We start from the raw sequence: 144,179 nt of genomic DNA, 5'->3' as shown, positions 1-144,179 counted from the left end.
ATTTAGACAATCACATGGTAGCGACTCAATGCATTCAGACATGCTGATGACTCGCTGAAGTTCAAATTGAGCACCAGAACGAAGAATGTTTAAAGTGGGTTTAATGTGCTATGTTTGTTGGCACCAGACACGTGGTCTGAGAACTGCAAAACTGCTCATCTGCAGAGATTTTCTCGCTCAACCACTTGTAGAGGTTTACAGAAAATGGTCTGAAAGGTCAAATATACAGAGAGCGACAGTTTGTAGGCAAAAATGCACTGTTGGAGTCAGAAATCACACAAGAATGGCCAGACTGCTTCAAGCTGAAGGCAACAGGAACTCAAATAACTAGTAGCTACAACCAAGTATGCAGAAGAGCATCTCTAAATGGATAACATGTTAAACCTTGATGCAGATGGGCTACAGCAGCAGATGACCGACTGGGTGCAGCTGCTGTCAGCTGAGAACAATAACTGAGAGGAGATTCACATCAACCGACAAATCTACAGTAACTGTATGATGCTATCACATGACTATGGACTAAAATCTCTAAAGAATATTTTCAGCACCATGTTGAATCAAAACCACAAAGAACTGAGTATTAGTGTTTGCTAGTTGGTTAGCAGCTGGTCTTTAATCCATCTATTAACAGTATTTGGATGATAAATCTGTAACTGATACTGATGAAACTATGTAAATGTTTAGAAAACAGGCACCCTGTTGGATTAAAATGAACTGACTTGCTATTATAAAGTTGTATCTGAAGAGCACATAAACTGTATTAGATGTATTACACTCCTTGATCTTTCAATTGAGGTGTTTTCAGTAAAATCAAGCACCTATTCATGCTATCTGTTTTTACAAAAGTGTGAAAGAACAAGTCATTCTAATGAGCTCATTGGAATGGGATACCACTATTGCAACGAGCAAGTTTATGAGGTTTCTTGTATTATTACAAAGTGGAAACCATAGCAAGTAAGCCATGAATGAGCCAACCACGTGAAGTTACAGAGCAGGGTTGCAGACTGCTGAGTTACATTATGCATAAAAGCCATGAATGCTCTGCTGACTCAATAACTGCAGACTTCCAAACATCCTCTGGCATTAACATCAGCACAAAACCTGCGCACCAGGAGCTTCACAGCTTAGCACCTCCTGTAGGTGCGTGTGGCCCAGCACTTTTGTTCATAGAGCTTAAATTCAGGAAAAGATTGTGGTTTGTTTTAAAATGTCATGACTTAAGAGTAAGGCCACCCTACCACCACATGTGTGTCACCAGACCACATGTACATGAGACACCAGCAGCTCTGACTGAACAACAGTGTTCACTGATCCGTGATTAAACTTTTACAAGACAACAACTAAGAAAGGCAGATTTCCTTTTACCCACATTCTTATGTAAAACATTCGAATCTTTCCTCATAAAAAGCTCCTTGCTGTTGTTGTGCTTGATTAATTGTGTGCGGGAAGACCGAGGTTCAATTTCTATTAAGCCATACGGGTTTTGATAAAGAAAGCAAAATCTGTACCTCTGCTGTTGTGTCTGATTCCTGCTGATTTCAACACACTCGGCACAACAGAGGACAGAGTGGGCAGATGAGGATGAGGAAAAGAACAATACAGGAGGAAAAAAAGTGCTGATCTCTTTCTCTCTGCCTCCCCGTCATCCTCCCTCCCTCTCATTCAGTATGCTGACTGTTTCTGTACAGAAAACTGACTCCCACGCTATTCTGCCTGGCCTATTTATCACATTGATCAGCTTATAAAGAAATCAGATATACACAGGAGGCTCGCTAGGAGAACTGCTTATATGAGAAGGATCATGAATTTTTCTTCTTTTTTTTAGCACCCTCTGAGATACACTGCATCGAGCTCACTTTACTCATTGCTCCAATCTTGCTAACGTGGTCATCTCATCATAAATGTGCTGACAGTTTTTCCTTACACAACAGTCCTGCAGTTTGTTGGAGTCACAAACAAACGAAACAATACAGAATACAAAATTTCTAAGTGTATATTGTTAGCCAAAACACAACAAATGGGAACAAAATTAAAAATGTGACCCAAAACACAATGAAGGGTCTGTGTTATGTCCACAAATAGTAACAAATTCACGTTAGATAAGAGGCTGTGGTTTCCTTTATTCGTTTATTTTATTTTGATTTATTTTTTATTCCAGCTTCTCAAATAAGTAAGTATTTCATTTGGATTGCCACTGGTCTCTTGTAAACTCCTTTTATCGTGCATCTTTTGTTGTTTGCTCATTTAAAAATCCTTCCATAGGCTAATGGCTAATGCCATTAAATGTCAGGAAACATGCAGTAACGCCTGGAGAAGAACCTCTGGTAATCGCAGACATCCTGATCTTCCTTCCAGTGACGGGTGATATTTAAGCGATTCCAAAAAAAGAAAAAAAAATCCCTTATTTCTACTACAGCACCATCTCAGTAAGCATCTACAGTTGTGGCAGCCACACAGATCTAAACTGAACCGTTGAAGCTACGTCTGTTCTTCCACATCCCAAGAAAACAGCAGGAACTCAGTGTGTCCATGTGTTTGGAAAAGCCACCATTTGTCCCAATCATTTCTACAAAGTGTAATCTAACAATCTAACCACAAAGAAGGGACAAAGCATCTCTCCCCTGAACACAGTAATCCAATCGACCTGGTATCATCCCTGAAAATAGCAACAGGGCCTGTTATAAGCCCTCAGTCACAGCAATTCACATCTCCGTCGCATCTCACATATCACACCCGCCCGCATCGTAACCTCTACAAACGGGAGGAGTGAGTGAATGAATGGCATTTGCATTACATCGGCATAAAGCAGTGATCCTGCCGCTTTCCTTACAGATGCAGTGGTGTATCCTCAGAATATCAATGCTTACGTTGTGGGGAGCTCCAGCTGCCTGCCTTATTGCTTCCAGTGCGCTTCGCTAAAATGTATTCCTACTGTCTCCCGGCTGTCATTGCAGGAGTTTAAAAATAAACAAATAAATATATTGGAATAAAATCTGTATTTCACCTCTAATAAGATGCAAAATGAGACATAGCCTATACACCCCTAAAGACTACACCTTTCACTTTTCTCATTCGAGAAGTCAGGAGATTTTCCCGAGTCTACGGAGGCTTGAGCCGCTGACTCTCAGCACTCTGACCTCACACGTCTCCCTTGTTTTGTAATCGTTTTGAACATTTTCCTATAAGGTTGCATTGTTACGATACCTTCTGTTATCTAAGAGAGCCCAGCGGATTTTAAGTGGCTATCCATTTTTACGTGAACATTATCATTATTATTTTAAAGATCAGAGCCTTGGTGAATCCATCCTTGCACACAGCAACACCAACACCAGTGGTTGCTGCAAATAAAGCAGAACTGCCAGATTGGTTTGGGGGTGTTTTTCACCTGATTACGTTTCTTTGGTTCTCCGCGACTCCAAACACACTTTCCATTCTAAGCGACACATGGCACAAACATTGGGGGGATGCCTACCGCACAGCAGCTGCATCCAGGCGCAGGTCTTGTAAACGGTGGAGGTGTTGCAGAAGAAGAAGAGCGCCATGCAGGCGATGCAGCTGAGGATCAGCACCATGGACAGCAGCACGAACACTGAGGCCGCCTTGAAGGCTCCGGACGGGATGGAGCTGAAGTCGGAGAAGCTGCCCACGCAGGTGAGCTCCCGGCTGGGCGACGGCCCGGTGCCCACGCAGTAGTGGAAGAGGCCGAAGTAGCCGGCCTGCGGCGTGTTGACGCTGTCGCCGATCCAGTAGGGCTGGATGAACACCACCACGTTGACGATGGCGAAGCAGATGGTGAAGATGGCCCACAGCACCCCGATGGCTCGGGAGTTGCGCATATAATTGTCATGGTAGATCTTGGAGGCTTCTTGGGAAGGCAACATGTTTGGTCGTTTTTTTCTCCCCTCTCCTTCTTCTTAGATCTTTTTTTTACACCCCCGTCCTGCTTCTTCTTTACACTCTCATATATATATATATATATATATATATATATTTAAAAAAGATGTAAAAGATGTAAAAACCCCCGCACAGCTTGACACACCTCACTATTCAGATATTCTCTTCTCTTCTACACGAAAGCTAATGTTTCCCTTGCTTTGGCTGTTTCTTGGCTGTTAAAAGGGCCTACATAAGCACAGGATAAAACCAGACCTGCACATATGTGTGTGATCTTACAAGACTACACATAGTGGGGGGGAAAGAATAATGGGAATGCTACATTGAAGCAATACAAAAATCATAGCCTACCTATACTCCTAATGAATAATTTACCAACACCAGTGATTCAACATTGCTGTCTAAGGCTCGTTTCCTCAGGGCTACACTATAAATGATTAACAATTAAAAAAAATCACAATAGGATTTCCCCCCCTTTATTTCACAGTCGCTGGGTGGAGGGGGTTAAAGCTGCTTTTCCATCCTCATCCATCAGTCCAGAGCTGTCTTCATCAGGATGTCCTTTTATTACCATCCGTGAGATGAGTTGCCTGTAGCGCCAGCGGTGGACCCCCGTTTTTAGCTTCCCAGGGATCCGCGGGGTGCTCCCCTTCCTCTGCTCGCCTCTACTGTCCACGCAGCATGTGGGGGGAGGGGGGAGGGGGGCAAAAAATCAAACACGGTGAAACGAAAAAGGGAAAACCAAAAAAAAAAAAAAAAAAAAAAGATGGAGACCAGCCTTTAACACGAGCCCTCTGTCAAATTTCAACAGTCCTTTCTCGTAAATCCGACATCCTCCACCGCCTCGACTCCATTATCATTGTGCTTTTTGTCGCCTTTATCCAGTGTGTCTCAGCCCTCTCTCTCTCTCGCTTTCTCCGTCCTCCTCCTCCTCCTCCAGTCTCTCTCTCTCGCTCTCCCTCTCTCTCTGCGCGCCCCCCGAAAGATGCTGATGTTGTACTGATGACAGCGCTGGAGCGCGTTCACGTAAGCGGGCGCAGCAGCAGCATAAGGGGTGGAGAGGCGTGGGGGGCGGATTTGCATCAGAGCGCGTCTCAGCCTTTCTTCACCTTAATTAAATTTGAAATCACACCTTGGGGTGTTTCAGGAGGCAGAGCAGGTCATCTACTAACGGGGAGGTTGTTGGTTCGACCCCTTAGCCTACTGCCAGGGTCTCCGTGTCCACGTATCCTTGGGCAAGATACTGAACCCTTAGTTACTGCCGATGCGTTCACGTGACTGTGTGTGAATGTTAGATAGAAATCAGTTAAACGTAGAACAACAAGTGTTTGGGTGAAAGAGACATGCTGTTTAAAAAGAAAAGCGCTATATAAGATAAATCTCTCAAATGCATGCATGGCAATAGTAGCTATGCATATTTGAAAAGCTTGTAGTAGATTGATGTTTGTTTGTTGGTTTTATTATTTATTGTTTTGTTAGTTTTTGTCTGTTAATCTGCTGTTTTTTGGTCTGTTCTATCTGATTAACCAGCTAGAAATGTGAACTCTAGCATTTTAACCCGTTTGAGTGTTATCAGGCAATTGGTAAGGCCAAGTAGTGACACATACATGGGAGCGAGAACAACTATAAACTGTACCTAAAAGATGGACACAACAACCTTGCTGTCACCCACTGGTTTCTAGACTGTTTCCTTTTTTAAAACTTCAGCATTAGCCTTTAAGCAGCCATCAAAAACTGTAATGTTGATTTATTTATTTATTCATTGAGACAGAAGTGTTGGAAAGGTTGGAATACTAAGCACAGTCGGTTAGCATCTGTAAATGGTAAGGATATAACAGACAGATTGAAATATGTGCTAATTATTGCTAAATAACCGATCAATAAAATATCGATTTTACAGAACTGTATTATAAACATCTTGGAGGGTTTGAACCACATATCAAGCCATCAGTGACTACTTCACTAGCCTCAGCAGTATGCAAATGGGGTAATGGAAAAAACAGGATTTAAAAAAACAGGATTTTAATACTGTTAACTTGGGCATTTTAGCAGGGAGTCTATGGGGACTGACTCGCTTTGGGAGCCAGCCTCAAGTGGCGACTCCAGGGAACTGCTGCGTGTTTCAGAGCCAGGAGTTGCTGCTTCATAACAACTGATAAAAGCCACATAATGAACTATTTCAGTAAGAACTCAATCAAAGTTTGATTAGTGTCTCTGAAAGAAATCTATTTTATCTTTAGGGAACTATAAATTAAAAACAAAAAAAGGCATTTCATCAAGATGGCGATGAAATGTCTGGGAATGCACCAGACTACCATAAAACATCTGGCAAACTAAATAACTCTCTTCCTCTAATCGCACATGTAGTGATCATTCTAAGAGACGTAACAAATTATCACTGCCATATATCTCCACATAAGAAAGCACAATATTGCTCCTGCACAACAGAATCACCCATATTAACAGTCATTTGTTGCATTTTCTTTATTCAGGCTTCCGGTTTCTCCAGAGCCAGATGTTGCCTTAACTATTGAAGCCTTCATTCTCTGTCCATAAAAAGCTCCGTTACTCACCGGGGGGGAGATGCATCTTCCCTCAAGCTTTCACATTCATGTAAAACTAGGCCAAGACAGAGGTCTGTGAGATCATGCTTTAGAGGAGGGAGCAGACAAAGACTGTTGCATACAGTGACTGGTGTTAAGGCCAGAATAAAGCCTTCAAGGAAGTTGCATTTGAATTAGCATAGCGTTATAAAATAAACCCACAAAGAGGAACCTGGAGAAACAAAAGGGCACTGCTTCATGTTTAGGCATGGCTTATAATTTTCATAGCAACTGGATTACCAGTGCACCCGATTCATCCTTCCTGTCAACATCTTCTGGCTGCACTATATGCTCAGAACACACATAGCACATCTGGATGCTGTCTAAACAAACATGTATTTTTGCCCTGTGCTTCCACAGCACAGCACTGACTGTCTTTCTTCATCCTGAGGCCTCCTGTCATCTGTTAGCAGCAGCGGGGAGTTGACAAGCTGTGTGTGTTTGTGCGTGTGTTGGCCACTAGCACGTGTGCTTGTGTGCTAACACTGGCAGAGTGAGTGCAAAAGGTGCAGTGTAACTACTGAAGTGAGGACATGTGAGTGGAAGGAAATAGACTTGTACACAGATAGGGGATGCCTCTTGAGGAATGAGAGGAGTTTTCATGGATGGCAGCAGAGGGTTTGTGAATTTTGCGTCTAAATCTTTGTAAGGCTGCTTATGTGTCGGCCTCACACAGCCTCACACAGCAGTAAAACACCACTGTAGAAGAAGAAGACCAGCTTCTATCTTTATCTGTGTTTTTGCTATATCTTGTAACAATATCATTATAACTATGCATAACACATCACCAAAGATATCTGTAACACAGAGCTCTTTCATCCGTGCCTCCATGTCATTGTGCAGTACTCCATCACAGCACATGATCTTGTATTAGGGTGCCATCTGTTGCAATTATAGTGAAGTGCAAGTGGGCAATGTAAAAGTAAGTCCAAATGCATGTCAGTGCATGGCTTAATTTTTTAATTAATTAATTAATTAATTAATTTATTTATTGAGTAAATGACAAAGTTGAGGGAAGTAAGAAAATGTCTGTAGCTAAATGTTTTACTTACTTGTTAACGTCTCACTCAGCTGCAAGAGTGTCATTTCTTTGTGTTTTCTTAAATTAGCCTGCAGATCTATAACCAGTCGAGCTCCTCTCTTCTTTCTAGATATGTCCAACAATAACAAAGTAACAGAGTCACTAGCATGACGACTCCATAAAATGCTGCCAAGTAAATTTAAATACATGAAGTCTTTCACATTAAAAGTTAAGTTAGTTATTTTAACTAATCTATTCTGTTATGTGTATCTCATTCTGGTCCCCCACACTTCATCTATTTCTTTTTATGGCCTCTGATTGTGGACTTGTCATGGTCTCCTTTTTCTTTCCTTTGTCTATGTGTGTGTGTGTGTGTTTATAATTCTGCTTGTGCGTTTTGGAAGTGGAGCCTTGTCCCGGCTCGTGCACTTCTCCTGCCTGCGTACCTGGAAGCAGTTCAATAATCACTCACCTGTGTGCAATCTGATGATTACTCACCCACTACCTAAGGCTAAAGGGTTCCCTCAGCTGCTGCCAGATTGTTTCACCGACTGTGGTGTTATTTGGCTCCTCGTGTAGTATGTTTTTTTTTGTTGTTGTTTTTTTTAGATTAACCTGAATATGTTCTGCACAGATGCTTCCAGACATCATGGGTCTGCAGAGAGACACCTGTCTGCAAGAAAAGGAAACCTGCTGAGAAAGAGTTGAGGAGAGGAAGAGATGTGAGAAGGAAAGCTGTCCATCTGCTTGCCCAGAAAGAAGACATTCAAACAGTTCTCTTGTTGCAGTTCAGTGTTTATTGCCTGTGAAACATCTGTGTGTAAAACATCTGTTGAACATTTATTCTTGGTTTCCGCTTTAAAGCCCAGATCTTGTTCATTTCATGGCAGTACTCTACTTGTTACTGCTAACCGTCAGTACAGCGTTCATATAAGGAGAGGGACTTCTTCACATATAAATTATTGTATGAGTTCCACAGGTTTCTGTACCTGGACAATCACTTAATAGACATGCTTCGTGTAAGAAATGTTATTAGAAGACATAATATACATTTTCATTTTTATCCATATGACACAAATCAATGAAACTACAGGTGTGTCGTGAACACATAAAAACCTGGATGTCCTGTAATTTTCTTCTCCTAAATTCAGACAAAACTGCAGTTATTGTACTCTACCCTAAAGGGCTTAGAAACATGATGTTCTGAATGGCCTTTACCCTTGACGGAAAGGACAGGTTCTTCAGCGTGCACATTAAATAAATATGCAGGACGTCTTTCTTTGAGCTGCACCACATCACTAAAATTAGAAACATCCTGTCTGAGAGCAATGTTGAAAAGCTAATCCATACATTTATTAATTCTAGCCTGGACTATTGTAATTCATTATTGTCAGGTTGTTCTAAAAGCTCCTTGAAAAGCCTTCCTCTGATCCAGTGCTGCCATGAGTATACTGACAGGTGAAACAGAGAGAGAGAGATCCTATTTCTCCCATATTAGCTTCTCTTTACTGCGACCCCATCAAGTCCCTAATTGAATATAAAATTCTTTTCACATATAAAATCTTTAATAATCAGGTCCCATAGTACCAGATCATCCTAACACAGAACTTACTTTCTCTCAGTCATCAGGCTTACTTTTGGTTCTTAGGGTTTGACAAGTTAGCAACAGCTATAAACTCTCTGTCCATCACATCACTTTCCTGCTTTGGACCTACTTTAAACTGCGTTGTCCCATTTAATTGCCGCTCTTTTATTTCATTTTTCTTACTGAGTGTCTACAGTACTTTTCATTTTGTTCTGCCTGTTGTTCATGATCTCTATACTGCCTATACATCCTGAGCCTGGTTCTGCTGGCACTCTCCGCCATAGGTTGGTGAAATAACACATAGAAGAACAAAATATATTATATATGAAATATAATACTATGCATAATTACAACTATACAATTTTCTCCTGATGCCAAGCTATAAAAACAAAAGTAATGTATACAATTCTCCAATCATTTCAGTTTATTTATACAATTTATTTGATAATTATTTTTGTTCAGTGTAGCATAAGCAATTACCCTTTTTCTCCAATAGGAAGTTCAAGTATAAGGCAGCACTATGATTACATTTGTATTTGAAATGGATGTACCTGCTGAAGTCCAAAGTGTCAAGACTTTAAACTATATATATAATTTAAAGTCTTGACACTTTGATTCAACTGTTGCAGGTTTGCTCTAAGATGTGGGAGCCACCAGATGTTGCTGTACCTGCTGTTTGACACCACAAAGCTTCCATTTGTTTTCTGATATACTGAAAAGAGAGCTTCCTCCATTAAGATGGGAAAATGTGTAGATAGAAACAAAATTTCACAAATTAGCATTTCAGCCACATGCTAATAAATGTATTTTCACGAACTTAATGATATTATATTTATGTAGGGTGAAAATATAATAAGATAATATGATGAAAACAAAACCAAAAAGAAAATCACAGGATCATCATGAGAAAGATCTAGAATCAGCCCTAAACTGCACAGGAGGAGCATGTTGAAGAACTGAAGGCAGTTGGGATCATAGTAGGGTTGGCAACCTTTCAGCTATCAAATAAGGGAGACTCTGGGAGACTCAACCAGCTGGGCATAGTGTAAATATGGAGTGTATGTGACATTTCAGGTAACGGTCAATATACATGACATTTAAGTTAGAATAAGGGACAGACCAATTTTGCTCATTATACAGAATGTCCTGGCTGAAACAGGACAGCAAAGGGAGTGTTTAAATGGTGAATATGACCTAAAGAACACCAGTCAAGCATGTCGGTGGAAACATGCTGAGGGTATTAGATGACTTCACTACATGGAGGGGTCATGTACATTAAAATCTTGGACTGATCCATACCACTATGATCCACAGTAATGATATTAGAATGTCATTTGTACTGGAGAAGTGTAGTTGGATGGCAACTAAGACAGGGAAAGTCAGAACTGAGGGGATTGCACTACCAGAAGGAAGATAGCTACGAGTACCTCAGTATCCCACAGGCAAATGCGAACCATGAAGAGGCCACTAGAAGAGTTGCAACCACAAGAGACTGGCTGAGAATGGAGACTGAGAACTAGTGAGGGTCAGAACCACTATCCAGGATGAAACAACAAGCATCCATGAGTAAGGAAGATGGCCACTTCTAATCATGTGCCAAGTGAATACCTCAGGCAAGGAAACCCTAGAAGGAAGAGGAGCAAGGAAAGGAACCATCATGGAAGGACAGACGCCTGCATGGGATGTAGCACCGGCTGTGCACAGTCTGCACATTTGCAGGCTGTGCAAAGATTGCTCTCAGACAATCCAGCACATACGGGTAGGGTGCAAGATGCTGGCAGGCAGGGCATACATGGAACACTATAGTGTACAGGAACATCTGTGCTGAGTATGAGAGAGGACAGCAGTCTTAGGAAAATCAAAGATACTGCGCAGAACCCTCAAGCTCCCAGGCCTCTGGTAGAGGACCGGAGCTTAAAGAACAAAGTGCGCCCACAGGACAAGAGGGATATTTTTATTTTATTTTTTTAACATATATAAAATACAGAATAATTCATCAAAATCCTTATCAAATTAAATTATGAAGTCATTCAGAAGACAGCAAAGTTATGACAAATGAAACTAATTCTGGACTTGGTTAATTTGTTTACTAAAGCTTTAAATTGTGTACATACAGCCTGTAGTGATGTGGAAAAGTACTCATAATTATGATTACATTCACATGAATATCAGTACTAGTACCCAATCTAAGGACTGAACTCATCTTCAGTCATGACCAAGCATGATGGAAGTCTCCTCAACACACTCACTTACAAGCTCTTAATGAGTCCCAACTCCTCCAGCGCATCTCATTAATATTAGTTTACATCACACCCTTACAAGGCTCACTGGCTATGACTAGTACACAAGAGCAACTTTCCACACACTTTGAACAACATACCACTACAAATTTGATAAACCCAAATTTTCCATCCATATATCCGTGCTCAGGCTGTGAACCTTTGAAAGACACATCTGTTCTCTTATCATTATATACAGTGCTGTGCAAAAGTTTTAGGCAGGTAAGAAAAATGCTGTAAACAAAGAATGCTTTTACAAATGGTTAAACATTTATTTTCATCAATCAACAAAATCCAGTGAATGAACGAAAGAGAAATCGAAATCAAATCAATATTTGGTATGACCACCCTTTGCCTTCTTCTAGGTACACTTACACAGTTTTTGAAGGAACCCGGCTGGTAGGTTGTTTCAAACATCTTGGAGAACTAACCACAGATCTTTTGTGGATGTAGGCTTCCTCACATGCTTCTGTCTCTTCATGTAATCCCAGACACACTTGATGATGTTGATATCAGGGCTCTGTGGGGGCCATACGATCACTTCCAGTACTTCTTGTTCTTCTTTATGCTGAAGAGAGTTCTTAATGACTTTGGCTGTATGTTTGGGGTCGTTGTCCTGCTGCAGAACACATTTGGGGCCAATAAACAATCATTTATATTTCTGAAAGCATTCTTTGTCTGCAGCATTTTTTCACACCTGCCTAAAACTTTACAGTACTGTATGTGCAATACAAGAGGAAGTTCCTCCCAGTTATTCCCCTAAACTGTAGACAACACACAATAGATGCAATACATTTATTCTCTTATGTTCTCCTGATTCATAACTAACTCCACGGATTTATTGGTTTTATATGAAACACTTTAATTTACTTCCAATATGTTAACTCAAGTTAGTTTTAGTTTTTTCCACACTATTTTAAAAATCCATGATAATAGAATTAATGTCTTTGAACTGCAATGTGACATACTGAACACAAGATGGGAGCATTCTATTATACATTACATAAAAGTAATGCTACTGTTACAGAATGCTTTTCATTGTGTATCACTTTTCTTTCTTCTTTCATATATGAACAGCCAACAACTTTAGATTCTGTTTATCCCAAAATGCTGAAGATTTCACACCAGTTAATGTAACATCAGTTATGATGAAATTGAGCATGTGCCTGACTGCATGGGTGGAAGTGGAGATGCCAGCAGCGACTTTAAGTCATTAAACAGGAGGGAAATACGTAATACCCGACTGATGTTTTTATCCCCCTGCTTTTAACACAAGTCATATTTTAATCATTGTTTTTTTCGGCCTTGTGGGGGAAATTTGTAACCAATAAAATTAAACTCTGGAAAGCAGGACCATTTTAAAGATGACTGTTATTGTTAGTCAGCTCCACGACAATTAAACCATCCATCCATCCATCCATCTTCATCCGCTTTATCCGGGGCCGGGTCGCGGGGGCAGCAGCCTAAGCAAAGAGGCCCAGACCTCCCTCTCCCCAGCCACCTCCTCCAGCTCATCCGGGGGAACACCAAGGCGTTCCCAGGCCAGCCGAGAGATATAATCTCTCCAGCGTGTCCTGGGTCTGCCCCGGGGCCTCCTCCCGGTGGGACATGCCTGGAACACCTCACCCAGGAGGCGCCCAGGGGGCATCCTTGTCAGATGCCCAAACCACCTCAACTGGCTCCTTTCGATGTGGAGCAGCAGCGGCTCTACTCTGAGCCCCTCCCGGATAGCCGAACTTCTCACCCTATCTCTAAGGGAGATGCCAGCCACCCTTCGGAGGAAGCTCATTTCCGCCGCTTGTATCCGCGATCTCGTCCTTTCGGTCACTACCCACAGCTCGTGGCCATAGGTGAGGGTAGGGACGTAGATCGACCGGTAAATTGAGAGCTTCGCTTTTACACTCAGCTCCCTCTTCACCACGACGGACCGGTGCAGCGTCTGCATTACTGCAGCCGCAGCCCCAATCCGTCTGTCGATCTCCGGCTCCCTTCTCCCATCACTCGCGAACAAGACCCCGAGATACTTGAACTCCTCCACTTGGGGCAGGACCTCATCCCCGACCCGGAGTGGGCACTCCACCCTTTTCCGGCTGAGAACCATGGCCTCAGATTTGGAGGTGCTGATCCTCATTCCCGCTGCTTCACACTCGGCTGCGAACCGCTCCAGTGCGAGCTGGAGGCCCTCACCCGATGAAGCCAACAGAACCACATCATCCGCAAAGATCAGAGATGAGATCCTGAGGCCACCAAAGCGAAAGCCCTCCGCCACTTGGCTGCGCCTAGAAATCCTGTCCATAAAAATTATGAACAGAACCGGTGACAAAGGGCAGCCCTGGCGGAGCCCATCACCCACCGGGAACGAGTCCGACTTATTGCCGGCAATGCGAACCAAGCTCTTGCAACGGTTGTATAGGGATCGAATGGCCCGTAGCAATGGGCCAGACACCCCATACTCCCGCAACACCTCCCACAGGACACCCCGAGGGACACGGTCGAATGCCTTCTCCAAGTCCACAAAACACATGTAGACTGGTTGGGCAAACTCCCATGCACCCTCAAGTATCCTCGAGAGGATGAAGAGCTGGTCCAGTGTTCCGCGACCAGGACGAAAACCGCATTGTTCCTCCTGCATCAGAGGTTCGACTAGCGGACGAACTCTCCTTTCCAGCACCCTGGCATAGACTTTCCCGGGGAGGCTGAGGAGTGTGATCCCCCTGTAGTTGGAACACACCCTCCGGTCCCCCTTCTTAAAGATGGGGACCACCACCCCGGTCTGCCAATCCACGGGTACTGCCCCTGATCTCCACGCAACATTGCAGAGGCGTGTCAGCCAGGACAGCCCTACAACGTCCAGAGCCTTCAGGAACTCGGGGCGGACCTCATCAACACCAGGGGCTCTGCCACCAAGGAGTTGTTTAACTACCTCAGTGACCTCGCCCCCAGAAATTGGCGGGTCATTCCCCTCATCCCCAGACTCTGCTTCCTCCTCGGAAGACGCGTCAGTGGGATTAAGGAGGTCCTCGAAGTATTCCTTCCACCGCCTGACAATTTTCTCAGTCGACGTCAGCAGCGCTCCGCCAGCACTATACACAGTGCAGGTAGAGCACCGCTTTCCCCTCCTGAGACGCCTGACGGTTTGCCAGAACCTCTTCGAGGCAGTCCGAAAGTCTTTTTCCATGGCCTCTCCGAACTCCTCCCACACCCGAGTTTTTGCTTCAGCCACTGCCCGAGCCGCATTCCGCTTGGCCTGTCGATACCTGTCGGCTGCCTCCGGAGTCCCACAGGCTAACCAAGCCCGATAGGACTCCTTCTTCAGCCTGGTGGCTCCCTTCACCTCTGGTGTCCACCATTTGGTTCGGGGATTACCACCACGGCAGGCACCAACCACCTTGCGGCCGCAGCTCAATGCAGCAGCTTCGGCAATGGAGGCGCTGAACATGGTCCATTTGGACTCGATGTCCCCCGCCTCCCTCGGAATGCTGTTGAAGCTCTGCCGGAGGTGTGAGTTGAAGATCTCGCGGACTGGGGCCTCTGCTAGTCAATTAAACCATCTTGATTAAATGAAGAATCCCATCTTCATTTAATCAAGACGAAAGAAATGATTATTGATTTTAGAAGACACCCTCATCCACACAAGATGATTAAGAGTCAGACTGTGTGCAATCCTATAAATATCACAGAACAATTATTGACTGAGAAACCATGATGACCTCTTATTATTGTGTGTTTAATGGGTCTGTTTTGGCCCTTGGTGTCATGGTTTGGATACATATTTGTGAAAATTTGAAACTCACTCGAATTGTTAAATAGTCTGGCAGGCTGATTGGTGAGCCACGGCTGAAACCAGCATCCCTGTACGTCAGACAGTTGGAACTTTCAGTTTCACCCAGAAGGAAGAAACTGTATAGTATTGTTTAAAAATAGCTTTGCTCCAGCAGCATCACTTAGATAAAAGAAATCTTTTATTACTTGGATGAAATGCAGGCAATTTTTTCGACACTGTGTTATATTATGCTTATCTGTTGTTAGGGTCATTTTAAAAAATGTGTAGGTGGGAATGGATGACTACCCTACTGTAACCTGAGCCTACCTACAGATACAAATAAAGTAACATGAGCCCATAGGTTGTATAGATTTCAAATACTTAGAAAATCCTCTATACTTAGTAAATGCTTCTGAGATGGAAGCGTCTTCTTGTCACTCAACAAGTGTTTCTAAAATATGAATATTATGAATTCATACCTCCACTGAATTGTTTGTGATAACCTTAAATTGAAATGAACACCGCACAAAAGCAGAGACAGTATTGTGATCTGTTTTTTGTTTCTTTGTGTTTTTTGGTCAGACTCAGTAGCAAAACATTATTTCTTAAAATCAGACATGAATATGAGATTTTGACAGTTATTTAAATTCAGACGCTTTTAAATAAAAACAAATTGATTCTTGACATGAACAGGTGGCACATGCATATTTAAACAGGTAAGCTCTCCAAAGAAAGGACACTCAAATCAGCCTGGTGTGAGAAAGCATTGTCAACTGTCTTTCTGGACCGACGCAGACACAAAAGAGTGTAGACAAATAAAGTGTGATTTTATGTGTGTTGATTTAGCAGTAATTATATTAAATGAGAAAATAATTCTTTTTATATAAGCACTTGAGGATGCCTTACAGAGACAGCCTCCCTGCATTACATTCCAGTTTTTGCTGCCACCTGGTGCAAATCAATGCATATAAACTCTCTCAAATGCAGGAAATTGAGTAAATGAACTCTTCACCACTCCTACACCACGCACTTTACTATTCCAGGTATTTACACCTGAAAATGGAAAGACACACTGAAAGTTGAACTCTGATTTTCCAACAATTACCCCGTGAGGTCTAAGTGATCATCAGTGGCGAGTATCTAACCCCAGTGTTTTCTCAGTGTGTAACTTCTGCAAACTGTTCTTCAAATAATGGTAACTGGGTGTAATAATAAACATTTTTACCAATTACTTTTTTTATTCCCAGGAAAGTCATTTTGGTTAGTAGTGGAGTTTTGGGGTTTAACCATTTTATTTAATGAGGTTTAACTATTTGTGGAGGCCTAAACAAAGGTTATAGGGGAGCATTTAGGAGTATGATGACCTTAGGTAATTCTTATACTTTTATACTTTTATTTTTTTTTTAATTCTTAGAAATTCAGAATTGGATGACCATGCCTGTTATAACTTGTGTGTTAACCCCTTCTTTTTGATATCAAGAGATATTCCACAAATAAAGCATCTGCGCTTCACAGTATTCATCTGTGTCTTGAAAACTTTGAAACAAGATCATTAAGGTTCACAGTTCACTGAGCCTTGACACCGAAACACATCTAAGAACGGGTCATGAATATCCCATCTCCTAAGCTAGATGATTCTGTTTGTGTGTTCGTTTCAGATGGTTTATTGAACATCCAGCACAGGCTGTTGTTTCTCTTGTCTCCTCTACACAAGGCTGGTCCAGATGATCACAGTGTGCTTGCTGGCAGTGCCTGTGCTGAGTTTGGGACACTGGGGGAAAAAGGCTTTGCAAATCAAATATGCTGTCACATCATCAAAAGGCGTTTCAAACTGTGATTTGAACCAGAAATGGGAAATGATTGTATTTTATAATGCAAGATACAAGCAAAACTGAATAAATAAAAGTTTTTTTAAAAGCCAAATCAGAGGTTCTTTCACTTGTCTACTCTTTTTTCCCCCTGTCACGATGGCTATGCACTTCTTTTAATGTTACAGCTTTTTATATATTTTAGCGATAACTGAGTCACACAGTCATGCAGTACGTGTAACTGCTCGCCTCGCTATAATCAGCAGGCCTTGTGTGTATTCATGAGTAGATATACGGTGGAAGCAAGTAGCATCTTATTTAGCATCCTTCGACAGGCTTATCATGTCCTAATCAGAGAGAATTGTGACTGTAGATGGAATGAGGCCAGCTGTGATTCACAAGATTTCTTGATGCTGGTTGATGAAGTACTGCAATATATTGGACTAGCTTGATTTCAATTGCTACAAGTTAGAGAAATGTCCCTAAACATAGACTAAAATATCTAAAATCACCTCTGTTACTGTACAAAGCCGATGACTTTTTAAGACCAAATGGGTTGTAGTGTAATGTGCAGTTATTGCACTGTACAGATTCCTTAGAGACGTAGGAAAAATGCATATGCTCCCATAATCCAGAAGAGAACTAATAATGATCATTTCTACTCAAGATTATGAGACTGGGTGTCCCAATGTGTTTAATAGTTAGGACGTGAAATATGAAGTAAAAAGGGACAAATATATAAAAATGTCAAACGTGAAACAAACAAACTGGTCAGCTGGAGCATTTTGTAGTGCTGTAGTCAGCTAGGGAAAAACAATGGTTGAAGATCATGACCAAAATTCCCATGGCCTTGTGCAATGAACTTGCAATTTTACTGCCTATGAAATGGTCATTTCCAAGATGGGAACCGGCTCTGCAACCAATCAGTAACCAGCTTCAAAGCAACTTTGTTCCACACATAAGCGATCAGACTACATTTAAAATGGATCAGTCTGCTATCACTCTGAAGGGTTCTTTCTGAATCTAAGATTGACAACAAAATATTAGCAATAATTTGGAAATCTGCGCCAGTCTGTCTGAAAGTGATTGCAGTCAGTTAAACAGTATTTGACGGTTGCCTTTCTTCAGGCAACTGCAGCTGCCTTGTAGTTGCCCTAATGTTAAAGTTGCAACAGTATTTCAAACAAAAAGACACTTGACAGATGATGTCACAACTCAGTACTAACAGATGACAAATACAGAACATGCAAAACTGCCCAAAGTTACCACAAAGCTGCACTGTACAAAGACAGAACAATAGGAAATGTTATTTATTGTGTCAAATAATTCATTCAATAACTGACTGATGTTACAAACAAAACTTAATCTAATGTAAATTTTCGATTCATATTCAAACAGCAGAGCAAGCAAAAAAAATTCTTTATTTCAGTAGATCACAGAAAATCCAAATATTGAGAATCATATAGAAATCACAATGTTCAAGCTCATAATTTATCAAGCAGTTCTTGAAATTAGATTTAAGGATATCATGGCCCATCTAATAGCTGTGGAGACATTTTAATCCAAAATGTCAACCTGCTGGTTACTCTACAGCGGGAATCTGAAAAGTCAATAGACTTGGGACGCATCTGATTGGGTCCCCAATTTCTTCTGGAGCATGACAACAACAAATCCAAGCATAAAACCATAGTCAATCTCCAAGTAACCACATATTGCAAACTCTAGCTGTTAGAGCTATTTATCACCTGCTTTCTCAGAAAAGAACTACCCTGAAAGCTAAAGAGCACTGCGACCCCTAAGGCTGTCCAGCAGATTTACTCCGAAATGAAAGCACACTGACACATTCAAGCAGCGACAAATGAAGAAAATGGCACTCTTTCTCTGTTTATATTATTGCATCATGCTTTCACTGTTTGTCAGACACCTGCTTTGCTCTGCACAATGAAATGGAAACTAAGCAGGATTTCTCCTCCTCGGATAATTAGCTTCAATTCCACACACACAAACACACACCCCTCGGGCCAATAACCCCTTTGACGTCTGAATACACCTCCTGGTAGAGATCATCCAGAGACATGAGAGTGGAAATTGGGTAAATAACTAGATTTTTTCTCTTCTACTCATCATCCTACTGCCATTCTACCCCCTCCCATCCTTTTTTCATTTCTCTCCATTTTTTCCTCAACGCCGTTTTCTTCAGCCCATGAAAAATTTCAATTTCTGCCTGATCAGCTGCAAAATTGAGTGGATCTGCAGACGCACATGCACACGCATGGAGACATAGCTGAAAATAACCTCTATTTGTCATTACCTGTCTGTGACAATGCCAGTGGAGAATGATACACTGATACTGTCACACTCACTGTCCATTAACTGTGAACCAATCCATAGATGAGTAGATGTCGGACAGATAATGACTCAGACTGTATGTTCTACAGGCTGCGCTTCCACTGACTCGCCTCAGTGAATTTGATGACACCCTTTATAATGCGAGCCCTTCCACCACCTTTAATCTTATATAAATGTTTACATTTCCTTTTATTTGTAGTCTGTTTCTTTTTGTATATACTACAAATTAAAATACACCTTTGTTCCTTTTGTCCTCAGAGTGATTCTCTAAGACCTTTGTTGCTTTGTTTTCCAAAAATACTGTCTTTCAGAAATATGGCTCTTTGTTTTGCAAAAGAGGGGATGATGAGGTCACAGTGGGAAGCTTCAAAGAGTGTGTCATATTGCTTTCAGGAGAACTGAAATGGATAAATGACTAAGAAGCCCCTCTAGATTTAGAAGTGCAGAGATCTCATTAGAAGACGGTAGCTTCTTTCTTCTGTTAGCCTAATTGGGCACGGGTGTACGTGCTCGACTTTTTGATTACCGGCTCCAGTGAATGCATGCTTTATATGATGCAACTGTACCTGTGAGTGCAGTTGTGAGAGATGGACCCATACATTACATTAGATTAGTGCCCTTTATGCATCTCAGTCTTACTGAAGTGTAGTTTTTTATTTTATTCATTCAATGGTGGCCTTGCTGGTGTGTCTTGGGTCATTGTTTTGCTGCATAACCCAGGTACACTGGAGCATCAGGACATGAACTGATGGCCGGTCCAGTCTTTGTATCGACCATTTTCAGAGGAATGTTTGTTCAGCCACTTAAGTCACAGTAATGTTTTGTCTTAGCTACAATTAATTATTCAAGCGAAGAAAGATGCCTAACTTGAGGGACCAGTGTTGTGTCTACACATAATAGACAACTTGGCAAAGAATTTCAAGTTGCTTCCGTAGGCATTCTGTTACTAGCAGTATGTTTCAAGAAGACATTTGTTCCCATTTCTTTAGTTGAAGATTCTTTAGTGAGATTCTGAAAGCTCTATTAGCTTAAAACTTGGTATATTTTACCACAGTGTGCAGTGTGTCCTTAGAAATTTGGGTTAACTGAACAAGTAGAGGACAAATGAAGACGTGTCAGACCTAAAAGACTATAATAGATAAACAATATCTGAAAGTGATGTCCTTAAGAAATATGATCATATCAGCCAATGTCTGACACAAGACCTGAGAGATGCTTTTAGCCCTTCAGTTGATCCGTCTGCTCTTTGCCTGCTTCATCAGAAATGGTCTCAGTGGAAGAGTGGATGCTTTTACATTATATCTGTTGGGACAGAAGTTTCCTTTAACAGAGCCTGCTTATAAAGATTATTTACTTAAACTAATTATAAAAAAAATGTAATTCCATCAACTTTACCTACTATTCCATAAATGCAGTTTTAAGAGTTACAGATTAGGTACAAGTCCTGAAAATCCAGCAAATATTTCATCTTTCTCAGGGTCTAGTGTTTGAAAAATAATTAAAGTTTGGGAATTAATTTTTTAATAAAGTGTTTCTTTTTTGTTTTTGTTTTTTTTTTTTTTAAATTTTACAGGGTATATAGTCATAGAAATCTGTTTATGTAGAGTGAATGTTGGCACCATCACAACCAATTCAGGACTAAGAAAGCTGCTAACAAGTATCACATGAGCGTTTGTTCTCTTTTTTTTGCAAAAATATGTTGTGCTTCATAACAGAGGTTCCAGCTGGGTCACCGATGGAAATCATCATTAAGATTGGCCCATCTACAGTAGACTTTTTGGCGTCACACTTGGAAAATAACATCAATCTTTCAACCAACTTTCCTGGTAACTTTCTTTGAGAGCAGCAGGGTCTAATTTAAACCTTTACCATCTAAACTCTCATGTTCTTTTTGCTATTAAAGTGTGTGGAGTAATTAAGCCAAGATGTTAAGAACTATTTACAGGCTTTAGAAATGTCTTATGTATATGATTCCAAAGAGTCTGGCAAGGAATTTAAAAAAGAGATCTCTAAATTATTTGAAATACATCATACATAACAGTCAGCCCAGGAGCAGACTGTTTGATGTGAAAGAAGTCTTCAATAAACCCCAAATTTCATTACATCATCTGCAGGCAACTCTTGCAACAGCTGGTGTCAAAGGAGAGTGATTTCACAAATCTGAATAGCATGGGATCCGTATCCAAAAGTAGAAGAAAAAAAATCTCACATTCACTGCAGCTCATGTTGGTGGAAATATTTCAGTTTGGGGTTACTTTGCTCCTTCGGGAACTAAGAAGCCTAAAGTCACTGATTTAACTATGGATTCCACATCATGTGCTTAGAAGGTAATGTAAGGCCATCTTTCTAAAATTTCATTTTGAACTAGGATAGGACTTTTCAGTAGGGTAACAAAATAAGTTAGCTTGCAAATGCACTAAGGAATGGCCTAGAAAGAAGAAATGGAGGATTATGGCGTGCTCTGGTGGAAAAAAGCCTAGATTTTAAACCTTCTGAAATGATATCTTTCAGCAGAGGAAATTTTATATGGAACAAATTTAGGTCAAACATTTAGGCAAACCCAATGGCAGACTGTGGCACAGTTATACAAAATGCTTCCAAGAAAGATTTTCTGCTAAAGGGTATCAGTTCCTGATGGTAAGACTATATTAGCTATAAGAGTTTGTATGTTCTCCCTCCGTCATGAATTCTGGATGAGGACCCCAAATGCAGACTATAATATAGGCAGGTGAAATGACACTTACAGCATACCTTAAATGAATGGCAGCTGTAACAGTCCAACTGAAAACAAGTCGAAAAGGGGAACAAAATTCAAGGAAGACATAACAGAACTGTCACAAAAGACTCTGTAAGGAAAAACTAAAACCAAAAATGACAAGAAACACTACAAACAGACAGTAAACAGTAAAAGCAGACTGGAAGCAGTTCAGGAGGACAAACAAATGCACTGACAAAGGAATGAGTGGGCTAATATGCACACTCACTGACGGAAAATGGGAATCAGACACAGGTGGAAGGAATGACACACAGCTTCACACAATGGGCAGAACAAGAGTGGAGGAACACAGGAAATACCTAACTACCAAAATAAAACAGGAAATGAAGAACAGTGACTGACTAAACTGATAAGTAAATAAAACTAATTGAACCTCAGAATATAAACAAGGCAAAGACAAACAGGGAAAAAAATAAACTGGAAAACACAGCTCAAACACCATAAACTATGAACAAACTACGATTCATATAGAATTAGATAAATTGTGATAAGATAATTGGTGTTTAACCAGCTAATTACTCTGGATGGCATTTCCTTGGCCTCAGGTAACACTGTGAGGAATCTTGGGGTCATTTCTAAACAGGATTTGTGCATATTAAACTAATATGTCAGGCTACGTTCTTGGATTTGTGCTATATTTCTAAAATTAGATACATTGTGTCTAAATTATTAACAGCCTGTAGTTGATCCAAAATGCTGCAGTAAGAGTACTGACAGGGGCTAGAAAGAGCGACCATATTTCTCTTGCACGGCTTCTCTTCATTGCCTCCCTGTTAAATCCAGAATTGATTCTACATTTCACGCACAAACTCTTGAATAATCAGGCCCCATCTTATCTTAAAGACCTCATGTATACCTCGTATAACTCCATTAGAGCACTTCACTCACAGACTGCAGGCTTGTTGTGGTTCCTAGGATATTTAAAAGTAGAACGGGAGGCAGAGCCTTCAGCCTCCAGGCCCCTCCTCTGTTGAACCAGCTCCCAGTTTGGATTCAGGAGACAGACACTCTCTCTTAAAATTAGGTTAAAACTTTTCTTTTTGATAAAGCTTATAGTTAGGGTTGGATCAGGTGACCCTGAATTCTCCCTTAGTTCTGCTTCAGTAGGCCCAGGCTGCTGGGGACTTCCCATTAATGCTTCTTCCCTTGCTTTTTTTTCACTCACTGTGTGTTTGTACACCACTTTGTATTTAACCGTTAGTGATTATTAATCTCTAGCTCTTGTCCACAGTGTCCTGTTTTGTCCTGTCTCCCACGCTTTATTCCCAACTGATCATGACAAATGGCTGCCCGTCCCTGAACCTGGTTGTGCTGGAGCTTTCTTCCGGTTAAAGTGGAGTTTTTTCTTCCCTCTGTCCCAAGTGCTTGCTCATAGGGTGTTGTCTGATTAATGGGGTTTTCTCTGTATTATAATAGGGTCCTTACCATTCCATTATAAAGCACCTTATTGTGGATTTGGCACTATATAGATGAAACTGAATAGACTACATTGCATAATATGGCGAACTTGAACTTGAACTCTGAGTCAAAAACCCAGGACCATGATGCCCTTTACATTCCTTCGGGTGCTGTCACTTCCTTCCACCATTCAAAGACAAAGAAATACCTGTAAATGGAAACTACTACTGGATGCTTTGAGTCATCGGGAAGACTAGTAAAATGCTATAAAAACACAAGCTACACCTTTTCCAAAGAAATATTAACCCACTACTGCACAGTGATGTCCTCAGCAAATGGAAAACTGTATGTGTCTGTGTGTGTCACTGCAGCCAAAAGAAAATGGTCAAAAAAGTACCAAAGAACAGCCCGATAAGGTGTGGGAGTCACTTTTTTGTGACTTTGAATGTTATCACATATCGTATTTATGTGAACAACATAGACTTTAAATAATATCTGATAATGATGGTAAAAAAAAAGATAGACACTTACTGTACCTGCACTCAGTAGATACACTGCTTCTGCCAACCAAAACATGCCTGTCCATTCTCTCACTACACTACAACAAGCTAATATTGTCCTGTTACATCCCCCAGATTGGAAAGGCGAGGAGAGGAACACTGGGTCACGCAGCAATATTCAAGATGACTAATACATGACCTTTTAACTAATCTCATAAACCATGAGTTGATCATTTATATAACAGGAATTCATGATACATTAATTCACATATTTAATCACCATGCAGTTGTTATTCTTACCTACATAAATAGCCCTAAAAAAGCATTTATGCATTCTATTTTTAGTGTACAGCTGACCCAAGAAAGACAAAAACGGAGCTTGCATCACCCTCTTGTTGCATATCATTTAATTCAAACCATACACTTGTGTGGAAGAGGATTAGGGCCACTGGTTAAAAGCAAAAACAAACATACACACAGAAAAAGAAAAATAGAGGCATCTTGGATTTTTATAAATGAGTTTTGAGGTAGAAATTCAGCCTTCAATCTCTTGAATCTTTTTTTTTTTTTTTTTTTTTTTTTACAAAAGACGCTGCCCCCTCACCACCGCACACACACACACACACACACACACACACACACACACACACACACACACATTTTTTCCTCAGTGGTCCTAGTCCTCGTCCATTGTTACATGTCGTCTTACACAACTTAAACGGATAATTTGGGTGCGTCTCTGGCGCCACAGAACAGAAAAGGCGTTACATTTTGTCACACGTGGAAATATTCTGCCTGCTGGTGACAGACAGGCAAAGGACGAGAGGAAAAGATCTGAGGAATTTTACTCACTTTCATTTATTTTAAAGGCACGTAAGCTCCAGAAAATATTTCACAAAGGAAGAGGACGCTGAAAAGAGAGAGAGGGAGATAGAGAGGTGGAGAAAGCACCTTGCTGTTGCCGGTGCCTCCGGTTGGCTGCGCTCTCCTCCCTCCTCTCTTCCTCAGCACCGGACAGATACGGGGAGCGCACGGTGAACGCACGAAGGATGAATGAACTTTAAATTTGCCTCACAACTTTCCCTCTCTCTCTCTCTCTCTACCTGACAGTTTCTCCCCCGCTCGCTGTTCCAGGAACGAAACCCCTAGAGAGGAAGATCTCTACAATGGATTTACCGCAATCACGATCCAGTAGTGATTAAATAGATTTTTCCCCTCTCACCCTCTTTTCCTTATTTCTTTGCGGATGCTCATTAGCTTCGTGAGTCGAGATGATGGCATCAATAGGGGAATTCGATCCTCTCAACACCAGAGTCCCCGCAACTAAAATAGAAGTTACCGTGTCCTGCAGGTAAGGGCAAACTCCCGTACACGTACTGTAGATGCTTTTCAGTTTAAACCCTTATCTAGAGTCTGTTATTTCACCCACTGTGGGTAAAATATGTTGAAAAATTAGTTCATCAGATGTGCGTGAGGAATGTTTTGTTCTTTCATGTAACACTGATGTTTTCTATCTATCTATCTATCTATCTACCTACCTATGACCTTATGCTTTTAGATGCCCTTTGCTCTCATGGTTGCCTCCATATGTATTAAAGCGGTTTAAAAATCGTGGAAAATATTTTCATATGGCATCAAGTCTGGCCAGTGCCCTAGCATACCACTGATATTCATAGACATGCCTTGATGGTGAGCTGTGTGTTAGGCACAGTGCAATAGCACGTGCAGTTACAGAGTGTTAAAATGCTGCAAATAAACACACTGATAACAGCCATTTAATTTGTCCTGTTTAATTTGTAACCCTGGAACAAAAGAGAACTTCTACAGCTGGATTTACAGTTTGGATGGATGCCTTAGCTGAACAGTTGACTGAGTGACTAACAGACCAAGCGGAGAAGCTCACCCAGGGCTTTTCCAGACTGTCAGTCACCCTGCCTACCTGGGTCTGCTGACTGTCTTTCCAATTCACTCCTGAATAATGAATAGCTGTTGCTCCTGTCCTGTCCCTTCTAAGATCAGACAGACTTGAAGTGGCTAGACACCTGACAGCAGTGTGAGCTAAAGGTGAGCTCAGATGAAGAGAAAAATGATAAAGTTCTTTGTGTTTTTTTGTTTTTTGTTTGCTTTTTACCTTGGGTTTGCACACTGAATGAATGACCTTATCTATGCCTTGAATTACTGAATTTCTGTTTGACACAATGACAAATGGAACAGCTGACCACTTAATATATCCAATATAAAGACTGGAAGCAGGAGGAAACAGTATGTCTGGCTCTGTTTAAAAGTTAAAAAAAAAAAATCAGCATAATGTGAGTTTCTGGGCACTTTGTGCAGGAAAAAACATGAAGTAATACATCAGGGTATTAACCAGACTGAACAGACCTCTATATAACTCTCTTTAATGAGTGTTGGAGCTTCTGGTAAGCATGTAGAGACGGGCAAGTGATTTTTTTTAGATGGGCAAAATTGCACTATTGCATTTCATTTTTATGAAAAAAAAAAAACCCTCTATCTTCTCCCAAAGATAGAGTTATCCTGCACAGTGTTTCTGGATTTTTTTTTAGCAACAGCTTGATATACTGATACATTTCAGTGAGAAATACTTTTTCTTTTTTTCAGACGGACACGAGACAACCCTTGGGGCTTTAAAGCATGGCAATCTGAAGCCAAATCATGGCCCTAACCAAGTAGTTTTGTTGACTAAACCTAACAAAAGTAGGGTTGAAATGATACAGTAGAAAGATCCATGTACACAAATCAAGGGAAATCTTTGGGATTACATCACACATAAGGGTTCTCTGAATATTAGTTTACTTGTGGATTAACCAGTGGAGTAATTAAATCAGTACTTTACAAACGTATGAAAGTCATGACATGAACTTCTGTTAGAAATGATTAAAAAGACTTTTACAGCTATGTTATGGAGTGTTTTACCCTCATAGAAGAAATACAAATGCACTATTTCACTCACTGTTTCTGCATTTTGGCTTAATTTCTGTTATTAAATAATAACATGGTGTAAAATGTTGTGTTTTGTGGTTATATTTGTCTAGTTTCAAAACTTGCTAAGGACCACGTGATTTGCATTATTTGCTTATATGTAAGCAAAAGTGTGTGCTTTCCTTTTTTTTTGGCTTTATACTTCATGGCTCAGAGTGGTTTTACATGATATACAGTCACGCTGTTTGTGGATGTTGAAATGCAACCAAATCATAAATTCTGTGGACATACAATGTAAAGGCAGAATCATGTTACATAATGTTTTGGACTATAAAAAGTGTAAAGCCCATAGAGTGATAATATATGATTTGTCTGTTACTTTGGTTCTGTCAGGCGTTGTGTGGAGGCGAGGAAGAAGGAACCCAAACGCAGGACTCACAGGTAGGTGAAGACTGGTGGATGTTTATTATAAGGAGTGGAGGAACAGAGGGTGAACGGACACTGACTGGCTGGAACACTGAATGGCTGACTGACTGCGAGAACACGGGGAGGACAACATCACACGAACATCATCAATGACACGACAAAGAACGAATGGAAACAGAAGACTTAAATACACAGACTGATGAGGATGATAATGAGAGACCGGTGGGTACACAGCTGAACATAATCTGGCTAATGGCACGAGACGAGGTGACAGGAACAAACAGGAAATGAAACAGGAAGTGGCAAAATAAACTGAACATGAACAAAACGGAAAGCACTGGGTCACCGACCCAGGAACCCTGACAGTACCCCCCCCTCCAAAGGCCGGCACCCGACGGCCAAAAGAAAGAAAAACCAGAACAGGGTGGGCGGAGGGGGCCCAGGACGGAGGGACGGAGTCCACAGAGAGAAAAACCAGAACAGGGTGGGCGGAGGGGGCCCAGGACGGAGGGACGGAGTCCACAGAGAGACAAACAGTTCAGGCGGGCGGCCGCGTGGCCGGCGGCCGAGGCGAGACAGTTCAGGCGGGCGGCCGCGTGGCCGGCGGCCGAGGCGAGACAGTTCAGGCGGGCGGCCGCGAGGAAGGCGGCGACGGCCGCTGAGCTGGTCCGGTGGGCGGCCGCGAGGAAGGCGGCGGCGGCCGCTGAGCTGGTCCGGTGGGCGGCCGCGAGGAAGGCGGCGGCGGCCGCTGAGCTGGTCCGGTGGGCGGCCGCGAGGAAGGCGGCGGCGGCCGCTGAGCTGGTCCGGTGGGCGGCCGCGAGGAAGGCGGCGGCGGCCGCTGAGCAGGTCCGGTGGGCGGCTGCGCCGGCGATGACGTCCAGAACGTGGCTGGGGCGACGGTGCGGCAGCCGCAGGACCAGGCGAAGCGGAGGCTGGCGACGCGGCAGCCGCCGGACCAGGCGAAGCAGAGGCTGGCGACGAGGCTGAGGCCGGACCCGGCGAAGCTGAAGCTGAAGCAGAGGCTGAGTCCGGACCAGGCGAAGCAGAAGCAGAGGCTGAGTCCGGACCAGGCGAAGCAGATGCTGAAGCTGAGTCTGAGTCCGGCCCAGGCGACGCAGACGCTGACGCTGAAGCTGAGTCCGGCCCAGGCGACGCAGACGCTGACGCTGAAGCTGAGTCCGGCCCAGGCGACGCAGACGCTGACGCTGAAGCTGAGTCCGGCCCAGGCGACGCAGACGCTGAAGCTGAGTCTGAGGCTGGCCCAGGCGATGCAGACGCTGACGCTGAGGCTGGACCAGGTGACGGCACGGGAGCCGGGGGTGACGGAGCCACAGCTTTAGGGCCAGCGGGCGCGGAAGCCCCTGGCTGGAGACAGGCAGGGCCAGCGGGCGCGGAGGCCCCTGGCTGGAGACAGGCAGGGCCAGCGGGCGCGGAGGCCCCTGGCTGGAGAGCGGCCGGGCCAGCGGGCGCGGAGGCCCCTGGCGGGAGAGCGGCCGGGCCAGCGGGCGCGGAGGCCCCTGGCTGACAAGCAGGAGGGCTCACAGCTGGCTCTGGGGGCTGTGGCTGCAGGTCCAGGAACTGAACTGACTGGACGGGAGGCGACTGGACTGACTGGACTACAGACTGGACTACAGGGGACTGGACTACAGGGGACTGGAGGACGGGAGGAGACTGGACTACAGGGGACTGGAGGACGGGAGGAGACTGGACTACAGGGGACTGGAGGACGGGAGGAGACTGGACTACAGGGGACTGGAGGACGGGAGGAGACTGGAGGAGACTGGAGGACAGGAGGAGACTGGAGGACAGGAGGAGACTGGAGGACAGGAGGAGACTGGAGGACAGGAGGAGACTGGAGGACAGGAGGAGACTGGAGTGAAGGCTGAAGAGCAGGTGAGTGAACTGACTGGAGTGGAAGCTGAACAGCAGGTGAGGGAACTGACTGGAGTGGAAGCTGAACAGCAGGTGAGGGAACTGACTGGAGTGGAAGCTGAACAGCAGGTGAGGGAACTGACTGGAGTGGGGAAGCTAAGGGATGAACAGAGGTTGGCGATGCTAATGGCTGAGCTAATGACAGAGTTACCGAGGGGGATAAGATTGCGGCCTGGGCTAATAAGGCTGGTGCCTGAGCAGGGGACACCTCAGCTAGCCTAACCAGGGACAGTGCGAGGGCGTGAAAGGTTGGATCAGGAGGGGGATGAAGAGGTGAAGTAGTAGGTGGGCCGGTGAGCTCTTCCAAGCCTCCAGGGAGGTCAGGCTGGGTTGAGGCTGCCCTCAGCCTGGGCGCTGGGACAGGCACGGGAGGTGGCTGGACACCAGTCACCCCCACCCGGGACACAAGAGTGGATGTAGACTGCGTCGCAGCTGCCTTCCTCCTGGGAGCTGGCACCGGTGTGGGTGTAGGCCGGGCCCTAGACATCTGAGGAGGTGAAATGGCTGAAGAAGAAGGCCAAATCTGGGCTGCCGTGCTGGTGGGGAATGGCTGAGTGACGGGTGTGGAAATGGTGACCGGGTGTGTGCTACTGGCAGGTTTATCAGAGTTCGGTCTGTTTTTTCTGCCACCACGATTTACAGTCTTTGTGGGAGCAGCGCAGAAAAAATCTTCCCAGTCGACATCCTCCAGGAGGGAAACTCCCCATGGATCGGTGGTGGATCTGTTATGTGTTTTATGGGGATAATCAGATGATGGATGTGGAAAACAGTTAGTGGAACTCACCACCGGGAGTTGTTGAAAATAGTCCATATTATGGCGGCGTGTGCGCCGCTTTCTTCGGGAAGAGGAAGCGGCCGGGGTGAACAGCTGAGCCTCTGGCGCGGTAGCCTCCATTGAGTCGAGGTGGGAGGCGTAGCCGCGGTGCCGTGGCGAAGGTGGAGGTCCGGCGAATGAGGCGGCGGGTGTGCGAACGAGGAGCGGAGCGGCGAGAGAGGGAGCGGCCGAAACGCGGCACGAAACGTCCGCTCTCCGCGGCAAATGCTCCGAGGCAGGTGTGGCAGCAGGTGGGGGAACGCGGCGTCTCCGAGGCCCGCCCAGAGCCAGGCGAGTCCCCTCGAAGACGTGCTCTCGCTCCGCGAAGAGCCGCTGTTTTCCCCTGACCACCTCTGCCCAACGGTAAAGCGCTGCCACCTGCCGCTCGTTGAGGTCCGAGTCCGCTGGGTCCCAATCGTGTCTTCGTGGCACGGGTCGTGTCATTCTGTCAGGCGTTGTGTGGAGGCGAGGAAGAAGGAACCCAAACGCAGGACTCACAGGTAGGTGAAGACTGGTGGATGTTTATTATAAGGAGTGGAGGAACAGAGGGTGAACGGACACTGACTGGCTGGAACACTGAATGGCTGACTGACTGCGAGAACACGGGGAGGACAACATCACACGAACATCATCAATGACACGACAAAGAACGAATGGAAACAGAAGACTTAAATACACAGACTGATGAGGATGATAATGAGAGACCGGTGGGTACACAGCTGAACATAATCTGGCTAATGGCACGAGACGAGGTGACAGGAACAAACAGGAAATGAAACAGGAAGTGGCAAAATAAACTGAACATGAACAAAACGGAAAGCACTGGGTCACCGACCCAGGAACCCTGACAGGTTCATTTCTCAGGTGACAGTTGTCCAAATAAATATGTGAAGTCTTTCACTTGATTTTGGAAAATGTGGACAACAGGAAGCACCTTCTTCATTCCGTTTGGTAACTTGTCATTACTGCCTACAAGTTGCACAACTGTTATTTTTATATACATCTTTTAGGTGTGACGCTAATGACAACCTGTCACTAAAGAAAGCAAAAGGATTACCACGACAGACTCCCAGTATTAGTTTGTTCTTTTAGAGTACAACTGCACACAGTAGAAATATTCAGTTTCTGTATGTATTAGCACTTGTGTGAAGATTGAAGAAAAAATACAGTTATTTTTCCTCACATTAGATACAAATGTAAGCGCTCTTACTCCACAAAGTAACTGCAAAACCTTGTGCTCTTGAAATCATCATCTCAAGCGTATTCACTGTGATGCATAATAGCAGGTACCTTCTAACAGTCTGACACATCAAGTCATCACTGGCAGAGAAATATGTATGTATGACAAGACAGGAAAATTTAGAAGTCATTGTGGAAATGACTGTGGAAATCACCAGCCTGTTTCACACAGTATCAAAGGGTTTGATTTTTTCATTTTTGTAGGACTCATTAATTGACATTAAAACTTCATTTTGACACATTAATGTAAAAACCTTTGGCAAGCTACAGTCATGTAGTGTTTCTCTGCTCATGTTTTGGGAAATTAATCTTTGGTTCTGAAAAATATTTCACAAAATGTGCCAGAGCAACTAAGTCACCAGCTACCTATTTATCTTGCTGATCAGTCCTTCACTAATCATTCAGTGTTTTGTTTTTTTAATTTTTTCTTTCATTTTGGCTTAGCGTTACTCAGAAAGGCATCTTGTGATGTTTGTTTTCACAGAATAACTTGGGGAGCAGTTTAAATTTGCCCATGACCTAACTTCCAGGCCTTAGATGAAAACCTTTGTAAACACGCAGGAGAGTTAAGAACAAAAGAGATAAAAATAGGATGGAGCGAATGTTAATGAATGAATACATCTTTTTTATTGTTTTCACAGGAGTCTACTGGATGTGGACACATTCTCCAAGTCAGATCCTGGTATGTATGAACCATTTAGAGTCTAAAGTGCTGGTACTGATGATTAAGTTTAAATAAAACTGTTTGCTGGGGGTGGATTTAGGTTATTTTTTTGTTAGTTTGAGTTACCTAAAATGAAGTTAAATACATTAAAAATAATTAAAAAATAAGGCACACCAAAGCTAAATTACTCATATTTAACTTATTTATTAGTACACAATACTGCAAGATGTAGTATTGATCTGAAACAAAGTAAATACAAGATCAGTATTGATAATACCAAGTACTGAAAGTACAGCTACCGGTATATTGTGTGCAGTGTAATGATGTATGAAGTGAATACATCTTCCGAATGCTAAATGTGAATACATTTTAATGAGCACCAAATAATTTTTTTACATTCCACTGTTAATTAGTTTACACAACAAAACATAACTTTCACAGTTTTTCAACTATTTTGTTTTTTTGAGACCTAAAACACGTTTGCATGGAAAACAGCTATTGTATGAGTTACATAATATCCATCTGTGCAGGGATCTTTATTAAAACAGTTTTTTCCATGAGTTCGTTTAAAAAAAAGATCTCATTTTATATAAAATACCTCATATTCAGAAAAAACAGTGCTGCCATGAGGAAAAAATGTTTATCAAGTTTACCGAATGACCCGTGTACATGTGGACACAACCATGTTCTCAGTCACATTCAGGGTGACAGTCTGATTAAGGTGTTAGGCTTGTTAGTTTTGCTAGCAGTGTGCATGTGTCAGGTTCTTATTAGACCGGTATGTGGATGCACATGTCTCTGTGTATGTAAACACGATCAGTCAGATCCAGCAGCTTTGACAGATCATACATTTTATATGGTACAAAATAGCCTCAGAGTTGTTAGACAGCTGGGGAAAATTGTGACAGAAAGTTTTGATAAAGGAGTTCATGCACTTACTTTCTCCTACTGTTCCCCCCATAATGCCATTGGCACGATAGCTGTTGGTCACAGTGGATTTGAATGCACCAGCCGGAGCTAAAAAGTTCAGAGAATTCAAGTGTTGCATACAGATGTACCTTCAAACACTATTTTTGAGTGGTTTCCATCAAACTGCTACATTTCTAAACACCAAAATTGTCCATAATTACGCCTCCGTGGCAGGATGTTTTCCACCCCCACTGCTGCACTCACACATCTTGATTTTACAAACCCATGTATAAATTAAGGTGATATCTCAATTTTTTCCCTTTTTTGGGGGGTGGGGTGGGGTGGAGGGTTGATTCTGAGCTGTCAATAGCCAAGTCATACTGAGAACATTTCACAGCCACTCACCTCCACAGCAGCAAGTCTGGCTGTCTCTCCACCACCTCGTGTTCATTTTATTTTCAAAGCGCAAGTGATTAAAAAAAAGGACTAAGACATGCTGGCCAAAAAATGGCAGTTAAAAGAAAACATGATTTTCAGAACAGGAGAAATTAGCAATCTTCAGAGTGAAAGGAAGTCAACAGAAAAAGAGCATAACAGCTTGAGTTCAACAGGAGAGGTTCATGTGATGTAGTGAGTGAAATTAAATGCAATTGGTGCATTTAGATATCAGTTATTTCCACTAGAATAGACTAGAGAATACAATCATAGCAAAAAAAGTGTCAGGCAAGGTCACAGAAACATGCTGAGAAAATATTTCAGAGACAGGGATGATGACTACAGTGAAATAGTAAAAAGATACAAGGATTGCATCTGATAATCTGACTGCTCTGTAACAGTTTTTTGGTGTTTCCCCTCATTTGCCCTCCTGGCACCAAAGCTTTTTACAGTCTAAGTAGAGCAGTGTGGTAAGCTTGAGAGGCCACAGGGCTTAACTATCTCAGACAAGAAATGATACCTTAAGAAAGCCTGACAGTTGGGCTTTAAATGAGTTACTCAAATCACAGCTTGAGAGCACAGCTGTCCAACCACCGGTCTTGAGGCTTGGGCGATGATGACTGATCACAGATGTGAGGGCTGCCTGAGGAGCGACTGGGCTCCAACCAGTACAGACAGGGTGAAGTAGTGCGTGAGGTTCGTCTTCAGTCCAGCACACACAAGCAGATGTTGGAGAAGAGCTCTGAGCCGCCTGTTGCTACATGCACTGCAGCTGGAAGATGTAATTAGCGGAGATGCTATTATTAATCAAGAAACAGAGGCAACAGGGAAGATTCAAGATTTAAAACTATTTAAAAAATAATATTTCAAGCAAAGAGTAGAGGTTGGATTTTATCATTAAGTTGTTTATTTTTTGTGCTCTCTCTCGGATCCACAGAAAATTGAACTTGCACAATAAACGTTTAACGTGCAGCAGTAACAAAAAGTGCAAAGCTTATGTTAAAGTCTTCCATAACTCTGATGTGCATCGGTAGTACAGTATTTAGGAGGAGCTATTAGATGTGCAGAGTGTGCAAGATTAAAAGTCATGTTAAAGAGGATTAAAACTTTTGTTAACAAGGCAAATGTTCTTGATTCACTTCAGAAGAAATGCAAATCTTATGATGTACATCAATAGTAATTCTAAGAAGATTCAGTGCACTCATGTGGCACACTAATTAGGGGTATATGTAAACAGTATTGCATTTACTGCACTCATTGCTGATGTGAAAAGCAGCAGCCTGCTGTACATCAGCCCTTTAACCAAAATACGTGATATCAAAAACTGAGATACAGCTTGACATGAAAAAATTTAAAGGCCATTTAATATACTGTCAGTTATCATTATGAAATCAGATCATTCAATGTTGTTATGAAATGTTATTAATCATCTTTTAGATTACTTTAATATTATAAAATAACTATTGCTGTCAGAGTTAATCTTGTTAAAATGACGTTAACGCCATAACCGCATTAACGCGGCAAATCTCTGTTAGCGAGTTAGCGCGGATCCCCCCCTTGCATGACCTGCATGGCATCAACACGTTAGTTCGTTTAGCTCGTTCATGTGTTAGCCCCAGGCACGGGGCGATCCACGCTAACTTGCTAACGGAGATTTGCTGTGTTAATGCGGTTATGGCGTTAACGTCATTTTAACAAGATTAACTCTGACAGCACTAAAAATAACCTTTTTTTTTGCAGTGACACATTTTCTTTTAGCTATTTTGATAAGGACATTTTATTTCACAATGTCAACTTTTATACTTCTTTTAAGCTAGTAAGCCCAATATGTGCTACCAAACCTTTCATGTTTACGGCTACTTAGCTAGTCAGCTAACTGTCTAAGCCAGTGTGTGGGTTAGTGTTATAAGCATTAGAGTTAGTGGTCTTTGCTTGATTTGTTTTTCTCCAATTATAAAGTTTAGGTGTAATATATGTAGATACCACAGTGGTTCCATACAGCTTCCAACCATGACATTCTTCTAAAATTATGCATACTTGTATGATAGAAAACCCACATGAATTTTCAGTTCACTTTCTAGCTCGAAGGTTTGTGACAAACCAATTTATTATTATTTTGTTGCAAGAGATGGTAAATGCACTACCTGAAGAGCTTTACACAACATGACTCATTCACCCATTTACTTTTTTTCTGTGCTCAAGTGGATTTTACCTAATATTCACACACAGAGAAAAATACATCACATCTGTAAAATTAATCAGTTTTCTTCAACTGAATAAAAACACATCAGCTAAATGTTTGATTAAAATGTAAAGCTTTTTTTTTTTTTTTTTTTACTTTCTCTTCACCTGAAAGTTGGCCTAACTTAATATATCAGCTTTATCAACACTCTCAGTCATCCATTAGTTTTGGCTTTGGCTGCTAAAATTGCCTAATTACATTCGGAGTCGAGCCAGAACCTCATAGATTCCGCGAGTAGTGATGTAGTTTTTGCTGGATTTGACTGCACAATGAATGAGGTGCTTTTATATAGGAAGATAACCAGAACACAAACAGTTGGCAACCAGTTAAGTCGAGTCTTGTAGTGCAAAGAGATGCGTTTCAGAAAAGTTGTACTTGTTCACATTGACTTAGATTAATTGTAATGTATTAAAAACCATATATAAATTAGACAGCAGTTATTTGCAAACCTTAATCAAGTCTGTCTGAGTGTGACTGCAAGCAGTGTAAGTCACACTGCAATTGTTTGGAGACAGGTTGCCTCCAATCACGTGACCTTAATATAGGTTTCCTTAATATGGTCGCCCAGTAGTTGCTGCTTGCATTTACATAATGCAAAAAATATAATCAATGCAATCACCAGGCATTTTTAGTAGTCCCTTTTTTTCTTTATGTAACCATAAAATATTCTTGGCTCTTGACATTTTAGTTTTCATTTGAACATTTCCACATTTAGCTCTGAAACTAGATGAAATGTGTGGGTGCCCATTCAATTCAATTCAATTCAATTTTATTTATATAGCGCCAAATCACAACAAATGTCGCCTCAAGGCGCTTCATAGATACAGAGAAAAGCCCAACAATCATATGACCCCCTATGAGCAAGCACTTTGGCGACAGTGGGAAGGAAAAACTCCCTTTTAACAGGAAGAAACCTCCGGCAGAACCAGGCTCAGGGAGGGGCGGCCATCTGCTGCGACCGGTTGGGGTGAGAGAAGGAAGACAGGATAAAAGACATGCTGTGGAAGAGAGACAGAGATTAATAACAGATACGATTCAATACAGAGAGGTCTGTTAACACATAGTGAGTGAGAAAGGTGACTGGAAAGGAAAAACTCAATGCATCATGGGAATCCCCCGGCAGCCTACATCTATTGCAGCATAACTAAGGGAGGATTCAGGGTCACCTGGTCCAGCCCTAACTATATGCTTTAGCAAAAAGGAAAGTTTTAAGCCTAATCTTAAAAGTAGAGATAGTGTCTGTCTCCCGAATCCAAACTGGAAGCTGGTTCCACAGAAGAGGGGCCTGAAAACTGAAGGCTCTCCCTCCCATTCTACTTTTAAATACTCTAGGAACAACAAGTAGGCCTGCAGAGCGGGAGCGAAGTGCTCTAATAGGGTGATATGGTACTACAAGGTCATTAAGATAAGATGGGGCCTGATTATTTAAGACCTTGTATGTGAGGAGAAGGATTTTGAATTCAATTCTGGATTTAACAGGAAGCCAATGAAGGGAAGCCAAAACAGGAGAAATATGCTCTCTCTTTCTAGTCCCTGTCAGTACTCTTGCTGCAGCATTTTGGATTAACTGAAGGCTTTTCAGTGAGTTTTTTGGACATCCTGATAATAATGAATTGCAGTAGTCCAGCCTGGAAGTAATAAATGCATGAACTAGTTTTTCAGCGTCACTCTGAGACAGGATATTTCTAATTTTAGAGATGTTGCGCAAATGGAAGAACGCAGTCTTACATATTTGTTTAATATGTGCGTTGAAGGACATATCCTGGTCAAAAATGACTCCAAGGTTCCTCACAGTATTACTGGAGGCCAAGGTAATGCCATCCAGAGTAAGAATCTGGTTAGATACCATATTTCTAAGCTTTTCAGCGCCGAGTACAATGACCTCAGTTTTATCTGAGTTAAGAAGCAGAAAGTTAGTGGCCATCCAAGTCTTTATGTCTTTAAGACATTCCTGCAGTTTAACTAATTGGTGTGTGTTATCTGGCTTCATGGACAGATAGAGCTGGGTGTCATCTGCATAGCAGTGAAAATGTATGCTATGTCTTCTAATGATGCTGCCTAGGGGAAGCATGTATAATGTAAACAGAATTGGTCCTAGCACTGAACCCTGTGGAACTCCATAATTAACCTCAGTGTGTGAAGAGGACTCTCCATTTACATGCACAAATTGGAGTCTATTAGATAGATATGATACAAACCACTGCAGTGCAGTACCTGTAATACCTACAGCATGTTCTAATCGCTCTAATAGGATATTATGGTCAACAGTATCGAATGCTGCACTAAGGTCAAGAAGGACAAGCACAGAGATGAGTCCACTGTCAGAGGCCATAAGAAGATCATTTGTAACCTTCACTAAAGCTGTTTCTGTGCTGTGATGAACTCTGAAACCTGACTGAAACTCTTCAAATAAACCATTCCTCTGCAGATGATCTGTTAGCTGTTTGACAACTACTCTTTCAAGGATTTTTGATATGAAAGGAAGGTTGGAGATTGGCCTATAATTAGCTAAGACTGCTGGGTCAAGAGATGGCTTTTTGAGTATAGGTTTAAATGCAGCCATCTTGAAGGCCTGTGGTACATAGCCGATTATTAGAGATAGGTTGATCATATATAAGATCGAAGAATTAATCAATGGCAGGACTTCTTTGAGCAGTTTTGTAGGAATGGGGTCTAAAAGACACGTTGATGGTTTGGAGGAAGTAATTATTGAAGTTAACTCAAAAAGATCGATTGGAAAGAAAGAGTCTAACTTAACATCAATGGAACTAAGAGTAGCTGTAGATAATATTACATCTGTGGGATGATTATTGGTAATTTTTTCTCTAATGATAAAAATTTTATTTGTGAAGAAGTTCATGAAGTCATCACTAGTTAACGTTAAAGGGATGGTTGGCTCAAAAGAGCTCTGACTTTTTGTCAGCCTGGCTACAGTGCTGAAGAGAAACCTGGGGTTGTTCTTATTTTCTTCAATCAGTGACGAGTAGTAAGCTGTTCTGGCTTTGCGGAGGGCTTTCTTATAAAGCAACAAACTATTTCTCCAGGCTAAATGATGATCCTCTAAATTTGTGACACGCCATTTCCTCTCCAGATTATGAGTCATCTGCTTTAGGGTACGTGTTTGAGAATTATACCACGGGGTCAGGTACTTCTGATTAGAGACCTTAGTTTTCACTGGAGCTACAGTATCCAGAGTCGTACGTAGTGAGGAGGTGAAATTATTAACAAGATAATCGACCTCTGTTGGGGTAGCGTTCAGATAGCTGCTCTGCTCTGTGTTGGTACAGGGCATTGACGATGATAACAGTGGCTGGATTATATTCTTAAACTTAGTTACAGCGCTTTCAGAAAGACATCTACTTTGATAAAGTCCACTCTCCACTGCTGCGTAATCAATTATTGTAAATGTAAATGTTATCAAGAAATGATCAGACAGGAGAGGGTTTTCAGGAAACACTGTTAAATGTTCAGTTTCTATGCCATATGTTAAAACAAGATCTAGAGTGTGATTAAAGTGGTGGGTGGGTTCTTTTACATTTTGAGAGAAACCAATTGAGTCTAATAACAGATTAAATGCCATGTTGAGGCTGTCATTTTTAGCATCAACATGGATGTTAAAATCACCCACAATAATTATTTTATCTGAGCTCAGAACTAAATTAGATATAAAGTCTGAGAAATCAGACAGAAACTCTGTGTAAGGCCCAGGTGGACGATAGATGATAACAAGTAAGACTGGTTTCTGAGTTTCACAGCTGGGGTGGACAATGCTAAGCATCAGGCTTTCAAATGAATTAACAGTCTGTCTTGGTCTTTCATTAATTAATAGACTGGTGTGAAAAATTGCTGCCACACCGCCCCCTCGACCTGTGCTTCGAGATTTCTGGTAGTTAGAATGACTCGGGGGTGTTGATTCATTTAAACTAACATAATCATCCTGCTGCAACCAGGTTTCTGTAAGGCAGAGTAAATCAATTTGTTGATCAATTATTAAGTCATGTACTAACAGAGACTTGGAGGAGAGAGACCTAATATTTAATAATCCACATTTCACTGTTTTACTCTTTGGTTCAGATGTGGATACTGTATTGTTCTTTCTTTGTAAATGTTTAAGTTGTTTGTTGCTGGTTTTTAGTTTGTTTTTTGTCTTTTTGGAAGCAGACACAGTCTCTATGGAGATGGGTTTTTGGGGGGGTAGCAGGAGGAGAGAAGCTGCAGAGAGGCGTGTAAGACTGCAACTCTGCTTCCTGGTCCCAACTCTGGATAGTCATGTTTTGAGGGGTTTAATAAATTTGTCGATATTTCTAGAAATGAGAGCTGCTCCATCCAAAGTGGGATGGATGCCATCTCTCCTAACAAGACCAGGTTTCCTCCAGAAGGTTTGCCAATTATCTATGAAGCCCACATCGTTTCTGGGACACCACTCAGACAGCCAGCAATTTAAGGAGAACGTGCGGCTAAAAATGTCACTCCTGGTCTGATTGGGGAGGGGACCAGAGAAAACTACAGAGTCCGACATTGTTTTGGCAAAGTTGCACACCGATTCAATATTGATTTTAGTGACCTCCGATTGGCGTAACCGGGTGTCATTACTGCCGACGTGAATTATGATTTTATTGAATTTACGTTTACCCTTAGCCAGCAGTTTTAAATTTCCTTCAATGTCGCCTGCTCTGGCCCCTGGAAGACAATTGACTATGGTTGCCGGTGTCTCTAGCTTCACATGTCTGAGAACAGAATCACCAATTACCAGAGTTTGACCCCCAGCGGGTGTGTCACCGAGTGGGGAAAAACGGTTAGACACATGAACGGGTTGGTGGTGTACCTGGGGCTTCTGTTTAGGACTACGCTTCCTCCTCACCGTTACCCAGCCGTCTTTCCCCAGCTGCTTGGGATTTGCCGGGGAACAGCTAGCGGGGCTTACGCTATCTTCGGCTGCACCAGCTACAGGGGCCTGGCTAGCTAAGGGTGAGAGCAGGGTGCAAAGCCGAGTCTCCAGTTCAGTAATCCTGGCCTCCAGAGCTGCAAATATGCTACATTTGTTACAGATATCATTACTGCTAAAGGAGGCCGAGGAATAGCTAAACATCTGACACAATGAGCAAGAAAGTGCAGAAGGGACAGGTGAAGTAGCCATGGTGCTAACGGGTCGGCTACAAGCTAAGCTAGCGAAACAGTACAGAGACAGTGAGTGAATACTTTGGCTATAAATTAGGTAGTGAGTACACAGAAAGTGTGCTTCGGATGAAGCACGTAAAGATTATACTGTGAAAAAAGAATGTATTTAAAAGTTGTTAATTAAACTGCTAAGCAAATAAGCTACTCAGAAACACCACTGTGTTTGAGCAGGAACAGGAAGCGATACTATACCACAGAGCGAGCGAACACCAAGTGACAGCGCCACCGACAGGACAGGACAGGAAACAGGAAATCCATATCCATAGTCTCTAAGAAGTGCATTATATATTTAAAACACACATGCATGTTCAAATGATTAATAAGAATACCATTTTTAAAATATTTTTAAGGAAGCCATCCACAGCTGCCAATTAGCACCTCCACATCTGGCTAAAGTAAAATGTATTTTTACTGCAGCAAGATTTTATCAGTCCTCAGCAGCTGAAATACCTTTCTTATTCTGTAATTATCAAGAGTGCCCGTGTTCCTTATGGATTTCTGTGATATAGTATATGTACTGTCTTAGTGGTCTTTCTGTATCTATAGTGGCAGGAAGGTTTAGCATGGCTCACAGGAACTACATACTTTGATCTGTAATAGGAACCAATCATCTGGGTACGTCTGCCATCCAGGAAATTCTGCTGGCTAATCTTGCACGCCCAAGAATTTTGTGTGAATGGTGCACTTTAACAGTTCAATTAACAATTGTCAGAAGAAACGATAAAACGATTCCTGCTGTGTTAGCTAAGTTGTGAAATTGCTTGACTAAAAAGCTGCCTGTGAGTTCTGGCATCAGATAAGCCTGCAAATGCACAGTTTTCCTAGGTAATATCTCACTGGTACCTGGAAAAACACAGAACACCAGCGCCAACCTTTGCAACGCTAGAGTGCTGTGGTCTGAATGCTCTGTAACTCCCCCTCATCTAACAAGGTAGAAAAACAACTCCTCACTGCTTGCCAATCAATTCTACTTGGAGGAGATCATTGTCAAAGGAAGCAAAAATGACTGACAGGCTTAATAACCTCTTATTCAAAAACATGTTCTGTAATCTCCAGGAAATTGCAGCTACTGAACTGATCACAATCTAACAATACCTCCACCCTGTCATTCTCAATCCATTTTAATATGCAGAGAGCTGTTATACAGGCATGCATCTGTATACACTTGTCTACAGGTATTTTCGTAAGTCAGACCAGTTAACTGATTTAGTTTCTGTTGACAGATGCTCCCAGATGCATGCATCCGGGCTTTATGACTGTAGAGAGTTAGCTGTTGGATGTTGGGCAGTTACAGGAATAAATGCTATGGCAGTAATAAGGCTGCAGCGAATGACAGGAAGGAAGCTTAAAAAAAGGACTAAAGAGCGTGGCTGTGTAACAAGAGGATACCGGCCCGTTCAATCAATCAGACGTTCTTTTTCCACTTCACATGTGAATGTTTTAATCAAAGTATAGTCGCCCAATCAGGGCTGCGTGCACTGCATCATTGAAGCTTCTGTGATTGCTAAATATAGGAACTTTAGATGAGATAGCAAAAATAACATAATATGCAATCGGGTCAAAAAGAGCATCTTGGCCTCACAAAACTGCAGGTGATTTAATTAGTTTAATATCGTTCAGAGATAATTTAGTAGGTGGTACTCATTAAATGGGTCACTTCCACTTTCACGAAGGTGTGTGAGGAGTCAGGAAGATGTTTTTTTAATACTGTTGTCCACATAGCTTAACTTATTACAGTCATTTCACAGCAGATGAGACTGACTAAAGCAGGGCATACATTTACACAGACATCATAAACTGCTGTCTTCATCAAAAATGCATTAAAGTGCCTAAATTACTCAATTCAAGTAAGGCAATGATCAGTGAAAATTTAAATTGTTTGATCACTATAGCCCTCTTGGGTTTCATTAACATAATGGACGGATGAGGGAGAGATACTTTCTGTGTTCCCCGGTGATTCAGCTCCGTGTTTCAGATTAGATTTTAAACCTTGCACAATTACAGGACTTATTTGAAGGTTGTGAAAGTGACATAAATCCACTTGGACTTACCCCAGACTCACGAAAACCTGTTTTTAGTATCAAAGTAATCCAGTGTTAGTTTACTATGCTTCCAGACAGAGATGGATCATGTATCCATGTATCTGTATATACACCACGTATCATATTTTTACAAACAAGTCACCTGTATTTAAAAGATGGGCAGTCATGAACTTTGTGTTTTACTCAATGTGACCTCAAGTTAGTAAATACTTTCATAGTGAGACCATAACATCACTAGGAAAGTGTTTTCTCAGGTCATAGAACAAAACAGCTGAGGGCTGTTTCCCCACAGACACAATATAACTGTAAGCTTTGCAATCAGACGAGTCGCCCTCTACTGGCCATTAAAAAGGATGTAGATTTAGGGACACTTCCACAGTATAGACAAGTTAAATGCTGTTAGCTAGATAAACAAAAATAATGCCAAAGGATTGTGCGACTGTTAGAAGTCTTACGTACCATCTGTGTTCAAAATCAAATCCTAGCTATGTGTTAGGCTATGACTGCCTCTGTCTTTTGGAGCACTCTGTTTTTTATACAATTGTAAACTGAGTATTTTGCTAATTAATATTTATATAGAGATCTATATATTATATATACTGTAAATACCATATATTCCATACCACTGTTTTTTTTGCACCATGACAGAAAGACAAGCTCCTCATTTATGTACAAACTTGTAAACAAATGTAATAAAAAAAATGTTTCTAATAATATCAGTCACAACTATGTCATTTATTTACGTTCCACAATACCACAATAGTTTTGTTTAACTTACAGAGTGGCTTAAAAAGAACTAACGGAGTTCTACAGTCTGGATTTTCAGGTTCATGGTTATTCACAGAAATCTTCGGGAACTGATGATATCCCTCGTGATTTCAGTATTGAATTATTGTTGCAGCATAGGAAGGGTCTTTAGGATAAAATAAAATATGATACAAAAACTTGTCTGTTGAGGGAGATGTAATGATTCAATTTGATTACATTCAAATACACTTAATTCATATGTGCCTGTTTAGGCTCATTTATCTGCTTTTTTAGTGTTTTTGTTTTCTCTTCATGCTCTCCTAAATGCATTCTCTGTCCTTTACATTAGATATTGTGATTGAGTTGCTTTTGAAAATGCAGCACTATTAGATATGCCTCAGTTTCACTGAAAAGTAGAAAGAGATTAAAATGGCAGGTATTACATTGTGACAGACCAGTTCACTTTTTACAGCCTTGTCTGTCAAAATGATGGACAATGAAATGCAACCTCTGGTGGTACCTTGTGTTAAAAGCTCTGTATTTGCTCACTTCTCTTCTCTCAGTGATTGACATTGCATCCTGGTCTGTGCTGGTCTTGGCTGAATGTAGTGACAAGGGGTTTCTGTTCAATGCCAGGGATACTGGCATTGTACAGACCACCAGCCGCTGTTGTCTTCTGTGTAAATACAGGCCTTTTGATGTTACTGAGCTCACCCCAATAAACCAAGCTAGTGATGTGGTCTCTGCCAATATTCCCCCTACATTACTATGCAAAGGTCATGAGCCATGACTGGATCCCATTTCTTTAGTTAACTCATTAGAAAAAGACAAAGATAACACAATTTGACTGGCATATGATGGTATTTTTGCATTAACAAGGTGATTCCCAAAGAGCTATTAGCTGAAAACTCAGGAAATCTTAGCATGGTGTGTAGTGTATGCTCGAAGAAATTGAAGGAAACTGGACAAGTGAAGGACAACAGGAAGAAGTGGCATGCCTAAAAAATCTACACCGGATGAGCAACTTCTGAAAGTCATGTCCTTAAGAAAAAGAAATGATGTCACACTATTAAGCAATTAATAAGGTATTAGAAGGTGCTTAATTCATCATTTATGTATCATTACATCATTACTGCTCCTTGGTATGCCATTTATAAATGCAAATATATTATTATTATTTAAAGCAAATGTCCTCATATGTGGATCTCATTCTTCTCAGTAACAAAAATCAGGTAAAAAAAAAAAAAAAAGATGTAATTCTTTGTTTTTACATTCATCAGGTCCCAATCAGCCCAAATAGCAAAGAGAAATTAAAAATGCATGCCATGGAAGAGTTTGGGTCTTAGGAGGTTAAAGATAATAGCCAGACTGGTCTGTGAAACCGTTTTTGAATGAATTGACTACAGTTACAGTCTGCAAAACAGTTTTTCAAAAAACATATTTTTCAAAGTCAGGGATCAGTGGTGGATCTACTGCACGGCACAAAACAAATACGAAAGCACATGGCTGCATCTTTGGTTTAAAAATAGGCAGACCAAATTACAGATAGACCCCAGTGCTTCTGAACTTTGATGGCACTTCATATCAAATGGTACTCGATGAAACCCAGTGATCCGGTTGTTAAAATATTCGCTATCATTTCAGTGCTGTAGTGAGTCTCTTTTTTCCTACCTAGGTAGCTACAGCTTTGGACTTTGGTAATGATTGGATTTTTTTCTCAAGAACACAACAATAAATATGTGATCTCTTTTCTCCTGCATTCACATTCTGAGAATTTCAGCTGTTCTTGTCAACAGCTTTGAGCTAAGAGGTTGTGCTTGTTTGCGTCTGTCTGTCTGCGTATCTGTCTCCTGCTCATAAACTTGTCTGTCACAGCTTTCTACAAGAATGTGTTAGATGCCAAACACTCATCTCTTCAGGCACTTCTTCTTATCTAATTTATTGATGACTCAGCGTTTGTCCTTGGAGATGTTGTGTCACGTTGCCTGGTCGTTGTGTAAATTTAATTTGAGTTTCTCTTACTCCACCATCAAATTAGCTGATGCCTCTCTCTCACCGCCCACACAGGGATGGAGGATGTACTGTATACCTGCACTGTTCATGTGCTCATCTGTGTAAAGTAAAGGACTGTTAAGTTGGCTTGCAAATAGCTTTTTTTCCCATTTAGATGAACATGAATAAACATGACGCTTTGAAAGCAGTAGGCTAACCAGTAGGTTTTTACAAAGAATATATTGAAGATTTTGTTGTTCTTTTACTTTTGTGCTTAAATAAAAAGCGATTTAGGAAGACCAGGTGTTTGAATGTTTGCTTTCGGCCAAATGTGACACTGTGCACTATGATTATGCATCTTCAACCCTTCCAAAAAGGCCATACTTGTACAGTCTTTCTCTAATTGTACTGGTGTGAACTTGTGTGTAGCTCTTTGGTTTTGTTGCAATTTCTCTGATAGCATGGTCTGACCTTGAGGTGACTTTGCTGGGCATAGAGTGCTGTGAAGACTGTGGCACTGTGTTAACACACCTGAATGCTCCAGACTACAAATTGGCAAAGATTCAGATTTTATGGAGGTGCTCACACATGCTGGTGATCAATTAATGAAGTGCATTTGGCTAGCGGCACCTGGCTTCTACACTTTGCTCATCCTGACATGCTTTACACCACTGATGCCTGACCTTCGTTTGTGCATTTCATTAATGTGTTTACTTTCATATTTGTTGCAGGTCTTGAGCTGAGTCTGTAGCAACCATTAAACAATTAAAAACTAATTTAGGTCAGAAAAAAAATTGCAGGTATAAATTTTGTTTGATTTGAAGGATATCTTTAAGGTATCTTTAAGGTTTCTCTATTTTTCACCTATTCTAGTTCTATTGATCAATTATCTTTGAAAGGTTTTCATTTCCTAGAGGTAAACACTCCATTTCTTATTAAATCTATATCTATATACACGATTTTGCTGAAAGTATTTTCACATCTGTCTATACACTCATATAATATGATGTTATTTTTGTGCCACTATTCTGAGCGCACGTAAAAAAAATTGCAGGTGCAAGTGTTGCATTTTGAGGATACATTTATTTTGAGCAAAGAAAAACTGAATTTGAGTGAACAGCATTCATTGCTGCGTGCAGAAAATGTATTTCAGTGTTTGCTATTATTCACACACACGCACAATAGCAGTCCCTCTCGCTCAGTTTTTGCATTTGCGCTCGCTCGCAATGTGTTGCTTGCGCTCTCAACATTTCTGCCCGTGCGCGCTCAACTCTTTCTCTACACCGTTATATTTGTGCCACAAAACCAGCCAATCACAGACTTGGATGTAAAAAAATCTGATTGGCTGTTTTGGTCTCCAATCAGCTCGAAATGACGAAATACAATATCCCAGAATCCATTTTGTCCAAAACTCAAACGAGGCAGTTGCGGAGAAACACGGTGTGGCGGAGTTTGAAATATTACTCTTTCTGGGTCACAAAATAAACTTTTAAGATATTTTTATGTCAGAATGTTGCTGTGTAAACTTCAAATATCTGCTCGATTTATCAAGACATCACATATTTGCATTAGTGCTCTAATGTTTTCGGAGATGCCTGTTACCCACCAGCTGACCGGGTGGGCACTCGGGTTAAACATAATATATAAGGCTGAACTGACAAAAAAATCACCGACTACACCACCAGGTATTATAGGAAAACCATAAAGCCTTTGAACTAAAACAAACACTGTTGTGACAGTGACGTACACTGTCTTGTTGGTATATATGTATGATTTGTATCACCTTAATGTTTTCCTCTCACCACATATCAAAACCGATATCATGAGCAGCATTTACAGCTGTGGCTCTAGCAAACATCAGCTGATACTAGAAAGTAATATTAAAAAACAGCTGATCAAGCTGCTGTTGTTTAGCGCATCCGCTGGTTTCCTCTTTCTGGTGTAAAGTGGGCGATAAACAAACGAGAGACGATCAGCTGATCATTGATCAGTTTCATGATTGAAGTAGCAACAGGAGAGGGAGGGAGGGAGGGAGAATGAGGGGAGAAGAGGCAGCTGTGCAGCAAAGACAGAATAACTTCAGCTTTGTGTCTTTTTTTTTCATCGTTGCTGAAGTTTGGGACGAATTTTCCGTATTTTCCCCTCAATACGGATGTGTTGTAATTGGTCCAGCCCAGAGTTGATCATGACCAATTGGCTAATCCACCACCTTTCATTGTTTATACCGTTACAAAAACAAACAAACATAAACATGAAAAATCACCATCGGCCCACGGGGCAAATGTCCGGTATGCCCAATGGCCAGTCCAGCTATGCGGTCAGCTGGTGGGTAACAGGCATCTCCGAAAACATTAGAGCACTTATGCAAATATGTGATGTCTTGATGAATCGAGCAGATATTTGAAGTTTACACAGAAACATTCTGACATAAAAATATCTTAAAAGTTTATTTTGTGACCCAGAAAGAGTAATATTTCAAACTCCGCCACACCGTGTTTCTCCGCAACTGCCTCGTTTGAGTTTTGGACAAAATGGATTCTGGGATATTGCATTTCGTCATTTCGAGCTGATTGGAGACCAAAACAGCCAATCAGATTTTTTTGCATCCAAGTCTGTGATTGGCTGGTTTTGTGGCACAAATATAATGGTGTAGAGAAAGAGTTGAGCGCGCACGGGCAGAAATATTGAGAGCGCAAGCAACACATCGCAAGCAAGCGCAAATGCAAAAACTGAGCGAGAGGGACTGCTATTGTGCGTGTGTGTGAATAATAGCAAACACTGAAATACATTTTCTGCACGCAGCAATGAATTCTGTTCACTCAAATTCAGCTTTTTTTTGCTCAAAATAAATGTATCCTCAAAATGCAACACTTGTGCCTGCAAATTTTTTTTACATGCTCTCAGAATAGTGGCACAAAAATAACGCCATAATATAAGTGACATCCCATTTTTAGGGTTTAATATGGTGTCTGCTCACCTTTTGCAGCTATAGCAGCCTCTTCTGGGAAGACCTTTCATAAGATTTAGGAGTGTATTTCACTTTCTTTTTTTCTTTTTTTTTTTACCATTCTGTCAGATGTCATGTATGAGGTCAGACACTGATTTTGGAGCTTGCAGTCTCCACTCTAATTCATTCCAAATATGTTTGGAATGAATTGGTGATGTGGTGTAGAAGAACTTGACTGGCCTGCTCAGAGTCCTGACCTCAACCCCACACCATGATTGCCCCTCCACCAATCTTTACACTTGGCACAATGCAGTAACACAACTACCGTTTTTCTGGCAACTGCCAAACCCAGACTCGTCCATCGGATTGCCGGATCGAGAAGCATGAGAACAAGTTCTCTAGCGTCCACCACTGTTCTAGAGTCCAGTGGTGGTATGCTTTACATCACTGCATCAGATGCTTTGCATTGTGCTTGGTGATGTGAGGCTTGGACACAGCTGTTCAGCCATCCAAACCCATTCCATGAAGATCTCTGTGCACTGTTAATGAACTAATCTGAAGGCCACATGATGTTTGGAGAGCTGTAGTGATTGACACTGCAGAAAGTTGACCCATTAACCCTGCTGTGATTTTATTTGGCTTATGACTTTCTTGGCTGAGATGCTGTTGTTCCCAATTGCTTCCACAATGTTATAATACTTCTAACAGTTCACTGTGGAATATTTAGTAGTCAGGAAAATTCACAACTGGATGGGTTGCACGGGTGGCATCCTATCACTGGAATTCACTGAGCTCCCATTCTTTCTAAAATGTTTGTAAAGCAGTCTGCATCCCTAGGTACTTGTTTGTATACACCTTCATCCATGGAAATTAGTGGAACACTGGAATTCAATCATTTGGATGGGTGAGAAAATGCTTGTAGGGTAATTTCCAATAAATTAAGTTCAAAAAAGGAGCATATGGCTGACGCGTGTTCCTGGTTTCCAAAAGAAATGCTTCCAGTTGCATTAGGACTTGAAGATTATTCATTTATTACAAACTGAAGATGTAACAATGAACTCCTTCCTAAATAAGCATGAAAGTTCCAAAAAATGAGCAGTTATCCAGAACTACCTGTGCATACGTTCCGAAAACCGTGAGAGTCCTAACCTCTCTGTCCATGATCCTCCCCCTTCCCCATCACACAGGGTTTCATGCTGCTGTTGCAATTACATACTTAGAGTGGTAGACACCTCTTTTAGATTCTAATCCCAAACAGTGACATATCATTACTTTATGTAAAAACAACATACATTTTCAAATGTATTAATCCTGAAAAGAAGAATTATGCAACGAATCTATGAATTATAAAACAAACATGAACTTAATTGTAAATTAAAATTTAAAGCAGATCTCTGGCGCCTACAATACTTTTGACAATAAAGCGTATCAATGGCCATTGGATGGGTCAGGAAGTGTCGAGCTGGCTATACCAGAAGACTCTTTGTGGGTCTTCTGGTATAGCCAGCTCCACACTGGCTCTAGCCTCCTTTAATCTCCAACTGGCTACTCCTAGTAATTCTTATTATAGAAAGCATCCACACATGTGGGTTTATGTACAAGTCTGTCTGTTAATAGACGTTAGTTTGCTTGCTAGATTGTACCATATTATGCTAAGTCACAGTAACAAAATCACAGATGTTTTTTTTTACATGAAAACAGACAGACCAGTATAAAAAATGTAACCCTTTTTTTGTTTAAATCCCTCACTCATGTTACTTGGTGTGAAAGCAGGTTGCACAGTCATGGAAACTGTTTGAGTTTGGGCTGTATACAAAAATCTAATCCGTCACTCAGCAGTATACTACACTACTATTTTCTCCACCAAGGAATGAAGTTATGTAAGTCCCTTTGAAAAGAACTCTGGCGTGCTGTGTAGCAACCTGTCAGCCAGCGTTTTAAAGGAGGTGTCACTTTTTTAAAATGATGATAGATGTTTAATTTTGAAACATAACTCCTTTCATTATTAATATTACATGCTCTGCAATGCTGTTAGGCAGCTGGATATGCATTTTTTCAGCCTTGTCTCAACCAGATTTTAATGAATTCCAGGCATGCGTGACCCCGACCACACAGACTTTGCCCTTGGACAGATGCAAACAGGTCTTGTGCGTTTCAGAGTAAAATTTCTCTCCAAGTACAGCTCCCTGAAGAGATTAGGGGCTGGGAGAAATAGAAGAAATTTTGGTCTTTTAGTGAAATAGACAAATATATCTGTCTGATAGATTGCTGTGGTCCCGGATACAAAATAATGAAATTCATGAGATATTTTTCTTCTCATTCCCAATAACTTTGACTGTACCTCTTTGCGCTTTTGGGCACAGCACTGAAGTGACCTTTTTAAACTTCAAAGAGCATAATTTACAACTTTAATTCCTATCCAGATGTGATATTTCACTGGTGGTGGAGCTCTATTACACACAAAATTACTGATGACATCGGATTGCTACAACTTTGAAAGTTTAAGAGAAGACACTTTAAAAGTAGAAGCAATCTTATACAGCTGCTTCATGCTGTCATCCAGCAGCTCCCGAAGCTACTAGCTCAGGAATTATCTGACTCTTTTATTTCTATCCACCACCATCTAAACTGCTCTCAGGCTCCCATATGAAAACATCCCACTTCTCTTATGTAACATCATTTGCTGGTGGAGTACTGACAGTTTCCATCCACATGCATGGGTGTTTCGCTCCATTAAAATCTGTAGGAGAGGCAACCCCCAGCTGACCGTCGGTCCAGGAGTATATAAAAGTAAAATCAATTATTGTATCAATTATGATTACTCTTTGTAGTCTCTCATTGCAAGTTGGTGAGTCATGTTTATCAAATTCATCACATTATATGGTATTTCTTTTGCATTCATTTAGCTGTAGCTGCTCGAGGATTGTGACTCATCAGCAGGTAGGAGTTAATGTTTTGTTGTAACACAGAAGGTGTGGTTATAGTTTGGAGAGCTTGTCCACGTCTCCTAAAGATCTCACCGTTATATTCATTGTATATGGATGAGTTATATATATATTAATTTATATATATATATATATATATATATATATATATGTATATGTATGTATATGTATATATATATATATGTATATATATATATATATATATATATATATATATATATATATATATATATATATATATATATATATATATGTATATATATATATATATATATGTATATGTATATATATATATATGTATATATATATATATATATTAGGGGTGCAACAATACTCGCATCGATATTGAACCGTTCGATACAGTGCTTTCGGTTCGGTACGCATGTGTATCGAACAATACAAAATTTTTAATTTATCTTATCAACTTTCCTTCTGACGATGCTGTCTGTGTTGAGCGCTCAGTGGATCTGCGCTCGACAATGCAGCCTAGGCGGAGTAGTCGAACGCAGATTCACTGAGCGCAGGGCAAGCTAGCAAGACAGAAGTTAAGCTCTCCTTGCAACATGGCAAATTGAACCTCCCCCACCCTAATTCAGATCTAGCGTTTGGAACTATTTTGGTTTTCATGTCAAGTATGACCCTGGTGGTAAGCGCGTCATGGACAAAAGTAAAACAGTATGTTGGATGTGCCACGCAATGCCCAATTACATTGGTGGGTACTGCTGCGTTAGCGCAGTTAGCTCGTTAACGTGTTGGCCGTCCAGCCCCACGCACAGGGCGATCCGCGGTAGCTCGTTAACGGAGATTTGCCGTGTTGTGGTGTTAACGTCATTTTAACGAGATTATCGCTGACAGCACTAGTGGGAACACAACGAATATGACTGCACGTTTAATCTCACATCATCCTAGTGCAAAGACAAGTGGAAGCAGACAAAAACAACAAGCACGCATGCTACAAACTTTACCCGAGTCATTTAGACAGCTGTTAGCACATGATTCTCCTTATGGGGACCTGATATGTTTAATATGCTGCTGAGAATATAGCCCAGAAGAAGAGTATAGTATAGCTTTTATTTTGGAAAGAGCCATTTCTCTGTAATAAACTCTTTTTCCAAAGATGAGTGATTCCTCAATCAGATAGATACATTTTTTTATTACTTTGCTGTTTCAGCAATAAATTTAAAAACTGTACTTTTGAGTTAAAATATATATTTATAATTTTAATAAATGATAAATTAAAAAGGCATGAACATTTTTTTGTATCGAAAAAATATCGAAGCGTGACACCAAAGTATCGAACCGAACCGAACCGTGAATTTTGTGTATCGTTGCACCCCTAATATATATATACATACATACATATTTATATACATATATTTATATACATATGTTGCTGTTTTCACACAAATATATATATATATATATATATATTTGTGTGAAAACAGCAGGGACACGTGCAAAATAAAGGATGGCAGATTTTTACTATTTTTTGTCATCCATTGTTTACACATTAACATGGGAAGTTTTCTTTCCTTCACTTGGTCAATTATATTTCAATAAAGGTTCAGTGGGGTGAGTAAATGCAAGGCCTGAGTCATACCTTGAAACTAAAGGTCACTGGTCTCTAATTAGCCCCAAGGTCTCCTAATGAGTTCTGAGGAAAGAGTGAGCAGCCCCTGTTGATTCAGACATCGAGGGTCGTCCATTCCACACCCACAACATCCATTAACCACGACCTACCTGAAAAGAGCACTTAAAAAAAAATCAGGAAGTATAAACAGAGCATTAGGCATGCTATTATTACATGGTTTAGCTTTAGCTTTCCTAGTGAGTCTGGACATTTAGTTAAATTTTTCTTCTTCCAGGTCACTATAGCACATGGATCCATATATTTGATTTGATACTATTTCACGTGCAACCCTCTCAGGGTTTTGCGTTTTGAACCAGAGACCTTTTACATGTTATTTGAATGTGTTCAGCACTACACTATGAATATGTCCTTCATATTTATTATACACTGAGTGATAACTGAATGCTAAATAAATGACCTTGATGCCTGATGCCAATAATCAGATGCTGTATGTAGCCATTCACTGAGCATCTAAACCTCACGTGTACACAACACGTTCTCACTCCCAAAGCGTAACATTTTACGCTACGTGACAAATCGTCAACATATTACGTTTTCGGCTACCCACCACGTTCCTGAATGACGACCTCGGAAAAATTAGGAAATATGAGAACCGTATGGACTCAATCTACACATGTTCGCTCTTTTTCTTCAAATCGCTTACAAACACGCTATTTAACATAATTAAAGTCTTGGTTAAGGTCAGGAAAAAGGTTATGGTTAGGGCTAGGGATAAGGTTAGGTTTAGGGCTGGAATACAGGGCTGCAACGTCTATTACCGCGGGAGCGTCATTGCACTGGATTTCAGCCATAACCCGCCGCGTACCATAAGAACGCCGAAGGTCTCCTTTCGCGTTCCTCAGGAACGCCGCGGGACGTGACAAAACGTCGGCATGTTACGCCTCGGGAGTGAGAACGGGCTCCAACACCAAGGGGACCTGTTATGCTTCTCCCTGTTACATGGCCAAAGTTAGAAATAATTAGGTCAGTGTATATATAAGTAATTTCTTGTGTAAATGAAAACCTCAGGGATTAGACTCTAAATAATAATTTTAACTGTATTTTTTTCTGTTGTAAAATACATCAGTCAAAGCAGCTAAGGCTCACTGATGCATATGGAGAGCGAAGGCTGGCATCTGTGGTCCGATCAAATGGGCGACTACTGTAGGGGGATTTAGTGCAGGGGTGTCGAACTCCAGGCCTCGAGGGCTGGTGTCCTGCAGGTTTTTGATATCACCCTGGGTCAACACATTAAAAAAATGATTAGTTCATTACCAGGCCTCTGGAGAACTGCAAGACATGTTGAGGAGGTAATTTAGCCATTTAAATCAGCTGTGTTGGATCAAGGACACATCTAAAACCTGCAGGATACCGGCCCTCGAGGCCTGGAGTTCGACACCTGTGATTTAGTGGATCGTAGTTTATTGGCCAGTTCTGATAAATCACATTTTCTTTTACAACACTAGATGACCGGGTTCTTGTGTGTGGCTTACCTGGAGAACACCTGGCACTGGGATGCAGTATGGGAAGAATGCAAGGCAGGGAAGGCAGTGTGATATTTTGGTCAGTGTTCTTCTGGGAAATGTAAGAAACGTTTACAAGCTACAGCCAATCAGAAGAAAGCTGGTATAAAGCTACATGGGAGGGAAGTAAAATGACTGATTTTAAGGCCCAGTAAAAGTTGTTCATAGGGATTATTAATTTGTGAATCATACAAAGCTACTCTATTAGAGTCCAAGAACAATGTGCAAGGAGCTTAACATCAGCACAATAAGTCCGGAAATGTAGCTAGAATGTGGTTACCTTAGCTTAACATTAAGTTTGTAAGGCTGCCTCAAATTAAAATACAACACAGACACCCTTTGAAGGTACCAGCCTGTAATATAAAATTTAAAAAACAACAACACTTCCAACTGGACTGGAATCATGATGATAGACTTGATAAACTGGCAGCGTGTGCCACCGGCATCTGCCCATCTTTCTAATAATGACTTTGCAAATTGTCCTCAGTGGTTGATATTGATGAATGAAAGCATCAATGAGGTTCGGCAATTTAGTCTCCAAACATTAGCAGATCAGCAGATTTGTGAGGAAGTGCTGCTAACCTAGCTAACTCATGTGACAGTCTTATAAGACAGTTTGTGTATCTGTGAAGGATTTTTGACAGCCGAGGTCTTAAACCTACTCCTTCTTTTCCTAGCTGAAATCTTCCACTGCCTCACTGTGCTGGAATCAGATTTGCACTCCACTTCTCTTTGCCAAACAATCATCTATCCATCTCATCTCTCTGTCTTTATCTCCTCTGTTTTCCTACTCCCACCCAGCCTGTCTAATATTATTACTCCACGTTCCCTCCCTGTCCTCACCTTTTAGCTAGATTTCTGTCACCCCTTTCTACCGCCATCCCCCCACAGCCCTACATTCCATCTACCTGACCACTTTTCTCTTTCACCTCACAGTGAGCAGCTTGTATCCTCAGCCTGTAACTAAGTCTGTGGAATCTTATTTGTGTCTGCCTTCACTCTTATGAAATTCTCCTTCAGTGCAAATCCTGGAGGCAGGCAGCAAGAAATCCCCAGCAGACAAACCTTCACACAGGTGACTGTTGATGTAACTGTTGCTCAACCGAGAGTATGCTCTGGCATTTTCAGCTACTCTCAACATACTTGTGGGACAGATATGTTGATATTGAAGGGCAGATTTGTCATATTTTCTACAAGCGTGTCCTGGAAGTTATCTGATGGGTATCTCTTTAAGAAATCTGTAGACAAAATAAAATGCACAGCAGTTTAGATGTGATGAAAATCAGTGCTGGAGGATGCAGGACACATAGTGTAAATAGTTCAAGCCACTTCCCCTCATTCCCTTTGCTAAACATAATATTTGTAGCAGTTGTTAATAATCCTGCTTCTGCTGATTTCTGCTGTTTTATTTAGAATTGTTCATTACATCAAAACAAAGGCCGAAACATGATTTCCCTCAAAGAAAGTAGCAAAGCTACTCATCATTAACGATGTGTAGTGCTGTAGGACTGTTGCACAACTATCCTGTGTTTCCATATTTAGGGACAGTTTAGATAAGAAGACACTGAAATTGAAATACAGACTGGGAATTGTTATCAGAGGGGAACAAGGAGCCACCTCACAAATTTGCCCTCATCTAGCTTGAAACCTGAGCTCTCCAAATGCACCTTTGATGTGCTGCAGAAAATATTCATGGAGGAAGAACCCAAGAAAATGACATGTAGGGTGTGCAGTGTGAGTGCCAAGCTCTAAATATTAAATCAGTCATATTAGTGTGCACTGCATCCTTTGCAGGTGCACAAAGTTTTTGGGATATTAAACATGTTAAGGCTCACAATAGCAATTGAATCAATCAAAATTCTGGCAATATACTGTTAATATGACTTTAATGGCTAAAATTCAGTCACCTTGTTTTGTGTGAAATAGATGCCTATTTGTTTTGGTAAATATGAGGCGTTTCTTTCAAAGTTCTCTGTGACATTCTCTCTTTTAGTGGTCTAAGTTTTCTCTGATCGTCCAACTCACATGGCAAATATATCCATAAATACACATGCTGGTGCACCTGCATTGGCCATCAGTGTTTAAGATGTTGTTGTATTATCTTGTATAGCTTGAACCATATGATTTCTATGGTACATACAGCAGTAAAAAACTCTCAAACCCGGGTCTAGAATATTGAGTGAAATTTTCAGGATGAACATCCCTACACGCTAATAGGCTAAAAAAATCCCCAATCACATAATAAATAGCATTCTTCTTTATCCTCCTTTTTGACATAAACTGAAACGTTATTTTAAAAAATTTACGTCATTTTATATTCAGTATGATTCATAACTGACTGATTCCGTGAGGAAAGGCAGTCAGCAGCTTTTTCCCTATATATTTCTATGTAACTGGATACTGTAACTGTATCTGGAAATTTTTACATCCCTGCTGGCCGAGAAGACCTGCAGTGCAGCAATATCTGAAAATGTTTTTGTCAGTGCTAGCTAGTAAACTGTGTTTATGTGGACGTGGATCTGTATGATCTGGCTCGTGTGGCTGAGCTATTTGATATTTACCTGAAAAAAAAAGCTACTTGCTGGTAGTGAAGTAAAATGCTCTTTTATCTGATTGGCTCTTTGTCTCTCTGTGACAGACACAGGGAGCCAAGATAAAAGCAAAGCAACATTGTTCGGGGTGGCTGTAGCTCAGGAGGTAGAGCAGGTCACCTACTGATCGGAAGGTTGGTGGTTCGATCCCAGGCTCCTCCAGTCTGCATGTCAAGTATCCTTGGGCAAGATACTAACCCCAAGTTGCTCTCCGATGCGTCCATCGGAGTATGAATGTGTGTGAATGTAATTAGATAGCACTTAGTATAGATAAAGTGCTTGTGAGAATGTGTGTGATTGGGTGAATGTGGCATGTTGTATAGAGCGCTTTGAGTGCTCCGAGAGAGTAGAAAAGCGCTATATAAGAATCAGTCCATTTACCATTCTTTGGAAACCAGATTTCAAAACATCAGGTGGCCAAGATTCATTTGCTTTAGAAGAATAGTAATGGTATAATAATCATTTGTGTGTTTGGACAAAAGATTCTGGTATGAATATGTTAACATCCTAATATGCAGATTCCTGTTTGCTGGAGATATTCTATTTCTGTAGGATTACCTGTACACTGCTAAAATGTCCATTCAGATTAGAACTTGATATGATTTGCGCTCAATTCTGAATCATTCATGTTTAGTGTCCCCTGTGTGGCCAGCCTGCAGCCAGACTGTTGTTTGGAGTCATGGGAGGAGGGATATGGAATTGCCTTGTGATTTGGCCGCTGTGCGGTTGACCAGATGGGCTCCTTCCTTTGTCAGTCACTTTCCATAAAGCAGGCAATCAGTCAGGTTCTTCCGAGACAGACGACACTCAAATGGCTTTACCGGGGATTAGTTAGAGTCTGTGCTGCTCTAACTCTGCAACCTTCGGGGAACATTAAGGTCCCAAGACTCTGATCTCAGTCAAAGCACCGTGCTCTCTCTCAAACATCATTATTGCAGTTAAGAGGTATGACTTTGAGACAAACAGATTGAACCCCTGGTGTTCATTTGCCTTCAATGTTTTATTTTCTGTTATTCAATTGAGGGCTAATTCACTGACTGATTAACTTGGATTAATCAGATTTATAAACCTCATTTAAGCAGCAATATTCCTGCTAATAGTCAGACAAAGAAAAGATTGTTTTATTTCAAACCCTCTGCCCAAACCGCTTGCTGTCTGCTCTTCTTTCTGTCTTATCTCTCCTCTCTTAATTGCTCATTAGGAGGGAAAATGTGGTTTTAATCGTCTGTCAGTCCAGACAGTCTGAAGTTCATTAGAGCTAATGTCCAAACTTCACAGAGGCACAAAGTGGCTGATGGTGCCTGTCTAGACACAAACAGCAATTCAATTCAATTCAATTTTATTTATATAGCGCCAAATCACAACAAATGTCGCCTCAAGGCGACACTTGGCCAATTATTAATACACCTCATAAGGGCCTTTCGTGAGTGTTACTTGTTAGCTTAGGCATGAACATGTTTGTGTTGGAGCTTAACATGATAAACATAATAAATCTGTGGGTTATAATTGGTCTGGCTCTGTGTTTTTGCATATTTATGTTGTTGTAAAGTAACTTTTGCCCTCAAAAGACAGACATAATGTTAAACAAAGCACCGTAGGACACGGTAAACATTACAGTAAAAATTGTAACCAGTTGGAGAACTTACTTAGGCCCATTTTATTTTAACAATTCAAGAATTTATACCATAGTCACAAAAAAGCTAATTTATAAAGGCTGTAATGCTCGTCTGTGAAGGAAAACAATTTGACTAATCTAGAAATTCTTTTGAGACTTAATGAGTTGTAAAGGTAAATTATTTGCTTACAACAAAAAGTGTCATATTCAAGTCTTTTAAAATAAACCCTTTCTGCCTTAGCCTTTCTAGGATAAAACTCTTTAGCCATGCTAAGTTTGAAAAGGCGGTCTCTAAGGCTTTTGGTAAATGAACTATCCCAGCAATTACTGAATGCTGTGAAATTCTGGGTCCCCATAGAATTGATCAAAAAAACGTCATTTCCTGAGTTGTCCTCTAGCATCACTGGGAAGCTGATATTTTTGTACTTTGTCCAATGAAAATAGCAGATACACAATCCACTTATAAATTGGAATATGCTTGGTGACCTGGTTGCCTTAACACTTCCTCTATGAGATCAGCAAACTGTTTTGAGTGAAATATAACTCAACAACCTGTTGGTGAATTATAATCAAAATGTAATAAATGCATGCATGCACTGATGCATTTTTGTTCAAATCTTTATCAAAAATATTGTGGAAGAACTAAGTCAAGTATTAAACGGAAGTTAAACCTTTGTTGGTTTGGTCATTTGCATTTGTAGGCATGTCAAGACAAATACGCTGCTAATCAGTTTGGTCCTCTGCTCAGAATGACTGTTTTTCTGTAATGTGTTTTATGAACAAACACAATGACAAAACTAATGACATCATGGTTATTATTATTATTATCCAAAGAAATACTAGGAAGCTAGACTGAGTAGACTGTGGTAACAGTTAGACCTTCATACCTGCTAAATGTCAGCATGTTAGTACTGTAATTGCGAGGCTTTCATAATTTAGCTCAGAGCACTGCATGGCAGGAGCAATGCATTAACAGAGCCAGGGCAGCTGTGGTGCTTCAGGTGCACTGTCACAGACTGCATATATAAAACATTTTAAACATTTTAAAGCCCAAATCTGTGTTCGCTGGTGCTTTACATTTTTCATAAAGCAAAGATTTGGCTTGAAGGAAAACAGGGGACGGGCTACTATGAACACTATGTGAAATATAAGACTCACAATAAGTGATTAGGATTATAAATGAGGGGTCATTTCCCCATACACTTCTGTTTACTTCTTCTTTTTTTCAACTAAAAGAACTTCAGGATTGCAGTTGTTCATCTGATATTTATAGTTTCTGTTCATTATTAGATGTGAGCTTTGGAAGCGCTCACTGCTCACTACATAACCACTACAGTTACATGCATATAAGTATCTTGGATCGCACTTGCAGGGTTATAGCAAGAGGTACCATTTTCAGTTATGTCAGTAAAGACATATGATCAGAAAGATTTTAAAAATGTGGATGAAAGGTTTCCGTGGAAACCTTTTTTGTTTACATGGAAGAATAGTATTTTTCATGTAATACATTACAGTATTTTAGCCAAGCCTGTTTGAACAAGGATATGCTAACATGCAACACTGAACACTAAGTACAGATGAGGCTGATGAGATATCATTAAATTTGTATGTTTGCTCACAACTGATTCTGTTATTTTCTGTGAGAGGGGAGTTTGCAGTGGCACTCTACCTATTTGGTCTTTAGACCCATGCCTTGTAGCACTTCTGCATTTTTTTGTAATATTCATGCATATTAATAGCCCGAGAGAGGCCTGGCTGAAGGTGGTGACAGCATATCTGTGAGGCAGAAAATGTAGAGAATGATTACTCCCTCACAGTAACGCAGCGAGATAAGGATGAAAAGTGTGAAAATGAGAGAAATGTACAATGAGTTGTTATTGTTCTAATGGACAGCTGTTTTATTAATAGAGTGTAAATATCACCACTGGATATTGAAAATTCCACATTTTTTAAATGGTCTTTCATTGCGTTTAAGAAGAAATTGTTTACTCTGCTTGCGGCTACATCAGATCTAACTGAAATATATGTGGATGTGAGTGTGTTGATATGTAGGTGGCAACATGCAGAAACCATTACACTAGTGACTGAGATTAAAAAGTGTGTTTTTTCTTTTCTTCATGCTTCCTTTTTGGCCTCTACTCCTCCACTTTCCCTTCCAGTTGTTGTGTTGTATCTGCAGGCTGTGGGAACCAAAGAATGGAGGGAGGTAAGTTAAGCAACCTTTCTATTCCCAATAACAATATCCAATATTTTTGTCTACATATCTGCCTTTATTTTTTATTTTTTTTATAGGGAATGAAATAAATGAGTTTTCTTCAGTGTTAGTGATTTTCAATCAGAACTTAAAATGGGGGTTATTAAGCTGAAGTCCAGAGGCAACTCACAAAAACCCCTGAGAACATTTTGTAGAAAATTGGAAGTGTGAGCCTCTTCACTTGCCCAGAAAGTGAAACCATATCTTGAACACCGGGGGGAAAAAGCCCCACATATCAGACCCAAACTGGTGAATTCATGTTGGAGGTGATGGAATAAATAAATTAAAAGACTCATAATTTTATGATGTTGAATGAAATGGATTCTTGTCATGACTCAGGGCAGTGAGAAAAAGAAGGTCAGTTCTTTTTCCACCTCATCAAAAATGCACCATCTGCTCCCCTTGACATCTTGCTGTCTCATCCACTGTCACTGTTTTAAAAGCAAGGTCACGTGACATTCCATTGCTCATTAACATTTTGAATACATTTTGATCTATTAGGTCCCTCACACAGTTCATGTCTCACATCTTGGCCCTACATTCCCTCATCTAGTTTGCCTACACTTTGCCTCTAGTCACTTTGTGTACTTTTGTCACACTATTTGGCTACCGTTGATCCCCTCATTTTAACGCACCTCACACCTTTGCTTTCCATGTGGTGGGGCTTAATCAAAAAGCACTGCATGAATTGCAGCACAATCAGCAGAGTAAATATCTCTCTGCCAGCCTTACATATTGACACCTCGAGGAGATAATTGCACATGGATGGAAACCTGGAAATCCTTTGTGTGCTGTTGACATCATTATGCATTATGTAAATAATCTATATGTCATTTGTAAGTGCAATTCATGCAGAAATTATTCATTAACATTCAGTTACACTTACATGCAAACGTCCTGTGAGCATGATGGGTTGCAGTATAGAAACCTTGTCCATCAAAATAAGGTGCAATAAATTTATATAATATTTCAAATGCACGTAGTAACCATGTGATGGGAAGGACTCAGCTAATGAAGAATCATCTTGACACTGTATCATCTTACTTATAGGCCATATTTGTTATGCAAAACAAAGCTATCAGAATCAGAAAGGGTTTTATTGCCAAATGTTGAGCAGGTTTACAACATTAGGAAATTGCTGCGGTACTTAGAGCAAAACATACTGTCAGATAACGCTTAAATAAACATAAAATAAAAGTGCTAAGTAGATAGCATGAGTGCAGGTGGTGATCAGTGCCAAACATGGAATGTTGCAGTGAACACAGTGTAGGGTCATGTGTTAGTGGTGGGAACAGTCATATGGTTATTGTTCATGAGTCCAACAGCAGAGGGGAAGAAACTGTTCTTATGGCGAAAGGTTCTGGTGCGAATGGACCTGAGGGGAGCAGGTCAAACAGATTGTGTCCAGGGTGAGAAGGGTCAGCTGTGATCCGAGCTGCACACCCCAGTGTCCTGGAGGTGTACAAGTCCTGCAGAGATGGGAGTCTGCAGCCAATCACCTTCTCAGCAGAGCGCACAACACGCTGCAGTCTGTTTGTCCCTGATAGTGGCTCCAGCGTACCACACGGTGATGGAGGAGGTGAGGATGGACTCGATGATTGCAGTGTAGAATTGCATCATCGTCCGTGTTGGCAGGTTGAATTTCTTCAGCTGCCTCAGGAAGTACATCCTCTGCTGGGCTTTCTTTATGACAGAGGTGATGGTGAGCTCCCACTTCAGGTCCTGGGTGATGGTGGTACCCAGGAAGTGGAATGAGTCCACAGAGGTGATGAGGGTGTCAGTCAGGATGATGGGGGTGAGTGGGGCTGTGTGCTTTCTGAAGTCCACAATAATCTCCACTGTCTTCTGGGCATTCAGCACCAGGTTGTTGTGGCTGCACCAGGACACCAGACATTCCACCTCCCTCCTGTAGGCAGACTCATCCCCGTCCGAGATGAGTCCAATAACGGTGGTGTCATCAGCAAGCTTGATTAGCTTGACAGACTGGTGGGTGGAGGTGCAGCAGTTAGTGTACAGGGAGAAGAGCAGAGGAGAAAGAACACAGCCCTGAGGGGAGCTGGTGCTGATGGTCCGGGAGTCCAAGACATTCTTTCCCAGCCTCACATGCTGCTTCCTGTCCGTCAGGAAGTCAGTGATCCACTGGCAGATGGGATCAGGCACATTCATCTGGGAAAGCTTGCCTTGGAGATGGTCTGGAAGGATGGTGTTGAAGGCAGAGCTGAAGTCCACAAACAGGATCCTGGCGTAGGTTCCTGGGGAGTCCAGATGCTGCAGGATGAAGTGTAGAGCCATGTTGATAGCATCGTCTACAGACCTGTTGGCTCTGTATGCAAACTGCAGGGGGTCTTGGAGGACTGTGAGGGTCTTGAGGTAGAAGAGAACCAGGCGCTCAAATGACTTCATGACCATGATGTCAGAGCCACAGGTCTGTAGTCATTTAGTCCAGTGATCCTTGGTTTCTTGGGGACGGGGATTATGGTAGAGGACTTGAAGCAGGCAGGCACATGACATGCCTGTAGTGAGGAGTTGAAAATACCAGAAAACACTGGGGCCAGCTCGTTTGCACAGTGTCTGAGGGTGGCAGGAGACACACCGTCTGGGCCAGGAGCTTTTTGAGCATTCAAACTCTTAAACTGCTTCCTCACATCTGCTTCATGAATATGAAGGGTTGTAGTGGGAGAAGGTGGTGTGAAATCCTCCTTGGTGTGGGGTGTGGAGGGGGGTGTTGTAGGTGAAGTGTTTGATGGTGGTGATGGCTCTATGGAGGGGGGAGAGGTGGGGGAATGAGTGTCCAAAGTGTCTCTATTGTTGGGGCCATTGGAGGTGTGAAGGCTGCCTGATGGCTCATCAAAACGGCAGTAAAAGTCGTTAAGGGTGTTGGCCAAGAGCAAGTCATCAGTGGAGTGGGGGGTTTTAGGCTTGTAGTTGGTGATATTCCTAAAACGTTTCCACACAGAGGCCGAGTCATTCTCGCTGCTGCATCTTCTCACAGTGCTTATGTTTAGCAATGTCCACTTTCTCTCTGTAGCAGTCCCTGTCTCCGCTTCTGAACGCCTTTCTCTTTTCCAGCCACAGCTTTTTGAGTTTAGGAGTAAACCAGGGTTTGTCATTGTTATAACTCACCCTGGTGCGTGATGGCACAATGCTGTCCTCAGGAAGTGGATATAGGAGGTGACAGTGTCCGTAAACTCGTCCAAGCTGTTAGAAGCAGCCTTCATTGTGTCCCAGTCTGTAGACTCCAAACACGTGTGAAGCTCCTCCACAGCCTCGTTGCTCCACAGTTTTTTAGTCCTCATGACAGGTTTGGAGAGCTTCAGCCTCTGTCTGTACGTGGGGATCAGGTGGATCATGACGTGGTGAGAAAGTCCGAGTGAAGCGTGGGGCACCGTGCTGTAACCGTGGTCCAATATCCTCTCCTCTCTGGTCGGGCATTTAATATACTGCTTGTATTTGGGAAGCTCTTGGCTCAGATTGGCTTTGTTAAAGTCCCCAAGAGCAATAATGAGAGAGTCCGAGAATGTCCACTCCATGTGCAGTATCTGCTCCGCGAGTGCGCACTGAGCTGCCTGCACATCCGCATCTGGCGGGATGTAAACAGCGGCCAAGATGAATGAAGAAAACTCCCGCGGAGAATAAAACGGTTTGCAGTGGATAAAAAGGTATTCCAGAGAGGAAGAGCAGTGCTGAGCAATCACTGTTACATCTGTGCTCCAGCCACTATTAATGTAGAAGCAGACGCCTCCACCTGTGGTCTTACCAGAGAGAGAGGCCTGCCGGTCCGTGCGCAGCAGATGAAAACCCTCCAACTTTAGCGCGCAGTCCGGGATGTCCTCACAGAGCCACGACTCCGTAAAACATAAGACACAGGAGGAGGCAAAGTCTCTGTTCATGCTTCTCATCAGGGCCAGCTCATCCATCTTATTCCGGAGTGAGCGTACGTTGGAAAGGAAGATCCCAGGAAGAGCAGTTCGCAGTCCGCGTCTCTTCAGACGCACGAGTGCGCCGGTTCGCTTTCCTGACCAAGGTCTGTAGTAAATCTGCCGCAGATGCGATAAATATTGGAAGTAAATCCACAGGTGTTGTAGTCCTGTAGTTAAGAAGCTCTTCTCTGGTGTAAGAATATCCAGAAGAGTGCCCAGACACACAAGTTATGCACAAAAACAAAACAGAAGTAACGCACTGAAGTACCAGGGCATCCATACGCGGCTCCATCTTGGTTTCAAAGGGGTCGATGGTATATTGATGGTATATACGGCTAATATTGCATAGCCTGTACACAAAATGATCCCTGCTAATGCAATAATTTCATTCTATGACATACAAGATGATGCTGAAGCTTGATTGCTGGAGTTTTTCAGTTCCAGTTGCATCAGACTGTTTGTCACGGGCTGCAATGGCAGACAAAGGTTTATACAAAAGTCCACGGCTGACGAGTTCTGACTCAAGGTTCCAGCGTCGGCCTCAGCTCAGCTGCAGTCTTAAACACCGCTCCCTTGACGAGCGTAATCTGCTGCAGCTGGCAGAGGAGGACGAGCGGCAGGTGTGGATGTCTCTAGTGCAGAAACGCTTCCGGGTTCGCAGTCTCCTCAGGAAACCGAAACATCCGGAAGCTCACACGGAGAAACCAGGAGAAAAAAGGAGAGAAAACCAAAACACCACACGGAAAATATAAACATAAACATACACTAAAATACATGAGCCCTGGGTCCCTAGACCCAGGCCATGACAGTTTACTCATTTGTTTTATGATCACAAGCGGTTCAGCTATGATCCTCCACTTAAAGGTCAACAAATCAGCAGTAGTACCCCATTGATGACTGCAGACTACTCCGTCTCAGCTCTGTCTGTGTGATTACATGTCTTTAAGCCAGAAATGAAGGTAGAGCTACACTGGCAATGGAATTTTGTGGTGATACAAACTGTATTTCATCAAATCAGTGTTATAATTGCATTCACTGAACAGACTAAACTCTAGGAAGCTATAGTAGGTTATTAAGCTGGTACTTTTATTTATCATCCTCCCCACAACAAAGGAATCTTATTGTCTTGTTAACAGACAGAAAGCATGTGGATTTTTTTTTCTGTCTCTAATGAAAGTCTTTATAGAATTAAACTGAGGAAAATCACCAGAAAACAATCCTAGGAGTTAAACAAGTCCCAGATTGTGTTTCTGCAACTGTAATCATCACACAGTGATCCATTTTCCCCACAAACATTCTCTGTAGTGCCTACATTTTAAGAGCATAGCAAGCCTTTATTCTGTTAGTCCAATAGAGTTAGGTCCATATGTTTCTGGACAGTGACACTTTTTTTCCCTTAGAATTCTTCTTGCTACTTTTATCAGCAGCCACATCTTTAGTAAACAAAAGGCCCTGTTTCACTGGCTACTCTATATTTTCCCTTCCCATAAATCTTGTACAAGTTAATCTGGGTTTCATGTGTCCAAAGAACTTTTAGCTGTGCAGACTCTTTTAGACGTTTCCTGCCGAGGTTTAATTTTGTCTTCTTGTTCTTGAGTGTAACCAGTGGTTTGCACCTTCTTGTAAACCTATATGTCCACTGATGATGTTGCCACCTGATGGTAGACTTTGACAGTGATACACCTACCTCCTCTAAAGTTTTATGGATATGTCATGGACATTTATGGGTATGTCTAGATTTTGTGAATGAATTTTTTCTCACCATGGAAATAATTCTGGTATCATGCACTTCAATATTCTGTGTTTTTTACTATCATAGATTGATTTTGTTTTCTCAGCCTATCCCAAAAGGTTGATTCTTATCATCTGGATGTAGCGTTTTCAGTGGGAGAAATGTTTCGTTACTGATCCAAGTGACTTCTTCAGTCTCAGCTGACTGCAGGCTTCCCCAACCTTATAAACAGTACATTTGCAGTAAATGTGGTTACCTCAGCTGGACATTTGTCAAAGCTGGGAAGACACCTAAAGACAGCTCCAGCTGATCCAGGAGAGAAGGACAGCTGCTGCATAAGCGAAAACCTGTAGTGATCCTGTATGTGTCAGGAATATCGGAACGGTTGAAACGCATTCTCTCTAAACACCGCATATCTGTGGCTTTTAAACCATAAAACATGCTGCACCAAAAATTGGTCCACCCCAAGGATCACACCACAAACAGAGTAACATAGTATACGCCGTTAAGTGCCAGGAGGATTGCCAGGATTTATACATCGGGGAAACCAAACAACCTCTGGCGAAGCAGATGGCACAACACAGAAGAGCTACTTCGTCAAGCCAGGACTCTGCAGTCTATTTACACCTACAGGCCAGTGGACACTCTTTCAATGATGAGGATGTACACATCCTGGACAGGGAGGAACGCTGGTATGAGCGCGGAGTCAAGCAGGCCATTTACGTGAAAAGGGAAAGACCATCTCTGAATCGAGGAGGGGGCCTCAGGGTACATCTTTCACCATCTTGCAATCCTGTGATTGCAGCCATTCCCCAGCTCTATGTGAATGGTACTCATGGACATTGATCAGTGGGCTTTGATCAGTGGTCAAGATCATTTGCATAATTATGATGAGGGTGACATCAGGACACTTTTCTTAGCCTAATGACGGCCTCCTTCACTTCTACCAATGTCTTTGGGTCTCATATTATGAATTCCAGTGTACAGATACCAAATACAAACATTTTTATCTTCCATCTACGCTAATCTTTTTCAGATCTTTCTTCAGGCCTTTTTTATCTTTTTTTTGTAATACAACAAAAATTTAAGAAGTGAACTTCTAAAAGTGACTACAGTTAACAGGGGTTTCTAAACCCCTTTAATTAATGGTGAACATTTGCATTTTAATCACATCTTGACTGTTTGATTTAAAATCCACGGTGGTGGTGTGCAGAGGCAAAAAAAAAAAAAACCCAAACAAAAAACTGCCACTGTCCAAAAACTTATGGACTATGCTTGGCCAGGAGAGGTTTTCACAGTTTATTGTATATTAGCTAAACTTGGCAGCCACTGTGAAAATGAATGCTAAACCCTAATTCATTTTCCACGTTTCATCGTTTGAAATATAATTGTTTCAGTGGTGATCAGTTGAAAAGTGTTTGCAGATGAGTCGGCATCTTGAAAATGAAAACATGGGTTCCCATGAATTAATCATCTAGTTTGTCTGCAGTCTGTCCCCATTAAAATGACTAAACTCCATGAATTTTAACCACTTTTCAAGTTTCACTTTTTTTATTTGGCATTTCTGATTGATATTAAACCAAACAAACAAAAACAAACATGGTCACACTCTGTAGCTTTCTGTCAGCAATGCTACTGTACACTTTGACTAAATTCACTTGGTTGTTTGCATTATAGGACACAGACACAGCAAGATTGCTATCCTACTATGGATTTCGGGGTGTTACTTCTGTTGATTCACTTGAAACATTTCTGTGTTCGTCTTTAATGAGAGTTTCTCTCACTTGCTTGAAGTGGGTGGGAGTTCATTCCCTGCAGCAATCAGGATTTTGCAACCTTTGAATCAAGATATGATGACAATTATGGGGTTATTTTCTTAAGATGTCAAGCCTCTGCTCATTAAATTTGTTCAAAACACACCCACACAGTCCTGGTGAAGCAGATTAGCTTGATAGCTAGTTGAACTCCTACTTTTAAATCTGATTTTGGGTTATTTAATCATGACTATTCAGTGCTACAGAAAAAGAACACTTTAATTTGAAAGAACTTTTGGATTTGAAAGGCTTTAAGATCACATTTAAGATGGCAATTATCGCCTCTTCCTATGAGCTGTTTGAATTGTTGCTTGTATACATGTTAATTTGGGTTCTGAGTGCTAAATCCAAGATCAGTTTTCTCTCGGGCAAACATGCATCCATGTTGTGCTAAGGAAGATAGTATTGAATTACACCAATTACAATATATGTGGTAGTGCTGAATTCTTATTCTAATACCTGTCAAATATGCTTTCAGACATGTCTACTTACCAGGCTGAGAACTGCAGATTTCCAAGGAAACAAATCTCTTTAAACCCTCTGCAACAAATGGTTCAAAGATCCCTTATGCAGCTTTTGTATTACAGTCTCTATGAACTCCATTTAGCTTACCCAATAAACGCAAAAAACGCTCCCATAACGACATACACGGAAAACAAATTGAAGAGCAGGTCTTTCTTCTGTGCACCAATGTTGTTGTTATTTAACAGTTTTTTAGCCTTGAGTCAGTTTTTCTGTGACCCAGTGTATTTCTGACAGTGAACAAATGTTCCCTGGCAGTACTTTAGTGAAAAACAATAGATGAAAGGAGTGGAATGTTGATAAAAAGCATGTATGTGTAATAGGATTACATCTGTAACCAACTCATTTTACAGTCTTAGCGCCGCTGCCTTTAAAACTCCTTACTTACCCAAGAATAAGAAAAAAAAATCACTGACAAAGCCATTCCTAACCTTTGCCCACAATGCTCTAACATCTATTAACCAATCGTGTCAGAGTCAGATTATAAACCAAAGGCCTCCATCCCTGGAAATAGTAACACCGCAAGAAAATATCACGGGCTTTTCCCTGCGGGTCGATACGGCGGGTCAGTTCTGAGGTCTAATATAGTAACCTGCGAGCCCTTGGTAATGGATAGGCTGGGGACACGGTTGATAGCGCAGATTATGTGCGCTGGGCACTAAGGACATGAGTCGAGGTATTGTGGCTGTGGTGAGGCAGTGCTAAGATCAATAGCTCATTACACGGTGCTGTCAGGCCATGCCACAGCCCCGCGGCCGGCAGTCCACCGGGGGATTACTGGCGTGATTGTCAGTATGATGGAGAGACAGTCTGGCCCAGGAGAGAGGCTGGGACTGAGTCTCTGTGGGCTCACAATGTGGAGAGCCTCCTCCAGAGTAACACTGATTTCTCTAGAGAAACAAGGTTCAGCAAAATACAATGCAGCTCAGTGTCATACTGAGTTTTGCAAAGGTGAATTTGTGTCTATGGATTCCAGTTCTGTGTATAAATTTATTAATGACTTGTTGCTAAACCTCATGAATTTTACTCGGTTGTATCTCTGGTGTATTTTTTCTTAAAGCAAGTTTTATAGCATATATAAAAAAAATCGTTGCTACTGTTACCACCAATTATCACTTCTTTTTTTCTGTAGTTTGGCAGGACAGAGGTTATCGATAACACTCGGAATCCTGATTTCGTCAGGAAGTTTGTCCTGGATTTCTTCTTTGAAGAGAAACAGAATCTAAGGTTTGATGTGTAAGTAGCCTGACTTTGCTTGCTCTTAATAAATCTAAAGTAATTTAAACATGAGCACACTGTGGAAAAACTGAAATGGGGATGCAGAGATAATTAACCTAGTAATGCCTTTGATTACACTTCAATAATTTCTTTTCTCTGTAGATCCTCAGTTTATTGACTTTACTAAGTAACAGACCAAAGTCAAACAGTAGCCTGTTCACAGAATAGTGAAGTGGTTAGCACTGTCACCTCACAGCAAGAATGTTATTGGTTTGAATTTGCTGGCCAGTCTTTCTGTGGTGAGGTCACATGGTCTCCCTGTACGTGTGGGTTTCAGTTTAACTGGTGGTTCAAAATTAGCTGTAGGTGTGAATGATTGTCAGGCCTCTGATGAACTGGCGGCCCAGCGACAGCTGGAATAGGCTACTTCCTCTTCCCCCAGCACTTTTCAGTATCATATACATGTACATATACCCATACTTAAGGGGCATCCACATGGAAAGAGACTAGCATTAACATAGCAACCAGAGACTATGAGATGCTAGCAGACACAAACTTTTAGGCAGACAACTGAGTGGCAGCAAAGGATACTCAATGTTTGATCTGCCAGGGGGATGTAAATATGTTAAACTACTATAATGCGTTTAAGCAGTGTATATTACTGCATTTCCATAATTTATTAATTTACACTGCTTATTATTTACTTAAAAACAAATTGTTTGCTGATAAATACAATCACGTTGATGTGATGCATTTCAGAGGAAAGATGCTAAAATATCATTAATGTTGTTATTCATTAATTTTGAAAAAATAAAAAATTGTGAGAATTTTAAATAAATTTTATTATTATTATTATTAATAATAACAATAACAATAACAATAACAATAACAATAACAATAACAACAATAATAATAATAATAATAATAATAATTGTGTTTTATTAAGTAGAATTTAGTTTATTGGAGATTATACAATTATAGACTGTGTATAAAAGATGGATGTAGATGACATCAACTGGTTAGTGAAGTCCTGCTGTGAAGCTGAGGATATTTCAGTGTTGCCAGTGTTTAAGAGCACATTTCCCTTAGCCTTCTACGCAAACAAAAGCCTATTTTATCAAAGAGTCGCCCCCTGCTGGCAGCGATAAATTATTTTTGTTTAGGGTACATTCAGACCTGGAAGCATTATTCACATGCTTAAAAATGTCTTCCTGCCAGATAACCCAGAAGATAAAACTCTGCAATTGGTCCTATAATCAGACTTTTCTGCTGAGTTGCAAAGTCATGGCATCACAGTAATGTGGCTGATCACTGCTGTGAAGAAAACAAGCAACAGAAAAATCATGTTCCTCTCCCCTGACCAGAGTTACTCTACTGCACTTTTCAAAACTGTAATAAGCAGGGCAGTTGTGGAACGTTTTGGACTAATTTGAAACAAATATTCAAGACCTACGTGTGGCTTTTTATCCAACTTTTGGACTATACTCTAACATTAAGTAAGCAGACTCTTTTTTTTTGTTAGCACACCAGTTGGTTCCCATGTGAAAAGAAAAATCAGTTTAAGAGCTTATTACTCTGACTCTTCAAACCTGTGTGTTTCAACTCCAGGGTTAACATAGTTTCTCTAAGTTAGAACTGCTGCTTTCTGAATAAACACCCTCATTGTTCCCAGACTAATAACAAGGAAGCCCATTTATGCACTTGTCCAAAATCTCCTCCAATATAAACTCTCAGTTCTTCCTCTTGTGCCATCTATTTGTTTCTCACAGGTACAATGTGGACTCCAGAAGCTGTAACATATCCAAACACGTAAGTACAGTATGTCAACCTCAAACGACAGTTTTGACTTAGAGCTGAAGCCTCCTGGCAACATTCAAATGTATCACGTTATTCAGCATTACTCACGCTGTAAATGCTAATTTACAGTCAATGAGTGCAGCAGCTGACAGTGAATCAGCATGAAGAAAAAAGTGGAATTCCATCCCATGACAATGTCTTTTATTCTTCTTCTTCCCCACTAAAATAAATCACACTGGAGAACAGAAGGTGAGTGGTTTCAGCTGAAGAGTGTTGGTCTCATGAGTCCTTGTATTATTATGTCCTTTATTCATTTCATTTTTTTTATGTTCCATTATATTTCAGCATCCCCAGAAGAATCTTGTGATTTTTCTGTGTGTGTGTGTGATTCATTCCCTTTAATTTCATCATATTTTTTCTCCCATTCTTTCATCTCATTTCATCAAGGACAAACAGCAGCAGCTCCCACCTGGAAAGCCCCCCTCCCCGTAGTGTTGCTCCTCATTTTGTCTGTCTGCATTTTATCATTAACTCAGGTAAAAGCAACTTTCACAACTCCACTTCAAAGTGAAAGCAGCTGTCGTTGTTGTTCCAGACAGTATACTACAGCAGATTGTGCATGTCAGGGCATTTACAGGAGCTACACGCATACCCGCTTTGCAGGACTCGCACCTACACCTGCTCGCGCCCACGCACCGCAAACATCAACGCTCTGCCCTTGTTGCTGTGCAGGAGTTTCATTATGTTGTGTCATCGCCTCTTTTTTTAATGTTGCCATATGGTTTTCTTTGTAGTGGTTGGGAAGGTTGTAAACTTCCAAATCTGTTGTTGTCAATAAAAATGCTGAACGAAAGGGAAACCTTTATTTCTACTTATAGGACATTTGCCCCACACACAGTGTCGGCCCTTTTAAGAATAATCAATCGGTCAACAAGCAGCTGAATAATGCAGTCCTCCAGGGTTTCCTGGGCTTGACCTAGTTGGAATAATGAATGCTTATGTAAATCATGGACTCAAACTCTGAAGTTAATGTTTAATTTAAAATGGCACTTCAGTAAGATGAGATTAAACTTTAATGGAACTTTAATAACTTTAATATCTTTGATAATATCCGTATTGATTTTATGGTCTTTCTCAACTATTATAGAGCCCATTATCTTTAGTGTTAACCCTTTAACGTTAAAGCACTGAAGAGCCAGAGGTGTCTAGAGTCAGATGTTTCATAGAGTTTAATGGGCTGGTTCCCTCGTTGCCAACTTTTATAACTCTAGTGGATAAAGTTGAGGAGCTGCAAAATGAAACGAGCATGTGCTGTCACAACCCAGGCCTACAGGACAGGGCAAGACTCTCAGTGATCCACATCATGAGTCCAAGCAAACGCCAAAATTAGTGATACCAGAGCAAAGGTGAAGCTAAAAGGAGACATGGGGTAGCGCTGATCCCCCCAACATTGTGTTGTCACATATTGCAATGAGTACTGCCCTCCATTTAACAAAAATCAAAAAATCAAAAAATCAAAAAATCAAGGCTTATTCCAAAGGTGACCACAACTTGTCCATCAGGGCCCCTCAGCTTTGGAATACAAATAGACGAGTCTCAGGAAATCTGTGACTTCTTTGAAATCACTTGGACAAACCCATTTTTATAAATTTGCTTTTATCTAATGTCTATCTCGTTTGTCACTCTCATTTTAGACCTTAAATGCTATTGTGTGTATATTTTTTAACTGTCTTGTGTATTTTTGAATTTAATATCAATATATCCTATATCCCAATGTCTCTTTAACTTGGCTCCATTTTATTTCTGTCCTGGTTTTTGTATTTTACTCTTACTTGCATGTCAAAACACCCCGTACTCTGTTTTTAAAGGCGTTGAAATGTCATATTAGTAATAGTAGTAGTATTAGTTTATCAAACAACTATGTGTGAACGATTTCAGGGGAAAAAGAATCACAATACCCTTTTGGTGGGAAAAAGCCATTGTTGCACACAGTACATCCCTGTATATATAACTATGTTATTTAAAATAACATAAAGTATGTGCACTTGAAGTGGTTGTGCCAATTCTGTTAGTTGGTAGCTACAGATGCAACGCAATACACTTTAACTTGTAGAAAACTGAGTGCCACACATACGTCTGTTGGCCATACTGCTTAATGCATGTTAATGTGGCAGGATGTCTGTGCACAGCTAAAATCAATCCCACGTTCTGAATTTTCAGTCAGGACACTGACGTAGTTTGATTTTGATTTTTTGTTGAATTTTCTGTTTTCTGTTTTCCCTAACTAGTTACTAGGACCTCCTGTGCCATCTATGCCATCCACATTCTTGAAAACGTCCCTTCTCTAGAAGCCTATAGAGCCATTACACTTTCTATCCTGTAGGGTCTAAAGTTAAGAAGGGCTCCATTATAATTATCTGCAGGCATATATTTATATTTCTACTGTAGTGTATTTGAGCCTGTTTTGAAGCCTGGATTATTGATTAGTACTGTCTTGCAATTAATTGTCTTCTTTCTGCCCTTTCCCCCTCGAAGGACTTTCTGGGCCAGACCTTCTGCACACTCGGAGAAATTATCGGCTCCACAGGAGGAAGGATGGAGAGGACCCTCTCGTAAGTCCCTCACACCCTTTCTATTGTCTCATTGTGAAATGACTTCCCTCCTTTTCTGTTTATTTATTTATTTTGTTTAAGCGGTGAATCATAAATAGAAATTATGCACATAAATAATTTCTTCAGCTGGGCAGAATGAAACGAGTCCCCCCTCCATCTTTTGTTTCATTTTTATCGATGGCTGCTGGGGAAAACAACATCTCACTGATGCAGTGTGTACAGACTCGCTCGGCTAAATAGCCTCATCTATTACAGCGTTAGATCAGAATAAGCGAGACCAGGCAAGCCTGCTGTATCACTGCACTCTGAGCTGTTGCTCCTGAAGTAGTATTGAGTTTTACTGTGTTGAACAAAAGTGGGATGCGCAGTAGAAGTCAATATAACGTTGGATGCTGACAGATATACAGAATACGCTCATATTTTCCGCCAGGCAGCATGTTGATAGTAGAAACCAATGCTTTTCTTTTTCAGATAATAAAAGGTGGATTAGTGTGCACTTTTTGTGAGCTCAACCCCCCCTATTTTTTTCACACTGCATCCCTGCAGTGTTAGATAACACCCAGTGTTCTGAGGAGTGAACAAACTGCTGGGAGACAGAGAGAGATGTGAGGTCAGAGCGGTAACCGGCCAGATGTGAACCCATTTTATTGCAAGGACGAAGCATCTCGCTTTTTCTCTACCTATACAGTTCAGAGTTCATCTTAAAGGGTGCAAGGAAACAATTCTTCTTCTCAGTGGCCCTCAAAGTAGCCCTTTGTGGAGCAGCACATAAATTAGAAGCTGGATTATATGAGCTCTGTGAGTGTCACTGCTGTCTTAAATTTTGACTTAAATTTCCTTGATGTAAATCAGGGGTCCCCAATCCCAGTCCACAAGGGCCGGTGTCCCTGCAGGTTTTAGATGTGTCCTTGATCCATCAAGGCTGATTTAAATGGGTAAATTACTTCTCAACATGTCTTGAAGTTCTCCAGAGGCCTGGTAATGAACTAATCATGTCATTCAGGTGTGTTGACTTAGGGTAAGATCTAAAACCTGGGAATGATATACACGTGACTGGAGGTTAAATCCTGTGACGAAGATAGTCACACTTGTCGAAGTTTGACAAAAGAAAATAACATTTTTAGACTCCACATTTCTTGCTCATTTTTCTCTGATCTGCCACAGACTATAGATAAAAAGTAGCATTTTGGCTATTTCTGGCATGTTTATATTGATCTGTCCCTTTAAAATAGATACATTCAAAACACAAAAACTTTGCTTTCCTTCAAAACATTGTAAGGTACTGACATGTACGCCACCAGGTAATAACCGCAATTTAAAACCATGCAATGAAACTAATCTGAGTTCAAAAAGTATCTGACTCAGAACTGTGGGATTCTGACTACACCTCACCTTGTAGCACTGCATGGATGTCTTTTCCTGATTCTAATGTGTTTAAAATGTGTTAAAAAATGGGACAGTTGTCCAGTCTTTACCCAGAATCCAAAGGGATGTACTTAAGCCTTGTTTTATTCAACCAATAGTCCAAAGCTGGATTTAGTTTATGATAATATCAAACAGAAAAAAACATTGGAGGTTGGTACCACAGACTGTATATAACAGATGGATGCAGACATTGTGATATCAATCAAGTTTGGCATTTTAACCAACAATTTATGAGATTTTTTTTTTTTTTTTTTTTTTTTACCAAACATTGCAATATTTGGACAAGAGTGCAGAGGTGGGGAGTTGTCATCTAATGCTAGTGTTGGTTAGGGTTGGTTTCCCTAAACCATGAAATACTTTCTAGAAAATTTTGGAACTGAAGTGTTTATTGAACCTGCACAGTAAAATTCACTGAGTAAATTTTACTCAAACTGAATAAAATTTTACTCTAAGAAAGACAGTATTTGGTCCCAGTCTAAATGGAGTAAAATCTACTCTTATGGCAGAGTCATACTTTCAGAGTTAAATATACTCTATTTAGTGCAAATATTTTACTCTACATGATGATAATTTACTCAGTTTAGTATAAAATAAAAACAACTCCACCCTAATTTCATTCTAAATAGAACAGAATTTTACTCTGAATAGAATTATAAATAGAAGAAAAATTAACTTTATTTCACTCACTATGTAACTGCATTACAATCATTCACTGCAAGGTTTTAAGGGTACAATAAATAAACCAGAAAAATATATTTTTGTTTTAGCAGCCACCTTTACTGTTCAGAGGAAACAGTTTGGTACAATATAAAAACTGGAATCACCATGACTGTATGACACCTGTGAATCGAATGCTTTACAACAGAAACGCTCTTTGGCATGAATTACATGAGGTCCGTCTGTTTTACACAGAACTTGAAAATCATTGAAATGCTCATTGAGACACACTGTTTGCAGTGCAAAAGTAATCAACAATAACTTTTCATCCTTCACAACAACATGGTATAACTTGGCATTTCACAATGGACTTTTATACAAACAACTAAATCTGCACAATAAATATTTCCATGGTGTTTTGCCCATCTAACATTTAACACCTTGGTGTTGATTGGTAGCTGAAGAGTCTCTGCCATCTCACAGCCCCAGTCCAATGCATTTCAAGAAAGCATGTTATTTGGTCCAGTGGTCAGTCTCTTGGGGTCAAATGTCTGCCAACTGAAAGCAATAGGACTTTGATGTTTTATTGCCAATGTTTTAATTACATTTTTGAAACTTTTCAATTGTTTTTTTAAAGAAGCTGTGTTTTGCTTCATTGCGTATGCACCAGCTATGCAAAAGTGGTCCTGTTTTAAGTATACATGTAGAACAATGCATCATGAAATGATGCTTTGTAGCAACTTCTTGTGTGGAAACAAACCTTTGAATAACCTGTGGTGTTCGGCGATCAGGTGTTTCAAGAAAATAGTGATACCTTTTGATAACACTGCTGAAAATACAATATTCACTATTTGAAACAACAGCAGTAGCAAATACCAGTGCTGATTGTTTGGACAAACTAAGTCTCCAAAGATGAGTAGTAGATGCCGATGTAAACACCAGGACTGGATGGCATTTAACTCCAAGTCATTTGAGTCCTCTCCCAACTTCACTGTAGGTGGTTTGTTGTTTTGTTCCATTTAGCCATAGTTAAAGCTCTTAATTCTCATGTCCTTTGATGTTGTATACTGATCTATTGCATGTAACATAATCAGTTTCATTTCATATTGTGCAACTCCCTCCAAGATATTGTGCATAATATCAACAGAGAAATTTTCACATGTATTGAAGCACTGCAACGAGTTTAGAATCCAAGACTGTTTAACACCCATCACATAAGGCAGTCTGGGATTTGCCTCCATTTTTTGGCAATGTTCAGTATGAAGTGCTTGAATTCACATGATTATCTTGGGTGAATCCTCTGTAAACTATTTCTGAAAGTCCTCTTTCTCAGCAAGACAAAAGTAGCAACAATATCTGGCACTAAATGACTCTAGAAAACCAAACAGACAGTGAAGACCAAGGTTGTCAGTAGTAACTTGGACAATAGTTCCATGTACTGGGTCATCACGCAGGGCAATCGTAATTCCATCCCCTCCAGGATTTTCATATCCTTCACAATTGGATCAAGTATCTTAGAGGAGCCATATGTTCGGGATGTTGAACTTCTTGGCAACTGTGAACATAATAAAATTGCATTATACATTTGAAATAAACACCAGAACAAGGCAAAGAAAGTGAAATTAAATAAATTGAGCAAAATAAACCTAAACAGTTGGTATAGCAACTATTATAACATCATCCCCAAAGCTTGACTGATTCACACTATGAAACACGCAGGAAATGTTGACGTTTTTTACTCAACGCATTCCAAAAATGATCTGTAGGTCAGTTGGCCCTCAAAACAGATGTACTTCTGTCAGGGCTGGACTGGGACAAAAAATTGGCCCGGGCATTTTGACTGGTGACCGGCCCACCAGGAAAAACCATAAATCCTTTGAATGAAAACAAACGCTGTTGTCACAGTGATGTACACTGTCTTGTTGGTATATATGTATCAATCTAATAAACTTAAACCTACACTATCCTCCCTATTCTGGTATTCTAAACAGTACCCAAAAGTAGACTGCTTGGTCGAGTTAACCTCCTGAACTATCTACAACACATGGTGAAAACCTAAAATTAAGACAGAGACGACCAGAGGTGAGACATGATCATTACTGATTACTGATGACAGATTTAGATATATTTTGATAAACCATTCATTTGCCACATCAATAAACAGCATGGCAAGGCAAAATATTTTTTCTACCTTTAGAAACCTTTAGAATGGCAACCTTTAAAAAGTGAAAGGAGATATAAAGACAGGTGAGAAAGAATAAAACTTAACTGACTTTTTGATGGCATTTTACACACAGTACTGGTACAGAATCTAGAAAATGAGGGAAAATACCGGCATCATATACGGTACTTAGCTACTTTTGAAGAAATTATGATGGGGCCCAAAAAAAATTACTATGTACAATAATGGATTTCTATACATTTTACATCAGATGAAAACATTTGTTGTAAGATTCAGATAATTATTTGTTAAAAGCGAGACATTTTAAATGAGAATAAGAAAGAAAAGTATTTCTTTGTGTCCCCCTCTCCCTGTTAATGCTCTACCTGGCCCCCTGGCAAAACTTTGCTAGACCCGCCCCTGCACAGTTACCAGCTGTCAGCTACTTAGAAAAGGATCCTGGTGTTATTAGGCTCTCAGAAACAGTTCATAACTTCCCTTCAACTCATTCATGTCACCTAAAAGGTAAACCTGTTTCTCCATCACCTGTTCAGCTCTGATGATTCAGTAAGGACATCTCCTGGTTTCATTTTCATGTTTCCCTCTCACCAGATAACCAAACCGATATCATGACCAGCAGCTTTTACAGCTGTGGCCCCAGCAAACATCAGCTGATACTAGAAATTAATATTAAATAAATTCTAGCTGATCAAGCTTAAACGTGCTGCTGTTGTTTAGCGCGACATTCGCCGGTTTCCTCTTTCTGGTGCAAAGTGGGAGATAAACAAATAAGAGAGAAAAGCCGATCAGCTGATCATTGATCAGTTTCATGATTGAAGTAGAAACAGGAGAGAGAGGGGAGAGAATGACATAAGAAGAGGCAGCTGTGCAGCTGAAGTCCGGTGTCGTGCCAAAGTAGGTATCCCCGACAGAATTTGTTTCCCCTGTGCTGGGAGCACGCAGGAAGTACTGATGTTTTCATTTTGTGAAAAAGTAAAAAATTAGTATCGTTACATTACCATTCAGTTTGAGGGTTACAACAGAAAATTATATATTTATTGCTCACGGGGTATCAGATGGGATTATTTTAACAAACCATTAACATTTTGGCTGATAATTATTTTTATTCTCCTGTAACTTTACTATATAAAGAGCTAAATCCTCCAAAGTTTCAGGAGTAATGTGTTTGTGAACGAAAAATCAGCAATGTGGGATACTGTTTGTCCGTGATTTGCACAGGGGGAACAAATTGTGGCAAGATCAGCCTGATATTATTTGTATCCCACTATAACTTCGTTGTATAAAGAGCTAACATCTCAAAAATGTCAGGAGTTGTTAGTCATTATAAGAAGTGTTTGTAAACTAAAAATCAACAATGTGGGATACTGTTTGTCCGTGATTTGGACAGTCCAGCATGTGCTCCCGACGCAGGGGAAACAAATTCTGTCGGGGATACCTAGTTTGGCACGACACCAGTCCAAACTGTGTTCCTTTTCACCTCAATACCAGATGCGCAATATTTTCTCTGAATACGAGACGATTCCATTTTTTACAGGACAGTTGGAAACTCTAATAACTAACCTTACAAATAAAATAAGATAAAACAAGTTCAACATCAATAAAATCATAGCACTCGCCCAGCTGTATAGAAACTCCGTCATGCTAGCTAGTACGCAGTACGAGTTATTGTAACAGATTGTAAAAAGTCAGCACAACAAAAATAAACTCCACCTAAACTTTGTTTATATCTGACCCTGCAAGTCATAACTTCTTACCTGAAGTTCAGTTCACCACCTCGAGTCTCCACCTGCCTTTCCGTCATCCACCTGCCAGCGTGTTGCATCTGCTGGCCTCCACCACTTGCTAATGTTACTGAATCTGTGGAAGCTCCGCAATAGCCACCACCAAACAACTGAGTTATTTTTACACATCTCCCTTCATCTGGCCAATCCACCACCTTTCAGTGTTTATACCGTTACGGGGAAAAAACAAAAAAACCCAAACAAAAACAAAACCCATCGGCCCATAAAAACGAAAAATCACCATCAGCCCACCGGGCAAATGCCCGGTATGCCCGATGCCCAGTCCAGCTATGACTTCTGTTGTTCTCTGCACTTCACACGCACAGCTTGCATCCTTCATGATATGAAAAGGATATTTTTAAATAATTCGATTTACTACAAATACTTACAAAATTGAACAAAACACAGGCACACACAAAACACATAGGACTTAAGAAACATCTAAAACTGCACACTTGTGCAGACTGCAACCATGTATGTTTTTCAATTTGAGTAAAACACACGTGCTTGCTAAACTAACAGCAGTACACATACAAGATTCACTCCATTAAACACACATGCTCCTAACCAAAGATCAGGCGAAAACAGTCGTGTATGTGACTCAAATCAGAGTAAACCACACGTGCTTTCTAACTGAACAGGTGAAACATCCACAAACGTCAATCCTCGATAAAACACACATATTACTAACAGAACATCAGGTAAAAAAGTCAATTTTCATGACTCAGTTTGGAGTAAAACACATGTGCTCACCGACCTTTTTTGGATAAAACATTGGTGCACTGGATTTGCTAAAATCACACTACTCTAGTCAATTATACTACCTAAAGCAGCTATTGAGCAATGCTAAACTTAGTTTAGTGATATATACCTTAATGCTGTCTGTGAGTCTAACGACATTAATTTAGCAGAAGCTAACGTAAGCATCAACCTTGCCAATTATGCAGCATGTAAGACCCACAAACTCTCAAGCTGTAATGTTACTTACAGACCTTTCAGATAAACAGAAACCCCCCATTTTATCCTAAATTCAATCATTATTGAGCACTTTACTCACTTACCTGGCTCACCGCTGACAGTTGTCTCTGTTCCACTGTGGGATAGTGGGCGTGGTCAGGCCATATTACTCCAATGGAATTTCCTCTGTTTTTTTTTGCTCCAACTCTGGCGGCCAATCGAAATGATTACAATCCAAAATGAGTGAAAATGACTCTTTTAGAGGAAAATAATGTTAACTCTGGAAAAATTACTCTCTCCATTTTCCTGTGTGCTGACAAATTTTAAAACAACAAATCTAAAACTGTTTTGTATCTATGAGTTTTAATTTGTATTATTTTTGCTATATCCACTATTGTTGTGCATTATATAACAAAGTTTTACTTAAAACATTATTAAATATTAATACTTTTTTTTTTTTTTTTTTTTACAATTTTTGTGTGTGAAAACAATCACATGATGATGTAGAGTGCTTAAAAGTTCACAATAACTCATGAATCAGCCGAGAGATATAATCTCTCCAGCGTGTCCTGGGTCTGCCCCGGGGCCTCCTCCCAGTGGGACATGCCCGGAACACCTCACACAGGAGGCGCCCAGGAGGCATCCTTGTCAGATGCCCGGAACACCTCAGCTGGCTCCTTTCGATGTGGAGGAGCCGCAGCTCTACTCTGAGCCCCTCCCAGATGGCTGAACTTCTCACCCTATCTCTAAGGGAGAGGCCAGCCACCCTTCGGAAGAAGCTCATTTCTGCCGCTTGTATCCGCGATTTCGTTCGTTTGGTCACTACCCACAGCTTGTGGCCATAGGTAAGGGTAGGGACCTAGATCGACCGGTAAATTGAGAGCTTTGCTTTTACACTCAGCTTCCTCTTCACCACGACGGACCGGTGCAGCGTCCGCATGTGCAGCACCGTGGCCGCAGCACCAATCCATCTGTCGATCTCCGGCTCCCTTCTCCCATCACTCGCAAACAAGACCCTGAGATACTTGAACTCCTCCACTTGGGGCAGGAACTCATCCCTGACCCGTAGTGGGCACTCCACCCTTTTCCAGCTGAGAACCATGGTCTCAGATTTGGAAGTTTCCTCATTCCGCTGCTTTACACTCGGCTGTGAACCGTTCCAGAACACAAAATGATTAAAGGATAAATATTACACCAAAGAAACACTGAGATAATTCATAGAACCAATAAAAAAAAACTGCCTAGTGGTGGTACAAAAATCAGGGGCTTGTCATAGTAAACAGAATCCACATTTTGGGACCATGAAACTGTGCTTTCAAAAAAATTATGTTATGCTATGTAATTAATTATTAATGAAACGTAGATCAAAGATGACCAGACTAACAGTGGCCAGACTAACCTACAATTTTGACAAATTAGTGGTCTCTGTTTTTTAGCATGACAAGATACAGAGACCACTGGAAGAAAGTGGACCTTTAATTAAGAAAAGGAAAGTAAACAAAACCAAACAAGTCAAATTCAAACATTTCCACTCGTTTATTTTTCATCTTCTCTGTAGAATTTCTTGTTGTTGTCTACGTTTGCCAGTTAGTTCTTTTGCACTCCCAAATGCCTCTTTGGTGTTGTTCATGGTGGTTTAGCTCAACAAACAGCAACAGTTCAGCTTCTAAACAAATACAATTTCCAGTCTATTGATAGCAAGTCTGTGTGGGTTTGTCCTGACTGGAATGGTAGTACAGTGTGTGAATCACTGCCTCTGACTTTGGCTGGATGTGGTGAGTCAAGTCGGCTAGAGACTAGCTTATGTCCCCCTCAGCCAGCTGTCCCTTGCCAGAAGCCTTATTGACATGTTTTAGAAAGCTTATCATGCTCAGACAGACCAAACAATGCGCCTGCTATTGTCCACTTTCTGCCCAAATGCCATGGTACTGTGTGAGTGAGGGATGAAGAGGAAAACAAAGAAAGCGGTGAAAGATATCTATATTTTCATTTTTGCTTCTTTGGAATGTAAAGTCGATGTGCTGCCAGTGCTTAAAAGGCAGGCACGAATACAAAAAGGAGCCATTAGATGCAAGATTATAATAAAATACATTTAATTTTACTGCTTTTGATTTGTCTTCTCTTAACTATGGAACACACACTCACCACCCCTACTTTTCTTTTAAATGAAATTGGCTTTTAACGATGGGGACAATTACTCAAACTCATCACAAACCTGTTCCATGCTATTAATCATCTTTTCACTGTATCCATTATTGCAATTCACCTTGAGGAGAGAAATTACAAAAGTGACATAAGTGAAAGGTTACATACAATAAGACCCCTGACAGAGGAATGTTTATTAATGACTGATTCTGTGATTGATGGGGGATAACAGCACTTGGAGACAATCACTGGGGGATTTTCCAACACTATCCGACAACTGATGGTATGATTGTGGAAGAATTCCTTTTTGTTCTCATGCCTTCAATGCGGTATATATTTCATAGCTTAGATTTTAATTGAATTGTATTAAATGTTCAGTCGAACTCGTAAATGTCAGCAAAGGAAAATCTTAAGACTGGATAAACATTTTAAACGATATAAGATCATCCCTCCACCCATCTATCCACTACGGCAACAAGCAGGAAAAGTCCAAACCTCATTTTCCTGGGCCACCTCCTCCAACTGTTCCGGAGAGGAAGCCTAGATCTTCTCAAGCCAGGCGAGAGATCATACCCCAGGGCCTGTTCCCTTTAGGACCGCCTGAAACTGCGCTAACCATGTGAACTGGGCAGTCAAGGGCAGAGGCCCAAGAATCACTTGAGCGTGCTTCTGAAATTATGTTTCTTATCTATTTAGTCTCTATAGGAGACTGCTGTTGTTTTTAAGAACTTGTGGCTTAAAGTGGAATACAGTGGTATGCCTTTGCCATGGTTATTGCATCTGTATTCACTACAGTACTGTATAGTATACTGTATTCACTTAGTGTTCTTTGTGCATCTTTGCAAAGGACGTTTTTCCTTCTTTTGCCTTCTAGTTATTTCCATCAGATATAGGGGAGGGAGGGATTTGAAATGGCAGGTTCTTCCATTTTCATGGAGAAAAGGTTTCAGACTGACTAAGATACAGAGAAGAATGCACACTCTGCCACTGGAAAGACAAGTGTGTGAGCCATTTTTACAAAGGTTGTGGGGAAAATATATCTCTGGGGTTTGCATGGACTCCCCAGTTATGTATATTTATTTCTCATAACTTGACATAATTTTTTCAATTTTCTTTAATTAATGCTTTTTAAAATTACAAATGTTTTGGGCTCCCAGCGGACCCCAATTAAATGCACCCAATTCTGCCTATTGCATGTTTAAGAACTGGAACTGTTTATTCAGTTAATGTTAATGTGGCCCTAAATTAAAGTGTCATACAGCATCAATGGGATTAGGGGCACTCTGGAAGTCACTTTAAATTAGAAATACTTCTTTCTACATTCATTCATTCTACGTGGGGAACTTATCAGATGTCACTGGATCTACTTGTGACAGCTGGGCCATACCCTGGCCATGCCACACATGAAAAGGAGTGGTGCTACACTTCAAGCTCTAATCCAAGCAGCAGTAACCCTCCTGGGAGTGAGGGAAAACTCCACCTGCTGACTCTCTAATGCACAGCTGGAAATCTGCTTGAAAAAAGTGTTACCTTTGCTCCTAAATCACCGACAGGAATGTTGAAACCTTTTGGCAGCATGCCCTGAGCATAGCATGAGGCAAAATAATAATAATAATGGACCCTCAAAGTGCTTTACAATTCCAATATTCATTCACTCTCACATTCACACACTGGTGGAGGCAGTAGGTGAAGTGTCTTGCCCAAGGACACAACGACCGAGACTATCTGAGCCGGGGCTCGAACCGGCAACTTTCCGATTACAAGACTAACTGCCAGCTCTTGAGCCACGATCTCCCTCAAATTGTGTGCTACAGTGTTATGTAGTGTGTGTTTAGCATTAGCCATTTTTAATTATTTCTTGTCCCTGTAGAGCTTGGTTCATATTGCCGGCAATAAATCAGAAGCGTTCCTGTGGGCATGGGGTCTCTACCACCTTTGTCAAAAATTCTGTTAACATCTATGGACAGAATTTACAGACACAGCTGAGGGGTGTTCTCAGGATCTCATCTCTGCTTTTTGCAGATGATGTGGTTGTCTCTCCTTCTCACTCTCTCTTCTTAAAGTGTGATTTATGGTTCTGCAAATGATTGCATACAATATTTGGATTTTTCCACTCAAAAAGGGCATGAAAGGGGTTTTCACCCACCCCACACACGCTCTCATGCAGTTCTCCAACATCCTGTCTCGTGGAAGCAGATGACATATGCAACATCACTGTTTTTAACACTTTTATTGTTTTTAACACACAGTTTCACTTCAGCCCTTTGTATGTTATTACTCAGTCTTCTCCGTGGCTGGCTAACTGACCAACAACAATACAAGCAAGAGTGACCTACAGATTGACTTTACTGCATAAACTTTGCAAGCATAACTCTGTAAGCAGACAGACCATACTTGGACTCCCAGCGGACAATGAATGTGGTGCCTCTGCTGTACCATAATTCTGCTTAACCCTTCATCAGGCAGTAACCTCCAGCATGCCCTGAGGTGGTTTGCAGCTGAGCATGAACCATCATGAATGAGTATGGGCACCTCCAAGTCTGTCACCCTGCTTCTCAGCCAGAAAAGGTTGGAGTGCTCACTCTGGTTTTGTTCACAAGTGAGGTGAGAGCAGAGGCCAATGGCAGGCAGATTGGTGCCATGTCTTCTGTACAGATGTTATACCTGTATATTGCACTGAATAGAGACCTGGGTGTGAAAGTGAAGGTGGCAATTGACAGGTCACTCTAAGTTCCTACCCTCACTTATTCCGAGCTATGGGTAGTGACTGAAAGAACAAGATTGCTAAAACAACTGGCAGAAATAAGCTTCCTAGTTGCTTCCTGTGTGGATGCCCCTTAACACTAGAACTGCTGACATTCCAAACAAAACACAATTAAAAACGTGCCTCAGAAATTGTTGTATGCCATCAACAATAGAGACAAAGCTTTGTCCAATGGTGCATCTGGTGCCACTCCAGGGGACTGCCTGTCCTTTCTGTAATAAAGAAACATCTGCACCCACTTGATTAAGAAGGCTAAATCAAATTACTACCAGTCATTACGGTCCTCATGTGATAATGGAAATATCATCTTGTGAGAATATGAAAGGTCACGTCTCCTGCTGCAATTCATAGTAGAATGTGGTCACAATTCTAACAGCCGACCAGCGCTCAGTGTTTCAACTGTCAGTTCTTAACCATTGTTTTTTATTTAGTAGAGAGAGTCACTAAAGCCTTAATCTTCTTCTATTTTCTTTGAGTTTGGTGACTGGTGGAAATTTTCATGGAACCTTAGAATAATTTTCCGCTAGTACTTACTTGGTTTGACTCGACTAACCTTGGGTTCTGTCGTTTTACATTACAATCGAGTACCACCTAATGTGCCTAGTACTGGATATAGTGATGTGGAGGTCCAGCAATGTCATTTGCATGTGACACAAATGCCACAAAAATGGAGGATGTCAAGGCGATGATATACTGGCTCCTCGCTGTATGGCTTTTTTGCCATGTCCACACTAATATGTTTTCATATGAAAACACATCTTTTTCTCTCTGTTTTGGCCTTAAGTCTACACTGAGACTGTGTTTTCGATCAAGGAAAACTGATCTTTTCAAAAACGCTCTCGAAAGCGGATACATTTGAAAACACCGTTTTCACGTCGCAGTGTGGACAGCGGAGCTGCAGCCTTTTGTATCATATGTTGAAAATGATATGATGCAGTCATGTGACCAATTGAACTAAGATGGCGGAGGGCATTATACTGCAGTTGTTTTGTTTGCTATCAATTTTGACAGCCCTATTAAAGATTAATATCGGTTTGTACATGCTTTAGATAGCTTCTCTTTAAATTCTTTAATTCTCACTCACTTTTGCAACTTTGTACTTTTGTGTTACTCGCAGCAACAACTTCGCCTCATTGTTAGTCCATTTAAAAAACTCGGTGCTTTTCCTCAACATTATGCTGCGACGTTTCAAAGAGCCGGACAGTAAATAAACTAAGTCGTTTCAGTGTGGATGAACAACTGTTCTGAAATAATTGAAAATGACAGTGTGGATGTGGAGCTTTTTTAGTTTAGTTTCCACTAAAAACTTGGTTTTTACTTTCATGAAGGAGACGCTCTCATGACTCATCGAGTGATGCCACTGACTAGCCAATCAATGGCATGCAGTCTGTTGACGTCACATTTTCAGGTTGCATCACATTGCTTGGAACCCTGGCCGAGTAGGTACTAAAAAGGTACCTGGTATCAGATACTACTACCTAATGGAAAACTCTAAAAACCACCTTGAGCCATGCTGAGCCGACCTGAGTAGATACTAGTGTAAAAGAACCCTAAGTGTAACATTTAAATGATACCTTTACTAGTAATTTCCAGCATAAACCTTTTTATCCTTGGACTCTGAGCTCCTCGGTTCATCTTCTGTCTTTAAGACTACCTCCTTTTTAAACCATCTTCCTTCAGATTGGTTGCTTTTTGTAAACATAATGCCAGCAGGATTATGTTGCCAAGAGTAGAAATACAGTCTGAAGCCTAAACTTCTAATCAGGGATTATTTGTACATACACTTAGCCACAGTTTTAAATATTAGGCTGTGTTTAATATGAGCATCCACCACTGTAATATACAGTATATGTATATGTGTATGACAGCAAATAAGGAAAAGCATAATAGGTCCACTTTGAACAACTCACTAAATGTGGAGCCACAACAGTCTGGTTTCCCCCTGGGTCACAGCACAATAACAACTGCATTTTCACTAATTGGTAACATTTTTCCTCCACTGTGGATAAAAACAGTTCAGTGCTCCTTTTTTCAATGACCTCTCGTAGGCATGTCATACCGTTGATCACTCAAGCCCTCTTAGCATCAGTAATGGATTTCCACAGGTCTTTATTTTTGGTCCATTACCGATTTCATTATACGTAAACAACTTCATTCGTCTTGCTCAGTTCTTCAGTGCCCATTTCTTTGCAGATGGCACGATTTTATGTGCGCCACGCTCCAACTCGTCTTCAGTTTGCTTTGATTGTTTTTCCTATTAAACACTAATTAAACACAGGATTTCTTTCTTATTCAGAAAAGGCTAAGTACATGACATTCTCAACCTGCACCAGTGACTGACTTTCAACATTCATATTTAGCAGTTAAATGATTATTAAAATTAAATAAGTAGTGGATTAGCAAAATTCCCACAATAACAGTGGTGTTACAGTATAGCACTCCTGCAATATCTGATACAAGAGCATGATAATACCACTATAATGGTTACAAACAAGAATAATGCACATAATTGCTTCATGTCAGTGTTACTATCTGCACATTACAGCAATTCATCTTCAATTAGTTTTTCTTTGTTTCTGATTTGCATTCCCCCCAGCGTTCACCAGTTTGTTTTTTACTACAGTTTATTGTATACTTTACCCTCAGTCATTTGATAAATGCCACTATTATGAGCCTTAAACCTTCAGAAGTTTGAGTGAAATTAATCTTTAGTGTCAGCATATTTTACTAAAAGTGTGCATATTTCATGCTAACATTGCTAATTCTATCACAGGAGGAAGCGTTATATAGCTGGGGGGGATATTTTGTCACGCTCCATACTTCATATTTTCTTTGCTCTTTGTGACTAACTTCAGCTTTCTTATTCAACATTATTATCCACACCATGAGATTGATTGGGTTTATGCTCTGTGAGGTATCCTATAACCTTAAACCCGAAACTCTGAAACCCTACACCAGTGGTGTCCAAACCCAGGCCTCGAGGGCCGGTGTCCTGCAGGTTTTAGATGTGTCCTTGATCATCACAGCGGATTTAAATGGCTAAATTCCCTCCCCAACATGTCTTGAAGTTCTCCAGAGGCCTGGTAATGAACTAATCATCTGATTCAGGTGTGTTGACCCAGCGTGATATCTAAAACCTGCAGGACACCGGCCCTCAAGGCCTGGAGTTGGCCAGGCCTGCCCTACACCATAGTATATGGTAGCATCTTCCTATGAATGTAACAACACTTTGCATCAACATTGTCCACAACGACTGTGATTGTTTTTTTCACTATCATAGTTTCCTGCATATTTCCAGCTATTCCTTCTTCTGTAGCCAAATTGACTGGAATCCATCAACAGCTAGTGTTTAAATGGTTGTAAATGGTGGCAATGCATTTATACAGCTATGCCAAAGGTCCTACATAGTTCATCTATGTTTAACTTTAACTGTTTGTACTTGTGCTACGCTGTGCTTGGTGCAGTTGAAAACCACAAGCCACAGGAAATAATGGGCTTCAGGTGGCACTATTTAGGATGTTTTGCTAACCTTTGTATTAAAACCTTAATATTTTGAGTTGAAATATATCAGTACTAGCTAATTATACATTAATAATAGTTTATAATGGGAAATGAATACCACATACAGTGGCTGACTTCTGCCCTCGTCATGTTTTAGTTGATTCTTAGCAATTAGGTTTTGTAATGCAGTTGAGATCTTGCATTTTAGAGCTTCTGTGGTCTCTACCACCCTCTCTAATAAAACTTATTACTATTGGCTGCTAAGTTAACTAAAATCAGTAGCATACTGCAGAGTTAATCAAAACTTTTCTGTGCTGAGGGCAACTACAAAGCAGGTGGATAATGTGGGTTCATCACTATGCGTGACCCATTTTGCATTGTGCAAAGTTTTCAGTAACAGCAGTCATAATATATTGTGACATGCATTGTATCAGTGTTGAACTATGCTTAACTGTACAGTGACAAATACCTAACCAAGGTTGGCATTTTATTTCCCATAATCCCAACAAATACTTTTAGTCCTTTTTATCTCAGTTGTTTTATGCCATGAATACAAAATCCTAAAATACCTGAGACAAAAATACCCAGTGGCCTCAATTCCCTTTAAAGACGAATGTTTTGAATTTTAAAAACTGCTTAAAACAACTAAAGCAACACAGCAAACATCCTCACCTGTCAAATTATTCCCTAATGATCCCTTGAAACACCTCTTGTCCAATGCCTGCTCTACCTCAACACCACTTCCACACTACACCACAAGCCAGTCTTGACAGCGTGAAAGATTGAGTGAGAAAAAAATCTGAAAGGAACCAAAGGGAAATGGCAATACGAGAAGCATTTTGGGAAGAAAAGACTACCCTGGAAAAGGGGATATAAAACAAAAAGAGACCAGCGGAGCGCAATCACAATTCCTCCCATATGGTCAGTGTCTCTGATGGCTGCCTGCAGGGAATAGACAGGTGTCTGGAGCTTCTGATAGATCAGACACCACTAAAGCCCAGGGGGTGAAACGGGAAAGATGAAGGGGGAGAGGGAGTTGAAGAGGTGATAGAAAAGAGGTATGTGAAGGGTGACAGACAACTCAGTAGAGCGGGGAGACAGGTGGAAGGGAGGGAGAGAAGGGAATACAGCGAAAGGTAGAAAACAAATAAAATGGGTAGAGGCGACTGAAAAGGTGCAAGAGACAAGAAAGAAGAAATGAAGAGAGGGAAGAAATAATAAAGCTGGGATGGAGGAGTTGGGCTGGTAGAAAGAGCAAGATAGATGTAGGGCAGTGTAAATTTCCTTCGAGAGGCAGAAAGAGACAGATTTGTGTTTACTTTGCAAACTGCAGAGTCCTCTCTATATGTGCTGTCATTTAGGAGATTCGCTGCACTTGTGGAGCAGGCTGGGAAACTACACACACTAAGCTTGGACAAAGACAAATGCACAGTTGCTGTATATGATAAGCATCAAAGTGTACATAGGTTATTGATTTTTATTTTTGCTTTTTCTCCAATCGCTGTCATCAAACGCTCACGCAAATCCAGAACAACTCCAGGACATATATATGATTGTGGGAGCCTCCTTGTGTTGGTGGGTGTACATTTTTATAGGTCAACAGTTTTAGAAACGGGCTTCACGCTGTGTGGCGAACTAAGCACTCCTTTCCACTTACCTGTTTGTTGCCATGGTAACCGAGGGGGCTATTAGCCGAGGCGGTAAAAGTATAACAATGATCCAAAATACACCCTTTTGAACAAATAAATGGGGAGCTCAGCAGCATGTGTTATATGGACACCCATACAGCATGACCACATACTAGAGGTATTTTTAAACTGGAACTGATGTTAGTCAAGACCAGCATAACCCCACACACCCACATGCAATAACTAACATATGAATTCATCCATATACAAAGCAGAAAAGTTTTTCTTTTTTACCATATCATCACCCTTCCTGGCTGACGAGCAAGAAACCAAGCAGACAAATTACCCATTTGTGAACATAATCAGAAAAAATTAGGTGGATCTATTAACAATCCCACACGCTGTCACCTGCCCAGATGTAGATTGATGAGGTGGATAGTGGACTAAATAAGCTGTCCAGAGGGACGGTTTAGCAGATGTGTTTAGGACAGCAAAACAGCCAGTGTCATGAAATTTCACCTTTGACTGACAGTGGTCAGTCTGTCGCTGCAGTGTGTCAGAGTTCATGGTGGGTAATTGGGGGCAGTTGGTGGGACGCCTTCTGCTCTGTGGCTGATGTCACGCAGGCAAAAGCCAACACATACACACATATACACATACACGCAGTGCCACAAAGTTTTGGCAAAAAAATACATTGTCAGGCAGACAAAATAACACATTTTCTGCTCTGTGTGTGGTAGCAAACAGTGACAGATTGCAGGCAGTATTATGTGATTGTTACTGAAATGCTGCTGGTGGAGAAGACATCTGCAGATTTCCTAATCCTGCTGCACCACAGTGGAATACAGACAGACAGGTGGGGATACATTCTTGGAAATTACTGAGGGTAAGGACAGGGCCCAGATTTGCTGATTAACACAGACTAGGTGTCTATTCCATTATTATTAATATGTAATAATCAGAGATTTGGTTGCATGCTGATGTCACCAGTCTATAGGCAAAATGCTTCTTAAACTTTACTACCTCGGGTAATTGAAAGTGAAAATTATTGGTTGGTTACTTGTTCAGTTCTAACACCAGAAACTCTTAACTGAAACCAGAAATCACTAAAATTAATTTTGTACCCTGATTTTGAACTAAACTGACCCAAATGGGGGTAGCAGATCAATTTTCATCAGGTCATTTAATTCTCCTGGAGTTCTGCACATATGAATAGGAAGTTTGAAATACAATTGTCTAATCTGACCTCAGATTTGACCCTCCTTATAGCAGGAACTCTGTAATGCTACAAAGTAAAATAGACTTTTTAAAGTTTTTAATAATATGCAGTTGAAGGAAATGTGACTCACAGAATTTGCAACATTGAGATGCATATATTCTTTAAAACTCCTCTACTGGTGCCCTGCATTTTTAAATAACTAAAACTTGGTTGATTCCATAGACAGACATGCAACCAAGTGATGAAACCAGCATACATTATACTGGGTGATTAATAAAACTGAATTTTCTCCATGTGACTTCCCACCTATACCAAACAGCTTGACCTGGCCTGGTAGGCTGGGCTCTAAATAAACTCAAAGCAGTTTTACTATGCTACTATGTAATACTTCAAAACATCTAAACTGATAAATGTATAAATATACAGTATAATAAATGATCATTTGAAAAAAGATCTTAGTAGGCAAATTATAAGACAAAAGGCCAGGTTAACCTTAGCATGTTAGCATTATCAATGTCAGGATGCTAACATATGTAACTGTAGTTTAACAGACCCTAAAGTCATACAAAATGTGTTAAGTGCCTCCTAAAACATGTAGAAATAATGGGAATTCTATCTAAACTCATATGCCTTGTTACCAGTTATATCGTGTAGGAAATACCTGTGACACAATTATGTAATGTGTAATGGTATCAACAGACCAATCCAAATTTAGTCTTAATTTAAGTGTGTCACAGGTCGAATATACATATTTTTACCTGTTAATATGAGTGTTAAGATGCTATAGTTTTACTCCAGTTTTTATTTGCTAAACATTTGCCATGTACCCAGCAAAAAAGTCTACTTAAAATATTAATCTGAGCAACAACATTTTAATCTCTGTTTTGTATAATCTGTCTTCCTCATACACATAAACATACACACACACAAACCACTGTCATTATATTTACCCCGTGGTTCTTCTCATTCTACAGCGCCGTCACCTGCCATCTGGCATGGCGGTTCAGGCCTCATCTGGCCTCCTCTGCTGTGACAGAGACAAAAGACAAAACACTTCAGCTGCTGCTCTTTTCTGTAGACAATATTAACTTATTTAGGCTTGAAATGAAATTAATTCTCCCTGCGCTCCAGATGTAACGGGGAAAAAAAAAAAACAGTGCCGACATCCTTTTTGGTGTCGAAGTTGAAGCTCAGCAAACCAAATATCACCTATCACCTGTGACACATGCTGTGCGATTAGACATGTGGCAGAATTGTTTTTATAAGCTCTGACTTCTCATTGAAAAAAAAGAAATCTGCCGCACCATCACCGACAGATGAATCAACACAGATTTACAACCGTGTTATCTTCCAACTGGCAAGAATTAGTTGCTATTTTATCTTGTAAACCAGAGACATGTTTGTACATGGCTGTGTTTGAGCAGGCATAAATTTGTTCTGAGCTAGTTTTGTGCTTGCCAGCTTTGAGCATCTTGGCAAATAATGTGACAGTGTGCGATACGGACAACACGTCTAATCTGTTAGCAGCACCACTTGTTGAAACAACAAACAATTCCATGTAGGAAGATGCAGCTTCCTACATGGAAGAGGCAGAGGTACACACACTTAACGTTTGGCTCTTGTATTTAAACGTTTGTTTTTTATGTTTGTAATTCTTTGCTGAGGTTTGAAAGTCATATTAGAGCAAAAAAAAAAAAAGGAATAAAACCTATTTGCTTTTATTTTTTGAATGTAAATCCGTTAATGATGTTTGTACCTGTCCTCAGGAACCCTCCTGCTCTGTATCATTATTGCTGTAACTTTGCCGAGCAGCAGAGCAAAACGAACAGTAACAAATGAAACTCATAGAATACAGTGGGGCAAAAAAGTATTTAGTCAGCCACCGATTGTGCAAGTTCCCCCACTTAAAATGATGACAGAGGTCAGTAATTTGCACCAGAGGTACACTTCAACTGTGAGAGACAGAATGTGAAAAAAAAATCCATGAATTCACATGGTAGGATTTGTAAAGAATTTATTCGTAAATCAGGGTGGAAAATAAGTATTTGGTCAATAACAAAAATACAACTCAATACTTTGTAACATAACCTTTGTTGGCAATAACAGAGGTCAAACGTTTACTATAGGTCTTTACCAGGTTTGCACACACAGTAGCTGGTATTTTGGCCCATTCCTCCATGCAGATCTTCTCAAGAGCAGTGATGTTTTGGGGCTGTCGCCGAGCAACACGAACTTTCAACTCCCGCCACAGATTTTCTATGGGGTTGAGGTCTGGAGTCTGGCTAGGCCACTCCAGGACTTTCAAATGCTTCTTACGGAGCCACTCCTTTGTTGCCCGGGTGGTGTGTTTTGGATCATTGTCATGTTGGAAGACCCAGCCTCGTTTCATCTTCAAAGTTCTCACTGATGGAAGGAGGTTTTGGCTCAAAATCTCACGATACTTGGCCCCATTCATTCTGTCCTTAACACGGATCAGTCGTCCTGTCCCCTTGGCAGAAAAACAGCCCCATAGCATGATGTTTCCACCCCCATGCTTCACAGTAGGTATGGTGTTCTTGGGATGCAACTCAGTATTCTTCTTCCTCCAAACACGACGAGTTGAGTTTATACCAAAAAGTTCTACTTTGGTTTCATCCGACCACATGACATTCTCCCAATCCTCTGCTGTATCATCCATGTGCTCTCTGGCAAACTTCAGACGGGCCTGGACATGCACTGGCTTCAGCAGCGGAACACGTCTGGCACTGCGGGATTTGATTCCCTGCCGTTGTATTGTGTTACTGATGGTGACCTTTGTTACTTTGGTCCCAGCTCTCTGCAGGTCATTCACCAGGTCCCCCCGTGTGGTTCTGGGATCTTTGCTCACCGTTCTCATGATCATTTTGACCCCACGGGATGAGATCTTGCGTGGAGCCCCAGATCGAGGGAGATTATCAGTGGTCTTGTATGTCTTCCATTTTCTGATGATTGCTCCCACAGTTGATTTTTTCACACCAAGCTGCTTGCCTATTGTAGATTCACTCTTCCCAGTCTGGTGCAGGTCTACAATTCTTTTCCTGGTGTCCTTCGAAAGCTCTTTGGTCTTGGCCATGGCGGAGTTTGGAGTCTGACTGGTTGAGGCTGTGGACAGGTGTCTTTTATACAGATGATGAGGTCAAACAGGTGCCATTCATACAGGTAACGAGTGGGGGACAGAAAAGCTTCTTACAGAAGACGTTACAGGTCTGTGAGAGCCAGGGATTTTCCTTGTTTGAGGTGACCAAATACTTATTTTCCACCCTGATTTACGAATAAATTCTTTACAAATCCTACCATGTGAATTCATGGATTTTTTTTTCACATTCTGTCTCTCACAGTTGAAGTGTACCTCTGGTGCAAATTACTGACCTCTGTCATCATTTTAAGTGGGGGAACTTGCACAATCGGTGGCTGACTAAATACTTTTTTGCCCCACTGTAAGTTTAAACAGCACATTATTAATGACTCACAACATGTGGGTACATTGGAAATGTCTTGCCGGTCCTGATATGTAAACCCTCTGCTTTCCAATGTCTATTTTTGAAAACGCAACTGTTGTAAGCACAATGTAACTTCACCTCTTTGCAGCTTATCAGCCCCCCCTTCACACTCTCACTAGCAATAAGAACAATATACTAGATGTTTTTCAACCTCATTAAGTTATTTTTTTTTTTTAGATTAAGCTCTCTACAACAGGCTGACTTCTTCAAAATCACCTTACTCTCTAACCTACACACAGCTGACCAATCAAATTAAAATTTGGATTCTCTGTTATGTAACAGAGAATGTCCTGTTACACCCACTACACTGACTTTAATCCATGCCAATTTGTATGGTGCTGTATATTATTAATGATATGGAAATAAGGTGCAAAAGTACACAGACTGTATGATTCTGTATGCAGCTATAGGGTATATTATGGCAAAGCAAACACTGAAGTATGTGTTAAATGGGTTTTATGCTTTCCATGTCCATGACTGTACTAGAGTCTCTGTGATGTAAATTCCATCAGTAAATTCAAGCATCCATGTGTCCTGGAATTTTTTTGTGACTCTTCAGCTGATAAGTTATATTGCAAGGCACCAACTATCCGTACACTCAGTCAATGCACTTTAAGCACACTTCAGAGATGTACAATGACTTGCAAAAGTATTTGGCCCCCTTGAACTTTTCCACATTTTGTCACATTACAGCCACAAACATGAATCAATTTTATTGGAATTCCACGTGAAAGACCAATAAAAGTGGTGTACACGTGAGAAGTGGAACGAAAATCATACATGATTCCAAACATTTTTTTACAAATAAATAACTGCAAAGTGGGGTGTGCGTAATTATTCAGCCCCCTGAGTTTGTAGAACCACCTTTTGCTGAAATTACAGCTGCCAGTCTTTTAGGGTATGTCTCTACCAGCTTTGCACATCTACAGACTGAAATCCTTGCCCATTCTTCTTTGCAAAACAGCTCCAGCTCAGTCAGATTAGATGGACAGCGTTTGTGAACAGCAGTTTTCAGATCTTGCCACAGATTCTCGATTGGATTTAGATCTGGACTTTAACTGGGCCATTCTAACACATGGATATGTTTTGTTTTAAACCATTCCATTGTTGCCCTGGCTTTATGTTTAGGGTCGTTGTCTTGCTGGAAGGTGAACTCCCGCCCCAGTCTCAAGTCTTTTGCAGACTCCAAGAGGTTTTCTTCCAAGATTGCCCTGTATTTGGCTCCATCCATCTTCCCATCAACTCTGACCAGCTTCCCTGTCCCTGCTGAAGAGAAGCACCACCAGAGCATGATGCTGCCACCACCATATTTGACAGTGGGGATGGTGTGTTCAGAGTGATGTGCAGTGTTTCTGCCACACAGCTTTTTGCATTTTGGCCAAAAAGTTCCACTTTGGTCTCATCTGACCAGAGCACCTTCTTCCACATGTTTGCTGTGTCCCCCACATGGCTTGTGGCAAACTGCAAATGGGACTTCTTATGGTTTTCTGTTAACAATGGCTTTCTTCTTGCCACTCTTCCATAAAGGCCAACTTCGTGCAATGCACGACTAATAGTTGTCCTATGGACAGATTCCCCCACCTGAGCTGTAGATCTCTGCAGCTCGTCCAGAGTCACCATGGGCCTCTTGGCTGCATTTCTGATCAGCGCTCTCCTTGTTCGGCCTGTGAGTTTAGGTGGACGGCCTTATCTTGGTAGGTTTACAGTTGTGCCATACTCCTTCCATTTCTGAATGATCGCTTGAACAGTGCTCCGTGGGATGTTCAAGGCTTGGGAAATCTTTTTGTAGCCTAAGCCTGCTTTAAATTTCTCAATAACTTTATCCCTGACCTGTCTGGTGTGTTCTTTGGACTTCATGTTGTTGTTGCTCCCAATATTCTCTTAGACAACCTCTGAGGCCGTCACAGAGCAGCTGTATTGACCCTGTGCATGCTAACTTCCTGGTTTGAGACCGGATGTAGGGTTGTACATTTCCGGTAGCTTTACTTTGCGGTCAATCGCTACTGCGAATATATACTCCAAAATCATGTCCAAAACTCAAAAACAGAAAGATCGCGTTAAGTTACGAAGAGCAGAAGGTGGGAACACTCACCACTGTTGTGTCATAAAAAAATCAATTTTGACGTTTAAAGAGTTTAGATGATCAGTTGTTTACATCACTCAACAAAAGCAGAACTGCATTACTGCATGCAGAAGACACATCGTCCACATTCAGAAGCACATCTCTGTATAGTGACTGGTCTTATGATTTAAACAGGCAAATGTTCAGCATTCAAACTACAGGTGAAGAATAGTCAAACCAGATGTTTCCCCGTTATGTCGAGATCAGCTAGTCAAGTACACACCTACACAGCATGTTAACAAAACGTGAAAAAAGCCACACAAAAAATGAATGATTGCTGGTAAGGGTTTCTATACATTAGTATTTACGAAGGGTATGTTATGACTTACCTTCAAAATTACAGTGGTCCCTCGCTAATAACGCGGTTCACCTTTCACCTCGCTGTTTCGCAGATTTTTTAGTGCAAGTTTGCATGCTTATTTTTTTTTATGTCACATTGTGTCCTGCGTCCTGATCGCTGCAGACGATCTCCTCCGTGACGTCTCTCCTGTACAGTACAGAATCACTGCATCTATCGCTAGCAGTGTGACTCTGAAGTGCAGTACTGTATGTCCACGATGTCCACGAAATGTTTTGCACCGTCAAAAAATAAAATTGGCAACTTGATTTCACCTATCGCTGGTTATTTTTAGAACATAACACCCGCGATAAACGAGGGACAGCTGAGAAATATAACATTTGAATCCATTTTCTCTTTTGCCCTGAAGCGCGGGGATTTAATATCGACAAGTCGATAAACATCAGTTACAGATATATTGGGTAAATGCCCAAGACATCTATAGAAATGTAAATTGCCGCTTGATTCATTCATTTGCTTAACTTGTTTTGGACCGTAAACCAGGCGCGAATAGGACACCGGAAACAAAGCTCCCCACAGAAGTTTCCGCACCGGATTTAGCAAATGCTAACGTGCACATAGTCAATTTGTACTGACATTAGATTACACACAGGTGCACTCTATTTAGTCATTGGCACTCATCAGGCAATGTCTATGGGCAACTGACTGCACTCAGACCAAAGGGGGCTGAATAATTACGCACACCCCACTTTTCAGTTATTTATATGTAAAAAATGTTTGGAATCATGTATGATTTTCGTTCCACTTTTCACGTGTACACCACTTTGTATTGGCCTTTCACGTGGAATTCCAATAAAATTGATTCATGTTTGTGGCTGTAATGTGACAAAATGTGGAAAACTTCAAGGGGGCTGAATACTTTTGCAAGCCACTGTATAACAGGCCCATTATAGCTGCCTGTGTCACAGGTGTTACGAGACGATTTTGACATCACATGTTGTATCAATGCACATACAATATATAGTATGATTCAAAAGTTGGAGACATGCTGCAACAAGCAAATCAGTAAAATCAACACAATCTGGTAATATTTAAGTAGAACGGAGGTTTTCTACACTAAGGTGTCCATGTTTGAAATTCTATCTGGCCTGAATTATTGTAGGAAATTCTGTTTCAAAGAATAATGAAAAAACAAAAACCAAACCCACTCCCCTCTGCATGCCACTCTGTGTACTCTTCAAATGGCAAACATGATCCCGAGGTTAAAGGCACTTCGTCAATAATCTTTACTTGACATCTCTATGCTAACAGCAGATGGGAGCCTAGCCTGTTTTGTTGCCTTTGAGCTGTGCACTTCTTATGAAATAGCTCATGGCTGACTTACTCTGAGTGGGTGCCGTGGAAAACTGTAGAAATTCTAAATCAATACACATAAACTGGGGGTTGTTGTTATTTTGCAATCATGCACCTCAAGCTCGCAGCACTCCACACCATGCTGACGTCTTGCAAGTCTCTGTGGTAGCCAATGCATCTCATGAAGAGAAACAAATCAGGTGAATACGTGTATAATCTCAGACAGATACGGAGAGCAGCATTGTTATTCTGGAGTTAGAGAGCTATTAAGGCTTGGACAGATACTCTAGAGTCCAGGCAGCTCTTGCATCTGGCGGGCTAGCTGGCGGGCGTACAGTTGGACACACTGCGTAGATAAATTCATAAATAATTCTCTCATTGTATAGCTGCTCACTACAGCTGGCAGGCAGAACAAGCTAGAGAATCCACTGACTTGAAAACTATGTCAGAACAGGCTCTGGGTTTGCGAGCCAAGGTGAGAGCTTTCATCTATAAATCTTTAAATGAACTTGTGTCATATGATCACATATTTTTCTCTTCTCACTTATCATCTTAGAGCGTTTCCTTTCAATAAGTCTGTGTCATCTGTGTGTCGATGTGGCTGTTATTCCACATTCTGCTTTATCGTCACACTGAACTGGGACACAGCTGAAATATTCAGGGTCAGTGGACAGTAGCTCATGGCTTTGGATTCAGGCCCTCAGTTTCCAACAAGTTGGATTTGGGCTCCAGTTTGGCACATGGCAGCAGATGAAAATGCATTAAAATCACAGTCCCGCCAAAAATAAATAAATAAATTGATACATAAATAAATGAAAGGCATCTAAAAATGGGATAATGACTTTTGATGAATATTGCAGAGACTGAGCACATTCATTCTTACTTTCACAACAAAACCATGATTCAAATTGAGCTGAAATGAATCACAAATCAAGGTTATAGCTGCGTCTTTAGCACCATTTATATTATTATGTAATGTTTTCTACACACATGAATAACATTTGTATGTCTCACAAAAGTGTGAATTGTGTGTGTGTGTGTGGAAAGGAAAAGGATTTGAAAAGGGTGTCCCGATATCAATGCAAACACCTTGTCACTGTGCCACCCAATTTAAATTTGCTGTCAGCGAAGCCGACAGCTGTGGAAACAATGGATGTCTCTCAATATACTTTATTTCAAATTTTTCTAGTTCATTGTTTTTTCTTTTCTGCTTCAAGCTACACTCGACCACTGAGTGAAACCAGAGCTGATGGAAAGTGAGAAAGTTCAGTCACAGAAACTACAAACTTACAACATAAAGTACTGAAAGCACTTGAAAGGCTGAAAAGTAAATGAAATTATATGCAACCAGCAAAATCATTGTAGACTTGTGGGAAAAGATGGTTTGTAGAACTGGAACTTGCATGGCTACAGATACGTAGACGTTACATCACAGTCCTCAAATTACAGTCTCTTTGGTACAAAGTATAAACAAAACCAGGCCGTTCTTCTGTGCTTCGTAGCACAGATATTCTTTCTCCAAAAATATGTAATTTGCTCAAAGGAACCTATTTCCTACAACTACATATATACACTCACTGAGCATCTGTGCACCTGTTAATGTGTTCAGTTATTCAATCAACCAATCAAAGTGAAATCTAGAGCTTTCACTTAATGCTCAGATCAAATATCAGTGATTTTGACAGCAGCATTTACGGTGCTGCACAGAGTTTTTTCTGAATCTTTGGAAAACCATCCGCTAAGTTGCAGCTACATTCACACTACGGCTACATAAGGCTTTGCAACTTTGCACAAACGTCATGTGTAACATATCCAAAGTTGGCTGAGTTTTCCTGCTCTGAGCCAAAATAAATAGAGCTCTGATGCAGTAGTGGACATAGGTTTTCCATTATCATGCAGGTGCACACTTGAAAAGAATGTAGCCTGGTCTGATGAGTCTTTGTTTCTGCTGAGTGTGCAGGTGGTCAGACTTTGGGCTAAACAGAGTGAATCCATAAAACCTTCTTTGTCCAGGCCAGTCTCCCTGTGGTGGTGTGGAGAAATGTCATTTTGGTGCTCTCTGGGTCTCTATAATCAGACTGCCATAGTTTGACTGCTACAGTCGGTACTGACTGTGCACCAAAGTCTACCCAGAACAACATTTTAAAAAGGATTGTAATGATGTCCCTTTAGATTCTAACCCTAAGGATACATTTTGGTGAAAGGTCAAAGAGACAAACAATGAGGGAACACTTAATCAGAATATAGCATAGAGTCAGTTAAACTTGATATTAATCTGCTCAGTTAAGTAGTAGAGGGGGTTGTTAATCAGTTTCAGCTGATTTAGTGTTAATGAAATTAACAACCACTGCACTGGAGGGACAACAATGAGACAAACCCCCAAAACAGTATTTCTTGATGCATGCTCAAGCATCCAGTTAAGTAAATCCCAAAAGTTTGATTCTGTTCATCTGGATGTAACGTTTTCAGTGGGAGAAACGTTTTATCACACATCCAAGTGACTTCATCAGTCTCAGCTGACTGCAGGTTTCCCCAATCTTATAAACAGTGTAATTGCATAATGACTGAAACCAGCACCACTGTAGGAACAATGGGCTGGGAGGGAAACGTTTCTCCGACTGAAAACGTTACATCCAGATGAACAGAATCAAACTTTTGGGGCCCCAAAACAGGAACGCTGTTTAAGCTGGAGGTCTCACAATTTTTCCCTCCTTATCGTTCATGACAGTTTTTACTACACTACACGAGCTCAGTGATGCCCTGGTCCAGATCTATCCCAAGGACACCATCTATCGCCTCATTAGCAGCACGCCCCAATATTGTCAGGCACGCATAGAAGCACGTGGGGGCTAAGTGCTATTTTGAGTTGCTGCAACGACATTTTGGCAAAATGGACTAGCTGGTTGCATCATTTGTGGCTCACACATTACCGGGTCTATATCAGTATAGATTTCCAGCATGATTTTTTTCCCCATTGAGATCTGACCTTTTTTCATAGTGTTCTGTTGATATTTTTGAGCAGTGTACTTTTTATATTTGCTAAGTAGAATGATTATTTTCTTTGTTGCCTGATTTCCAAGACCCAATAGAGAAAATAATTTAATAAAGATAAAATAACAAATTCTGATTGCCCAGCATTAGTGTTTGAGTTAAAGGTCACCGAGGAGGAATTAGACCTACCAGTGCATACCAATACTACGTTATTAAAACAGAACATTGTAGCAGGACAGCTGTTTTCATGCTTACTGCGTCATTCTTGACAGTTCAATTTTCTCCTGCTCCAAATATAAATTAAATGAATTCAGTTGTTTTGATAGTTACTGGAATTTCATCCCAGGGTGTAATATAATGTCATTTTTGCATCTACTTGTTTTACAAATGTGTCCCTTTATACACCTGCCATGTCTATATCATCAGCTCAGATTTAACAGTCCTATTTTATAGACTGACAAAATCCACACCGGGTACCTGAACAGGTGGCACTTATTTAAGTCACAGATTTGTGAGCCAGGGGACTTTAGTTAAGGATCAGTTGGGATGTTTGTGTTTTGAAAAAGCTTCCTCTTATCAAAAGCCTGGGAATGACAGACCATCTCACCGTTGTCATAATCCAGTGCGTGAACTTGTGTATAAATAAGACAGCACCTTTGACAAAGCTGTGTTAACATGACGTATGAATGAGAACAGGGTGAGATCGGTAAATTAAACCAGCCGATTCTTTCACGATGTCTTTTGTCTGGTCACAAAGAAATGTTAAGGTAAACTGTTACAGAGTTACCAAAGGTAGCTTTGAGTTGTATGCTGTGAATTTAATTATGAGTCACAATCAACAGCCCCGCTCTTAGATGCATGTTGCTCAGATCTCGGATGTCAGAGCTTCCTGCCAGCACATGAAAGGACTGCATGTCAGAAACGAGCGCAGAGCAGGCTTCCGCTGCGTGCCGCTTCACCCTGGTAATGATGACAGTCAGTTTCTGAGACAGGGTACAAATGATAACCCATCCAATATGTGGCATATCAGGAATATCAAATGTATTAAAATGTGTGTGTGTCACTGCAGGCTACATGGTGGTTATAGGATGAGCATATTAGAGTTGAATTTACCCTGCACAAATTGACACAAAAATGGGTCTCTCATTTTTCTTTCAACCCAGACTTCCCAACTTCATGCAGACCCCAGCCAATTTTCTCTCTCCTCATTTTCAACTCTTTTAAAAATTATAATGAAACAGCAGTCAGGCTTGGCCCCCTTTGTGATCACAAAGTTACCCCTCATTTTTCTGCTCTTTTTCCCAATCTGTTGCTCCATTCTCTTTTTCTTCTTCTAAAGACATCCACTTTTTTCCTCTTATATCCTCTTTTGGAACGGTTCATTTGTCACATAAGAAATACTGCAAGCAGTTCATTCTCAAGGCTTCACATTTAATTTAAGATTAAAAGGAGGAAGGAGACAAAGGAACGGGATAAAACAACCATTGCCATCTTTAACCTTGAACACGTTGTAGAAAAGAAAAGGGACAGATCGAGTGGATGGATTTCTGCACACGTATATTGCAAAAAATTTTGTTTTCAATACACTACAGTTGTTTAAAAGTTTTTTTCTGTTGTAATTGCCACTTATTTTTAGAAATGGCTTGCCCATCGGAAAGTAAGTCACTGTGTGAGCGTTTCTATAACAGCAGTTTAAAGCTACGAATGACATCTACTTGGCACTTGTATTATTTATGGCAGGCTACAATTACCCTCTTTTGCAATTTTTCCTTCTGTTTCTCGCTCCATCTATTTACGCTCTCAGCGGGATTCCTGGGAAGAAGTGTGGAGTCATTATCTTAACTGCAGAGGAGCTCAGTAACTGCAGGGTCAGTATACACACATGCACACACACAACCCACATGTCACTGAACAATATTGCACTGTTAATTTTTGTGTTGTAGGAGTTTGCAGTCACAATAGTCTATTTAAGTTTTTTTTTATATAGCACCAACTCACAATAACAATCACCTCAACATGTTTTATATCATAAGGTAAACAATAATAGACAGAAAACTCTAAGAATCAGACCACGCCTTAGGGGCAGGCATCACATATCAGGATGTTCTCTAATGTTCTCTGTTCTCTGGTTTCAGTTTTCTTTTGTCATCCTGCCTCGCCTGTGTCTTGTCAAGCCTCCATCACTGTGTCTGGAGTTTTGCCACTTCCTGTTTTATTTTTAGTCTTTGTCTTGTGTGTATTATGCTTTAGTTTTGCTTACCTTGTCTCATCTTCCTTGTGTGTAGCCATCTATCTTTTTCCCCACCTTCATAGCTTCATAGCTTCTCGTTGTCCTGTGCATGTATTTATTGTTTTGTCTTCATTTGTTCTCGTGTTGTGGACTCCATGTGTCTGTATTGGTTCCACAGTTCTCAGGAAGTTCTCAGTTTGCATCTAGTAAGAGTTTTGTATTCTGTTTTTGCTCCTAAGTTCTCAATAAAACAGTTTTTTTTTACCTTTTATTTTATTTACCTATTATTTCTGTATATTTTTGTGCTAACCTGCCTGTCGCACAGCGTATTATGACAACTGGGACATGTGGAGTCCCTCAGGATTCGATTTTCAGGCCACTGTTTTCATTCTGCAATCTTGACCACCTCATTAAGTACACCTGTTTAACTACCGTGTAAAGCAAATGTATAATCAGCTAATCACATCAGCATCATCCCTGGTAATGAATGTTTGAGTTTGTCCACTAAATCACTTTAAATCCACCCACCTTTACACTGAGTTTTGTGCTAATAGCCTTTGGATATTTTGCTGGCCACTCTTCTCCACAGTTCTCTAAATATATTTAAGATTAACTGTCAAGGTGGTTTCCTGCTATGAACTATGGGATTGTCTCCTTTATTTTTGCTAACCCCTTGCCACAGTAATATATTAATACCAAACAGGCAGTCAGACGCTAACAGAATTTCGATGTGTGTGTTTGTGTGCTCCAGATAACATTATGTGAACAGGCTTATCTTGGAAATATTTACTATTGCTACTCTGGGACATATCGCCCCTGACAAGCTCCAAATGTTTTTCAGAAATTTTGAGAAGAGTGTGAGTGTGTGTGTGTGTGTGTGTGTGCGCACAAGCTGACAACCCCTAGCTACCAATGACAAGCTTTATCTATCTATCTATCTATCTATCTATCTATCTATCTATCTATCTGTCTGTCTGTCTGTCTGTCTGTCTGTCTGACCAGAAATAATACTGCTCCATATTAACTGCTATAACGGTGCATACATATTTATGAAGCATTCCCTCTGCTCCTGCATGAAATATTGCAGCCATCCCATAATAAAATAAGTTTCTTTTCCTAATAAAATTTGTAATTTTAATAAAAAAAAATGGATTATAACCACTGTAATCTGTGCATGCATTCAGTTATTAAAGCATAAAAACCGTTGGTGTGCTGCTGGTTCAGATTCTGTTTCTATTTGCTTCAACATTATGCACGGATTTCTACCTCGCCAGGTATTTTGTATTCTGTGCGAAGCTCTGTTTTGAAAACTATTGTGAGCACACACACACACAAAGTCCGACAAAAACCTTCACCTTTGTGACCAAGAAAGGAGTTGTTGAAGGAAACAAAGTTGCTGACTTAAAAATGTAATTGCTTCTGAATTATATTGACACCTGCTCTTTCTCTCTGTCAGGATATCGCTACCATGCAGCTGTGTGCCAACAAGCTGGATAAAAAAGACTTTTTTGGCAAGTCTGACCCCTTCCTGGTTTTCTACCGCAGTAATGAGGATGGAACGTGAGTGTTGGCATTTGGGGTGGGCTCAGACCTCAGACACACACACACACACACACACACACACGCACACACACACACACACACACACACACACACACACACGCACACACACACACACATACACACACCTCTCTCTCTCTCTCTCTCTCTCTCTCTATATATATATATATATATATATATATATAGGGGTACAAATCTAAAATAATAAGATAAAAAGAATTTTAAGATAAAAAAATCACATCCTGTTTGAGGTTATAAAGTTTTAAATTCCAGGACATGTTATTATTACGTATATACAACCTCAGTAATGAACAGTAATACATGGCATCTTATACCGTGATGTTATTCTTAACAGTTCTACGCCAAAATCTCTGGCTCTATTCCACAGCATGACTTTTATCCTGTCTTCCTTCTCTCACCCAAACAGGTCATTGCAGATGGGTGCCCCTCCCTTTCTTCCTGTTAAAAGGGAGTTTTTCCTTCCCACTGTCGCCAAAGTGCTTGCTCATAGGGGGTCATGGGTTTTTTTCTGTATGTACTATTGTAGTGTCTGCCTTAAAATATAAAGTGCCAAGAGGCAACTGTTGTTGTGATTTGGGGCTATATAAATAAAATTGAATTGAACTGAATTCAAAATATGGAAGTAGTGTGTAAAAACCATAACTAAACCCTTAGTGTTTCCATAAGAATTAAGAGTCTAAGTAGCAGCCAGGTGGTGGCAACGTGGTTACGTGAGCGTGAGCAACCATATAAAAGCAGAAGTTTTGTCATTTTGGAGGTCTGGAGTTTTCAAGTGTGTGTTAATGCACTGGTAAGGAGGAAAGACATCAGCAATGATCTGACATCATTTCATTTACAAAATTTAACACTCTTCAGCCTGTGGGGCTGTGAAATAATGACTGTTGCTCCAAACCACTTCCAGTACTTATTCCCAAGTGGTGCTGTGTAGCAGAAAGCACTCAATAAGTGCTACTTTCAACTGTGAAACAGCACACAAACACATTATTAGTAAAAAAAAGGTTATGGAAGGTGTTCTGTGAAGATGTTTCATATGAAGACCACATTTAATAATACCCGTTGTCACATCTGGTTCACACACTTGTTTTCCATACAAATCAACTTTGCTGCACGTACGCTTCTGACTCGAGTTCCACCAGAAGTCACATTTGTTTACGTTTTTAGATCGCTTCAACTGCTGTGCCTTGGAGAGATTTTTGTAGTAATAAAAAAAAAAACAGGAAGGAGAAGAAAATAAAACTCTTCTGTTATATCCTCTGGATATACTTAAGCAGACATAAAAAATATAAAAGCTTACAATGCCTTTTGCTCAATTCCAGAGGAAGGAATAGGAGATTAGTGGGGGGATCTTCACTGGTACAAAAGGAGCAGTATAAATGTTCTTTCCCTTTTTGTTCCTCATGGCTGATGTTTTTGCTTGCAGGTTCACCATCTGCCACAAGACAGAGGTGATCAAGAACACACTGAACCCAGTGTGGCAGTCCTTCACCATTCCTGTTAGAGCTCTCTGCAATGGTGACTATGACAGGTCAGAAAACAAAATATCGAGGTATTTTATGACTATTTAGAAACCTTCAGAGATCTTCCATGTTGTAAGCTACTTGTTTTCTCTGGGTAAAGTAAGAAAAATCGGGCACAGCTAGACTTTTAAGTGGATGACATCGCCTGTTGCTGGGGCGGTCAGAATAATGCCAGCAGTCGGTCGTGGTGTCCCAGGGACCAGCACTGGTGTTATTGAGACTGACCTAGTTTGAACACAGCCCTGTGTTACATATTCAGTCAGGCTGGACCATGCTGAGCATTTGTTAAGCCACTGACTGCAGAAATGCACAGTGCCACCGTTGCTATAACAAGGACTCCTGTCATAAATTTGACAGATTTTTGTGAATTCATCACATTTTATACTTGAACCACTTTAAGCCGGTGGATATATAACGTTTTGTGATGTTTATCAATATTTGAGACTTTCTAGCTGTATGTAATTCTACAGCTATTGCTGTAATGCTAATGCTACAGCTAATGCTATTGATGAAAATGCTGGTTGGAGACCACAGCACAACCATATTGTTGTGATCATGTGCAACAAACTTTCAATCTTGTTGCCTTTAAAATATTTTTCTTCAAAGAAAGAGAACAGATCTGAGACCATTTGCAGTCATTTGCAGTCTTCAAAGGGACTTTGCTTTGTTAGGACGGAGATAAAACTGGAATTAGATGGAGTCATTGGCTATCAGTCTTTTAACAATTTGTGACTTAATGGGGTGAAATTGGCAGTTACATGCCTGTTTGTGACAGTATGTCAAAAACGGAAATTCACATTAAACAGTCCAGCCAGGACTTCATAGATTTAAAACAGAAATTCCAAATAGTTATATATTTATTGCAAGACTGTAATTTAAGTGCAACATATTAGTAACTGATTCGATAAACATTTCAACATCTGAAGAAAACCTGCAGAAAATAGTCATAGACGTAAATGAATGATCGGAAAAGTGGGACTGTTCGTGACTACAAAGAAAACTCAAGAATCATCATTTCCACATTTAAAATCAGAGTGAAGAATTCCATATTACAACAAGTTGATAAGTTCAAATTATTTCGATTGCAAAGTCAAAAAAAGCTTTCTTTGATTTAGCAAAGATTTTAGATGATTGATAAATTTCCTTCAAGTCAAGAAAGTGATTCCTTAATGACTATATATATATCTTCATGTATGGAAATGGAGCTGGGACAATAAATAAGAAAACTGTAGACACCATTAACCTCCTAAGACCCGAGGAGGCATGCATTTTTAACTTCTCTTTGCTATTTGGGCTGATTGGGACCTGATGAATGTTACCTGATTTTTTTTACCTGATTCTTGTTTCTGAGAAAAATCAGATCCACATATGAGGACATTTGTTTTAAATTTCGATAGGACAGTGGAATGTCCTCATAAGTGGATATCAGGCCCTTGTAGAGCACAATTGTGTATTTTGGTCTAGACAACCCAAAATGTGATGTCCACATATGTGGACGCCAGGTCCTAGGAGGTTAAGGCAGCAGAGAAGTGGTTCATCAGCAGATGATGAGAATGTCATACATGGAAAGACTTACTATTGAAGAGCTTTTCAAAAAGAGCAAAGACCAGAAAATCTCTATGTAAAAATGTCAGAAAGCAAGATTCTTTGGACACATAATGACTTTGTACATGTGGAAAAATCTAAGGGAAGAGAAGCAAAGGCAGAAGGAGAGAAACCCAGACTGGATAAAGAAAACCTCGAATACGTTCCTGCACTGTTTTGACTGAGAGAGCACCTTGGAGGACCCTGGCCACCAACACCATTCAGCAAGGCACTTAAGAAGAATGACACAAGCACTTGCTTTTGTATAGGACTATAACAAGGATACAAAAGGTCGGCAACCAGTTGAGTTTCATTCATTGGTGCAGACTTACTGAGACAGTTTGAAATGTGTGAATAATCTGAGGTTATAAATGACACTGCTGTTGTTTGGAGACAGGGAGACCTGTGCAGTTACCTCATAATGGAAACCAACGCCGTCAACCTCTGGACGACCAGTTGGTCACCACAACTAGTTTTAATCATTCACTGAAAGTGAAAAAAAAAAATCACTGCAATTTACTGGGAACTGACTATTTGTCCTAGTTGTGAAAAGGAGGGTGCCATAACAACCAACTGAATGGAAAATGTCATCAGCTCCATGCAGATCATAAATAAGCAGCTCTCTACTAGCTGTGGTGCCAAACAACATGCAGCACATTTGGCTGTTCATGAAGCTGAGATGATGCTTCCAATGTTATATGTGGAAATTTCTATTCATTTTTTCTCTGGAATCTGAAATTGAAATTGAAATCAGCTCTATCTGCTCCTGATATGATGGCATAAAAAGTATTTTTTTTATTCAATCAAACATAATTTGAGGTTCAAGCAGGGGCGATTTTAGCCCATTTTTGGGGTGCTTCAGCACCCCCAAAATGAATCAAAGCACCCCCAAAGATTTCTTACTTTTTTTGACAATATTTGCTGTTTGTGTGACACACTACTAAAAATATAAAAAGCATACAGTACTGTACTTGTTTGAGACGTAACATTTTAACAACAAAAGTATAGATAACCCCCCCCCTCCCTCCCAAAATGGTTTGTTCCAGCTCTCTCCTGCTCTGGCTCTAGCGCTCTTGCTGCCAGAGCGATGGTGGCTGAGACACAGCGGAGCGGAGGTGTGAGTGCCTGGCTTAAAACAGGACATATTAGCTGCATTTAACCTTCAGTTACTCTTTATATAGTTAGGTAGGAGTCAGACCATGTTTCGTTTTAACTGAAAAACATTACACCCAGGTAACCTGCAGTGTTGAAAACGTGTTTTCCGACAATGTTTGCTACCCTACAATCCGTCCTGCTCTGTAGTAAATTCAGCGACATTTCACCGTCCTGTTCCTCCCATTGAAATGTATACAGCCTATTTAAAAATCTAAAACTTTAAATTTTCCGTAGCCTAAAGTTGTTACCACTGTCCTGTTTTAAATGGATACTAACTAGCTAACTGACTGAATGCCCATTAACCTTATAACTCCTGTTGTGTGTGTGTGTGCGTACAGAGAGACAGCCAGGTTCATAATGAATATGAGGAAGTTTTTTCAAAAAAAAGGAGCCACATTCAGCTAAAAGTGTAAAATCAAATGATCCGTCAATCAAGAATAATGTTGGATCAGTGTTTCAATATTTATATCTTTTATTAGATGTTCATGTGGTTTGGTTATTTGCCTTTTGGTTGAAAGTACACTGAGAGAGGACTTTTTTATTAGTGATCTTAATAGTATTTTTTCATATTAATTTAATTTTCATCTAATTTAATACAATCTATTTGTGTATGATTGTCAGTCCAAAGAGGGAGAGAGGAAAGAGGGGAATGTGAGGAGAAAGGGCAAGGTCAGGAAGAACCAGGTAAGAAAACAGACAGGGAACAGTGACAGGCACAACAGAAACTCACACAATCTGGAAGTTGTGTCCTCCCTATATTAAAGCTGCTATACAGAATCTGCAAAACAAACTGGGTTGAAACATTTTGACCCTCTTTAACAACATTCCAACATAACATTATAATTGATTGGGGAGATTAAAATTAATGATATATTTTTATGTGGTTCAGCCACAACTCTTCTAAAACCTCAGCCAGTAATAGGTAGGCCAACTTTTGGACCGTCCAGTTGTCTGTATGACTGCCGCAGTACGTACATCACATTTGCACACTATCAGAAAGTGCCAAACAGCCCTGGTGGAGTGAGGAGCTGTAAAGAGAAGCAGAGTGCTCTGTTTATATTCTAAAAATGTTTTAAGCTTGTTTCAAAGATTCTGTACAGCAGCTTTAAATGTTTTCCAAAAGCACACATACACTTCTCAGTGTTTCTCAAACTTTTTACAGTGTGTACCACCTGATAAAAATGTCAAGCTCTCCTAAGTACCACTATGAAAGCATGAAACTCATAAATCTTACAACAGAAAATTAGTATTATTAAATTAGTAAAATTAGTATCTGCATACATTGTACACATTGTATACATTCTACCACAGGCAAAGTTGCCTCCATTTTTATAGTTTTTATTAATATTATGTAATAATTTATTTGTAACAATTTATTCTGTTTCGGGAGTGTTTTTTATGTATGTGTATACATACACATTAAATGTGAATCTCTGTCCAAAAAATGCACTCAGTTTACTTCTTACTCACTATGAGCATCATTCATTATTCTCACCCAGTAATTAAGGTTAGGATATGTATTTTTTTTATTCCAATCCATTCTTCTTTAGCAGCATTTAAATAACCTTGATCAGATTTGATGGTTTTGTTACAGACTTTTCAAAAAAGTGTTTTGCTTTTCTTTCACAAATGTGGGGGTTAAATTGTGTTAAAATGTACAAAACAGTGATGTCATGTTTTGTGACGAGGACCCAGGCACAGAGAGACTTGATGAATTTAAGAATCTTATGATTTAATAAAGAAATTTGCAGACTTACACAGAGATGGTAAAATTATGATGAGTGATAACGGAGATGAATACAACAGACGATGAGGACAGGGAGGAACAGGGGTTTAAATGCACCAAAGTGACAGTCAGAGAGAACTCGGGACAACATTTAAGGATGCAGGGACTGACAGAGACAGGTTTATCTTGCCTGGCTGGGCAGCTCTCTGGGTGCTCAGCACCCCCAAAGCTCTGATTCTAGAATCGCCCCTGGGTTCAAGTTTCTCACAAAAAAACCCACGGCCTTCAAAAATAATATGTGCTTGTCTGTTTCAGAACTGTGAAGGTAGACGTCTATGACTGGGATCGAGATGGAAGGTAAGAGCATTCACAGATAAGCACTCACTACACCTTCACACACTGATGCCTCGTGTTAGAAGGGAGTGAAACGTCTTGTTTACAGTCTGTGAGACAAACTTGGTGGTGAAGAGCTTGAAGGGTTTTGACACAATGTGCTACAAAACTTATGCTGCAAGGACAGATAGGCCTGATTTGGAGATTAATAGGAACAAAATCCATATTTGACAGTTATTAAGAAAAAAAAAATATAGCTCTATAGCTCAGATGAAAAAATGATTTATGTAAAAAAAATTGTGTTCCTGCTTGCTTTTCTGTGTGGGTGCTGTCTGCTGTAGCCATGACTTCATCGGCGAGTTCACCACCAGTTACAGAGAGCTGTCTCGGGGGCAGAACCAGTTCAATGTCTATGAGGTGAGACACAACATGGAGATGGCTTGTTATTTCATACCACCGTCATCATATAAAGACTTTGCGATTCCAACTTAGGTGATTTTAATCTCTAAAAACCTTGAACCCTCACAATGGCACAATTTTTTCTAAACTGAAAGACTGGATTTCAAGTGATGAATGTAAAAACAAATAAAATGAAATAAAAAATGTAAAAGAATGTAAGGTTATGAAACCTTCAGCTGAAAGGATAATTTCCTGAACATATAAACAGACAGGTAATAGGAAATACAAAGTCGTGTATTTTTACATACCTTGTTATGACTTTGGCATTGTCACAATAATATATGGATTTAGCATATGCAGTAATGATTTATTGTCCATATTTAAATTTTTTTTTTCACATTTATAAGGTTGCATTGTGCTAACTTAGTATTCCTACCTGAAAGAGAGAGCTTCCTAGCACTGATTCCCAGTAAAGGGCACTTTTCATATATACAGTATAACAAGTTCCATCACATTTGTACATTGATTTTTAGAGTATCACAGAGAGGAGGGGGTTCAGCTAGCATAAACAGCACTGATTTCCAGAGTATGTAACAGGGACAAGGACTATTGCACAACTGTGTTTTGTTTCTAGACTTCTAGATTACTGTAGGAGCTAGACTTCCTTATAGTTTTATGCTATTGAGCAAAGGTTCTGTGGGGAATAAACACACAGAGAATGTATCATCACATTTGCAGGGGCCACATTGCATTTGAAACACAAAAGAATTGGTATTTATAATATAATATGATTGTCACACAATGATACAGGTAGTTGCCTGAGGTAGAATCAAACCAGGGCCCTTATATTAGCCCTTTAACATATGAGTCCCTTTCTCAACAAACTGAACCATCTTGGTGGTCCATTGGAAGCCTTTTCACTCATTTTTAGTCCAGTCCTTTAATCCTTTAATCCTGCCTGACTATTTTCAGAGAAAGTTTTTTGTTTGTTTGTTAAGCTACTTAACACTGACCTATGAATCATTCAAGCACAAAAAATGCACCTGGGTCATTCATAGTATTTAGTGCCAGTTGAGTCTTCATGATAGAAGCAAGTGCACTACACTACAAACTCCCCTATTGCACAGCCTGACACATAGTATTTTTGCACCAACAACGTGATTCACAATGAGCTGTTTGTGGAAAATTGGCTGATATGCTATTTGTGGTATACCTCGACATGGTGTGCAGTGTGTCCTTAAAAATGTTGAGGAAGCTGGACAAAAGAAGAAGTGACGTACCTAAAAAATATATCTGCATCACAAAGTCATGTCCTTAAGAAACAGGAAAAAATCCAGCAAAGACATACAACAAAGAGATACATCTGGCACGTCATAGATCTGTCTTCTCTTCACCAAATCCTCATCAGAAATGGTCTCAGTGGAAGGGTGGATGCATGGAAACTAAGGGAAACAGGGAGAAAGGGCTGAGGTATGCCACGTTTCACAAGAACTGGGCTGAAAATCAGTGGTAACACCATCCAAATTTAAAAGTTTCACTTCAAGTTGTTGTGAATATTCATGAAAGAGGTCAGTAGAGAGATACAGCACTGAGTGTCTGTAGCTGACTGTAAAACACAGTGGAGACTCTGTGGCTCCTGTCAAAGGTGATGAAGTCCAGACAAGCAGATTTTAATCAGCCATGGGATGCACTGATAACATTACATCAGTATACGCCATGAAATAAATAATATCAGTCATTACACACACACACACACACACACACACACACACACACACACACACACACACACACACAAATAAAATAGAAACCAATTAATGTGTTGCATTATTTTGCTGGAAAAAGCTACAAACGCACACTGAACTGACAAATCTATTATTGCCCCCAGCTTATTCAAATCTCCTCAGTAAAGAAGTACTTTGTTCCAGCCAAACAAATTAATAGTAATGTTGCAACATAATTACTGGAAAACCATGTGGTCTGAAGGAGAGAAAAAAACAGAAAGTTCTTTCATGAGCTTTATAGTGACGGACGTGCATACGGATATTCTCTCAATTCTCTATATACACATCAGATCGATTTGTAGGCTGCCACCATTATCAGCAATCTGCTGAATTATTCATGTTCATTTTTGCACTTCATTTTAAGCTACAAGGTGGTTTTATGGAGGCACTCATCATCACTAATGTGCTCTTTCTGTCACGGGCAGGTTTTAAATCCCAAGAAGAAAGGCAAAAAAAAGAAATACATCAATTCTGGAACTGTGAGTGCACCCACGTCACCCATAACTGCCTGTCATTTCCTCTGTATTGCTATTTATTGATGCCTTATAGAATCATATAGTATAGTATAGGTATCATCACCTCTTACATCTGCTTCTTTTCACTGGCCGGCCACCTGTTTAGTTTTTTTTGCCTGGCCACCGTCCTGTTCTGTTTATCGCTCTGTATGTGTTTTGGTATGTGTGTGTTTGCCAGGTAACACTGCTGTCCTTCAAAGTGGAGTCTGAGTATACCTTTGTGGATTTCATCCGAGGAGGGTGAGTAGAATAATAATTAGCCCGCGCTCACAGTGAGTGTCAACAGCCACCATTTTGAGGGTTTGTGTCTTTGTGCCAGTATCTCTCAAGATTATGTTTCCCAAAAGCATCATGCTGAGCACCACACTGAGCTCATATTGGTTTTGAAAGGGTGAAGCTTTGAGGAAGTCGGTGTTTGTAAATCTTATTTGTAAATAACTAATTTATTCAGTTCATTCACTTTTAATTAGCAGCTCTATTTGTTTTATCTAATTAGCGCTTCAAGATGGTGAAGGGAATATTGTCCTTCCATTCTAATTAGCCAGTTATCGAGACCGAGTTACGTCTCGTTGCGTTGGTAGAGTTGTGTGTTCGAAGGGTTTGTAGAGTGTTTGTCAAGTGGGCTAAAGCGCGTGTTACTCTTTCATGTTTCTTTTTATTTTATTTACCACAGAACACAACTCAATTTCACTGTGGCGATAGACTTCACCGCGTCCAATGGTAAGTCACTGCCTCACAACCATTTTGCTTTATTGTGATGTGTGCACGTATTACTTTTTTTTTGACCTTCCAAAAAATTAAAATACAATGTTGATTTTAGAAGCTGTTTTTGTGTTATGATCCCGTGTTTCTTCTACAGTGAGGCTGACAATTGGTTCTAAATTAAATGTCTCACTAGGTAGATTGTTGTCAACTAACAGCAAGAGCTTGACTTGACCTTTGACATCTCAGCACCTTCAGGAGGTGAAAAAAGTTTGTGCCATTCTTTGGTTTTCCCAGGAAATCTAATGACACCCTCATTATACTCCTCTGCACTTACACCTATTAAATAGCACCTATTAGCATGCTAGCAAGCAAAACTAATGTAGGGCACATGGTATGAACTTATTCTTAATATTTTGGTTTTGCCCTTGTTGGTATGCTAAAAAGCTCCTGTGAGCATTTGCAAAGCAATACTTCACAGTATGTTGTGACTACAGTCTGTTTTGCTTTGGTTATGATGTGCTGCTAATCTGTAGTTTGGCACAGGTCAGCTGTTTCAACTGGATTCAATTCAATTCAATTCAATTTTATTTATATAGCGCCAAATCACAACAAAAGTCGCCTCAAGGCGCTTCATAGATACAGAGAAAAACCCAACAATTCAATTCTTTACGTTAACCAAATCTAATCACCCACTCGATTTAGCTTCCTAACTGCAAATATTACTGCATAATAGCATTATTATTGTTTTTTAATAATAATATGAACTTACTTATATTCACTTCACCTCCAGCACTACTCCCAGGAACCTTGGAGTCAGTTTTGGCTAGGACATGTCCTTTAACTTCTATATTTAACAAAGGGGCAGGGATAGCTCAGTAGGTAGAGTGGTGGCCCCATGATCGGAAGGTCGGGGGTTCGACTCCACTGAACAGTTACCCTGAGGTACCCCTGAGCAAGGTACTGTCCCTACACACTGCTCCCCGGGCGCTGCATTGGTGGCTGCCCACTGCTTCACTGGGTGAATGGGTTAAATGCAGAGGAGCAATTTCCCTATGGGGACTAACACGCACACACACACATTACATTAATGTGAGCACTCATTCATTAGAACTATGACTGCCTTCTTTTATCTGTACAATATCGTCAAAATGAGAAGCATCCTGTCTTAAACAGATGCAAAGAAAGCATTTGCTACTCTAGGTGGGACAACGCGCGCTCTCTCAGGACAGACTTGCGATTCCTGGAGTTTCCAGAAGTGGAGTGGGAACAGCTTCCAGTTTGGGTTTGGGAGACAGCAATAATGCTTTAAACTGTACTTGTTAATCAAGTTTATAGTGAGGGCTGGATCAGGTGACCATTAACCATCCCTTAATGATGGTCCTGCTGCTACAGGCTAAAGCTGAATGGAGGCTTCCCACAATCCATTAAGCATCCATTCCCCTCCATTCACTCCCCATACACTTATATATATTATATATTATATTATATAAAATATACTTTGCATGTCTTAAACTTGTTTTTGTCCTGTTTGTGCTCTTTATACTTCTCTTTCCCTTCCTCCCCATCACTTGTGGCAGATGGCTAACCCTCCATAAGTCTTCTGACAGAGGTCTTCCTCCCCACTGTCATTAAGTGCTGTCCTATAGGGGCTCATGTTATCAAAATATAAAACTATTACCAGTGTTGGGGAGTAACAGAATACATGTACCACTGTTACGTGTTTAAAATACAAAATATGAGTAACTGTATTCCGTTACAGTTGCCGTTTAAAAAGGTGGTACTCAGAATACAGTTACTTTGTTGAAATACAGGGATTACACGGCGGTCTTTTCCTGTTTCATATGTTAGGCTGTCCCCTCTCTATTTTTGGTAATTCCACACATGTTTGGGTTTCCACGGAAACCCAAACAAAACACGCATTAGGAGGCTCTAATGCTCAACCTTGCGGCCCATGCCACCTCTACTTGCGGCCCGCATAATGAGTTGACAAAATATTTTTTTAAATTATTGTTCAAAAAATGATTTAATATGAAGGCAATAGGCAGAGTGTTACAGGCATAGCCCTAAAGAATTTAGCCTCGTGGGCAGTATAGTCCAGTTGTAAGTAAGCTATTAAGACTGAACTGTACACTGTGTTCGTGTTTTCCTCCAAAACAATAAGTTCCATTGGAGCAGCCTTTCAACGCCTCTCTCTGTCTCTCGCTAGCAAAGTTGACCCAGACAACAAAGTAAAGCTAGTTTTTGGCTACGAGCCCGAAACGGAATCCGCCAGAGGTCCCTTTACTACGGTTCGGAGCCGCGGACCTGTTTTATATACCTTCTGTTACTCATTTATTTTAAGATTATATTAAGATTTAAAAATCTAGTTGGTATTGGTATGGCGAGTAACCTTCAGTAATAGTAATAAATCACACAGCAATAGTACATTCATGTAGTTATAAAAAGCTTGATAACATATTAAGTAATCCAAAGTATTCAGAATATGTTACTGTCATTGAGTAACGTAACGGAATACGTTACAAAATACATTTTGGGGCATGTATTCTGTAATCTGTAGTGGAATACATTATAAAAGTAACCTTCCCAACACTCACTATTACTTTTAATCAATGTAGTCCCTCGCAATTGATCTGCCAAGTTTGAGGTAGATCAGATGGACAGGTAAAAAGATGAGAAGCATAGACAAACAGACATACGTGGATTTATTTGTGACGTTATAAACCAAACCCAGCACTGTCTTGTCTGTTAAAAAGCATTTTTACACTGTCTGTTCTTTTGGTGTGAGCACTGTGGAGATTCCCATGCTTCAATCAAAAATATATTCTACTCCAGGTGCTCTTGACAAAACTGTACAAGCTTAAAACAGTTTAGTTTAAAAGCATTAAGCTGGAAGTGGTGGTAAATGTGCAAATCAGCTGTATTTAACAGGAGTCTGGATTCAGCACGAAGCTTAATTGGCTCTTGCTGGGGAAATGATATATGAGAAATGTGCCTTTATGCTACTTAATTTGCATGCTCTTCAGTTATATCACCTCATGTTTTCTCCTAACTGCAGTCTCCTCTGTTTGAAACTGTGCTTTCTGCTGTAGACACAGCAGAGGTATTTCTTTTCCCGTCCCTAATATAATTTGACCCTTCACCTTTCATTGGCAGGTATACTCAACTTCTTGATGGCGGGTGCTGGATAGATTGTTACATTAAGGCTCTTATTTTCACATGATGGAAGGTGCAGTCAACCGTGCAACGTGCACAGGGAATGGTGAATGTGTCTGGTATTTTCATGGCCAGAGGTGCACCTGCAGCGCAGTTGGGAGCTTGATGGGATTAGGGGGAATACATTATCAGTGGGTGTGTGGGGAGCAGGCATCTGTCGTGGATAATCAAATCACCCCCCCATACCCCTCCCCTTCATCCCCTTTAAAAGCAGGGCACTCTTTTTAGAATGGAGGAGGGAGTCCAAAGCACCTTATCCCAAGGGGGCAAAGAGAGAGCTGTCTTTTAGTCACATTCTGCGATCTTTATATGTGTGCAATAATTACAGCGCTAGCAATACCAATGCAATTTCTTAAGACATTTAGCATGATTGCATAAACCCCTTAATTCCCCATAAAAAATCCTGTTTCCGTGAGTCTTTGATTTTCTAGAGATAAAAAGTGTCTTCTTTCCCTGCAACTATCAGATTTTACTGGTACACCCACAAGTCTTTACATAATTCATCACAGCCATAGCCTGTCTCTGTTTGCTGCATCGGGAAAACCTGAAAGAAGGAGATGAAACATATGGTATTTTCTTGGCATTGATCATCTCATAGTTTTCCACTGGTGATTTAGTGTTGCTTGTATTTTGCAGATGAAAACAAACCAGAGAGAAGGAGGCAGTGTTCACTTCACATTGTGCTGTGTGTGCATGTGTGTTTCCTCTTCTAAGGTAACCCATCCCAGCCCACCTCCCTCCATTATATGAGTCCGTACCAAATGAATGCATATGCCATGGCACTGAAAGCAGTGGGAGAAATTATCCAGGACTACGACAGCGATAAGCTCTTTCCTGCCTATGGCTTCGGTGCTAAGCTGCCCCCCGATGGCAAAATCTCCCACGCGTTCCCGCTGGTAAGAAACACACGCACGGTTTAAATGTAGAAGGCAAATATGCACAGTTCATCTGTGGCAGGGTGTGGTGGACTAGAAGACGCGGCCGTGACACCAGCTGTTTGTACAAGTTGAGAAGTTGGCTCATCTGCCTGCCAGCAGGAATCTCTCAGGATCCGCTCCACTTCCTCCCGGCTCCCTCCCGATGGGACAAACCAATAAAAAATCAGTGGCTATGAAGCTGAAGTGAAGTACCTACCTGTGCTGTGAAAGTATTGATTGCTGTGGTCTTACAGAAGTGCTTCAACAGACAGGACAACTGCAGGATTTTTTTTTAAAAATAGGAAAACTTCTTAGAAATAACTACTACTTAAAAAAATGCATTCATTTTTCTTTGGTTCTATTGTTTTCTTTCTGTAACAATGTTTTTTGCATTTAACTGATCTCACTTCTTATGATCCAGAGTGTTTTAGCTCTTTCAGTTTGAAGACCACAGGGGCAACAGTCCTTTCCATTAAAAAATGTTTTTTCCCCCCAAAGACACTGCAGTGAATGCAATCACCGCATATAAAAAGTTGGCAAGGGGAATCTGGCTGATCAAAGTGATTTAACATTTGGCATTTTTATCCATATGCCTTTCGTCACGCTGGTTAAAACTGGTTAATAACGGGAACAGAGATCTGACAGTTTCCCATCTGTTTCCAACCATGCATTTTTGGATCATATGTCAAAAAACTAAAAAAACAACTGAAGTTCTTGGACCTTGTAACCACTGAAACAGCAGCGCGCTGGTGATGTTTACATATATGCCAGGATGGGAGAAAAGTGCAGATGGTTGTATGTATTATTTACTATGTTACTGGTTGGAATGTCCCTGTGTAATATTACTGTTTGGAAGGAAAAGGACAAGAAAGTAGTTAGCATTTAAACATTTACAAAAAATGATGAGAGCGGATTAGCTAACATTTGCTAGCTCTTTAACACTGGTCCATCTACTGTTGGTTTCAGAGTGATTATAGTTAGTGTTGTGAAGTAGTAGTGACAAAGGAGTAGTATTCTGATGTCCACATAACATGTAACTCATCTCCAGTGTTAGTTAAAATATTCCATCACTGATAAAAAGGGTGAATGTGCAGAATATAACACGCAGTGCCATGACTCCAGTTTCACAAGTCTCAGGCATCAAATCTGGTCAAAAATGACTTGCAGGTAGTAAAAATGTGACATGACGTGGAAACTTTGAATAGAAAATATCTATTTGTGCTCATGTTTCATGTTGATGAATGCTACAAAGACAGAGGAAGAAAGTGCATTTCCTAACATTTGTATGTGTTTTTGAAACCTTTAAAACTGGATACTTGTTGTTTGTGCCGGAGCTGGGCAGCTATGTGAGAAAGTAGCCAGTTTTTTAGTTTAAAGAGTGAAGCTGACTCGGGTTGTAAATGTGTGTACTCTCTTTTTAAATGAGATTCATCACCCAGTGATGAATCTAATCAGATTATAATCAATTAAATGTAGATAGATTTGATTTTATCAAAGCTCACAGCAGCATATCCAGCCTGTGTATAATATTTAATATACCCTATATGTGCACTGCATACTTCATAAGGGCAATGTCTGCTGTTTATTGCAGAATGGTGACAATGAAAATCCAAACTGTGTGGGCATCGAGGGAGTCCTGGAGACTTATTTTCAGAGCCTGAGGGCGGTGCAGCTGTATGGACCTACTAACTTTGCACCTGTTATCAACAAAGTTGCAAAGTAAGTTTGAAGAAGAATGTATGCGGTAAAATATTATATTTTTATGTAGTATGTGTACGTAGTTACATCAAATTAGTTTTTAATAATTGTGTGCTTATATCTTGATAATGTATAGGCTTTGTGAATGCCTTATATTACTGACATAAGGTTACAGCCTCCCATCAGCTAATCATTCTGTGGCACCAGAAAATAATATTTGAAAGAATATTTAAAATATTGAGTTTTTGTTGAGACCACTGCAAAAAAACTTCAGATGTAAGCAGCTATGTTAAATCCAGAGAAGTCCTTTTATTTCATTTACCATCCAATATTTTCAAAGCTTCTCTTATAAATTATTTCTAGACAAAATTGTATAATCCAAAATTGTCAGTTTGCCAATTTCAGAAGCTCAGCTACTCTATGAAAATTGTGGATTGTCTGTGTTACAAAATGAAAAGTGGTTGATCAGTTTTTTTTAACAGTAAAAATTAAACTTCCAGCTAACACAGAGATAAACATAGTTTACACATACACTTACTTTTCTTGTAACCTATACTGTGCACAGACTGTAAATCCTGGAGAAAGCTATGAATTTGAGTAGCATTAAGATTATATATATATGTGCAATGCTGTTTGTGAAAGTTTGGAGGTCAGAAGTTTAGACAGGAGACAGCTGTGATGAGGAGTTAAATATCATTTTTTTATACAGGGATATATAATAATGAAAAAAAACTTTATAATCTCTTATATTAAGTTGCAAAAAACAGTAAGTCTAGGCTCCTGGGCTTTGTAGCTCTATGGACACCTATTTGGTTAATCGTATGTATAATTTGTGCAGCATGGCATTTTATAAAGTTGGAAATGAGCCTGTTACACAGGGGAATTAAGAAAATCTGATATTCTGATGTCCTCAGTAAGTACCAGTACTTATCAATCTGATGTTTGTACATCATCCTGGTGTTATCTGAAATCTGATGAAGGCAATAACAGTGGAGTCAAAGACTAAACAAATGACAAAATATCGATACACTTTGTATCGATATTTTTTATGACTTTGACACTTAAACACATTCAAAAAGTAAAAGCACTGGAGACACAGGAAATGTGTAAATCTTTTTTTTTTTAGTATTTCAGAATTTCAAGGTTAAGATTCTTTGTGCAAATAGCTGTTATATATCCTGCATCGTTATTTCTGAAGTGGTTCCTAGATGTGTTACAAAAAAACGGGAAAGAAAAAGATTTTGCTGCCACAGTAAATTGCATGTTTTTGCTCTGGTTGTTAGAACAGAACAGAATGTTGGACGTTAAAACTTACGTGCACTGAATGATCAGTTGTCATTTATATATCCCACCCTGTGTTGGAACGCCACCTGCCAAGCAGCAGAAGGCATTAAAGTGGTGCTAAGAGAATATAAATAAAAAACTCACATACTCACAAAATCATCCTAGCAGTATGCTACAATCCCATTTATTAACACCACACCCACACACAATTACACACAAAGGCACAGAAACACTGACTGACACAGATTTATACTGTTTTCATCAACACAAAACAGGGAAGTCAGTGGTGATAGATTCTTCCCTCTAACAGTAAATTTACAAGCAGCGGGTAAAAAAACACACGCAGACACATCCAGCTTGAAACTCATTTGGCTTCATATCAAGATAAAGTTGATCTTTAGCTATGTGAGTACATACTCTTGTTTTCTTATCATGCCCCATGATGGACAGGGAATGAAGAGCAGTGGAAAAATGAGAAGCGCGGTTGCAGGATTTTATCTTTGGAGTGCTTGTTATTATTAAAAGGTTTCTGGCTCAGGGTTGTTGTTTTAGTTTGTTTGATGTGAGTGGATGGGTCGCTATGCTGGGTAGAAGATATAAAGTCCACTTTTTATTGCAGTAACTATATATAGTTTAAGTCTGTATTGTGTTATAGCAAGGCAGGATTGTGTAAGAGAAATAGCAGTCATTGTCAAGCATATTTCTCTAACATTATCCACCATAAACATTGGTCATATTAGGTGTCGGCAAAACTTTAGCATTTATTTATTTTTTTTGTTATTAAAAAAAGTAATTTATTAGTGTATCCCTTTGTAAGCGCTACAGAGCCAGTCCCACATTAGCATCTACTTTAACATAAATAAAGTAGAGATTAAAATAGGAGCTAAAATGCCTTATTTCACACAGAGGATGAATTGAGGCTCAGGATAATATAAATTTATCTTTTTTCTGTTTCTCAGCTGGTAGAGCAGGTCAGCTACTAACTGGAAGGTTGATAGTTCGATCACAGTGTCCTCCAGTCTTTATGCAAAGTATCCCTGGGAAAGGACCCCCATGTTTCTCTCCAGTGCATCCATCGGAGTATGAATGTGTGAGGAAAGAGGATGTTAGATAGGAAGCACTTAGAAACAGCGTAGAATGGGTGAATATACAAGTTGTGTAAAGCGCTTTGAGTGCTCAGATAGAAAAGTGCTGAATCAGTCCAAACCAGTCCATTTACCATCTACAACAGAAAGTAGAAAACGGGCAATTTAAGTGGTCTTTGTGTCCAGGCAAGCTGCTTGAAACTTTCAAATCTGTTATCAGTTCAAAAAGTGTAAAAAGAAATTTCTGAAGCTGACATTTTCAAGTTTAGTGTAATTCATGATTTCAATTCAAAATAACTCATATTTTGCATTTATATTTTGAAACTGCAGTTTCCTATGGGACTAAGGCAAGCATGTATCCAACAGCACCAGTCAACACGGCAGTAATTTAAAGAATGGATGACACGTTTTATGACAGAACAATCACTTTCACTTTAGTACTTTATAATTGTCTGTTTTTGCATTTGACTATTTGATTATTATTTATTAATGTTCTATAGGAGCATTAATAATTCTATATAAGCTCTCAATAAATTTAGTTTTGTTTTTTGACAAAGCTTGAATCAGTCTCATCTGCAGCTCATTGCCCCAAAAACAGATAGGCCTTCTTATGTTTTCTTTGCACAGGCAGATTATTAGCTTTAACCTGTGTATTTCTATGTGTGTGTCTATGTGTGTGCGTGGGTGTCCGTGTGTCTGTCTATGCACATTCCCCAGCTGTGCAGCAGAGATTACAGATGGCTCTCAGTACTTTGTCCTGTTGATGATCACAGATGGAGTGATATCTGACATGGTCCAGACCAAAGAGGCTGTGGTCAATGTGAGTAAACAAACACCACATGTATACAACTCCCTTGCATGCATGTGTTAAAAATTAAAGCTGTAGGCGTACTGATGAATAACAGCCCTCTGTGACCCCACTGACTCTCCTGCGTGTGGGGTGAGGATAATGTTTTTACATTGTTTGGATAAAAACGATTAGCATTCTTTGGTAAGAGCCTCTAAGTAAAGCTTTTCTTGAACAGAGGGGAGTTTTTTTCATCTTTATTGACTTAGTGTTTGAAGAGGTCAGTAATTTCAGTAACCCATCAAATTAATTTTTAAACAGTGTTTGGTTGGGTTCTGAGGTTTCTCAAAGCACACAGTGTAGAGCATTAAAAGCAAGCTCTCTGTTATTGTCTTCATCCTAATTACCCATCACGCAGTGCAAAGTAAATTTCTCAGGTCATTACTTTAAATCACAAAATGTAGGCTGCTGCATCAGGTTAATAGCCTCGCCCAAAACAAGATAAAACGTTTAACAAGTGTGAATCAACATTTAATTTCCTGCTTTTCACTCGTGGCTTTAAAAATCTAATGAGTTAATGTGGATCATCTTTCCTTTTGTCTGAACAGGCGGCAGCACTCCCTCTTTCAATTATCATCGTAGGTGTTGGGCCGGCTGAGTTTGATGGTAAGTGTTTGGGTATACTAACAGGGTCTATTATTTATTTTATGGCTAAATGTGAAGGTGGAAAAAAAGTCCTATCCTGCCTGTTTCCATGTCACAGTAGATGACTTTCCATCCATGTTTTTATGCACATTTTCAATTTGCCCATAAAAATTGCAAAGAAGTTTTTGTGCCTCATAGAGGTGGATGAATGCTGACTCATTATGTGACAGATGACCAGCCCCTCAGCAGCTGAGCCCTGGTAATTTGCATCATGTCGTTCCCCCTCTGCTCTTCCTCAACAGTTCCTGTCTGTCTTTACTATAAGATGCCTGAAAAAAGAAGCAAAACCCAACCAGTTATAAGCCTGTGACTGAAATCTGTATCAATCTGTCTCTTTGCTCCTCACCTATCTTTTTGTGCGATTGCTTCAGACTCACCATAAAAGCCCCATGACATTTGAGAGATTGTGAAAAAATGAGAGGCAGCCAGCAAGCTCTACCTACCGACCAATATTTCATAGGTTTTTTTTGTTGTTTTTTTGGGAGGGTTACTTGTTAGATAATGTGACAAAGGACTTCAGTTACTCCATCATTTCTTTTGGACAGCATTTTCTTGAGAAAGCTGTTTAGCCTCCTGGGCATTAGGTTAAACACAGCCGTAGCCTGTGTTTTAAATTTAATGAAGCATAAATCATGGAGAAAAATGTGCGTCCCAAATCTCAGTGCTAACCTCATTACGCTCATACACTAATTTCCAAATTTTGCATTGTCATGTTTTTAAGACCTACTGTTAATAATGCCATCATCTGCAACAACTGTTAATCAGCTACATCATCAGTGGCCTTGCCACTGTGTGGAACATTACATAACATAAGCCTCGTGTGAAAGAAATAGCACTCGCGATAGCCACAGCAGCTTTATTTAAAATGTTTGATAGAGCTGTCTTTACTCCATGTACTCTATGTGCTGCTATTGTTTTGAGCCTTTCTTACAGATAATGGCATAACAGTCATTGCTTTGGTCTGCTGAATGATACGATGCCTGGTAGTATACACAAGACTCCATTCTGTTGGTATCTGAAGAGATTAGAAGAGCTGTTTGTGATGCAAGACCTGCACCTATGAAATCACATCATCTTTTAAAAGTCTTTCACCCAGTCTTTTTTGTTGTCCTGCTAATTCTAGTGGTGGTGCTGTTTCTTCTCAGCCTCGTATGCACACATCCCGAAAGCACCAGCACACTCACTAACACATACATAATGTATGGGATCATGGCTGTTGAAACACTGGGGAGTTAGACCTCAACAGTTCCTCTTCTACATCTCTCCAGTAGCTATTACGGTGTGTTATGTGTCTGTGTCTCTATTTCTGGTCTCCTCTCTGCTGTAGTGTAACTTTGAAAAAGAAAAAGCATATGTACAGTTATACAAAGATTTAACCTATTATTCTCAGTCTTAGTCTGTGTATAGATTTAGGCAGTTCTCAAGTAGTCTCTCGCTAACTCTTGCATTAGTAAAAGTAACGATTGTCCAATATTAGTTAGCTCCAACCAGTTTTACTAGTGATACTAGAGCAATTCTGCATTTCAATGCAGGATTCAAAAGAGAACTACAAATCAAGCTTTGGTCTCATTTATAATGAGCTAAAGAGCCCTTACCTTCACACACCTGAGCTTGAAGATAAGGTACTGGCAGCCCTCATTTTCTGACACATTTGCTGCTACAGCAACAGGAAATAACTCTTTCTCTACCTTCTCTCTCTTGGAAAAATAACTTTTTAGCCTCAGCTACAAAAGACAATGCACAGTGTTTTTCTTCCTCTCTCTTTTTTATGATGCACCCATAGCAGCTTGTGTTCAGTAGAGCTGCAGCTTGAATGACGTATGCTTGTAAATTGTATGTGGGTGTATAAATAGACACTGAAATACATCTGAATCACACACTTAGGGGTTAGAAGTCACTCGGATACAGATTTCTTTTAAGCGTGTTACCACTGCAAGCGGCATTCTATTGGACAATCTGGAGCGCCTCAAAAGGACGCGGAAGGGTACCTTTAGCATTACTATGAGACACCTTGGGCCGTGACAAATCGTAGGTATGTTAGGCGTTGGGAAATAAAATGCTCTGTATTTTTGCTGATGTCAAATGTCAAACAGGTCAAATTTGACCAGAACACTAGGTAAGGATCAAATCTCTAATTATATTTAATTATATTTAACAGTGTTTTGTGTGCATGCCCTATGAGCGTCTCCATAAAACAAGCAAAATAATAATAAAAAAAAAACCCACTAATAACACTAGATTAGGGTTTCTTGAAACAAAACAACAAAAAAGTCAGACTTTGTAATGTCAGCCTGCATTTTTTCAGTTTTTCTGTTTATATGTAATGTCAAAAACAAAGTATCCAATAGTGAGAAAATAATATTTACCTTTGGCTTTACTCCCAGGCAGCACGGTGGCACGGTGGTTAGCACTGTTGCCGCACAGCAAGAAGGTCTTGAGTTCAATTCCAACATCAGGCCGGGGTCTTTCTGTGTGGAGTTTGCATGTTCTCCCCGTGTTTGCGTGGGTTCCCTCCGGGTACTCCGGCTTCCTCCCTCCGGGTACTCCGGCTTCCTCCCACCGTCCAAAGACATGCAGCTTGTGGGGATAAGTTAATTGGATAATCCAAATTGTCACTAGGTGTGAATGTGTGAGTGAATGTGAGTGCGAATGGTTGTCTGTCCCTGTGTGTTGGCCCTGCGACAGACTGGCGACCTGTCCAGGGTGTACCCCGCCTCTCGCCCTATGACAGCTGGGATAGGCTCCAGCGACCCTGAAAAGGATAAGCGGAAGCGAATGGATGGATGGATGGGCTTTACTCCAAAGAAGGCATTTATTGAGTTAAAAGTTAATATTTATCACCAAAATGCACATAAAAAACAGAGTAGGTAAAGTTGATTGAGTCACTGAGATTTTGTTTATTTTGTTTGAGCATGTGTGTGTATGTGTACATATGTGCGCATGTGTATGCAGTGTGTAAATGTGTATGCGTATGTATATATAGCTGAGCAAGATCTTCCCACAAGGACCATGCACAGAATAAATCTGAGCTCCAAACACATTTAATAAAATTCAACGAGCCTGACTTTGGAAAGGCACAAAGATGTGGTGTTTTATCTGACAAACAGCACTGGAATTTTGCTTGTCTTGATGGAACTCGAACAGGAATAGCAGCTGTGTCATAATTGGTTCTTTATGTACACCAGCTCTTTCTGCCCCCTCCTGAGAAAATAGCTGAGGAAAGTCAATGGACTCAAGTGTGCAAGCAGCTTACAGCCCACAAATCAATGAATGACTTTTCAGTGGGAACTGTTTGCGTGTGTGAGTGTGTTACTGCTCGACAGGGTGTGACAACATAAAGTCTCCTCATTATGTTGGACGGCCCATCATTTTCTACTTGTTTAAGGAATCAAATGCTGGGATTGGTGGTGAAAGTACTCAGGCGTGCTGGGAGGTCGCGAGGTCAAACTGGTTTAATAGAACCTCAGAGTGTGGATGTGCTAGCTGCTGCACACGCTATGAACACGGTGTTATTTGGCTGCACGATGACAACCACTTAGCAACTAGAAAAGTTGATGTCAAGTTCTTAATTGTAATACAGTGAATATTTTCTTGGTTTGTTCTTAGTTATATAGAGACAACATCACTATTGTTTCTGTTATATTCCCTTAAAAGAAAGTAAGGAGCACATAGATGGTTAATGTTTACCATGCTTTGGTGGCTGTAGCTCCAGAGGTAGAGCAGGTTATCTACTAATTGGAAGGCTGCTAATTTGACTCCTGGCTGTTCCAGTCTGCATGCTAAATATCCTTGAGTGAGACACTAACCCCAGGTTGTTCTCTGATCCATCCATTGCAGTGAATGTGTGTGAATGTTAGATAGAAGAAACTTAAACATAGAAAAAAGTGAATGTGTGAATGAGACACGTTGTGTAAAGTTCTTTGTTTGCTCAGGTAAAGTAGAAAAGCACTATATAAGACCCAGCCCTTTTACCATTTATCATGCTACTTCCAGGTCCTGATTTTTATGTCATTGGCTGAGATCTTAATCCTGCAGTGGATGGTAGCCTGTATAAGTTGACTGAAGTTGCACTTCAAGGCCTTTGGCCATTTTGGTTGTCAGAGCACGATGTGTTAATGAGTGTGTGCCTTTAGCCTTTGCTTTGCTTGCCAGTCTTTGTTAAGTTTCTTATGTTTCTCTTTCTGTTTTGTTCATCCTGATTGAACCCGATTCATCTTTTGTTTCTGTGCCTTCGGTTACAGTGAACAGAAAAGGAGAGCTGCCATTTTCTGTTGATATTCTCCTGTTTTTCATTGGTTTATAGGGAGGTTTCTGATGCCTAAGTCAATCAATTAATCAAGGTTTTATTTTAAGTTAGTGTTTGCTGTGTTGCTTTGACTGTCCCTGAAATTAACTAATTCTTTCTAGTAATATGCCACCCCCCTTACCCCCAAACCTATTTGGAAATGCAACAACAACAGCGACTCTCTGTCTAATGTGTGTTTTATATCATTGTAGCACAACCAGTTTTGATGTTTCCTTTATTTTTAGTTACGTCATTAATGGATTGGCTTGAATTTTGTTATTTTGGCTGTCAAGTCCCGTCTGCAGTTATCCCAATAGGTTAATAATTATTCTCCAAAATGAGTGGTGCGTTTTATTTTTTTAAATCTCACAGGTGAGAAGGTTTCATTTGTTGATAATGTTCAATGAGTATTTAAAAATGCTTCTCCTCACGTACAAATTCCTGATTCATCATGTGTTGAAGTCCTCATATCATCATCTTAGCCCAATGGAGCATTTGGCTCTTAAAGTGCGGGGTAATTGTGGCTCCAAGAGTTTCCCAAAGTAGAATGGCAAGCTCATCACTACCAGCTTCCAGTTTGGATTCCAGATAATTCACGAGTTTTTTGATAAAGCTTATACTGTAGTCAGGGCTGGATCTGAAAACCCTAAACCATCCCTTAATTATGCTGCTAGGGCTTCAGGCTCCTGGTAGACACGTAATACATTGAACTTTTCTCCTCCAATGCCCTCCTTTCACTTACATGTGTTTTCATTGCATGTCAATATTTTTTGCCTGCTAAGTGGTTGCAGCAGATGGTTTGATTGTGGTGGAAGTCTTTTCCTGTTCAGAGGGATTTCTACGCTCCGTTCAAAAGGGACTGTCTAATCACTGGCATTCTCTATTATTGGCACCTTTACACAATTGTTGTTGTGAACTGTCAGTATAGAAATAAAACTCAAGTGAAATTGAATTGGATGAAAGGATATCGTAAAGCAATTCTCAAGCACAGGCTTCATTTTGCTTTAAAGTCTAACAGTGACATCGAGGGGATGTTTAAAAAGGGCATCCAGCAGATGGTGAGGTTATGTCTCCGATACTGGCACAGCATCCATTTGGAAACAATTTTTAAAATCAGAATTATGTATTTTTTAAAAATGGTCAGCCAATGATCTTTCATTGTTTGCCAGGAGGTTTTGCCCCCTATTAACTATGATTCTGTATAAATGTATTTGCACCCTCAAGTTGTGCGTAGCGACCTTACCTTTTTGTCTTGGTCAGATGGAAGATATGGAGTTTTATGCAGGTGCTATTTTTCATTACCTTTAAGAGTCGCACCTCCAGCCTGGTGCAAAGTTAGGTAGCACTTTATAATAAGGCTCATGACTAAGGGTATAAGCTCCCACAGGGCTCTAGACTAACTTTTTGACATGGGCGCACCGGTACGCCTAACTTTAAAAATTGAGGCGAGCCGGCACAAACGTTAGGCGCACTCAAATTTTTCAACCGCATCGCTTATCACTGCAGTTTTACATGTGCACTTTCTTTGGGGGGGAAGTCCATACAGACAATATTCATTTCTAAATTATTAACTAACAAACTTGTGCTTAAAGTGCTTTGTCAATATTGTAGAAAATGTTAAACTTAATCATCATCTCGGCCTCCTCTGACGACCTGTTTGCTGCTGTCTGTTGCTGAAAGGCATTGGGGAGAGGGGACACTTGGTCAGTGCATTTATTGCAGCATATAATGTGTTTCCTGGATACACTGTGCTTTTTCAGCATTCAAAGATTGATGGCACTGTGTCAGAGCACTGGCTATGAATTTCAGACGGTTCAGGCCTTAACTTAACAAAAAAGTTATCAATCGTTCTTTTCATCTTTTCTCATTACCCACAGCTACATCCACTTCTGTGGGGCGTAGGCTGCTCACTAGGGCTGGGTATCATCACTGATTTCTATAATCCATTCGATTCCAGTTATCAAAGTCCTGATTCGATTCAATTTAGCCTCAGACAGTCAGAAATATTATAATTCTGATCATTTATCAGTACTGATACATGTGAGACTTCATCAGAATTGTGAACATCACAGCAGATGCCTTTGTGTGAAAGTAACTTGAGAATAAAACACAGAAAAACATGAAGGAGATTTTCCTGGTCTGGCTTTTTATAGCAGATAACCTTAAAAATATTCTGCAATATTCTGCAATTTTGCATAATTTTAAGAAGTTTAAATTTCTTCAGTATTGAACAGCAGAAATTAGGCTTTCTTGTCCGAGGTCATTTAAGTGAAAAAAGAAAAAGACAGCGCTGTAAACAACGGTAGACTGGTGGGTAATAAGCAAATGAATAATGCAGAAAACAGATTTGAGACTGTGAAATGCACTACACACAGGTACACACACACCCAGGTCTTTGTCTCCAGATGCCACGTTTATTTATTGTTTCCTTTGTTATGACCGACCACAGTCTGACAGTTGTCGGTCTCAGCTGATTTCCAGCCCTCCTCCGCTCCTCTCCCGTCTCACTATAAAAGGGAAGGAAACCATCATCAGTCCAAAACGCCATCAGCTGTTCTCACCTGCGTCTCCAGCACCGCCCCGTTGAGCTCACCGCACCACTCCTCCCCTGCTACCGCGCCCGGGACCACACCTCCGCCACAGAGACGAGAAACTGTTCTTGAAGTACACACAGAGAACTGTGTATGAAGTGTAATTTTTATCGTGGTCGAAGCAAAACCGCAAAACTCAGAGGGAATTCATGACGACATTGATCAAATGTGAAGCGTAGTTTGCTGCTTCTTTTGCTGCTGGCTCTGCGAATTTTGGTTGGAGAGAGACAAAACCTGCAGCTCAGAATCTAGCGCAAAAAAGATGTAAACACAGCGGACCCGACGCATCAGAATCGCTAAGCTCCGACAGTGTGTCCGTGTTCGGGCCGTCCGGTGAGAAAGCCGAGAAAGACAAAGCTGATTCTGATGCGTCGGGTCCGCTCTGTGTTCACGTCTTTGTGTGGAATCCGTTAATGAATTGATATCGCCTTTTTCAAACTACTCACCTCTCTCTTCCACCTGCACTTTCAACTGGACCACGGCCAATCAGAGAGGTCCCGCCCCTGACTATCTCTGATTGGTTTAGTCCACGATAGGGGCATAATGTGTGTCTGTCGTTGACCATACGGAGAGTTGCAGAGATTTTTTTTTTGGTCGCACCACTGAAAAATTTGGTCGCATTTCTGACCAAATTGGTCACACTCTAGAGCCCTGCCCCATATTCTTTATGTTGATATTGATGATTGATTTTCTATTATTCAGTTGTGCCTTTTTTTAATTTATGCTATACTTAAAAATACTTACAGTATAATTTGTGTCTCATTTCCTGTAAAAATATCTAGACGCTGGGCTAGGTTAAGTCACTCCATAATACAACCTGTGTCCTGACACATTTTGTTTCCCATTAAATGACCAGGAAATGATGCTGTACTTACAGTTACAGCATAGTTAGTAGATGTACAGCAAAGAGAGAGGTGGCAAAGGAAAAGGCTTATAGTGAGTTCTATTGATTGGCTCGGCAGAGACATTGAAAGGATGTGCAGGAAGCTAGAGTGACTAAGGAAATTTGCTAACAAGTGAAGAAAGTGTGTTGAAAAGATGGAAGGAGTGTTTTAAGGAGCATGACTGAAGAAAATGAGAGCGAGGAGGATGGATGGAGGACAGTGAGTCTTTGTGGATCTAAAGAAAACGTATGATAGGGTGCCAACAAAAGAACCTATGCAATATTTAATATGACTTATGTACTACTTAAATGTATTTACTGTGTTTGTAAGTACTTATCTTTCGTGTAAAAACATGACTTGTCACCCCTTATTCTAGTGACTTTAGGCATGCTTGTAAATTACATGCATACATATGATAATGTTGTAATTTCATATAAAACACATTACAATTCCATTTAATTACAGGGGAATTACGCCCTTAGTCATGGGCTGTACTGTAAAATGTTTCCAAATTTCCTTCTGTGTTTGGTTGTAATTGAACTTGCCTTCTAAACACTCCTCTGTATTCTTAAGCTACTCAGTCCCACTCTTGAGTGGCTGGAATTAGTTTCAGTTATTATTTTCATTTCCATATTTGGCTCGAGGTTTTTTGCTGTATAAAATATTCTAACAGTTCTGCGCTGAGTACCCGTTCTTAGCCTCTGTGCTTTGTTCTGCTTCAGCAATTATACAGTGAAATACAAAAGAACGTCTTGTGCCTTCTTTATATTCTCCCCCTTTGGTTGAGTCATGTACGCTCTGCCTCTTTCTCTCCTTTTAGCTATGGAGGAGCTGGATGGAGATGAGGTGAGAGTATCCTCACGAGGACGTCTTGCTGAGAGAGACATTGTTCAGGTACGCCTCGAAATTCGGTTAAGTCCTCGGGTTAGACTTGAGCATGTTTCTGTCAACAACATCAGCGTGGGGTTTATGTCCCCCGGTGGAGGACGGCTTGCATTTATAGCACACACTCAGACACTCACTGGGGACTGCCTCATACAGTATGCAGTATCCATATGTATTACACAAGTTTACTGTATAACAATGCCGACGTTTCTCATCCATGCCTTTTGCTTATCAGTCATCAGTCAGTGCAAAACCTTGACTAAAAACAACATTTGGTAACCTTTAACAGATAGATTACAAAGCTTAAAGGCATTACTGTAATTGTTACTGTTTCTCATCAGCTATGGTACATTTCATCACACAGACTAATGTCATAAGAATAAATTATAAATGTAATTTTGCTAATGACTGGTTTATATTAATATATATATCAATCATTCCTTTTCACTGTAAAAAAATGAGCAACATTTAAATTATCTTTTAATTCACCATTTATTAACAGTGGTTATTCTAAAGTCTCAATTTAAACATTAAAAAGTGACTTAAAGCCATAAAAGGTTTGAATGGCTCGCCCTTTCTTTCCTGTCAATCAAATTTTCATAGCAACAACTGATACCTCAGGACACTTTATATTGTAAGGTAAAGATGCTACAATGAGACAAAAAATAGAGGACAGGGAGACTCAGTGTTCAAATGAAGAAGCACAGGAAAATAGCAAATAAAAATTGGGATAGTTAGTGAGATGGAGAAAGGGTAGAGGGTAGATGTACAGCAAAGAGAGAGGTGGCAAAGGAAAAGGCTTAAACTGGGTTCTATTGATTGGCTCGGCAGAGACATTGAAAGGATGTGCAGGAAGCTAGAGTGATTAAGGATACGGAAGGAAATTTGCTAACAAGTGAAGAAAGTGTGTTGAAAAGATGGAAGGAGTGTTTTAAGGAGCATGACCGAAGAAAATGAGAGCGAGGAGGATGGATGGAGGACAGCGAGTAAGTCTTTGTGGATCTAAAGAAAACGTATGATTGGGTGTGACAGTGAGCCAGTGGTGAGGTGTGCAGTAAGACTGACACATGGGGTAAACCTAAAGGGTGCAGCAAAAAGAAGGAAGAAATAAAGAAATAAATGAACATTTTAATCAATGTCATGTATGAAAATGATGTTAAAATGACGTTTAGGAAGTGGTGATATTAATATATGTGTTGATGTGTTAAATAGTCGTAACTTATAAAAGGCATGTGCCTCAGTATTAAATCTGTTTGTGTATTTACTTATGAAAAGCAAAAGGATGCAGCGTTCCGGGTGTGTGACCCAGGGTTTTTCAGTTGTTTGTGAGTTCATAGTTTGTGTTCATTTTAAGAAAGGTTTTATATTCTTGCTTTATAGTTTGCTGTTAGTGATCTGATCAATTGTTTCTTTCTACTTGTGATTTTGTTATTCTGTGCTTTAGTCCTTTGCCCAGATTTTGTTGACTATAGTTTAAATAGCTCCATTTTGTGATCCTGGTCGTGTTCTCGTGTCTGCTGTGTGGTCTCTTTGACCTCTCCCTCTGTAGTTCGCCTTGTCTCAGTGATTTTTAACTTTTTAACTGTTTTAGTTTTTTCTGTTATGTCTGCACATAACAGAAAGATATCATAGAACCCGTGTTAAACTATATCTTTAGACACTTTGTTACTGGCAGGCTGTTGGAAGAATAGCATAGACAGTATAACAGATGGACGTAGCTACAGTGATGCCTCCCGTTATTTTCTGAACTCCTTTGAAACCCTGTAAAGAATTTTTCTGGTCTTAGTTCCAAGAACTAACAAGGTACACGTCTGACTTTGGAACCGCTTGCTCACTGAACAACAGCTGTTTTTTCTTAATAAGTCTTAGCGGTGTTAAGGTAGGGTTAACACCGCTAAGACTTTACAAAACAAATGACAAAATGAATTACTAAGAAATGAATTCAAAAGCAAAGTGTTTATAGGGGTCAGGAGAGAAATACTTTTTTTCCTTTTTTTATAGGACCAGAAGTCTTTTTGCCACCACAGCTCTCGCCACCTGGTGGCCTTTTGATAGAATGCAGGTGTAGGGCACAATGGCTTAGTTTTCTGAACAGGAAGCTGCATCTATATTTTTACTGTCTATGCAAAGAAAAATATTATTAGTTCTGTTATTAGTTCCCATTTCTGTAGTTGAATCTGTGAGAGATGCCAAAGATAACAGTTTGAGAGACAAGGTCATTTCCCGAAGAGCTATTAGCCAGAAAATTGGCATATCTCAGCATGGTGTGCAATGTGTCCTGTAAAAATCTTTTTGAAAACTAGACAAGTGGAGGACAAAAAAGATGTGATAGGTCTAAAAATTGTCAACAGTAGATGAACAGTATCTTAAAGTCATGTGCTTGAGAAACAGCAGAGACCTGACACAGGATGTGAGAGATGCATCTGGCCTTTCAGCTGATCCATCTGTTGTTCACTGAAGCCTCATCAGAAATGGGCACAGGGGAAGGGTGGCTGTCAAGAAGCCATTCTTAAGGAATGGAAACAGTGAGAAAAGGCTGAGGTATGCCAGATTACACAAGAGCTGGACTGAAAATCAGAAGTAACAGGTTTGGCTTAAATCATCTTCAATATGAGGTTAAGAGACAGGTAATCCAATTAGTTTCTACAGCCATCTGTAAAACACGGCTTACCTAAGAGAGTTCAGACTGTATTGTAGAATAAAGGTGGTCGTACCGAATACTAATATTAATAAGATTTTTCGGACACCAAGATTTTTTACTTTATAAATGCAAGAACGTTTATATTTATTTATGCAAAAGGTTGCTAAAAAGATCCTCATCTTTCAAAAGACACACTTATAACATTCCCAATTCCAAACTCAACAAGAGAGAAACTTATTTAGCTGAGAGTATGGTGAAGAATAAGCGGTGATCCCACTAGAGAATGGTCTGGCAACACTAAACAGTTATTTTAGACAGCCTTTTAGAGATATGAGAACATAAATGGGTAAATACAAGGGTCTCTGATAACAATGTACTATTGCATTTCCGGATAACAGTGAAGAAGAGTCAGCAAAGGGTAACATGATAAATGAGCACTTAAAGAGATATATGTATGGCGTCTAAAAGCCGAGAGGAAAAAAATACATTCATGTTTAGAAATACTTCACTTCAAAGTTGGTCTTGCTTTTTATTGTTCCATGTGATTTAGCATTAATTTCAACATTGTCACATTTTATGGCAATAAAACACACATCCTAATCTTGTTTGAGCCAGCACAGAGACAATAACTATTTTGTAAGTTTATAAAGAAGCAAGGAAGAGCTGTATGACTCTAATGGCTCATTCAACTGATGCTCCTCAGCAGTGCAGGCGCTATAGATATGTGCATATGTATCACAAGTTAAAATCAATGAACTGTGTCATAAAGGCAAGTGATAATTGAAGTTTCTCCTTCAAGTATATTGTCAGAAAACAAAAAGAAATGTAAGTTGACTCTCCTGAAAATCTCCATTAGGGTCTGACAAACACATCATCACCCTGAAATTAATACCAGCCATAGGTAGCCAACACCTGTGGTGGATTATATAACCCATATAAACTAACAAATCTGGAAGATCGTAATACTTGAGGAAAAGAAACGCTATGAACCTATAGAAACAGCACTGAAGTTTATCGTGAGTCTTAATTAAGATGTGCAAGAAGTGGCCCAGCGTGTCTGACTCTGCCTCTTCAAAGTTATACTTTACAAATGTAAAATGTCACAGTAGCTTCCAACTGCTCGAAAACCAAGTAAACAAATTAATCACAGGCTATTATAGAAATAGCAGGGACTCCATCTCATTTTTCAATTCTGGATTGTTCGTGGTCTGAATCGTGAGAGTAAAAAATGTTTCTCGTTAGGCACCGCTTCAAGGGCAGCTGCTTTTATGGAAGCAGGGCTCTGTGTCCCACTTGATTGCAATGGACCGCCACAGGATACTTTCAATTTTTTTTTTTCATAATCCGTCTTAAATCTCCTTTTTGCTCTTCGTAGAACATAGGTGAAAGTGCTGCAGTCAAGCCAAGAGCTTCATTTTATATGTCTTTCTGTTGAGCACATCCACAAATCTTCACACACTTTACTGCAGCTATTTTTAACTTCTCACCGTAAAGCATTGCACTAATGAAAAACAAAATTGACCCCTCACAAGGTTAATAGCCATATAATTTATGCGCTTGTTCTAAAGCTGTTTTTGTATAGCTTATATTGTCTTTGAGTCTGTTTTACTTGCAGCAGTAATCACATTTGCATGCACACAGTAATCCTTTGATTGCCTTTAACCTCATTACCACAATAATTCAATCAGGATTGTTACACTTAGCAGGAAAAATATTCACTCACTCTACATTTCACGCTTTTTTGTTGTTATTGATTCAATATGTGTACTGCCATCACTGAGCACCCGTGTGTATACCTGTGAGCATGAGCGCGCTTGTATTTAAAAGGTTCTTTCATGTAATGATCTACTAGTGGGTGTGGACAGCCAAAGCCCCGTCCTCCTGGGCATGAAGCAGGTATGGAGGAGACAGTTATTTCTCTAGCTTCACAGACTGAATAGGGTAGTAGAGTCATCAGCGTAACTTTGTGCTGAACATTGGGGGGGGGTCAAGATCTCTGTCTAAATAAATAAATAAATCTGGGCAAATTCCTAGATGATTAAACATGCTACTATTTTGCTGGTAATAACTGAAATGAGTAAAGAAAATGAACAGCCTATTTATGCAAGATAATTCATAATTTTATTGGTTGGGTCTGATTATTGGGTGGGGGGTCATAACCCCCCTGGAAATTAAGCCCCTGAGTAGAGTAGGGCTCCATGGCGCAAACTAGCCTTCACACATGTAGTGTTTTTTATGTCCACTTAAAAGTCACATTGGCAACATTACCATGTAAAATTTCAGACACAAAAACACATAAAAGAGCATAAATTTTTTAAAAAGAATATTAGGGTACCTTTTGTCGGATCTCCAGTGTTATAGTTTCATTCTGCAACTCGAATATGTTTCTTTCAATTCCATACTCTGTTTGAAACAATCATTTTCCCTTCCCTCCATTTAGCTTTATTCTGATTGGGTGGTCCTCGTAAACAAAATGTTTCAACACAAGTTTGTGGAGCTTTTGTGCTCACAGCTATGGCTGTGCACCTGAGATGCTCGCATACATGATGTACATGATGCTAAATACAGCTATTTGTGTTAATAATGCTAAAAGTTAAAAGAAAGAAAGTAAAAAAGTAGCTCTTTGAAGGATATCTTTTTTCTTTTTTCTTCTTTTTTTTTTGTTACCAGCTATTGTACAAAACTAACTAAAATTTCTATTGAGAGCTCCAGCAGATTTTCCTTCTGTTCGGACTGTAATCAGCTGACCTGAGCTGCTGCTGCCCTCTGCCACTTTTCCAGCTGAGTTAAAGTGGCTGAGGGCAGAGTGTAATGTTAGCATGTTGGTTATGTCCAGCTTTCACATACAGTCTATAACAGTTCTCCATGTCAGCACCACAACCACACCCTGATTTGAAAGAAGTCAGTAGGTTGAGCTAATGCAAAGTATCTTGGGGAGTCCTGTTTCTTTTTCAGAACTTTTAATGTGTTAAAAAAAAAAAGTCAAATAAATGGTGGTTGAAGCCATGAAAGCACAAAAAATGGCACAAATTTAAGATAATGAATGTAGAAAAACAGCAAGTGAGCCATATGGCAATTGGGGAAAAACACAGAAATTTCTATGACTATTGCAACATCCTCTGCATGTATTTTCTACTTTTAAAGTACTTTAAAGTATGCTGCTGAAATCATTATCTAATAAAAGCTGTAACCGATGAGACAGCGTCTGAGAGGATTCACTGTGAGGGGGGCAAAGGTTTCCCTCATGCTCACAGTGGTCCTTAAGTAAGGCTTCGGAGGCATGAACAGCTTTAAAATCCATCACTGATGCAACCAACGCGCTGTCTTACTTGGTATCATTATTTTCCCCTCCCTTGTCACACAGCACCTGGTGCCAAATATCACATGACAAATGTACAAAATGCAAGTGGTATGTCTTCAGGAGACAGATGAAGCCAGCTGTGTTTCCATTTTTCATGTCTGAAAAGATCTCTGCAAACATTAAGATGACAGAGAACTTCTGAAAGTTTTGTATTTAACCTCCTGATGTGGAATTGGGCAAAAAACATAATACCCAAATCAAGCACTCTTTCTCATTATTTAACAAATGTGAAATTAGAAGCTGGTTTATCAGTTTTCGGTTAAAAAAAGGACATCATCCACATTGTTTGAAATCAGAATGGACAATGAATCTTGAAAACTCTGCAGCCAGCCATGAAAAGCCTACAAATGCAGCTTCCTAGATATGCTAAGAGGTATTCTTCGATACCTTAGCTGCTGTCTCATGCAATAATAAGCTGCTGTTTCCACATATGCTGCTATATATTATCCTAATGACACCGAGGTCCAGGGCTGATGGTCCATGTCTTTTTATTCCCAGCCAGTGATGTTTTGCCCAGCATGAAATAGTGTATTGTCCTGCATGGGAATAATTCTGTCCGAGAAGGTTTGATTCTACCTTTTGCATGAAATGGGCAGTTAGAAGATCCACATATTATTTTGTACCCCCAGGGACCCTATACCCATCATCACTGGCCTCCCTGCATCATTGCTAGTGTGGTGGTGATGCAAACATGGCATCCGCGGTCTTGAGCCCACTGTTTCTCCTTGTGAGAGTTGGTCAGATGGAACCTTTTGCACAACTGCCACGCTTGGGAGCATCCAGCATCCACTTGAGGATTTTGGTACTCCAGAGACACCGTCAGTTTTGAATATCAGTGGCTTTTTATAGCTGCCTTTTAGTGTTATTTGTCTAAGGGAAACTTTCCTTAATGAGCCTTTATCTAACTGAATTCATCCGTACTCTGAGTCACTCGCTAATCTTTTGTTTTGATGATTTCTTCAGTTTATGTGAGATATTGGCAGTTTTCATCACTCTCGCAAAACATTGCACTGTTCCAGACTTTTTAATCTTTTGGGAGATCTTCAGAAAAAAAAGATTTTTATGTTGTCTATTCTGGTATGCTACTTGCATAATAATCTGTACTAAATAAACAGGATGTATATAATGATTTCTGCTTTTAGTTCGTTCCATTCAGAGACTACATTGACAGATCTGGCAACCAGGTCCTCAGCATGGCTCGACTAGCGAAGGACGTCCTTGCCGAGATCCCCGACCAGCTGCTGTCTTTCATGAAGAGCCGAGGAATCGAACCGCGACCAGCCCTGTCCTCCTCCCCGCTACCGCAGCTACACAGACACATCTGACCCCCGACACAGTCTCTGCCTTTCTTGTTTCTGCTTCTCCCTCCTTGCTTACCTCGGCTCACGTCCCTCACTCTTGTTTTTCACTTTAAAAACAATAGTGAGAGAAAAATCGACCCGCCACTCATCCTTCTTCCTCTCTCATCACCCGTGGGGATAAACAGGCACATCGTAGCTACACAGCGGGTGTCATCCCTGACCCGCCCACTGCTGTAGCTCTAAATTGCCCTCTTATTGCTTTCATTTACTGTTTGAGACTGAACCGCGACCATTCCTCCCCTCTGATACCAGACCGTTCAGAGCCTGGCTTTTTTTGTTTGTTTGTTCTTAATTGTCTGATTCCCCTCTCCAGACACATTTGGAACAAAAGGTTTTGCTGTTGGTCTTCAGCCAGTGTTGCCACTCATCACATTTGGCAGGGGTGCTGAAGCTAAATAAATTCAAATCTCTTGATGAGGAATAGACTCCAGCTCATATCAGGTGCTGTGGGGTTATTTAGGGCCAAGTTTCGACTGATTTTTTGGAGTGACCGATCACAACAATAAAATCTATTTTCACCCAGCAGTTTTATGATCTCTTATTGTTGCTGAACCAAATCTGAAACTATAATCGAGAATGCAAACTACTTTAGTATAATCCATTCAGAGAAAATAGATTCCTTGGGTTTCTCCTTTTTAAGGTAGGAAATAAGTGTTGTTAGAGCTAATATGGGGAATCCAGTCACATGTGGCCTGTCACACACTTAGACACACACTCGCCTCTGTCAGACATGCCACACCCACACTCTCTTTGCCCAGCATGGGCCGAGGCTGGGTGCAGATTTCCCTCCTGCTGTTAGAGAAATGCCAGACTCTCCGGCTGCCCTGCAGAGAGGAGGAAGAAGGAGGAAGGAAGGAAGGAAGGAAGGAAGGAAGGAAGGAAGGAGAAATTGTAGGTGGGAGTAAAGGGAACAGAGAGGAGGAATGGGCAAGAGAATGAGCAGAGAAAGAAAAAGAAAGTGAGGAGAAAAGAGATGCACAAAGAAGCGAGGAAGAACAAAGCATCCGGAGATCTGTTTTGTTTGAAGGGAAAGAACAATGAGGCAGATGTGAGCTGGGTTGGAGACAGCAGCAGAGAAGGCTGTAGCTCAGTGCCGTCTTTAGTTGGAGAAGCCTTTGTATGCATATTTACAAGGTGTGGAACAATCTCAATGAGGGATAAACGCACATTCTATGAAAAGCAATATACCTGACTTCCAGTGTAATGTTTGCCCTATGCATGTCCCTTCCTCTCCCCTGCCATGACTTGACATTTTATTCCCCGGCAGACTGGAGCTGTGTGCAAAGTTGGCAAAGCCTGCCACCTAGTGTCCACCCCTTGTATAGCAGGGTATCTTTATTATGCATGACTAGTGTACATTTCTATACTAACTCAAACAGTACCCACGCATGAACAGATGCAGCTCATCTTACTATCTTAATTCAAGACAGGCATTCCAACAAACAACAGAGGCCCGTGTAAAGAACTACAAGCATCTATGTGAAACGTGTCACTCTTCAGAGTTATTGTCAAGTGTGACAATTGTGGTTTATATGGGATGTTTTATTTGCTGTGTGACCATATAGACTTTTTCTAAAACAATCAGTTTCAACGTCATGTTTATTGCATGTCGGGGAAGCAGAAGTGTTGCAGTGTTTAGATAATTGTCATCACTCAAAGTGATTGTCCAAAATAATCTGTACTGTACATTTTCATTTGCAGATTTTGGAACTAACTTGTATGCCTTGTGTCTTGCAGAAACATGTGAAATTACCTG

General features: G+C 40.4%; 2 protein-coding genes across 3 annotated transcripts in view; one reads left to right on the top strand and one right to left on the bottom strand.

Annotated features, from left to right (window-relative positions):
- LOC102776647 (LHFPL tetraspan subfamily member 4 protein-like) overlaps positions 1-4,825 on the bottom strand; it is a 39,493-nt gene extending 34,668 nt beyond the window's left edge. Inside the window, exon 1 of the mRNA XM_006785264.2 lies at positions 3,473-4,825. Coding sequence (XP_006785327.1) covers positions 3,473-3,881 — 409 coding nt within the window. The 5' untranslated portion in view covers positions 3,882-4,825. The remainder of the gene's footprint in view (positions 1-3,472) is intronic.
- A 19,839-nt stretch (positions 4,826-24,664) lies between these two features.
- Positions 24,665-143,282, top strand: LOC102776939 (copine-9-like). Of its 2 annotated transcripts, XM_006785265.3 has the most exons (20): positions 24,665-25,327; positions 31,969-32,009; positions 60,947-60,993; positions 70,162-70,265; positions 72,017-72,056; positions 74,577-74,656; positions 105,002-105,065; positions 106,884-106,987; positions 108,429-108,533; positions 113,306-113,347; positions 113,665-113,740; positions 115,932-115,985; positions 116,200-116,261; positions 116,695-116,741; positions 120,654-120,835; positions 122,448-122,575; positions 125,641-125,743; positions 126,319-126,376; positions 134,996-135,069; positions 142,205-143,282. In XM_006785265.3, the coding sequence occupies exons 1-20, from the start codon at positions 25,248-25,250 to the stop codon at positions 142,385-142,387; spliced, it is 1,674 nt and encodes a 557-aa protein (XP_006785328.1). In that variant the 5' UTR covers positions 24,665-25,247; the 3' UTR covers positions 142,388-143,282. The 2 variants fall into 2 exon arrangements, with proteins under 2 accessions (XP_006785328.1, XP_087690484.1); XM_087834358.1 differs by lacking the exon at positions 142,205-143,282 and having other exon boundaries at positions 134,996-135,471.
- The last annotated feature ends 897 nt before the right edge of the window (positions 143,283-144,179 follow it).

Source organism: Neolamprologus brichardi, chromosome 20 (genome assembly GCF_056152115.1).
Source record: "Neolamprologus brichardi isolate AB-2024 chromosome 20, ASM5615211v1, whole genome shotgun sequence".
Lineage (NCBI taxonomy): Eukaryota > Metazoa > Chordata > Actinopteri > Cichliformes > Cichlidae > Neolamprologus > Neolamprologus brichardi.
The sequence above is the reverse complement of the archived record's forward strand: the minus strand, read 5'-3'. Positions and strand labels throughout refer to the sequence as shown.

Bases quoted from the DNA above. Each gene is read 5' to 3' on its own strand.
- LOC102776939 (XM_087834358.1), top strand. From the start codon at position 25,248: ATGATGGCATCAATAGGGGAATTCGATCCTCTCAACACCAGAGTCCCC. The intron at 74,657-105,001 runs GTAAGTCCCTCA...TTACGCTCTCAG, and splicing joins AGGATGGAGAGGACCCTCTC to CGGGATTCCTGGGAAGAAGT. The intron at 125,744-126,318 runs GTGAGTAAACAA...TTGTCTGAACAG, and splicing joins CCAAAGAGGCTGTGGTCAAT to GCGGCAGCACTCCCTCTTTC.